The following is a 124,224-nucleotide window of genomic DNA, read 5'->3' as shown; positions in this document are numbered from 1 at the left end:
TTGAGTTACATTCAATCGAACATACCATACGTAGAATTCCAAAGAGAAAAGACCTATTTCTTTGAGATCTTTATTTTAAGACTTGCATAATTCTGCTACATTTCGTGGAACTTGTTCATATAAATATTTCTGTTTGCAATGCTTCAAGCACTATGGATTTGTCATCAAATCCATCAATTCGTTTCACACTAAGATAAAGTTCAAAGTGCTATACTAACCAATCAAACGGAATCTTTTCGTAGTCATAGCTTAGCAATGCGGTCGTGTTTTGGACACTACCCTCTTTTTTTTAAATTTTACTTGCGCGAAAGATGAGCAAGTTTCCGATTAAGTATTTCCTGTCTGGGCCACCATCACTACTATCATTTTTTCTATTCCACCAATATGAAATACAGAAAAGAGTAGGATCAGACTCATTTGAGAGCGGTGGTTCATTCAAGAATCACGGCTTATCTGTAAAAAGCCGTGGCTTGTATGATCTTTCTCAAGAGTCGCATGAGAAAAGCGGCGCAAGAGCTCTCCCCTATATCTAACCAAATAAACTATTTAAAATAAAGTTCCGATGAATTTGAACATCTGGAACAGCTTACATACTTGACTAAGGGTTCTGAACTATGCTGCCATGATCTCGCAAAGTGACGCAAGCGCCAAAATTGACATTTTACTTTTTATGTTATAAATCGATAAAGAATACCAAATCCTTTCAAACGACTGCGAAGTTTTATAGAAATTTGGAAAAATGACCCCGTAAAAGCTTGAAAACGGAATGGCGTAAGCGCCATTTCCACTGTGATGTGGCGCAAGCGCCACTTCCCTTATAATGTGACGTAATTTGGAATCTGATGCGATATGATTTTTAATCCGTCCTGATGGCATAGAATGAACGAGAAAGGACAACAAATTTTGAATAACAACATCAATCAAGGGACAAAGCATCTTGACGATGTTCACTTACCTCACTTGCTCAATGTCTTCTTCGGATGAATTGAAGCCGAGAGTTGATCGAAGGATAATGTCTAAAATCTCCATCGAAACGCATCTTATAACAAAACTCAGAACATCCTCGCGTAAACTGTATTTGCTTTACATCGGATAATTTCGGACGGAATTATCTTATTCAACACGGATGTTTTCAATTGCATTTTGGATTGGAATAGAAGATGCTGTCCATAGTTGTTACAATCGGGCTCTCAACTACGCTGGCCCGCTCGACAAACGCTACAAAGACGAAAAATGTGTAGAACTCTTCTCTCTGATGCTACCTCATGCTCCACTCAACGGTGGCATGTTGTAGAAAATATTTGGAAACAGATTCATCCATACTTTGATGGATGAACGCCAATCGGTAGTGGAAACAGCGATTAAAATTTGCTGTTTTCACAACAAACTGGCGTTGGTAACATAGCTTAAATAAAACTGCATTTTTTTCAAAAATCGAGCCGATGGCAATGTTTTTCCATCAATTGTACACAATTTGTACAGATCAGATTTTCGTAATGTACGCGTGTGCTGATTATACATGCAATTTTACGAAAAGTCTCGTACTGAAAATTTCTCCCTCTGGCGCTTGCGTCACTTCGCGAGATTACGGCAGTATGTCTACGAATTCTATGAATCTGTTTGGACATGTTCCTTTGTTGAGGGCATCGATCGCTTTCAATCTAACTTCAGAATAATTTGAAAATTTTGAACAATAGGAGAGTGGTGTCCAGAACATCACCGAAATTTAAGGAAGAATTCTTCAGTAAAGATATTCGGTGGCACTGATAAAATGCTCGAGAAATTAATGCTTGGACTGAAGGGGGCGAACGATTTAAGAAAATTGAAAAAAAAATAGCTCTCAGCCTGAATATGTACTGTTGATTGTTCGCTGTCAAAAGTGACACTAAAATACTAAACTTATCGAATATTCAAGTAATTTTTCAGTATCTCATGTAAAAGTTATATCTTCAACTCTCCCAAAAATATCATTTTCCAAAGAAATAATCCACAAATTATACTATGAACCATTTCTCGCAAAACGGCAACAGAAAATCCCAACCGAATCAATAGTGGGGTGGCGGTGGCGACAGCAACCGTTGCGGAAAAAACTTTCATCTTCAGTTTCACCGAAGAACACAGCTCTCACCATCTTCTTCACACCCGGCTTGAAATACGCTCCACTTTAACGCCACCAGGAAGCAATGCTCAAATTCGCGAAACATGAATGATTAATCGGAAAAAGTCACCAATAAATCCGACCACACTCCTGAATTTACACGAGCTTTTTACTGCCAAAAATTTATTATTTCGGATACGGATTTCGGAAAGCATCGAAAAATTTTAAATAACTCTTCAGTAGAGAGTTTTAGAGGCTTTAACAACAAGCAATTTGTTTCCTCCTCACTTTCTCTTTCATTATTCCTCTGTAAAACCTCTCAGCATCAGAAAAGAATGTTATCTGCTCGCTAGCTGGATTGAGACTATGATTTGCATCCGCGAATGGGTTATTTATATTTAGTTGAAAACAGGCCGAGCTTCCATTGCCATATTGCAATTGCACCTTATTGTGAAAATCATCTAATTCATCCATAGCGAATGTAGTACGTTCAACGTTATAGTGAACATTGACTTTATTTTATAAAATCGTATGCTGTTTTCTGATTTGACACCCTTACTGAAAGTCCTATGTCAAAACATCAAGCAAACACACCAAAGGATACGTTGTGTTTAATGAGTTCTATGGCCCCAATGGAATATTTTATTACTTATGCCCGTTTTCAACCACCAAACCATTTGGAAACTGGATACAAAAAGAAGCTTGATACATGAGTCACTCCAAACGAACTGATGCAAAAAAATAGACACTGTTTCCATCTGAAAATCACTGCAAAATCGCAACAAAACCTATCTGTTAACCCTTTCGTCGCCCCGTCACCCAGATATTGGTGACACTTTCCTCAATAGTGGTGACACAAATTGAATAGGATTTTCAGAAGGAATTTGATATAATATAATATTATACTGCATATAATATACTTTTTATTAATTTATAGTACGGATGGTTTGTACTGCAGTTTTTTGCAAAACCCATATAATATGACTTTGGCATGTGTTATTGTTATCAATTCGTCTTCAATTGAAAACAAACATTGCTAGATCATGTAAAAGTTATTTACAAACTAAGTTTAATCTTCATTTAATAATTTATTCGCAAGTTGGGCCATTCAAGAAACTCAAAAACGTCGCGTTGGGCGACGAACGTGTTAATACAGGGTGTATGGAACTGGTAAGTAGACCACTTACGAAAACGTCAAGCCAAAATTTTCGTGTACAAAATACGGCGATCCGCCGTGAAGCCTTTTTTGGTTAGTTTCGGGTGTTACTATGTGTTTAATGGGATTGACAGGGATCATCTACTATGAGCTGGTCCTTTTGGACTTGTGTTGTTAATAATTGGGCTGTCTGAAGGAAACAATCATTCAAAAACGACCCACTTTGGCCAATTTAAGAGGTATTGTCAGGCCACACACCGATAGTAACTCGCCAGAACCTACATACAAGAGCTTGGTTGCAGTGTTCTTGCGAAATAAACTTATTGTCTAGATTGGAAATCAAATGATTCTCGCTTGTTCCTGTTATTGGTGAATTATTTTCCTCGTAAAAAATTTGCCTCAAGAGAAGGTCCTGAAAATCGCCTAAATTGATCAATTTAAGATACGGAGTCATTTGATTAGTAATTAATTTTAATTAGAGATGAATGTGGGTATTTGATCTCATTACTCATTGCTATTTGAGTTTTTAGCGGTATACTCGGAGAAATGTGGACTAAATCTGTTAATAATTCTCGAGGAACACATACAAATCCTAAAAGATTTTCAACTGAACAAGCATAGATGATGATCGAATGGAAACTAAGACAAACTTTATCTCACCCAAAAAATAGGAAAACTGACAGATGATAAATATCGTTTCTGTAGTTCTGAAGCTGAAACTTCAGAACACTTCAGAATTTCAGTGTAATGCAGTGTATTCATTCAGCGAAGACTGCAGATTTTGGAAAGGGTGTTGTTCTGTCTAGTGAGATTTGATATCTGTATATACAAAAATGGATTTCTGCCTGTCTGTCTGTCTGTCTTTCTTATTCTTACGGACTCGGAAACTACTGAACCGATCGACGTAAAAAGTTGTAAATTGGGGTTTTGGGGCCGAAGAAGGTTTCGACAGTTCGAGACCCCTCCCCCCTCTCTAAGGGGGGTGGGGCCTGCCATACAAATGAAACACAATTTTCTTTATAACTCGAGAATTTATCAAGCAAACAAACCCAAATCCGGCGTGAGGACGTTTTAGGGTGCAATAAATGTTTCTATGGTGGATAGACACCCCCCCCTCTCTATGAGGGGGCTGCCATACAAAAGAAACACAAATTTCAGTATAACTCGAGAATTAATCAAGCAAACGAACCCAAATTTGCCATGTGCAGGTTTTAAGATATGTGTACCCGTGGTCGAGTGGTTAGCGTCCCACACTATCATGCCGGGTGTTCGGGTTCGATTCCCGTTCTGGCCGGGGGATTTTTCGTCAAAGAAAATTCTTCCGGCTTGCACTGTGGTCACGCGTATTCTAGAGCTTGCCACTCCAGAGTACATTTAAGGCGTGTTATTCGGCATCGAAATCTCAACCAAGTATTAATGAATGACGCTAGTTAATGAACACGTTGAGAAGTTCCACAGGGAACGTTAACGCCATTAAAGAAGAAGAAGAGGTTTTAAGATACACTAAATATTTCTGTGGTGGATGGACATACCTCCCCCCTCTCTAAGGGGGAGCTGCCATACAAATGAAACAAAAATTTCAGTACGACTCGAAAATTAATGAAGCAAACGTACCCAAATTTGGCATGTGGAGGTTTTAGGGTGCAATAAATGTTTCTATGGTGGATAGACACACCTCCCCCCTCTCTAAGGGGGGCTACCATACAAATGAAACACAAATTTCTGCATAACTCGAAAATTAATCAACCAAACGAACCCAAATTTGTGGAGATTTTAGGGGGGAGTAATTGTTTCTATGGTAGAAAAAAATCCTCCCCTCTTTCTGAAGGGGAGAGGAGCTGAAAACCTCGGGAACTAATCAAGCAAATGGAATCAAACTTGGCGTAAAAAGATTTTAGAAATCAATAAATGTTTCTATGGGGGTTTGAAACTCCTCCCACCTCCCTCAGGGGGGATTCTGCAGAACTCGAGAATCAATGAATAGTAATAATATAAGGGGCATTAAATGTTTCTATAGTGATTTGACACTCGCATAACTCGAGAATCAATCAAGCAAAAGGAATCAAATTTGGCATGTGGAAGTTTTAGAGGGCACGAAATGTTTCTATGGTGTTTACATACTCCTCCCCCCCTAACTCGAGAACTAATCAAGCAAATGGAGCTAAATTTGGGTTGTGAGGGTTTATGGGTACGAGAAATATTTCTATGATGGTATGACACCCCTCCCTCCTCTGGAATGGAGAGATGGTCGCATAAAAATATTACACATATTTCAACCAAATTTGATAATTGAAAATTTTCGGAAAACTATGAAGGGAAATGGGAAAATTCAATTCTCATATGTTCTATAATTACATAGTTACAAGCGTTGTTGATCCATTCGATGTTTGCGCCAACGAAATTGATTTTTGTTCGAAAGTAAAAATGGATTTTAATGTGATAAAATGCACTTCATTATCTACTTCTATCTATATAAATAAAAATGAATCGCCGAATGTGACCGATAAACGACTGCGGATTTTCTCAATTTTAAATAACCATTTTCATCCGAACTACATGGCCACTACAAAATCCTCGTTGAATCCATGAGTTTCAAATCTCTTGGAGTCTGGTTTGGATCTAAATGGATATGGGTGAAGCATATAACATATCTAAAAGAGAAATGTCAACAAACAACACATTTTCTGTGACAAAACAACAGTACTGTCGATGAGGTTCGAGGAACTATCCTTTCGCCGAAGCGAAAACTGTGCAAAATTTCGTGAATTGGATCATCGGTCGAGATTCATGAATTTGCACCAAATAATGCGCCGTGTTGATACGAGCAAAACTTGAAGAAGGAATTATGTGATTTAGGGCTATCTTCATTCTATCATATTTTCTGTACCCAACATTTATTCGATGTAACGGAGAAACATGTTATTTGCAAGTGATTGAAAAATCTCAAACGAGAATTGTGTCTGAAAATAATCTGATATTATAATGACGAGTTTTGGTAGAAGTCCTAGAAAATTTATATTAAAAGTAAATTCTAAAGGGTCAATTACAAGATGAATCAATGAACAGTTCTGCGATTGGGCCCATGATCGTAAGTGAAAAAACGTGAATGTTTGGATGTATTGATAACAAAAAATAAATTTTGGGCGGGACGAAGTTTGCCGGGTAAATAAGGTAAAATTTCATTCAAACTTCAACTCGGCTTTGAGCTTGAGCTTGAGCTTGAGCTTGAACTTGAGCTTGGGTAGACTGTACAATTCGTAGTTGCCTGAACCAACCAAATTGCACAAAGAACACACAGAATGACGCTTGGGACTAGCAAATCATTCTCGTTGTGCAATTTTCGGTGATTCGAGCTTTCAATGATCAATAACGACGCCGGCCACGTCCTTACAGTCACCAGGTGAAGGGTAGGAATGTTAGTATGATATTCGCCGCCCGAAGGCCAGAAGGGTCGCCTCTATAGCGTGGTTCCCTAGCGTTTATCATGGAAGGGATAGTTTGTTAGTGGGAAGGGGTAATAATCAGGATTCACTGTGGTAAGTGATGTGATTATGCTAACGCAAACTAGAGATCACTTGACGAAACGAAAACTTGAAAACCAAATGCATTTCGTAGCCGTGAAGATATTAAAGGGTGACCTGAAAAGGTCTCTGCAAAAGGATCATAACTCTGGTAAGTGAATTAATTTTGTAAGCGTGGACCCAATTACTCGTTGAAACGAAAACTCGAACATCAAATGCATTTTGTAGCAGCTGAACGGTAACCTGAAAAGTCTCCTCTGTTCAACGGAGCAAAAACTCGAGAGTCAAATGCATTTGAAGATTGAATATATTGAAGGGTCACCTGATAAGGTCTTATCAGACTCGGATCGGACTTAATACTTGTGCCTAGTCGCACATCATGCTCTTCCATTGTAATACACGGAAATCACGGAAGTTTTCCGAATTGGGAATCTAGCATCTTGAACCTAGTCTTGCAATTTATATTTGAACCTCGAAAAGGAAAACTTGATACCTGCGATTTGGATTTGTAATAAAAACTAACAATTTCTCAAGTAATCAGTCGAGCAATTATTAACGAAATCATTGTTCTTGTAGTAAGGGTTAGAATGACATAATTGAAGGAAAAGCAACGTCAATCCTCTATGAAAAAAAACCGAAAAGGAGAAACATACAAGAAGAACTCACTGACATTCAAGGTGAACTACTAATCCCAAGAAAAAACATGGGTGAGCAAAAGAGACAAATGTAAGTTAATTCAAACTTTTCTCTCGACCTCCGTAACATTCTCATGGTCGAAACGCACACTACATTGAATATTCTTGCATGGAAATCTTATGGCCGCTTGTACATACACATCAAAGTCAACGTCTAGATAACCACGGTACACGATCAAACTTCAACTCGGCTTTGATTTTTTTTACTAATGAAAGTAAGTCTATGGAAATTGAACAGGATTTATACTAAATCTCAGACACATTTTATAAATGATTTTAGTCAATTTTAACCATAATTTCAATGGAATTATTAAAACTAGCTCTCGTCAATGAAAAACAACTACACAAACAGTTTTCTCGCCATCTCCTAATACATTTCAATCAAACATTGCTTCATACTACAGCATGTGCTACTATTGAAACTAATAATTCGAATCTGTAAATTTGAAAAAGTAACACATTTACGCGGAAAAAAATCTGGCATCCCTGAACATACAACGAAACGAAACCAGTGTTCTTCACCACTTGACTCGCTCGTTTGCTTCCTCCTCAGCTGAGCTGGTTTGCTGGCTGACTCTCTGTTTCTCGGTACTGATACGAGTATTCGTAGGAAATGACACTCTGTCAGTGGGCGAAATATTTTCGTTCCCCTGCGTTCGCTGCAGCAACCCGCTGTTGACCTCACCACCTCTTAACAACAAATGTTTGGATCGACCAAAACGCCAGCATGTCTCACTCTTGCTCTTCTGCCACCACCCACTCATTGTTGTGAGATGGCGGCGAGGTTTGTGTGCCCGCTGCTCGTTGGAACGAAAATTTGATAGGATTGTCCTTTTATTTTATTACATATCATGATCGTGATCATGAAACCGCGTACGAACGGGCGATCCAAATCTACGTTGATACACTTAGATCGCCTAATGGCGACGTAAGGCTGAGCCGGAGCGACAGTGGTGGACTTTGAAGTGATTCGTCTCGCTGCCGTCTAAACTAAGCGCATTGAGTTGGTGTGCTGATAGGCGAACAACAACTGTTGGAACATCGTGTCTCGAAGATCCTGACATGAATTCATAATCCGAGCGATATGACGCGCGAGTATTATTATTTTTGCCCAGTGTTGTGACGCACGATCTACACCCTATGTATTGATTTGAGAGAACGATTTTGTGTGGCCCCGTCTGTCGGTGGTGGTCGACTGAGTGCGTTATCTTGGGTGCTACAGTCACCGCCAGAGAAGATGTAACCATGTTTTTGCGGGGTTGAGAATTGCGATGCCCTGATGCCTTCCTTATTACATCTTTAATTTATTATGTTTTTATTTACTGATAATTGTTAACCCGCTTTCTTTGTAGATACTTTTGATGGCTGAAATTATCAAAATTTTAAAATATATGCTAGCATGTACTATAGTATCAAGTGGGCAATCAAAAGTTAATATTCCGAGCTTTCAATCAAGAAGCCGCGACTGATGTGAATGGTGAACTTTCGCGACATGATAGGTGAACTTTCTGAAATGCTATCTGCGCTTTTGACTATTAATGCCACAAAGAGTTATTTCCTGGTTCTGGGGGAATCAAATTTGATCTTTGAAAAACTTTGAAACTTTTGGAATCAAATTTGATCTTTGAAACTTTGAAATTTGATCTTTGAAAACGATGGCCCTAGTACGTTTAAAAATTTCTATAGAGTCGCTATAAAACCGTGGCACTCAACGTGTTAACCAACTTCCAACCATAATTCATACAGGCTGTTTGCTATGCTATCTTGCATCCGTAAGCTATTAGAATAAAAATTATTAAATTATTATTAAAGTTTGGTTTCTACAAGAGCAACGGAGCGATTGATTGTCCGCGTTTCTTTCTTCAGAAATTCAAACGGCCATAAAGAACTAATGGGTGTGGTTTTTGGCTTAGACATGAAACGAGAGTTTGACTAAGTATTCATAAAATGTTGGCCGATAAACGATTGCGGATTTTCTCAATTTTAAATAACCATTTTCATCCGAACTACATGGCCACTACAAAATCCTCGTTGAATCCATGAGTTTCAAATCTCTTGGAGTCTGGTTTGGATCTAAATGGATATGGGTGAAACATATAACATATCTAAAAGAGAAATGTCAACAAACAACACATTTTCTGTGACCAATTGCTAAAACATGAAGCTATACAAAACAACAGTACTGTCGATGAGGTTCGAGGAACTATCCTTTCGCCGAAGCGAAAACTGTGCAAAATTTCGTGAATTGGATCATCGGTCGAGATTCATGAATTTGCACCAAATAATGTAATGGGAAATACCAAGAAATAACAATGTTAGCTTTCTGAACCTTTGTTGATTTTGATCTGTACATAGATGAAGAAGTTCGTGGAATTCCACATCGCCTCTGGTCAACGGTAAACCCTCATATTTTTGCTTCCAAATACAGTGACATGCGTTCGTTTAGACGCATTGAAATCAAAAGCGACTATCTCATTTCTCTCAGTGTTACAAACCCCGTTTATTGTGTATGTATTAGTGACATGTCTAGTAAAAGAAACACGCATTGTACCACTATTTTTATACTGTTGGTCTGTAGTAAACACAAGTTTTCCAAAATTTGACACTTTTCTGCGAATGACGCAGTCAGTATATTTACATATTACTGCCCACAAATCAAAATTTTTGAACATTCCATCGGTCAGAGAAAGCTGTGCGATCTTACTTGAAAAATATCCACAAGTACGGAATAAAGGCACGTACTAAGGGAAATACCGAATTGACCGCTAGACAAAAAGGTCAAATACGTCATGATGCGACCGAAAACCACATGAGTTGTCCGCAGATAATAAGTAAACTTGGTCTCCCAGTGCACAGAACAGAGGCGGAGCGTGATCAACATTTGCAACAATAAAACACCAGTATTGTGATGATAGATTTGAGCATTTTTATTTCTTAACATCATCATCATCATCTTAAAGGAAACGTTCAACAGAAAACTTTGAACCTCAAATGTCATTTTCACGTAAGGCGGCGCATTAGTAGTAGTGATCGCTTCATACATAGCTGACTGCGTTTGCCCTGTCGCACTTGAAATGCAGAAAAGTGCAAAGTGCATGAAAAGTGAACACAATACCAAACGTCAAATGGACGAAACCCAAGCCGAAACCCAAGCCGAAACCAAAGCTAACGACAAAGCACAAGAAAATTTAACCTCGATGGTCCTGACTGTTACAGCCAATACTGGCATGATTTGGCGGAATCGAATGTCACTCGATCGAAGCGAAATTTTGGTGGAGGAACGTGGAGGATTTTCTTATGACGAGAAGCTACCTGCTACCTGCTGGATCACCACCAAAATGAATTCCAGCAACTACTGCGAGCTTCCGGACGACGTTTTGATTCCATACTTGGAGGATCATATGGATGAACCTGCTGTATTTCAGCAAGACAACGCTTCTATTCATGTTTCCCGACAAACCTAGGCCAGGTTTTCTGAAAAAGACATCACCGTACTTGATTGATCAGCATGTAGACCGGATTGCAACCCGATTGACAACCTCTGGGGTATATTGGCTGCAAGAGTTTACGCCAATGGACGCCAGTTCAACACAGTAAACGACCTTAAATTATGCACACGTTCACGCTGGCAACAAATCTCTGTAAATACTCTGTAAATTGACAAGGTTCAAATCAATGCCCAGAAGAGCATTTGAAGTTATTAAAAATAAGGGAGGAGCTACAAAGTATTAGCCAACTGAATTTGAGCTTTTACTACGTTGACTCGAGGTGCGTCTAAACGAATGCCACAGCTTTTAATTTTTCGCATTTTTTATTCTATCAAGTGATCTTTTTTTTGAAGAAATGATGCTACAGGGAAACTTCGATATAACGTACCCCCGATATAACGTACATTTTACCTCGATATAACGTACACATTTCCAAAGTGCAAAGGAAATTTTTTTGAATATTTTTTTCTGAAAGAACAATGAATTATCTGTATTGTGATGCTAAAACATGTTTTGTACCTTTAATCAATCCCAAAATACAGCTGGTTTTTTGATTCCGGGTTCTAAATGAATCAAGCTTTAAACAACAGTACGAAGGGAAACATCATGAAACAGGCTGGCTTCGTCTTCTAATTAAATTTAACTAAATTAAAAATTAACTTTACTAAAACAGCAACACAATAATGTATTATAGGCTACGTTTGTGAGTTCTCTATTATGCTTCGGTATAACGTACAATTCTGAAAGCGAAATGTACGTTATATCGAAGTTACCTATTTATACTTGTACTTGTATTTGTTTTATTTCATGATAACGAATGAAAATCAATGATGACATTCAAAATCCTATTTGTTTTGAACGAAAAACATATGAAAAACATGGCGCGTCTAAACGAACGCATGTCATTGTATAACAATATCAATTCTACAAGGTTCCAACATTGAACTTAGGCTTTGATTTTTTTTATCACATTATATTTCATAAGCTCCAAAACTCTTGTATGTCTAAAGTTGCGGAAACGACTGAAATATATCACGCAAAGAAGGCCATTGAGTTCTTACCCCGACCACTATTTTATTTTTTGGGATAGTCTCAGTAGTATACGAGCCGTTCGGTTCTTGAAACAACAGACACAAGCATAACATTTTCTTGTGAAAATTTAGGCATGCATTGAGTACTCTTGTTGATAGAAGCTCCTGAGTTCCTTTCCATTGCTCTATTTCCAGTTATGGATTATCCCCAAAGTGTCTACGAGAGCTTGATTTGAAGGATTTAACGTTGGTGGAAATTTCTTTAGAATGATACCCAGATTGTTGTCCAATGAACTTGTGCCCATCAATCGTCTCTATCGTTTAGTTCTTTCTGTTAGAAATGTTCCAAACTATATGGGAAATTCCCGAAGTGCAATTTGAGCCAGACTGTCAGTCTGTATGCCTCGGTAGTCTTGAAAATAACCGAACCGAGAGTCGTGAAAACGTGAAAATTGGAATATAGGAGAATATAGGAGGAGAGAGGAGAGAGGAGAGAGGATATAAGCAAGAAAAGAAAGAGGATAAATATATAGGAAAAAGAGAATAAAGAGACGAGAGGAGAGACAGTAGAGACAGGATATACAGAAAAAGTAAGAGAAAAGAGAAAGATAAGAGAGAAAGAGAGGAGATAAAAAAAAGTTGGTTTTTCACATGGCAAAACAACACAAACAAATATTTTACAATTTTCTTTTTTTTACAATATTGGTAAGATCCAAACCGACGGTTGCCCATTCCACCAAATTTGGCGTTGGCACCATTTTGTTTGGCTGAACTCATCTTTTTCAATAAAAAAAGGTAAATTAGACAAGACTCTGTCCGATAAAAAAGTTTATATTAGAATAAAGTGGTTCAATTATAAAAAAGGTTTTAAGATACTTTTTTCTTTTGTAAACATGAAAAAAGGGGTAGGTTTTACAAAAACACTTTCCGCGACTAATTATCACGCCAACATAATTTGAGATAGTGCAAAGTTGAGAACAAGTACGAAGAGTATGAGGTGCTTCGAGCACAATCATCACCAAGAACATTTCTAGAATGTACCGAGCAGTTACACAATATGTAAGAGTTCAACTCGCATAATGCATTCTTGTTCTTGTTCTTGTTATTATTGTTTTTGTTAAACATTCACCAGATTAGATTGTAGCCATTATTCAATTATTATTATTCACATACGAATAACCAAAATCATCAGGTTTCAAAAATGATGCTAATTCCTAGAACGGAAACGATTGGTTTCACAATGTTTTATGGCTTTTTCCATCTGTGGAATAATCCCATACGCACAAGAGACTTCCGGTTGGCTCCTGTGGCGGTAAATCTTAACCAAGTACTGATGAAAACAATGCAAGTAATACTACATTGAGACGGCAAAGTTCCCCTAGGAATGTTGGTGTCGATAAAGACAATGTAGTCGCCCGAACAAAAGTAATGTATCAATATTTTCCACATATTGTTAGCATTCTTTTGGAAACAGCAAACTGCTTAGACTATGGCACTTGTCAACATAGCGGATATTGGGGAGCCGAGAGAATCCCTTCGACATATCGACTTCTCATAGCCAGCATACAATGCTTTCGATGGACACAGCGATAAAGGTAACATACTTTGTATCTCATAAATTCATCCAAACATGCCATAATGCCACTCTAGACTTGCCCATATGTTTATTAGGGGTCTGTAAATTATACCCCGTTCGACTGTGTCAGTAACACAAGATAGTAAACAAACGTCATTCCGCCGCACGCTTCATTGATTTTGGTTCACAGCATTCGCGAAATGAACGAATGGAATGACGTCAACGCTGTGTTACGGATTGGTGTTTGTGTGTGCATGGCTATGGTAGCCCCAGACCTTCTTACACAAGATTGCCCACCGTGTGCACTTAAATTGCGATGCACTGTACCGCTATCTGTGTCCATAAATTCATTCGCCCAACAAGCTAGGTCACCATCATCATCCGTTGAATCGCCGGCAGTTTAGGGGACGGTGTTGCATCTCCGTTGGCAGTCTTAATCATCGTGTTTCCCCTTTTCGCATCATCATCACTATCGCGCGGCTGTTGCTGCTGCTGCTGTTGGCCGCGTCTAGTGATGGCTAATTTTATACATACAGTGACTCAAATCCGTAATCGTACTCCACCATGCAGATCTCTTTTCCCTTCTTTTGAAAGCCGAAAACAATCTTTCGGAACATTCTATTTAGATAAAATTATAGTGTCATATGAGAGTTAAAATGTTTGGTATCTGTTTTCAAAATAATGGTTTTTATTTCTCTAAAAATGGCGAATGTATGTGCTAATGTATGAAAATTGATTCAAACTCATAATCGTACGCTGGTTGGGAACCCTACTCGAATTCGAAGGCGTTGGCCAATTTCTTAATTCCATCATTATTATGGTATCCCTTGTTCATTGCAACTATCTTTAGCTGTCTTTAGATTTATCTACGAGTTTTTATGGTGTATTCGGAAGGTATATTTATACTTTTTGACGTAGGACTACGTCTAACCGGAAGATATAGGGGGTGAAATGGAAATCTAGGCACTGAACAAGTAGGAAAAAATGCAAGATTTGGAACGCTTATAACTCGAGCATTTCTCAATAGATCGCAAAGGTTTTTGCATCAATTGATAGGAAATATATCTACGCATCTATCATAACGAATAACATTTCATTTTTCTTGAGATAAATAATTGAATAATTGTGAAATATCAAGCATTGTCAAAATGCACTATGTGCCCATTTTTGCTTGGTCCATTTTGTGCTCCTCAAATCGTACCGACCAAAACGGGCAACCAGAGCAGCAGCGAAATAGAATGAAGCACGATTGGAAAGGAAAAAGAAAAAAATGAACTAAACATTGGTCGCAGTCTCACACATCCGTAATTCTCGAGCCAGCCAGTCAGCTTAAAAATCCCCGCTCCGCTGCCGTAACGATCATTCTCATTCAAACCGTACACCACATCGGTTCGCATCACAACACATCAACAAACCAACCCAAGCAGCCATGTCTGGACATGGTAAAGGAGGAAAAGTGAAGGGAAAGGCAAAATCCCGCTCGAACCGTGTTGATCTGGAGTTCCCCGCAAGGGTAGCTAGGCCGAGCGCGTTAGTACCAGTGCACCAGTCCACCTAGCCGGCGTTATATAGTTTCGGCCGCCGAAGTGATCGAGTTAGCTGGCAAAGCTGCTCGCGACGATAAGAAAACCCGCATTCGGAACAGAACACATTCGGTTCGGTGGACATCAAGACAACAGGCAGTTGCAGCGAGTGGCGAGTGGCAAACGCAATCGCAAAACGGCATCAGGTAGCAGAAGAAAAATGTTTGTTCTTTATACAAACTGCTTTGGTGGCAAATCCAGAACAAGGCGGCATCGAGGGCGTTCGAAATGGTTTTTTTCAAAACCACGAGTACTAAGTTTTCTAAATTGGAACCATTCCATAAAACAAGGCGCTTTTCAGGGCCATTAAACCTTCCAAAAAAGAGTTTAGGAAATACAGTTCAATGCTTTCTAAAACATTATCCAAAATAATAATAAAACATAAATTGATTTTTTCATAATTTATTTGCCAGGATCTGATGAGTATGTGAATTTGGCAGTTGTTCTGAGCTTATTAACTATCAATAAGCTCAGGGACTTTCCTGATTATTCAATTTTCACCAATTCTTAAATTGTTTCTGTACTTTCAGTACAGTAATTTACAATTAGTTCGACATTTAGCTAATTGGACGGACATGTAATGCGACTTATTTAGTTGGACATTTTTGTAAACATAGAGATCCAAATTATGACCCCACATTGAAAGTCGACACTGTACCACTGTCATCGCAAATGTTCAATTACAGGTTAAAATCGCCTCCAATGCGACACTGAGTGGCGCTTTGGCACGTCGCATTGAATGTAATTTACTGTGCAACATGTCACAAGCTGGATGGGAAGAAATTTTCCAACTGTGAAAGCTGTGGCGAGTGGCAACAAATCGCTAAACAGGAAGGTTTAGCCGAACAAGATGGGAATATCGAGTGATAAGAAAACAATAAACTCTTTACATTGAAGATAATTTTGTGGACCCTTTTTAGCCTGCATGTGATTTGTCTCTATCCTGTGAGTGTGTACCGCTAGAGTATAAAACACGCGGACCCCAAAAAAATATCTTATTTTCTTTCAAACCGTAAACCCGTGTGGTTGTACGGCATCGGCATCGTGGACGTAACAAAGGAGGACAAGTTAAGGGAAAGGCAAAGTCTCACTCGAACCGTGCAGGTCTCCAGTTCCCTGTTGGTCGCATTCACTGATTGCTCCGCAAGGGTAACTAGGCCGAACGGATTGGTGCCGGAGCACCAGTATACCTAACAGCGATTATAAAGTTTCGGCCGTCGGAGTGCTCGAGTTGGCTTGCAAAGCTGCTCACGACAATCAGAAAACCCGCATCAAGAACAGAGAAGCTTCGGTTCGGCGCTCATCAAGGCAACAATTAATTTCAGTGAGTGGCAAAGTGTTTCTCCGGCACGTCGCATTAAATGTAATTTACTGAACAACATGTCACAAGCTGGATGGGAAGAAATTTTCCAACTGTGAAAGCTGTGGCGAGTGGCAAACGCAATAGCTAAACAGGAAGGTTTAACCGAACAAGATGGGAATATCGAGTGATAACAAAAACACAACACCAAAGGTTCTTTTCAGAACCATCAACATATTCACAAAGAGTAAACAGTGAACTAATCCATTTTTCAGGTAGATAGGTAGATATTCACGTAGGAGATGAAAATGAAACAATATATTTAAAATATATATATTTAACAAAAGCTGTCCCCTTTGTATAGTCCTACGTCACTCCGGTTATGTCCCCGACATTACCCACCCGTCTTTTTTTCATTAAGTTGTTTTTAAAATCGTCATTTTTAGAAATTTAATGATTTCTTAATTTACTACACAGATAACATCCTTAGTTTTTTTACAGGGATTGATGTCGGAAGATTGTGGAGGAATATCGATAACTTTTGAGTAATTGTAATGTAAACATGTGCGAACTTTATATCTCTTGAGCTCTGGGTCATTGTCTTGACAAAACTTGAATCCTCGATTCCATCCCATTTTGTTGAGACTTTGCATCATATTTTCCTTCAGGATGATCAAGTAAACATTCTGATTCAATACACCATCGATAAAAAACAAATTACCACTACATGCACCCTCATACCATCCCTCCAACACCACCATGTTTAAACGTTGCTTTCAGATTTTTTACATTTAATTCATTGTTGGCTTCCTCCATACGAAACGATAACCATCGGAGCCGAAAATATCAGATAAGGACATTGATGTGTTTCATGCAGTTTGGAATAATCATATTGGAGTTACTGATTTTTCTTTGCTGAGAAACGGGTTGTCACTCTGTACTCGGGCATTCAAGCTGCGCTTCCTAGGAGCATCACAAACTTTTTGTTTGCTCAATTTGATTTTTATCGATGGTGTTATGGATCAGAATGTTTACTTGAATATCCTAAAGGTGTAGAATGTAGCAAAGTGTAAACAAAATGAGATGGAATCGAGGATACAAGTTTTGACAAGACAATGACCCAGAGCTCAAGACATATGAAGTTCGCACATAGTTACATAATAATTACTCAAAAGTTATTGATATTCATCCACAATCTTCCGCCATCAAGCCCAGTAAAAAATTAAGGAAGTTATCTGTGTAGGAAATTTAGAAACCATTAAATTTCGAAATCGAGTAGATATTTCAACCTGCGTACGATTATGAGTTTGATTCAATTTTCATACATAAGCATACATTCGCCATTTTTAGAGAAATAAAAACCATTATTCTGAAAACAGATAGCAAACCTTTTAACTCTCATATGACACTATAATTTTATCTGAATAGAATGTTCCGAAAACTTGTTTTCGACTTTCAAAAGAAGGGAAAACAGATCTGCATGGTGGAGTACGATTACGGATTTGAGTCACTGTAGTTATCCCTCTGTTTTGTAAGTGTTCTCTCTCTGTCGCTCTATCCGATCACGATATGTTTATATTCGCACTCTGACTTGGCGGCGGGGCCTGTTGATATTCGATATTTTTTGCCTGCCTGTCGCGCCATTAGCGATGAAGATGATGCCACTTGAGTAGCGCCGATTCTCGCGAACTTGGCGACACTCAGGGGCCCTAAGCGGCTATTGTTGTGTGACCGCATCGCGCGGCTCGCACTGTTGCCTCTCGACATTGTCGTCGTCAGCATGCGTCGCGCTCTATCCCCCGATCCGATAGGCTTTAAAGCACGATGACTTATCGCAGTGTTGGTTACTTGCCACAGATAACATTATTAACTCAGCCCGGTTTTATTCCATCCTACCCTCCTTCCCGCTCTCCACCGTTTCCTTCATTCGACACAACAGCTGCTGAGTGGGCACACATTCAGTTTTGTTGTCTTTTTTTTCGCCAGTCAGTCAGCAGTCAGTGTCTCGCACTTTGGATGATTAATTTCTGCATCACGCCACACCGCATTTCTTCGATAGCGAGTCGAATTACGCTGATAACGGAATCAATCGCACATATTTAGCGCAAACAAATTTTTGTTTGACGGCGAATTCCACTAATTTACTGTGCAACACACCACACCAAATGACAGGGAAAGTGATGCGGAAAGAAAAAATAATCTCCGAGTAACGAAAATAAAAATAGTCTCACACATTGCAACGTGTGTATTTGATTTGATTTACCCGCCCAAAACGAAAGCACTGCTTTTCCACTGCTGCTGATTCCTAATTGCTTCCACTGCCACTGCTCGGTCGGCCACACGAACAACGCGCTTCACAAACGAAAAATTGCGACTCGATTTCACAGCAACAAAACTACTTTAAAGTGGACTGAATTCGAACTATACTCGGTCCACCGCCGCCGTCGTCGTCTTCGTCGTCGTCGTCGTCGTTTGTTTGATAAGAATATCAATTATTCAATTCGTTAGGGCTTTGCAACCGCGCATCCGTCGATCGCGCGTTGACTGGCGGCTATCACATCACTGCTTGTGGGACCGACTGTGAACGAACGAGTCAACACGCCGAGAGGTTGTCAACACCTGAATACCCGAGCGCCGCCAGAAGAGAAGACACACAAAAATAACACACATTGACGGGGTCGGTCGCGGTAGATGAAAAAAAAATGAAACAAAAATTATAGGAGGTTGTGTCCAAGATACGACCGCTTTGTTGACATAGAACTACGCTGTTATTTTATATAAGTCGCTTGTTTTTACCTTCGGATATTATTCTATAATGCTGTGAAATTTTAGAAACAACTGCTTAGTAGAATAATCTCTGAAATGATTTTTTCATTGTAGAATCAGTTGACGATAATTGATTGATGATTCATTCTTGCCCTCGCAAAACAATCGTGTGTCGCAATTTATTTCATGTCAATGCATTGAAAATTTACCTCCAAGGCTATTCCGGTGGCCTTTTTCGAAATTGACATAGACTCGACTATAGTCGATTATATTCCATATCTCATAACTACATCAATATATCTTTGGCACCGCATGTAAACAACAGCAATGACAACACTTGCAAGTATCAAATATCATGCTACATGTTATTTAGTATTGCCTCAAAGGAATCGCACCTCTAGATATCGTTCGTACAAACAAAGCGTAAACCAAGCGTTCACCATAGCATGCATACAGAGCCATACATTGGTGGCATCATTTTGCGCTATTCTCAAAAGAAACGCTTCTGTTAATATTACTGGCCTCGAAAAGAGTTGCATTACTTTCTCATGCTCGAGAGAAGCGCAGCTGTCACCCTTAGTGGAGGAAGTTTTGCTACTGGCGAAACCTTTGCTACTGGCGAAACCTTTGCTACTGGCGAAACCTAATCACATACAAAATTCCAGAACATTTACTTTCTTGATGACTAAACAAGAGAAATAAACTCTTTTTGTTAATAACAACCTCGAAAACAGTAGCAATGCTTCATCATGATCAATATTAGCGCAAATGCAATCCTAGTTGAAGGCAGTTTTGCGACTGGCACGCGAACTCAAATAACTTATAACATTCCAGTAAGACATTCAAGATGCTTGGTATTCCCAAATAATTTTTTGGTGCACAACCTTAACGTCTGCTTCGCCATAACGTCAGTTTAATGCATTGATGCATTCTCAAAGGCACCAACGAAGCCCTTATGAAGACGGAAAATAAACAATGTTAACTGCTTGGAAAAAGACTGAATTATGCCACACAGCTTGTACTCTGCTGTAACACCCATCGATGCGAATTCGCTGATGAGTTTGTCAAGAGCGACCGCCTTCACCACCAGCGGGGTGGAGCTTGATTTTAGTTGCTGCCTGGGCGTTTACATTTTCGACCGACGCGCCGAAATCGCCTACTTCGCTGTTGTTCGATGCGATGTCACACTCGCGAAGGCTCGGTTCAGTGCGAGCGCTTTTCACTGCACCAACATCGCGTGCATCATTAGATGACGCTTACCTCGAAATTTTATTGCCCCTGGCAATACGTTCGTTTTTTTGCAGGGCTCGAGCCTGCCTTCCTCTCCTTCTTGCCCATCGCACACTACGCGAAGCGTCCAATTTATGACGCGGAAAGAAGAACACACGATACGAATAACGCGAAAAACGAACAGAAAAATCAAACGACGATTTCCAAGTTGGATTACCACTGGTGGGGTCCAATCTTAGATCGAAGCGCAGCGAAAGCAAAGTGAACTGGATTACTCAACAGTCCGATGCCGAATGAAAGTTTGCCGCAGCGAAATCCACTGTTTATACTCTAGGCAAGTGTTCCCCTTCATTCTTCTTCTTTTCCTTTGTTCACGGAGACTTTAAATCCTACGATTTCCCCTCCGTTGGTCGTCGATAAGTTGCTCGTTATTGATAGTTCTGTTCGGGAAAGCACTCAAATGGACAGAACAAATGTATGGGAAAATAGAAACACTTAAAGTTTTCATGAATTTTAACCATTTACTAACCAGGGGATTCTAATGTATGGCATATTAAACAAATCTTACGGAATTTCCGATTCGTTTAGTATGTAAATCGCCAAAATCCGTTCGCGGCAAAAATAGTTATTAACGTTAACTTTATTTCATAAAAACGTGACCTGTTTTCTGATTTGACACCCTTAATGAAAGACGTAGTTCTACGTCAAAAAAAAAATGAACGTGTTTGGCTGTGTTAGCGCCCATAAATATCATGAATGAGAGTGTGATTAAGTGAGTAACTTGTTGCCATCGGATTCGTGGAAGAGTTGCCAGATCTACGCTTTCTTCAAAACCGAATTATTATCGGATATGGAAGAGAGCTAGTATAAGCGGAACACCAATACCTTTGAATATATTGTCACTTGTTAATGTCAACTGTTCCTTTTTTCGCAATGTACAGTATGTCTATACCCAATGTCCTGGAAAAAAGGTAATGAAGATGGTCGAATTTCGAGCGACATAGCATGCGCTGCCATAAATATTTCGCAAATAGTGACGTCAGTCGTTGTGTTTATCTTTGATTGCCCACCGCATCCATGTGAAAATGATATTTTCAGGAAGTAATTTATCAATGAAAAACGTACATTTGTGTAGATCTCCAGCTGAATATGAGGCTAATGTGATAGCGTGAAGTGAATATTTGTGAAATCACTTCGAAAAAGACGGATAAAAGTGATATTTCCATGTGCCATTTTCACTCCCCCACGTTCATAGAATCAAACGAAGTTTCATTATTTTATCGTTATGAAGTTGATGTTTCGAAGGCTCTCAGTGACGGTGTGTATGTTGTGAGGTGATAATCGCCAATTAATCAGAATTTCACCGAAAATGTTACTGCTTTCGAGAACTAAGCATTCGACTGCTCTCTGGACCTTTTTACCACATGAATAATCGAAATAAGCCACGATATAATTGTCACCTGTTAGGAAACAACCAGTTGAATGATTTCATGAGAATTTTGGCTCAAATTACTTTACTTTCAATATTGTTTTGTTTCTTCCATATACATTCCATATAGAATGCAAATAATTACGACACGATATTTTGCTTGCCAATACAGATACACTTCGCCTACTGCTCCACCTCTATATGTACCTCATTGGTCTATACATATTTTTTTTTATGAAACTATTCGAACAAATTTCTTTTCTAAGTAAATTGTATCAATCGTTGTTGATTGAAAATATCATTTAACCGGAACTACTGAACTTGTTGGGAAATCTAATACGTCCTATATGTTGGATCCCTAAATACAACCCCTTCGCTGGATATGGCGAGATAAGTAACACATTTTGTATTCCATAAGTTCATTCGAATATGTCATAATTACACTATGGACTTCCCGATATGTTCCTTATGGATTTTTAAATCATAGCTCATTCGTCTGTCAGTAGCGCAAATAATAAATAAACGACATTCAATGGCATGGATAATTTACAACAAGGTTGAATGAAAAGAACTTGAGTTAAGCGAAATGAACTACCTTCAGCTACTATTTAACGGGTTTTCAATAAAAAACTGAGGATGATTTCAATACCTTTCTGTAAAGAAAGGAAAGAGCGTCAACTTTTTCTCACCAAGAGAATTGCTCTCTGCGCTCCCTAGAAACTGATTGCTCGTTCCTTTTCGCTCGGGTGCTGTCAGTTCGATCAAAAATGGCGTCGAAACAACAAGCACTCCGTGAGCGCGTTGTACGGTTCTTCGAAACGCGTGAAAGTCAAGGAAAAGAGTTTACAGTAGACCACTTTCGGGACGAAAATGTGCCGATGAGCACTGTTTACCGGATCCTGGCATCCCGGAACGTCGAGCGAAAGACCGGTAGTGGCCATCCGGCGATGATCATGATGAAAAAGAAGAAGGAATCTCTTCGGCAACAAGAACAGTACGAGTTTGCATGACGCCAGCCGAAAATTTCGCTGCTCTCATTCCTACATCCACAGAACCCTCAAGCAGGAGAGCATCGTCTGTCGGGAGAAGTCTAGGTCTCCAGAGTACACGGATGAGCAGATAGCGACTGTGAAATCACAGTGCCGGAGGATGACGAAGAATTAGCGCGGGTAGTCGTTCGTACTGGACGAGGAGAACCATTTTCCGCTGTCAAAGTCCCACATTTCCAGCAATGACCGGTACTATACCAGCGACAAACCATCCACATCCCCTGAGGTAAAGTACAAATACAAGCATAAGTTTGAGAAGAAAGTTATGCTGTATATTGTAATCTCCGACAAAAGGATTTCAAAGCCCTGGTTTAACAAGCCGAGCGGACTTGACATCAACCAGAAGGTGTACCAGGAGGAGTTCCTGGAGAAGATTCTGGTTCCGTTACTAGAGGAGCATCATTCTGATGGGAAGAACGTCTTTTGGCTGGACAAGGCGTCTCAGTGCCCTGGTGTACAAGAATAATTGGCGGGCCACGGACACCAAGCAGTTGACCACGAGGATCCGGAATTGCATCCTAAAGATAGATGTCAGTGCTGTCCAGCATCTTCTCCAAGTTGCGTCATACGGCTGAACGCGGCCCCTTTGCCAACATTTACTGACTTTTTTTTTTAAACAACCGTCATGTTTTGAAAAAAAAAATACAAAATTGAATTTCTGTCAGTCTGTAATGAAGTTTTCATAGAATTTTAACCTGATATATTCTACATAATGGTCAATTTAATTATTTTTTGGTAGTACCCATCAAAATTTGACATTTAAGTAAAACTTAAGCACAGTTTCAATATGTTAACCAACAAGGGAAACTCATAAAAATTTCAGCAGATGTGAAGACAAATTTCAATTAAATTTGAAAAAAATGTACCTAGTTTTGATGTTATATATGTTACATTTCAGATTCCAGCTGAATTATATTCAATTATCTTTCGCCGAAACAAACTTTCATTAACAACAGAGACGTCGTTGGTCCATACTGGTTCAATACTATTTTAATTCATAAAAACTAATATTCGCACTTGAGCAGTTTCACACAAAAGAATGTTGGTTAAAGGTATAGAGTATGGTAAAGAGTATGTTCGAAGAAGTATATAGATTTCTGCAAAAAAAAACTGGCATCTCTGATGTGTGGTGCTTTCCTTTTACGACACAATCATAGTGGTAGTAGAGTCGTTATCGCTAATTCAATTTTCTTTGCTTTTATTAATATTATTATTGGGAGCACACTGTGATTGCCGTCACGAAAAAAAAGTCAACAAAATTTTGCGAACAATTCAGCTAACTCTCGGCCGTGGCAGGGTGATCACTATAACACAATCATTTGAAGTTCGGCGTTTCGCCTATTATTTGCCCGTCAACTGACTAACCAATCAAAGTCGAGTCGGACAATGTTTACCATCTCGCACTGAGGGGACGGGCTCTTAAACCGGGATTCCACTGAGGCAATTTTTAGGCTACATGTAGAAGCAACACAATGCCACGGTTCAACTCACCGACTTGCCATTCAGTGTTGTCTCAGTGGAATTCAACCTTCTTTTCACAAACAACATATGATCATCACTAGCCTCTTCGCCTCATCTTCAATGAAAGAGAGAGAGAGAGCGCGCGCTGAGGAATCTCGCTCGCGTCACCTCCTGAATCCGCTTTTAGACAGAGCGAGCCGTGTGTTGATTTGAAAGTAAATAGATGATATAACACACAACAGGGAAGGAGGAATCACCTTATCGCCCCGCACCTTGTGCGCACAATTGTGGCCTTTTTGGACGCGGCGGAGGAATTTTCCTTGCTGCCGCCGGCGATAAAATTGCGGTAGTCCGAGCCAGCGGTGCTGATAGTGGTATCTCGCTGTTTTGCGGAATGTGTCAGGCTTCGTTGGTGAATATTGCGAACAATGGTTTTATCCAAAAATGATAATGAGTGCAGATAATCGATCAGAACTTTCTACCGGTTAAAGGGATCAGTTCTTATCAGGCGGGGCGCGTGTACAGACTCAACCTGCTAACACCTAGAAACATCTCACAGTTACGTACTTAACAATGAGAACGTTGAGCACAAATTGAGTTCATCAGCAACCGCATAAAATACACTCGGCAAAAAACATAGCAGAGGCAGCATCCCATTTTTTCCATATTTTTTCAGGTTGATCCCATTACTAGACATTTGGAGACGAATGGATGCCTTAATCTTGTGACATCAAACAGTATGATTGTCAGTATCAGTTGCTCAAAAACACAACAGCGATTGCTTGTTACTCACCTTTTATTTTGGCATCTTTTTTGTCCGTTTGTTTGGTTTCTGACGCAGCCTTCCTGCCGTTCGATTCTAAAAAAGGGATTAAAAATATACAATTAGGGCAGAAGTACCAATTATAGCATTTAAGGTTATATGAGTGAGATTTTCATTAATTTAGAAATTATATCTTATTATTAATGTCCCTAATATGATTTTAAAACATCAGAAAACTTTTGTTTGTCGATTTCGGTACTTGATTCCATGCTAAACATATTTCTTTTGTAGAAAAATAAAGTTTGAAAATAGTGTGTCTCATTGATGCTTGTTTCTTAGCATTTTGCTAAGAATTATTTGATCATAACAATGAGATTTCCGTACTGTAAAGCTGTAAGCAGACTGTTTTGAGTCAAACACATTGTAGACGCATAAATTACATCCTTCTTGTTGTTGTGATTCGACAAATTAACACGATTTTATCAAACAGAACTTTTATTTTTGTATTTTCATAACTGGTACAATTTTACATCTATGTACCGATTATCGTCATATCGAAAGCTGCACTGTTCCTAATTTTCCAAATTGTTCCAAATATCGTCATATGAAAACCTCACGTTTTCACGCTGTCTTCGTAGAGCAATTGTATATCATAGGGCGCTAGAACACTCAGCAGTGTAGTGCAGTACCACAAATTCTCAAATTTTTTCACGAATGGAGGAATTATTTTTTTCCTAGTGTCGGGTAAGTTCTCTTCTGTTGAAACTCAATACAATATCTGCAATAATGAGTATAACACAAAAATCGAGACGCGTGAACTTTGTCTATACAGTGAAAACTGTTTTTGTGCGAATTTTTTTCGCGATTTTTTTTGTGCGGTGTATGAAAAGAGCATATTTGACGAAGTTTTCGTCCATTTAGTTTTTTTCGATGGTTTATATGTATTTCAGTGTGAAAAAAGTATATTTACGTCTCAATTATGCACTTCTGAAATCATTCCCCTCCTCTCATCAAATACTCTAAGTTTTTCCAAGTTTTTGCATGATATGATTTCTAACAGCAACACGTTTCGGCATGCAACTAAGAGCACAAAACAGCCACGTGCAACCGAAAAGGCAAACTGTCCCATCGCAAAGCAGGGAAACAAAAGGAAATTGAACGGTGAATGGCGTGGATTTGAGTTACTTTCTTGGGGGAAACTTTTTTTATGCGGTCCCTATCTACCGTACTAAAAAAGTTTTTTTCAAAATGTGTACCGAACACGATTTTTTAAAGCTGCTGGTGAAGTTTTGCACGATTTTTTTAATGCGACTTTTTTTATGCGGTCCCTATCCCCCGCACAAAAAATGGTTTGTCTGTATAATATTTTGTAGTCAAATTCGCTCGTTGCCAGTCCAATACTTTTGTGACGTGACATCACCTGACTTTTCAGAAACATTTGATTAACTCTATGTGTGCATATATGTGAATATACGCGTACCTGTGCAAGGGCGTTTATATGTTGACACCGACCGTTGATGTTTCGTGTGCATTTGTATATGCACCTTCATCGTCTTATTCCAACGTGGTTTGACAGGTACACGAAAATTACTCACACAGATAAAATAGCGTGCAAAATCACGATATTTTGTTCAAATAGATGCTTCGCCTCGAAAATAATTACCATAAAGTTACATGAGCGATTCAAATTTAAACAACAAAATTGCGTTTTCCCAACACTAATGGTGTTGCTGATTTCGTCTCGTATTCAAACATGGGCAGTGCAGCAGAGACAACGTTGGTTTTAGACTGTAAACAACATATCTGCCCTATTAACCCTACTTTACATCAAATGTCTCACATTTTCTTTTTTGGATGAAATATCTATCCGTTTTCCATTAATTGACAAAAATTTTCAAAATTCTATACAAATTTAGACAATGTTGCACGCTTTTCACTAGCATCAACGCGAGGGCCCTTATAACATAGCTGGTAACTGTCTTAATACGTTGGTCTTACTCCACACGCGTTGCTCTAAGGTTAAGTTCTTCCCACTCTAACATTATCTCGCCTCTCGCTCAAATCCTATCTGCTCATTGTACAACTTTATTTTCTTGTTTCCTTCTTCTTCGTGCATCCATGACATAGAACACTATCGTTCCGATCATATTGCGAGATTTCAAGCCATTTCCGGCCTTTTAGAGCCGTTCCTAACGAACCGAAAGTCATCAGCTTCGATTCCAAAATGGCATCGGAATACCAGTATTCGTTTGTTTGTATGTATGGGAGCAAAAGTCTCTGTCTCTCAGACTAAACGTCGGCTTGGAATTGTACCAAAAACATGTCCAAACGATGTCATCGGGGTTCGAACCCCGAAGACCGGTTGGAATGCAAAGCTGTTTCACACGACCCCGCTATCCATATAGCTACTGGTGCTGTTGTATACATGCGTGATTATATTCCATCTCATTATAAAAAATGAAGTTGGAAAGTGTTTTAAAAGAGTAAAAAGAGCATAAACGTGAATCTATATCTTTCTCGGTCTAGGCCGTGTGTAAGAAATCTAAAGAATTTGCCAATTGAATTTCAATATCGTAAACGATCGAAAGACAGACAGAAACAAAATACTATACGATAGAAGCGAAACGTGTGAACGATCCTAAGCTAATAATCTCACCTATCGGAAGCGGGTGCAATAAAACCTGATGCAAGAAATAACGGAAAGGAAAAGGACCAAAAAGATCGTACACATTTCTTATCGCGCTAGGCTCCGTTGACCTTAGAATGCAGTTATGAGTCAAAGATAAGCTTTAGGCAGAAGTTGCATGTGGTGAAGCACAGATAAGCGATAGGTAAAGGAGTTATATGCAAAGGAGTAAGAACGTATTTAGTTTTCTCTTTCTTTCGCACGTTAGATTTGAATTTAGGATAGAATTAGGATAGAATGAAATTGTATATAAAAACCCAAGGTTCTCTGAATAAAGTAAGTAGTCTTTGGAATTGTGTCGTGACGAATACATCCGAAACACCTATTTTGAATCGACTGACGAGAGTTCTTCAGATTCAAGTCTTCCAACGTTCGCAGCAATAATTGTATAATTTGCGCTCGGAGTTCGTGAAGATCTCGTACTCGTTGATCCTCCCGCTTAGTTGGTATTCGATAGATTGTCCAGCTCCCGTTCGTTACTCGTTCCGTACGGAATTAGTGCGAAGGCAGTCAGTTCAATTTATTGAAAGGAATCATTCTGATTAGATTCCGTTCGTGGCCGGTTCCGTAGGGAATTAGTGCGAAGGCAGTGAATTCAGTTTGTTCGAGGTTAGGCTGATTCTTGCGACGCTTCTACTTCAATTCTGTAAAGTGCCAATCCAGACTCATTACGGTTGATTCCTTCGCTCAACCGAGTTTGCGCATTGGGCAAATTTTACACCGTGTATGTGGCAAAGTATGTGAAAAACTTTAATGCGTGTTTATTTGCAATGTATCTCCTGTTTCGCTCACTTATTTTGATCTTATATTGCTATACCATAAACATTATACAAATGCTATACCAGTATTTGAGAGTAGCAGGTTTTTCTGTTTTTTAGGCTCATTTAATGTGATGAATCGGGATGCCAGAACATGTGCTAAAAGTTACTTTTGGGTGTAGCGTTGGCAGAAAAAAATATCATCTTCGGCAGAAAAAATGCTTTTTCGTGTGCTGCAGGGTGAAATGAACCCATAATAGCATCTTTTTCAAGAGTGTTTGTATGTATGGGAGCAGAGCTCTCTTTCTCTCAGATTGAACGTCCGCCTGGGAAAAAGTCCAAACGATGCCAAGCAGGGGTTCGAACCAAGACCAGCTGAAATTCAAGGCTATGTTACACGACTACGCTATCCACATAGCTACTGGTGTTGTTGCACAGATACATGATAATATTACACCGCATTATAAAATGAAGTTGGATCTCAAGAGTGTACAGTGTAAAGTCTAAGTGTAAAAAGGAAAGCATAGGCGTGAATCTGTATTCGTAAGTAATAATTAAATTAACCCTTTCCCGTACAACATCGGGTCTTACTCGTGGGTACTTGAATAACATAGGGCGCTAGAACGCTCAGCAGGCTAGTGAAATCAGTTGATGTGTGACGTATTAAATAATACGGGAAGGGGTTAATTAATTTTGGGTGTAGGTTCAACTGATAAACTAAAAAAATGCTCCGTTTTAGTAGAGTGACAACGCTTCAAAATACCTGTTTTTCAAATACTTTTTTCTCATTAATTACAAAATGAATCCTACATCTATCCACTACTCTTCAACTTCTTCTTCTTGAATGGCGTTAATGGCGTTCCCTGTGGAACTTTTGCCGTCTCAATGTATGCATTAACTAGCGTCATTTATTAATACTTACTTGAGATTTCTTAAGCCAAATAACACGCCTTGAATGTATTCCGAGAGGCAAGCTCTAGAATACGCGTGACCACAGTGCAAGTCGAAGGAATATCTCTGACGCAAAATCCCCCGGCCAGAACGGGAATCGAACCCGAACACTCGGCATGATAATGTGAGACGCTAACCACTCGGCCACGTGTGCACTCTACTCTTCAAACAAGTATTTAATTATTCATTTAATTGTATATGGACAATGAAGTTTGGTTAAGTAAGTGCGGAGATATTTTAACAACCCTTTTTCAAAGGTTGGTACATAAAAATTGAGTTCGTTTCTTATAATTCATATTATAACTAGTGTTTATTCAGATAACGTTATAAATTTTCCTCTTATACATGATATGAAATTTAAAAATAGGTTTTTTTTATACAAATTAGGCGATTAATCATAGAAAAATAAGTGAAAATCTTAAAAGAAGAGCTTATTCTGCAAGAAAAAGTATACTTTTGAACTAGAATAGAATATTTATTCGCAAATTTCCGTAAGTTGATGACATGTCTCCTACCCAGTAGTAGGTAGCAAACTCGGCATTTTCCGGGCCCGCGTACCCCGTGAGGTGCTAAAATCCAAGAATTTTGGATAGTGTAGTGTACATATGGCTTAATAACTAATGGTGTTACCACACGCAACAATAAATTGTTAGAACAATGGATATAAAGCTAAAATATTATAGCAGACAGGCTGCTCAGTAATGCGGAGTTCAGTTTGGTCTCTTGCCTGACCGACCGTCATCCAGTGCAGATGGATAAAAGTTTTTATGTGGAATAATACATTGGAATAATAAATTGAACTAAGCGATTAACTCATATAAAGTCTCGCGTGCGTTATTATTACTTCCTCCAATTAGTTCAAGTTGGCGACGAGGATAAAAATTGATTAGTCTAGTATCGAGTCGTTAGTCGAAGTGAAAATCGCGAAAGTCAAACGGTTGGTAACACGTGTTGGAGAACATAACCTCAGTTCAATAAGCAACTATGTCTACTAGTGAAGGTAGTGGCGGAGTCAAGCTAGAGGCGAACGCGTTAGTGCCCATTGTTCGTGCTGGCAAGTTTGGCCAGATTGAACAATTTGTCGTTGGTGAAAATTTTGAAGAGTACGTTAACCGTCTGGAAATGTTTTTCCTCGTTAACGACATGCCGGACGACAAAAAAGTCCCTATGTTGGTTACAGTCGCTGGTCCAAGTTTATATACAATCGCTGCCAGATTGTGTGCTCCGGATGATCCACGTGCGAAAGCGTATAACGATCTTGTCCGTCTTCTCAAGGAACATTTGGATCCTACCACGAATGTCGTCGCTGAGCGATACAAATTCCGTAAATGTGAGCAGCTCGCTTCGCAAAGCATAACGGATTTTATCAACAGCCTCAAAGCCACCGCCCAAGCCTGCAAGTTTGAAGCGTTCTTGTCGGATTCACTACGCAGTTGCAGCAGAAAATTGGTTCATTTCAAAATGAGGTTAGCATTCAACAGAAATCCAACGTCAAGCGTGGTAAGCCAGGGAAGGAAGACGTAAAGCCGATTCGTCCGAGCAAGCAAACGTCAAAGCCATGCCATGCAGTCGTCAGCATGATCCGAACACGTGCCCAGCGAGAAACTGGACGTGTTACTCGTGTGGTAAGGAAGGCCACGTGTCAACATGTTGTAGGTCGAAAATCAAACAACCGAAGAAATCCGGAAGAAGTAATCGTGTCGCCGAGATGGGTGAAGCTGTGGAAGTCCTGCGTCTGAACATGTTCGGTGGACCTACGGAATCCGTGGAGCCGAAATTGTCTTTAGTCGGAGTCGAATCAGAAACAGTCGAAACAGAAGTCAGACAGCAGCAGCCGAGTTCCAGTCTATCAATTCTGGAACAGTCAACTAGTCAACCCACCGTTGGAGCATTGAACAAGGTGGATACACCCGAGTTCGTATCGCTGGAATGCGATGGTCGACGAATCGAGTTCGAAGCGGATTATGGCGCTTGTCGGAGCGTAATCTCTACAGATACGTATCGGAAGTTTTTCTCTGATATCAAGTTAAAATGTACTTCATTGGAATTTGTTTCGGTTTCAGGGCAGAGGATAAAACCCCAGGGCACGCTGGAGGTCAACGTAACTGCCCCGTCTGGAATCCATGGCCGGCTAGAGCTGATGGTAATCCGAACAAACAGAGAAGTCAACCCGTTACTAGGACGCGATGGTCTCGATCTAATATTTCCGAAGTGGAGAGGAACATTTTCCGTCAAGTCTGAACTAGAAACGCGTTTCCCAAAGATAGTTAGTCAGTCCGCGATTAACCCTATTATCGGTTTCTCCGCGGGGATAGTTTTGAAGCAAGATACCATTCCCGTCTTTCATAAGGCTTATTCAGTGCCGTTCCTACTCCGTGAAAAGGTCGAGCAAGGTCTAGAGAAGTTAGTCCAAGATGGCATTTTAGTCCCCGTCCGATCGTCGCCGTGGGCGAATCCGATCGTAGTAGTCCCCAATAAAGATGGTTCCGTAAGAATTTGTTTAGATGGAAAGGCAGCGTTCAATCGCTACACTACAGTCGAACACTATCCCTTGCCTAGAATCGACGAGATTTTAGCAAAGCTTTTCAATTGGAAAGTGTTTTGTAAAGTTGACTTGTCAGGAGCTTATCTGCAAGTTCAATTGTCCGAGTCGTCTCAAGTATTATGCACGATTAACACCCACCGTGGCCTTTTTCGTTACACACGCATGCCATTCGGTATAACTTCTGCCCCTGCGATTTTTCAATCTATAATCGATCAAGTGCTGTGTGATTCCCCAGGAATTGCCTATATTGACGACATTATCGTTGGTGGTACAACGTATGATGAATGTAGGCACGACTTGTTTTTGGTACTTCAGAAATTGAATGACCATAATGTGAGAATCAATGTTCTTAAATCGAGCTTTTTCAAGAGCGAAATTGATTATGTCGGTTACACAATAACCTCTGATGGAATCCGTCCTAGTCAGTCGAAAGTAAAGGCTATTCTCGACGCCCCTGCCCCACAGAATGTGAATCAGCTCCAAGTATACCTTGGATTGTTAAATTATTATCATCGATTTCTTCCGAATCTATCCATTCATCTTCGCCCGTTATACAATTTACTGCAGAAGAATCGACGATTTTTTTGGTCATCCGAGTGTCAACAAGCTTTCGAAAAAACTAAAGGGTTACTTGTAGACAATGATCTACTCGAACAATACGATCCGTTAAAGTTAATTACATTAGCTGTCGATGCAAGTCCATACGGTGTAGGTGCCGTTTATCACACGTTGTCGAAAACGTCGAAAAACCCATTTGTTTCGCTTCATCTACTTTTACCCCTGCACAGATCAACTATGCCCAAGTGCACAAAGAAGCACTTGCAGTGATTTTCGAAATTACTAAATTCCATAAATACCTTTACGGTGCCAAGTTTAAATTAGTCACGGACAATACCGGTATAAAAGAAATTTTCAACCCGTCTAAGGGCACTTCTGCAATCGCTGCTGCAAGGTTGCAAAGGTGGGTTCTAATACTTGCTGGTTACAATTATACAATTGAACACCGCCCTGGAAAATTTATGTGTGGTTGCCATACAAATGAAACACAAATTTCTGCATTACTCGAGAATTAATCAAGCAAATGAAACCAATTTGTCGTCATATCGAAAGCTGCACTGTTCCAAATTTTCCAAATTATTCGAAATGTCGTCATACGAAAACCCAGGGGGTCTTCGTGGCCACTTGGTTACGCGTTCGCTTACTAAGCGATCGATCGTGAGTTCAAACTCAGGGCCCTCAATTGACCATCTTTGTGTTGTTATAGAATAACTACGTCCACGCAACCATCATCAGCTATGGAGATCGATCCACGGTGGAACAAAGATCGATTCATCCATACAACTGCTCTGCTCTGCAAGAAACATCGGGCTGCTGTTCTATAAATAATCCTACAATGATCAATATCAACTGTCTCCGCTGTCCGATCTGCTGAACAATGGAAGAACAGAAAGAACACCCTTACGCCTAAATGGCTACTACAGTGTAATTTACCATAATGTAATGGAACAGAACATCTAACGCCTAAATGGCTACTAGTTCTACTGTGTAATTTACAATTTATAGAAACATAAACATATGTACATGTACACGATAAAAAAAAACCCGGCTCTGTTACAGATAATGCTAATGAGCCTGATAAATAAATAAATGGGATAAAAAAAAATACGAAAACCCCATGTTTTCACGCTGTCTTAGTAGAGCAATTGTATATCATAGGGCGCTAGAACACTCAGCAGTGTAGTGCAGTACCACAAATTCTCATTTTTTTTACGAATGGAGGAATTATTTTTTTCCGTGTCGGATGAGTTCTCATCTATCGAAACTCAATACCATATCTGAAATAATGAGTGAACTTTGTCTATATAATATTTTGTAGTCAAATTCGCTTGTTGCCATTCCAATACTCTTGTGACGTGATATCATCTGAAACATTCAGAAACTTTTGATTAACTCTATGTATGCATATATGTGAATATACGCGTACCTGTACAAGGCGTTTATATGTTGCCACACTAAAGAAGCATACATTTCTGCATAATTCAAGAACTATTTAAGCAAACTGAACCAAATTTGGCATCTGGAGGTTTTAGGATGCAAGAAACATGTCTAAGGTGGTTCAACACTCCTACCACCTTTCTGAGGAGGCACCTTTTTTTTACGGGGCACGAAACGTTTCTATGGTAAACATACTCCTTCCCCCTCTCTAAAGGGGAGCTCCCATACAAATGAAACACAAACTTCTGCATAACTCGAGAACTAATCGAGCACAATTTGGGATGTGAGGGTTTTTTGGGTATGAGAAATGTTTCTATAATGGTATGACACCCCTCCCACCTCTGGAATGGAAAGGGGGTCCATAAAAATATTACACATATTTCAACCAAAAATATTCCAACCAAACATGACAATTTAAAATTTTTCGGAAAACTTTGAAGGAAAAAGGGAAAATTCGGAAAATTAAATTCCCATATGTTCTACAATGACATAGTGACAAGTGCTGTTAGTTAGTTTGATGTTTGCGCTAGCGAAATTGATCTTTGTTCGAAACTGGAAATGGATTTTAATGTGATGAAACGCACTCCTATATCTTCTTCTATCTATACAAAAAAAAAGATCGCCGGATGTGTTGATAAGAGCAGAACTCGAGGAAGGAATTGTCCGATTCAGGGCTGTCTTTATTCTATCTTATTTTCTGTATAAAACATTTATTCCAACGGAGAAACATGTGTTTCGCAAGTGGTTGAAAAATCTTGAACGAGAATTGTGTCTGAAAATAATCTGATATTATAATGATGAGCTTTGTTAGAATTACTAGGAATTTTGTAGTAAAAGGTAAATTCAACGGGGTCGAATAGAACAATCAATGAACAGTTCTGCGATTGGACCCATGGACTTGCTCATAGATAGAAAACGTGAATATTTGAAGGTATTGATAACAAAAAACAAATTTTGGGCGGGACGAAGTTTGCCGGGTCAGCTAGTTGGCTAAAAAAAATCAGATATTATGATATTTCTAGCCTTTTACATACGAATAAACTACTCAAAGAGAACATTGGTATAAGTGAGCAGTTTTCTCAAAATATCGCAGTCTCAAAACTAGTGAAAAATTCGAAAAAAGTGGTATTTTTTGAGGCGCAATTTTCATAGCTTGTCGGGGCGCTGTCTACCCTCACCACACCGCTGCACCTACGTAGGGTATCAACGACATTTGAACAATAACATCCGTATCCGCCTCTGCATATTCGATGCGGTGCATCAAATAACTTCCCAAATCCGTATCCAACTTTTCAAGTATCGATAACACTCTTTTATCTAAAGCACAAGTGAAGTCAAACGTCATCGAATTGATCCCATTCTCTGGCTTAGCTTTTTAACACCTTTCTCTTAGCATTTGCTACCTGCTTTTTACCTTCGGCAATCAGAGTTATTTATGCATCATTGAACGCAATCCATGGAGAAATGCGAGAAGATTATACATCATATAGGCAAAAGTGTTGTTTGAATTTTTTTTGCGAAACTCGAAATTGCCGATAAGATACGGGTCGCGATGAAGGTTACGGGAACAGACACAGAGAATCGATAAATGATTCGAACAGGCGGAAGATAGGTGTGGGAATCGAAAGAAAACAGTTCAAGTGGAGAGTGCCGCACACCATAAAACAGAACTCTCAGGCAGAAAGGGAAGATGGAAAAAGTATATAAACTCCCCACATAGCATACACCAGAGTCTACCAGTGTTCTTCATCTTATGTGTGTAAAAATATGGCCCGGGATAACCGTCATCGTCGCCACGGCTCGTCTCGTTAGTGGCCATCGAACATGCAACAAGTAGAGAGAAGAAAGAAAAAAAATCTCGTCTTCTTGTCTGAAGAAAATTTTATTTTCTCGACAATTCGTGGAAGAACCCCCGGAGGAGAAGAACACCAGTTCGTCCTTATCGCCGAACATTTGGGCCTGGCGTTTGTTGACTCAGTGCGTTGTTGTTGACCTTCTACCCAAAAAGGGATTTTCTGACAAATTAGTGTCTTCTTGGCATCACACTATTTACCCTCCAGAATACAATAATAATTTGCATTTCTCGCCAAAAGAGGCGAGAAAGTCAATCCTCGTTACTTTGCTTCCGACTCTTCTTCGTTGTCAAAGCGCCGTCGTAATCTTCCGAGAAGAACTTTGCACTCCTAATCCAAATAAATCCAGAAGGAACAAAGTTTACAATATTACTTGGGTCTGTAGGGTGTTTTTTCCTTCTTCTGACAATCAGGCGAGAGCTGAAAAGATGTGCAACGAAATACGTCATCCGATGCAGGGCCCCTGTTCAATAAGGTCGGTTTCCGAGCGATTTGAATGCAGTCCAACATTATTTATAAATCTGACTCGAATCGATGCATCGATGCTGTCGGCGTCGTCTCCACGAATGCAGGAGCAGCCGCGAGGGCGACAAATGTCGACGTAATTTACTGTGGGACGAACTTCGGAATTCCGTCCCTCCACACACAAACACACAAATACACACAAGCAGCAACTATTTGATAAAGTGGTGCTAACCAAATCGTTCCCGGTCACCCCTCACACGTTCGATGGAGTTTTCACGCCAGGTGGCGGAGGCGCGACGCAGTTAAACAGTTTTATTCGCGACACCATTTTTTTCCTCTTTCATTCGTTTTGCCTGTGTTTGCGCATCTGCTTCACAATACTGCCATCACCGGTCAGAGTGCTGTAAACAGCAACAAATGATGCGATGTGAGCTGGCTGAGTCGTCGTCTCCGGCTGACCGGATTGGATGAATGGACAGTGATGGGGAAGGAGAAGGCGAGAGAAGCAACAGCGGCGACATGTGCTGATAAGCCTCGCGATGTGCCAATTCCTATGGTGGTGATCGAAAACGTGTCGTTGTTGGGGGCTACCGAGCATGGAATAGTGAACCGCAGCTACAGCCGCAACTGAGTTCACTTGTTACATCAGTTCAGACACATTTAATGGATCTAGAATTTTCTATTCAATTCATAAGTTGTTAAGGGAAAAATCACACACATAATCACTTTTATGTGAGCGAAAAGCTATCTAGGCTATCTGTTGATGGGTAAAAAAATACTTCTCTCTAAAGCATAAGTCCGAAATTATACCAATTATACCATTATACACAATAGAAATTACCCAAATTTATATATTTTCTCTCTGTCGTGCATTGTTTACATGTTGTCAATTGCGTAGTTTGTTGGTTCACTTGCTACTGAGATGGAAGTGAACAAACGTAACTTTAGGCTTTTGTTCGCGCTCGTAAGAAATTCCAGAGCTGTTCCATACCACATTAATGAAAATACCACCTTCAGTCATTTGTAGAAACATCAAAAAATTCCAGGACTTATTGACATTAGACCTCAAGCCCGAAGCCAGTAGTGGTTTTAATTTCAAACGAAATCCGATGCAGCCAAAAAGGTTGGTACTGTACAAAGCAACGATTTGATCAAGAAAGCTAAAATTAAACTACAGGACATATCAAGCCGTCGTGAACTTCAGCAAGTGTTACTGAGGCTCGGGATAGGAATCTTTATAATAAGGTGTTTATCAAATATAGTTGTTGTGTTTGGACCACGAAACTTACTTTAAAACTGCAGATTCAGATTTATTTATGTCAATACATGCCATTGTTTTTTTTTATGTGGAAATGATTTCATACTCACACTTTATTCGATTCAGATAGAGCCGATATGAGTAGATCATTATTATTTTTATAATGATTGACGTAAGACTCCGTCTAATAGGAAGATATGGGAGATAAAATGAAACACTAAACACTGAACATGTAAGAAATAATGAAAGATTTCGATCTCTTATAACTCGATTATTTCGCAAAGATGTTTACATCAATTGATTAGAAATATTGCTACGCGTCTATCACAATAAATAGATTTTTTTGAAGGTAAGCAATTATATGATTGTAAAATGACAAACATTATCTAAATGCGCTAAATACCACGTTTCGAATGACTCATTTTGTACATCCCAAATTATAACGACCCAAAAAGGGCATCTATATATAATCATATAATATAATTTGAATACATCAATACCACTGCGAAAACAATCGTACCTATCCATCGTGCATATCATTTTATTGAAGGAGAATAATAAAAATAGAAAAGCGAAACATTGCGTCGTGAGCCCCACCCTTGTATGATTCTCTTGCCAGCCAGTCTACATTTAGTTCGCTACAGCGCTGCAAGTCGAACATTCATTTTCTAACTAGGAAGCAGTTAACATTAGCAACAGGGGCGTTAGCAAAGAGAGTTGGAGGAAACAATCTCAACAGCAGCAACAGCACTGACACCTGCAGCAGCAGCAAACGAGCTTCAATTTTCCTGGCATGGTAATGGTACACATGTAGAATCGCCTGTGACTGCATTCAGTTTGTCTAGAAGAAGAGTCGCATTATGTGCATTGGCAATACAGATAAAAAAATCAACAGCTTGCTCTCGCGAGATCAAGATCGAATCGTTTTCGTACAAACATGGTGCTTTTCAGGGCCACCTTTCAGTAAAGATTTCAGTATTTCAATACAACTCAATGTTCGATGCATTCCAAAGTAATATCCGAAATAATAGAAAACAAATTGATTTTTATAATCTTGGGTGAATTTAGATGTGTTTTTTGGGCTTATTAGTGGCTTATTTTATTGATGACTCTCTGATAGATCATTGAGCTTACGCGAATTCGTGCATTGTTTCCGGGTTAAGAGTGTATACGACACATTGAAAGTTGGATGAAAGAAGGAATTTTGCAGCGCAGTGTTATTCGGTGGGAAACTGAAGGTGAAAATTCGATTCACTGCGATTGCTAATGTTGCCACTAACACAATTGATTTTGGATTTTCTGTTGCCGTTCTGCGAGAGGTGCTGCATAATATAATTTGTGGATGATTTTTTGGGAATAATGTTCTTGCGTTGGAGATGTAATTTTGCTAAGAGGTACAGAATAACTGCTTGGATATTCGGAAAGAAATTTAAAAAAATAAATTGACAGTTCTTGGTGCAGTTCTACATATCTTCGGTTATGTCCACGACATTAACTGTCGTTTTTTTCTTCTTATAATTTATGATTTGTACTTTTTTGTATTCAATCGAGATTTTTTGAAAATTATCGTCTTGGTTAGCACCGACTCAAATAATGCTTGTCGGTACATCATATCATACGCAACCCCTTGATACTAATAATTACTTTATAATTTGATCTTGGACTTTATGTTCATGGATATTAAATACCTAAACAATTGATTAACATTGATTGCAGGCTACTTACCATAGCGATCGAATTTTCTCGTACGGCGGTTCTGCTTTAAGTAAAGAATAATTTCACTCAAAAAACAGTTTTTGAACATTGGGTGTATGAAAACCAATCACACAACACATTCCCAGGATGAAGAAATTTCAGAATTTGTTTTTTTATTTTTGAAACCTGATGTTTATTCCAAGAATAAACGTATTCTGATATCTCTCTTTTTCTCTTTTTCTCCTTATCTCACTTTTTCTTCCTTTCTCTCTCTCTCTCTCTCTTTTTCTCTTTTTCTCCTTATCTCTCTCTCTCTCTTTCTCTCTCTCTCTTCCTCTCTCTCTCTCTTTCTCTCTCTCTCTCTCTCTCTTCGTCTCTCTCTGTCTCTCTCTCTCTTCATCTTTCTGTCTCTCTTCCTCTCTCTCTCTCTCTCTTGATCTCTCTTCCTCTCTCTCTCTCTCTTGATCTCTCTTCCTCTCTCTCTCTCTTGATCTATCTTCCTCTCTCTCTCTCTCTCTTGATCTATCTTCCTCTCTCTCTCTCTCTCTCTCTCTCTCTCTCTCTTGATCTATCTTCCTCTCTTTCTCTCTCTCTCTTGATCTATCTTCCTCTCTCTCTCTCTCTCTCTCTCTCTCTCTTGATCTCTCTTCCTCTCTCTCTCTCTATCTCTTGATATCTCTCCCTCTCTCTCTCTCTCTCTCTCTCTCTTTACTCTCTTTCTCTCTCTTCATCTCTCTTTCTCTCTCTTTTCTCTCTCTCTCTCTCTCTCTCTCTTTACTCTCTTTCTCTCTCTTCATCTCTCTTTCTCTCTCTTTTCTCTCTCTCTCTCTCTCTTTACTCTCTTTCTCTCTCTTCATCTCTCTTTCTCTCTCTTTTCTCTCTCTCTCTCTCTCTTTTCTCTCTCTCTCTCTCTTTTCTCTCTCTCTCTTCTTTCTCTCTCTTCTCTCTCTCCTCTCTCTCTCTTCTCTCTCTCTTCTCTCTCTCTTCTCTCTCCCTCTCTTCTCTTAATCTCTCTCTCTATCTTCATCTCTCTCTCTCGTCATCTCTTTTCTTCCTATCTTTTTCTCTCTATATTCCTCTCTTTATCTCTTTTCTTCCTATCTCTTTTTCTCTCAGCAAAGCAACCAAAATTATTGAATGAGATGTATCTCGCAAACGGATTCTTTAAAGAAGTTTATTACCATGAACTATATGGTTTTAAAACACCTCTAGAACGATATTACATCATAGTTTGAAGTTATAAAATTCTTTTCCCTAAAATGAAAACCTTATTTTTTCTTCTTTTTCTTTATTATTCTCGAGTCAATAAAGTACGAAGATCTGAACCCAAGAGCACGAATGGAAACTGATTGTTCGAAATAAATGCTTTTGAATTTAGTTCTTTTAATTGTTCGGAAATTCGCAATCCTTACTAATTCAATATTTTAAGTGGTGGCACCGAATAGAGTCGTTTGTTACTGGAATTGGTATTTTTCAAATGAAGTGTAAGAGTTGAAGTGGTTGAAATATTCCGGAATCATAAGGCAAAGAAGAATTGTCAAGTGAATTTGGGAAAAGTGATGTTAACCTGATTCACTTCTCCAAACATTTGTATTTCTAAGAAAGAGATATATGTATCACATAATCATAATTGATCATAATTGCAGTAAATGGTATAACTCATCAAACACTGCAACAAGTGAACGGACACTATGAAGATAGCCAGTTTAAGCTCCACCCAATAGCAGATTTTTCACACGGATAATCTCAATTTCGCATTTTCAATTTCTATTAACCGTTTTGTGAATAAACTCGTGGTGCGTGGTTTGTTTGCAACTTTAAATCCAAGACAGATCTCGATGAAATGAAGCAAAACGTCGGTTTCGTGCGCTCTGGTAAAGAGCGCTTGTGTACATCTGCATCACACGCATGTTTTGTTGTTGCTCTTATATGTTAAATGGAATCCATTAGGTGGTCTCAATGATTTGTTTTTAAAAGGAAATAATTTGAGTGGACAGTGGAATGATGGTGCTGGCAGAACAAACATAACAGCTTGTGAACGTGTGTATACCAACTGGAAAAAGACCGCCTTGCTAACTGTTTTAGCTCTGGTATTATTTCCGGAAAGAATGAATCATGAATCATCCGAATTCAGATGATTCTGCAAAACCACAGTTCTTTTCAGTTTCACTAAAACCTCTACTGAAAGTTTATTTCAAAAATTTCGATTCATATCCGAAGTAATAAACAAGCGGATTGAATGAAATGATTTCGTATAACTCCCTACAATTTTTTAACCATCTCCTAATGTCTGGATTGCGCGTAAATCCACATTTTGTCATAAATAATTATGTGCCAAGTGAGTTTTGGGTCTATTTATATTTAGGGGGAATATAAATAATTTCGATAGGTGAGAATTTGATAGGTGAGCTAACATCGTAATTATGTTACGAATATACCAAACCAATAAACTATTATATATTTCATTTTCGTTTGAAGCAAGGCAAATTTGAAACATAAGAAAAGAAATTTGGGAACTGTATATAATCGAGTTTGTATACAATCGGGTGCCAATGAATGTATAGGAAAAAATCGACACTCTAATTTCAAAAAAATACCATATACAAAATGTTTACCTCGAAAAAACACCCTGTGCAAAATTTTTGCTCAATCGGACTTAAGAGAGAGTAGCACAAAGCGGTCAAAGTTTGATTTTTTTGAAAATCGAAAAATCACCCAAGGGGGCGTAAAGGAAATCGGGGCTTTCGAGAAAAAAATTGTTGATGCCAAATGTCTTAAAATTGCATGAAACGCCAATACGGATAAAAATGCATTGAACTCGTCCGAGTTTATTAGGTAGTGTTTAGGCAGCTGATTGAAAACAAAAACTACCATACCTGATCACTGAGAGAATGGCTATTCGATACGATTTTATAAAATCTTCTGGATGGGCTCCCTTTTTCCGATTTGATAAAGTAGAATATGAATGAGAAGCTCATTGAACTCATCAACAGTTGATGGCATAGCCGTTGTGTCATAGAGGAAAATTACTCTGTTATGTAATGTTCACGATATGCCTTATAAATCTTCTCCGATTTGTACAAATTGCACATCCGCTCTAGACGTTAAGTCTAACCTTATTTGACTGATCCCGTTATGACGTTCACTACAGCTGAACATCAACAACATCCCCACAGGCTGCCAATTCACGTCACTAGATGCATATATTATATACACTATATTTGGCGTAAGACGATATTTAAAAATCTTCAAGTCCTTCGCGGCTTGTTATTTTTCACTAGCGATCTGTTTCTCTCGCTCGCTAGCAAGTAGCAAACGAATTTCGCGTTGCAAGAGACATTCCACGTCCCAAACGAGTTATTATTAGCAATTCGCGAATGCAGAAAAACCTCCCGTCCGTTGTCTTCGTCATTTACCCCCTTGTGACCGCTGGGTGTTCTGGGCAGAGATATTTTTCACTACATTCCGTGATTTCCCTCTCGAAGCAGCCAAAAGTCTCTGTCTCGCTCTCTGTACGTTGTACACCAATCAAGTGAAGTGATTTGTCAAGTGCGGCGAGCGCACCACTCAATCACCCAACCCATTTCGTAATGTTTTATTTTAATTCCTGTGCATCATTAGACGACGATCTGTGGTTAGCTGGGTCGTGGTCGTCAGAGACGTTTCCGATTCCGATTCGAAAATATAGCAAAAAAAAATTAGATTCGACCACTACTTGCGTCAAAATGGGACGACCGCACAACAAGTGGAAACCAACATCCACCGTCGTCTGTGTCTATATTATCAAAAAAAATCGTACCAAAAAATCAGGAAGAAAGAGCGAAAATAAGAAACACAATCAATACGCCAAAGACTAATCCGAAAATCACGCTTATCAGCTTCCTTCGTCGCTCCTCCTCTCACCATGGTCCCGCAACATACCATCGCACCGAAACCAATCTCTATTCTCTGTCAAACGCCATAAACCGGTCCCGGCAGAGCATTTCCCCACCCCAAGAGTGATGCTGCCAAGAAGGGCAAAAATCCGCCCGCTGTGTGTAGAACACATCTTCGCAAAGGTAAAGCGAGCGAAAGCTGTAATAAAAACACTTTGCTCTTCTTTGGCCGGTTTTCATGTTGCGGGCCCCTTTTGCTCGGGTAAAGCAAGCAGGCAAGCAAGTAACACGACAAACGTATTTAATTCCTTCGTATTTTATGAGTGAGTTGAGTTTATTTGTTTGGCGCCAACCTGACGTGCAGCTTCAGAGAAGGAATCTCCAACGTAAAACACTCTTATATACATTAAAAAAAAGAAGAGCGCTTCACAATATCGTCGTCGTGTTCACACAGCCCGCTGTAACACATAAACGAGAGAAACGGACCACGCCACCAGACACGGAGATAGAGAAAGAGAAAAGGAAGACGAGGGGGTCTGAGGGAAAGCCGGGGTGTTCCTACCTACACACCGAATCATGCAGTCAAGTCACACAAGGCAGAGGGGTTTCCGTCATCAGCCATCATCATCATCAGTAGCAGCGCTATCTTTGGCATCAGCACAACACAGCGCACTGATGTATCGGTCACACATTTGCACGCAGTTCACATCGGATAGCGTTGAGCGCCCCTGCCCTGGGAGATCCCATGTGTTGTTAAACGAATACCGAGCCTCGGAAAGGCAGAGATGCCAGATTTATGGAAATATCAAATGTGTTTCGCCTAAACTTGATTGATGTATTTGGTCATATTTTACAATGGAAAGACCATTTTTTTTAACTTTAGGAAGACTTTAAAAATCGAAATGATCGAACCTACACGAAAAGTATTGGTTTTATGTTCCTAAAGTCTACACATACGAACCTGTTGGGAAATGTTCAATTCCTGAGAACATTGGTTCATTTTATGATGATCCAAGTGACTTAAATGGCCAATTTGGAACATCTCACAACAAGTGACAAAAGATTGAGAATTATATCACTGTACCATATAGGTCGGTGTTAAGTCAGGTCAAGGTCAAGGTCAGGTCAAGTCAAGCATTTTTTGACGTGGGACTACGTCTAACCGGAATATATGGAGGGTAAAATGAAAACCTAAACACAGAACATGCAGGAAAAAATGAAAGATTTCGAATGCTTATAGCTCGAACATTTCGTACTGGATAGGAGAGATGTTTGCATCACTTGATAGGGAATATTTCTACGCATCTATCGCAACTAACAAAATGTTGTTTTTCATTAGATAAACAATTGAATAAATGTAAAATATTAGGCGTTATCTAATCGCCCTAACTGCATCGTTTTGATTGGCCCGATTTACGGTTTCCCTAACACAGCCATCAAAACCAAGCAGCCTTGGGGAAATCGGCATTGCAAATACATGAAAGTAGGGGGACTTTTGTTCTCATCGAAAAATGTTCCCTAACACAGACTTTAAAACCAAGCAGCGAAATCGGCATTGCAAGCACACGAAAGAGCCTAGAGGCGAGTGAACTGAAAAGTTTAAACCCTCTTAAAGCCAAAAAGAAGAAAAAGAACACACGAAAGTAGGGGGAGCTTTTGTTCCCACCGAAATGTGTTCCCTAATAGAGATTTCTAAACCAAGGTGCCTGGAGAAATCGGTATTTCAAATTCATGCAAGTCGGGGGTATTTTTGTTCCGACTGGAATGTGTTTCCCTAACACAGACTTCAAATCCATGAAGCGTGGGGAAATCGGCATTGCGAATTCATACAAATCGGGGGTATTTTTGTTCCGATTGAAATGTGTTTCCCTAACACAGACTTCAAAACCGAGGTTTCTGGGGAAATCGGCTCTGCAAATAAATGCAAACTGCGAGTACTTTTGTCCTCGCTTGCCTTTGTGCAGAGTGGAATATGTCTGTTCTAACATGATCTTCTAAACTTAGGAACCTGGGAAAATCGTGCAGCCACTAGAAGCGAATGAACTTCCCAGTTTCAAGCAAATTCGAGATTCGAGAAGTATGTACACTTTTGGGATGTAAACTTCAGAGGGAAATGTAAAATAAAATAATCGTTTGATAATTTTTTTTTGTCTTTATTGGAAAGATTTTCAGCCTTAGGCTGGTTCATCAAACGTTTGATAATTCTTCCGTACATATATTTTGTTCTAGTCATCATACCAAACGTAAAAGGTCCGTCATTAAATTTACTTGTAACGAAGAACAATCAATCACAATAAATGAATTGACTTTACACGGCATTTGTTCATTTTTTTCACTCACAGAGCAAATATATTGAACTCAATTGAATTTGGAAACTGTTTCATTCAATCAAGAATTTAATCAATACAAACGAATGATTGCTAAGCTAAGCTAGTTCCACGTGAACCTTGCGGTTATATCATAGATATAACCCACTATTTTTTTTTTTATTTGGTTCACTATGACTGAAAAATTCCAAATATTTCTCAATCAATTAGCAGTTGTGAGTCGAAGTGTACCATTCTGTTATGGAAATCAGAGCGAGAGAGGTGTGAGGATGGAACTGTGTGAACATTTGGTTGTGTTCAGCATAATAGTGTCATCTATTACAGGCATGAATATGATCGTCAAATTTGAATTTATTGTCATTGCTACAATCTAAATCGCACTCTGAAATAGTATATTTTGTAATCATTCACGACCAGCATTTTTCACTGATCCGTTCAGTAAGAATGGACCAAGTTTATTTTTTAATATACTCGGAATGTGCACATTTTACACTAACGGATTCAAGCACATTTCAACAAGTTACCTATTAGCTTCAAGAGAAAGTTTTGTTGGTTTGCATTCAGCGCTTGAAAATTGTTTCAATTCAATATACAAATGATTGATGCATGGTCCACACTGGCTGCATATGATATAGAGCCATATCGCCATGGTAAATGGTACATGGTCCACTATGACTGCATACTATGAGGGGTTTTCGTTGATCAATCATAAAAATTTCGATCCGTTATTTCTGCTGTATGCGTGATTTTCCAAATCTGATAAATGTGGTATGTAGCTTACATAATGCTTAACCAAATGTAATCAATAACTCGAAATTTTCAATTTTGCGACATGGTCCCCTCTGACTCAACACCGACCATATGGTCAGGGTTCTGCCAAAACGAACCAAGTGCCAAAAACATTATTTTCAGATATTTCAATTTGAAGGGCTCCTACTAATTATTGTCCGTGGCTGATCAAATCTATTATTTCATCGTTCACGTGTTACAAACAGGCTGTCTTCAAAACACTGAGATTATGAGAATCTGTAAAATATGCATGCACTCAGTTCACTTTGGCAGAATGAAAATTAAACAATATGGTTTTCAGTTCAGAGTGGTAGGATGTATTTTAGTCTGAATAATCACTGCAATAATAATATTAAAATGGTTGAGAAACACCTACAATTCTTTGTAGCTAATCAGGTCGTTAATGAATATCAACAATGTTTTGACTACCGGAAACCGTCTTCATGAAAAAATCATGGTTTACAGGAAGTATTAGGCTGTCAAAAAAGTCCTGCGGTATTTCCGCGAGGTGTCGTTGTAAGCGCGTAGTTCTAGTTGTATTCATTGTATCGAGTCATACTATAGCTTGTTGGAAAGGTATTTTTGCGCGCTATAATATAGTTCTTGACAGTGTTTTGTTTGGTTAAGTCGTTCGTGAGTTATAGTGTCGCAAATATAGAGCAAAATAAAGAGAAAATCCGACATATTTTACAGTACTACTATGACAAAGGCAAAAATGCATCTCAAGCTGCCAATAAAATTTGTGCAGTTTATGGACCCGATACAGTTTCCATTCCCACCGCACAACGATGGTTTCAACGTTTTCGTTCTGGTGGAGAGGTCGTCGAAGATGCGCTACGCTCCGGAAGGCCTGTCGTCGAAAATTGCGACAAAATCGCTGAATTAGCCGAGAAAGACCGGCATAGTAGCAGCCGTAGCATCGGCCAAGAGCTGGGGATAAGTCATCAAACCGTTATTAACCATTTGAAGAAGCTTGGATTCACAAAGAAGCTCGATGTATGGGTGCCACACACGTTGACGCAAAAAAAAACATCTTTGACCGTATCGACGCATGTGAATCGCTGCTGAATCGCAACAAAATCGACCCGTTTCTGAAGCGGATGGTGACTGGCGATGAAAAGTGGGTCACTTACGACAACGTGAAGCGCAAACGGTCGTGGTCGAAGCCCGCTGAAGCGGCTCAGACGGTGGCCAAGCCCTCATTAACGGTCAGGAAGGTTCTGCTGTGTGTTTGGTGGGATTGTCAAGGAATAATCTATTATGAGCTGCTTCCCTATGGCCAAACGCTCAATTCGGACCTGTACTGCCAACAACTGGACCGCTTGAAGGTAGCACTCATGAAGAAGAAGCCATCTTTGATAAACAGAGGCCGCATTGTCTTCCATCAGGACAACGCCAGGCCACACATTTCTTTGGTGACGCGCCAGAAGTTCCGGGAGCTCGGATGGGAGGTTCTTTTGCATCCGCCGTATAGTCCGGACCTTGCACCAAGTGACTACCACTTGTTTTTGTCCATGGCGAACGAGCTAGGTAGTCAGAAGTTAGCCACAAAAGAGGCCTGTGAAAATTGGCTATCCGAGTTTTTTGCCAATAAGGAAGCGAGCTTCTATAACAGGGATATTATGAAGTTGGCATCTCGTTGGGAACAAGTCATCGAAAAAACGGCGCATATTTGACTTAAAACTGATGATTGTAACTAATTTTATGAACAAATGAAAATTCAAAAAAATACCGCAGGACTTTGTTGACAGCCTAATACATATTTCATCAGATGTTGAATGTCGTTGTACTTGTTCCTATTTGGATGCAAAATATCCATTTTAGTTTGACCAAAAAAGGTGAAGGGCTTTCTAATATTTTTCTCAAGTCTAACTCCAAGAAGACATCATCTGGGTCGTGGTGTTTGCCACGAGACTTTTTCGCAAATTGTTTGAAATTTTACAGACGTTACTAAAAAGACATTTGTCATAACGGTTTTTTTGCAACCATAGAATCGGCTTGAATCTTCTTGGCCGCAACTACGGCCCCTCGTGTGTTGATGTATAGTTTGCTTACATCTCTATTATATTATTCTATTGCTTGAAAACTGAGGCTCAGCGTGTTTACGTTTTTTGAGACACGCCGGCGAATCCTGGTGAAAATGCGAGACGTCTTTAATAGATTCAAAAGAAACATTTCTTTCTCGTACTAAAATGTAATGACCGAAGAAAATAAAAAATAAAAATCAGCTGAAGTGAACCAAGTTAAAAAATGTCACCTAGAGTATCATCGCCTCTTAAGTTTCTGACCTTCTCGCCCAAGACATTCTCATTAACATAATACTCCCTTTCATGCTGTGAGGTCACATCTTCGCCAAATTCGGATTCAGAACCTTCAAGAAAATCAAAAACAATATGCAAAACTCTCTTTGCAGCCAGAGCGAACCAAGTATATGATAACTATTAACACAATATTATCATACAACACATTAGTATTTTTAACGGCTTTGGACTAATTTCATAAAAATAATATATATTGACTCACTTTTGTTGTTTTTGACACTTCTTCTTCTTCTTCTTGAATGGCACTAACGTTCCAGTGGAACTTTTGCCTTCTCAACGTAGCATTACTTGCGTCATTTTTATTAGTAATATTTGGTTGAGATTTCTATGCCGAATAACACGTCTTAAATGTACTCTGGAGTGGCAAGCTCCAGAATACGCGCGACCACAGTGCAGGCCGGAAGAATTTTCTTTAACGAAAAATCCCCCGGCCAGAACGGGAATCGAACTCAAACTCCGGCATGATAGTGTGGGACGCTAACCACTCGGCCACGAAATAAAGCATTACTCATTAAACTCGTCATCGAATGAATAAATGTTTAGAACTTACACCTTTAATAGCATCTTAAAAAAAATAATTCATCAACGAGACAATCCGTATACAATATTCTTATTTTCACAACAATTACCTTCATGTTTATCATACATTATTAATGTTAACAGTAGCTCTACAATATGACCCGAATGTGGCTGATGTTTTAACGGTATCTACTCACTGGTGCAGGTGAACATTTTACTTTAATAGCCTATAGACGAATTTCATGCCAACTCGACGACCAGTTCCATCTCAGATAGCAGTGAAACGTTGTGGGTGTAAAGACATGGGTCATTTAAGTAACTTTGCATACTTGAAATATTCGAAAAAGGATTAGACTACTTTTTGGAAGAAAACATTTTTTTTTTAATTTTTTACAAAAATTCATAACTTAAAAACTATGATACCTAAAAAATTCTTGTCAAAGGATGAAAAGTAGGAAATTGTTGAAACATTTACAAAAAAATACCACAAATTTTTTGGAAAAAACTTACCCATCGGCATCAGTAGCCTTACCAATCGGCATCAGTAGCAAACCCCTACTTGCTATTTCTATTTCATGATTCTAGTCTTTAACTATGAAAGTCATATTAACAATAGTTATAAGTTCCCTGAGTCCATATTCGGAAGAAGGATATGATTTTTGACTCAGATCCAAAATATCTTGTTACGAATAACGGACGTGCCATCGAACGGGTAGTGTATTATTTAATGTTGATATTACAACTCGTGTTTACTCATGTTCATAAAAGCGCTTGATTTTCCGCATTAAATGGACGTATTATTTTTTCAAATGAAGTAAACATGTTATACATCACGACATCTCCTCTGCCCTCTTTTTTATGAACAAAATTGAAAAAAAATGGGAAAAAAACGCTACGGTGATTGGTACCGAAGTATTCTATATTATCGAAAAATAATATTCGTAAATCATCGCTGCAAAAAAGTCGGTTTGTTTTTTTACGAGTATTATAAATTTTGAATCGCGAAAAATGGGGAATCCATAGATTCGAGAATGACCAAGGTTTCATAGGAAAATAATAAATCTGGCATCTCTGCCCCCATGTGCCAAACGGATGCCACCAACGAGAGCTCGCCCCGTTAATGATTCGGTATCTCGACACTCGCACATGACGACACATGAGTAAGTGTCCGATGATGATGAAGATGATGCTCGCTCTGGATATAATCGCTGGGAGTTGCACTCCATTCGAACACATTCGATGCTCATCGTTTCGTGTTCTTGTTTTTTTTTGCTCTTGTGTGTATCCTTTTTCCCTCTCGTGTCCGTTATTCGTAAGAAGAACAATCAAAGCCTGCAAAAGCGAGCGCCCGCTGACCGAAAGAAGCAACAGATTGACTGTTCTGTGCGGATATTGTTATATGTGGAGTGTCTAATTTGCAGATTGGCTCTGTATCTTCTGTTTTTGGACTTTTGCTTCGCACTCTTGCCTTTTTGTTGGCATCACATACCTCGAGCCTCGAGATCAATGAGTTCAGGGGCTGTGTGATTTTTGCCATCGCGGGGGTTTTAAAGAGGCAAATTAGCATTTTGTAGAATATGCGGTTGGGAATGGGACGTCGTTGACACTCTCGAGAATGGAGAGGAAGGAGGCTCAATGACGTTGCAATTAGTTGGTTAGTAATAAATCCATCAGACCATAAATCAATAGGACATCCACATAGTGCCAGTGGCCTCCTTCACATAACGAACTTTTCATGTTTCTACGTAGTAGACACTTGGGCGTCCCCAAATGAGAGTTGTTGCGATCCAAGTTATTTGTGTAAATTTTGATGAGACATGTTACCTGCTCGGTTAATCTTGCACCGATTCTACGCGATTCCAATGGTTAACTTAACTGTATTCTACGTAGTTTCGATAGATACATTACAAAGAAGTAATTTAGCGGTGATAATTGTCGTTAACCCTCCTGTACCTGCGTACATAATCATAACTCGCATACTCGCGCACGGTGTTACAGACTGTGCGTGTCTCTGTAATATCGCTGTTGTGTAATTTAGGCGTTATTGGTATTTATTTAAAGAACAAGATATAACAACAAGAAATATTCTGCCATACAAATTAAACACAAATTTCTGCATTACACGAGAATTATTCAAGCAAATGGAACCAAATTAGGCATATTGAGGTTTTCGGGAGCAATAAATGTTTCTATGATGATTAGACTCTCCACCCCCTCTCTAAGGAGGGGCTGCCATACAAATGAAACACAAATTTCTGTATTACTCGATAATTAATCAAGCAAATGAAACCAAATTTGGCATGTGAACGTTTCAGGGTGCAATAAATGTTTCTATGGTGGTTAGACTATCCACCACCTCTCTAAGGGGGAGCTGTCATACAAATGAAACACAAATTTCTGTATTACTTGATAATTAATCAAACAAATGAAACCAAATTTGGCATTTGGAGGTTTTAGGGTACAACAAATGTTTTTAAGGTGGTTAGACACTCCACCCTCTCTCTGAGGGGGAGCTGTCATACAAATGAAAGACAAATTTCTGCAGAATCCGAAAACTAATCAAGCAAATGGAGCCAAATTTGTCATGCGAATGTTTAAGGGGACACGAAATGTTGCCATGGTGAATAGGCACTCCTTTACACTCTCACATACATTTCTGCATAATTCAAGAACTAATCAAGCAAACTGAACCAGATTTGGCATGTGGAGGTTTTTGGGGGCAAGAAACATTTCTAAAGCGGTACAATAAATGTTTCTATGGTGGTTAAACACTCCACACACCTCTCTAAGGGGGAGTTGTCATACAAATGAAACACAAATTACAGGGGGCACACAAACACAAACTTCTGCATAACTCGAGAACTAATCAAGCACAATTGGGAATATCATTTTGGAATATGAGGGTTTTTGCGTATGAGAAATGTTTTTATGATGGTATGACACCCCTCCCTCCTCTGGAATGGAGAGGGGATTCCATAAAAATCTCACACATATTTCAACCAAAAATATTCCAACCAAACATGACAATTTTAAATTTTCGGAAAACTCTGAAGGAAAAAGGGAAAATTCGGAAAATTTAATTCCCATATGTTCTACAATTACATAGTGACCAAGAGCTGTTAGTCCATTTGATGAGATCTTTGTTCGAAACTGGAAATGGATTTTAATGTGATGAAACGCACTCCTATGTCTTCTTCTATCTATACCAATGAAAAAATATCGCCGAATGTGTTGATAAGAGCAGAACTCGAGGAAGGAATTGTCCGATTTCATTTATTCTATCATATTTTCTGTATAAAACATTCATTCCATGTAACGGAAAAACATGTTACTTGCAGGTGGTTGAAAAATCTTGAACGAGAATTGTGGCTGAAAATGATCTGCTAATGACGAGTTTTGTTAGAAGTACTAAGAATTTTATAGTAAAAGGCAATTTTAAAGGGGAGATTAGAAAATCAATCAATGAACAGTTCTGCGATTGGACCCATGAACTTGCTCATAGTAAGAAAACGTGAATGTTTGAAGGTGTTGATAACAAAAAACAAATTTTGCAAATAACAAAAAATATATATATTTGCAAATTAATGTTTGTCCGTCTGTATGTTACTCATTGACTCAAAAACAATTTAATCAATCAACGTAAAAATTTGTGTATGAGTGTTTTCGAACAAGACCAGAATGTGCTATCAGTTTGTTTTATCTCAAAGGGGGAAGGGGGGTGTCATTTAAAAATATTAGCATTTGTATGTATGTTGGGTAATAACCTAAAAAGTATTGATCCGATCATCGTGAAAATTGGTACATTCTACCATAAAAAGTAAGTAAACAATAGATTTCTTATTGAAAAAAAAACTGACTAAGAATCATTACAGGCGCCACTTGCGTGCCCATGAATGGGAATATATTGGTCAATCGCGCACTAGAATCGCACAGCACAGGATGTTGTGCCATTCGAAGCCCGCTGATACCAAACTCGTCTTCTTGTGTGATGAATTGATAACATCAATCATCGGCTATCTCGCATTTCGTGTGGATGTTATTCAATTGTCTCCCATTAAAACATATATTCTTCCATTTTTGTATTCACTTCACCACACAATCTGACACCACACAGCATGCGCGAAAAGGCTGATTCAGGAGTACACGTCATACACACAAAGGACCAAACTGGTTTCGAAAGGTGTCCGCTGCTGTTGCTGCTGCTGCTGATGGGTGATCAATCCGGTCCGAGGTGCGGACCCTGCCGTCAGGTTGAACGGTTCTTTATAATTCTGCCGGTCGCCAAACTTTTGCTGTGTTCATATTTTTTTTGTGTTCGTGTTGTACAATTTTTCGCAAGTCAAGTTTTCCGGTTTAGCCCAAAACCAGTACACGAAATATGGCGCTCACAAAGAGTGAACATTTCGACCAATGCTCGGGGGTCTTAAAAATCAATCTCGCCACCAAAAAGTAGAAACGAAGTGAATTCCCGCGTCTCGTCTTCCGCCGCGGTAGGAAAGAGCGCGCGCGAAGCGTATGTTTATATTTTCAGTCTCCAAACAGACTTTTTTCGTCGGAGTCGTCGTCGTCGTCGCCATCGTGGCCGCCACCGCCGCCGTTGGTCCCCGAGGGGTTACAACAACAGTTTCTTGCGCGTTGCGAACGTACACAATCAACGGGGCTACACTATCAACAGGTTCCAGTGATTTCTGGATTTTATTATGCATTTATGCCTGTCGAAAAACCAACACACAGACAAGATCAATTTCAGAGCGACCCGTAAGCAACCGTAACAGCTTGCTGGTCGAGTGAGACGGTGAGGTGCGGATCGCGGCAGCACGTTAGAGGCGTCCTTCAGTCCCCAAATGCCCAATGCATATGCTGTGTGGACTGGCCGCTGACTGACTGAGCAATCCGGTCCGGGTGAGCGAATTAGCGAGTGAGTGAGTGAGTGAGAGCAAGCGGGACGGAGCTAGCGTATCGAGCTTTCCACCAGTTGGGTTATAATTTCCAGGTCCTCCGCGCCAACAGTCTCGGGTCGGTCTCTAAAACGGAATTTTAGCAAAGCCAAAGACAACCAACACATCTCGAGCGCAGAAGCCGCCAAAGGGCAAAGCGGCGGGTGGGTGGCATGCGGTTGGTGGTAATATAAATCGAAGGTGAGGGAATCTCTCGCAAGCCAGTCAGCCAGCCAGCCAAACCAGCGAACGAGAAGATCAGAAACAAGAAATGTTTAACAACAACGGGTAGAATAATGGAAAGGAAAGAAAACTGTGTTGTTTTTCTTCTCTTGTTTTTGCTGTTCGTATACCGAGAAAAGAACCTTAGGCTAGACTGGGGCAAAGCGGCCTGGCCACTTCAAAGCGCGTGAACGTGAGGAGCAATGGATAAAAAATAATAATAATCGGAGAGCGAACCCAAGAGGTTTCGTCGACCGACAGATGAGGCGATTCTGTGCGGGTTCTGTAATAGTGGCGGAGGGCGGCGGAGACAACGATGGCGACGATGCCTATGATGAAGACGGAGACGGCGACTTTGACGGGAGCTACCGAGCAGCTATGTAGGGGAAAGAATGGACTTCAAGAAGAGAGAAACACCATCGAGGCAGCGGCAGCGAGATGAACGCGATTCCCCATTTGAATTAATAATAACACAGAAACAGGTTATGGCCGGGGACTCGATGACCGAATCAACAGTAAGTCGTTTTTTTTTTGCTGCTGCCTCAGCTCGACACGGGCTTGCCTCATTCACTTCCAGCGTATCGAAACACGCCAGAATAATAATGATATGGGTGTTACTGACTCATACTCCTGAGGTGCAGAAGGAACGCTTACGTAGCTGAGTTGTTATTTTTTTCTCTCTTAACTGGCCGCCGCCGTCTTCGCCATTCGCTGCCGCCACCGCTGGTTCTGTCGTTTTCTCTTCCGTCCATCGGATATATATTATACATATATTGACCGAATAAAGAAAAATAAATATTGTAACTTGTTTGCTGCCCCGGCCCAGCCGTTTTCACCACCGATCGGAACGACGAATGGCGTGGCGTGTGGAAGAAACGGTCGCTGCCGCCGCCGCCGCCGCTTGTGGACGACGATGATGATTCACGGATGTACGGAAACTGATGGTGTCAGAAGGGAAAAACGATGCACAGAGCATAGAGAGATTGGGGTATTTCTTGGATCTCCAAACACACGCACTCACAGTGTACACACCAATGATTCGGTTTGATTAAAGATTCCGTAGAGTTTCTCAATGAAATGAGAATGGTGTGTCGTGAATCATGCCCGAAATTTGTTGTCAGATGTATTGGGGTTTTGTCAGGGCCCCTTATATATTTGGTCATTTGCATTTTTAATTTTGGTGAACTTAATGTTCAACGGAATTGCAGAAGTATTGCCTCGCGTATCTTTAATTTCTACGATTTCAATATGTTCTTCCTGGACCGAACATGAATCATATTTTCAAAAAGTACCGTTTTTATAAAGAAGCTACCGTCACTTCATGAATCAATGTTCTCGTTTCTAACAAAATCAAGGGTATACATGACTTGGGTGTATATCCTCTAAGGGCGATATTTATATTGAGATTTTACCTGAGTTCCGGTTAATCTTGACTCCAACTCAAATGGAGCGAATTCTGTTATGATAACCATTCCTCAATGATCTGCGGTCTTTAGAATATCTCAATATGTCAATTTTGATAACAGGCATAGCAACCAAAGCGCCTAATCTCTTTTCTGAGGAAAGACTTGGTATTCCTCAGAAGGCTTCACGTATATATTTGCTTGATGGAGAAACCCACATTCACAGTTTGGGTGGACCCTATACTTCGTAGTTGCTCTCCGTGATTGACCCGAACCAGCGAAATTGCACAGAGAACTCACTAAATGGGGCTTAGAAGTATCAAACCATTCTCATTGTGCAAGTTTCGGTGGTCCTTACATTCATCTGGAGGAAGGGAAGGAATATTAGTATGACATTTCCGTCCAGGTGGGTTCCCTGCGATTATCATGGAGTTAACATATTTGTTGATGGAGAGAGGTCAAACTTAGGATTCACTGTGGTAAGTGATGTGATAATGTTAACGCGGGCTTTCGTACGCCGATTATATATTTCGCGACTTTACGAATTGAATCTTATAAAATCTCTCGATTTTCCCAACTTTTGTTTTGACGTAGAACTACGTCTTTTATTAAGGGTGCCAAATCAGAAAACAGGTCACGTTTTTATGAAATAAAGTTAACGTTAATAACTATTTTTGCCGTGAACGGATTCTGGCGATTTACATACCAAACGAATCGGAAATTCCCTAAGATTTGTTTGATATGCTATACATAACAATCCCATAGTCTGTATATGGTTTAAATTGATAAAAATTGGAAGCATCCATTTCCTCATACATTTCTAGAGCAGCATGTTAAAAGGGCCTATCTTCTTTGATCGATTCTCTTTATCTACATTCTCTTTCATTAATAACTCAGAAGGAACAGCAATTCCTTATCTATTCGACGATAAGGAGAGTGAAATGGAATCTCGTTTATCAAACTACATGACAAAATTGGAGCAAAATCTGTATGAAAGGCCGTGGTTATCGAAAGAGAAAGTAGATGAAGAGTATCGATCAAATAAGATAGGCCCTTTTGACATGTTGCTCTAGATTTGTTCTATCCATTTCTGTGCTTTCCCGAACAGAGCTGTCAATAACGAACAACTTATCGACGAGCAACGAAGGGGAAATCGTAAGATGTAGTCTCCGTGAACAAAGGAAAAGAAGAAGAACGAAGAGGAATATTTGCCTAGAGTATAAACAGTGGATCTTGCTGAGGCAAACTTCATTCTTCGTGAGGACACCGACTGCACAACACCGTTGCTGGGCGAGCTGGACAGCGAGGAATCGAAGGGTTTTCTAAAGGCAATGGAGGTGGAGGAGTAATATGAGGAAAGAGTAGAGTTTACTAAGGGCCTTTTTGAAAATTAGTGACAAATGAACTGAAGAAGTTTAAAGTCCCTTTAATTCAACACGGAAAGGAAGGAAAGGCAAACTTTCAGTGTCGTTCTAGATACGAAACAATGAACATCGCTTGTTCTTGCTTGTTTTGCGCCATCACATGTCTTTATTTCGGACTGAGCTCTGGACGCGATCATATTACTCACTTGCTGATGTCTCTGGTATTGCAAACATTGCATCAAACTGACGTCATTGCATTAATGTTTTGAGCTACACAATTGTGTGGGGAATCATCAAGCTAGGCTATCGTCAGCTCACCAAGAAAATAAATGTTCTGGAATTTTGTCAGTGATTTGGTTTCGCATGACGGTAGGAAAACTCTTTCTACAAAGGATGACAGCTAAGCTAATCTAGACTGGCAATATTAACAGAAAGGGCTTCTGTTGAGAAGAGCGCAAAACAGAGATAAGTGTGAGTATATTTAGTTCCTTCAAGCCATCGATATATGAATATTTTTGTGCGTACGTGCGTGCTTCATAACCCGTACGTAACAATAGTGCATCTTCGCTACGCTAAAACCACATTTGTAATGATAAATATAAACAAGTAGGGGAGATAGCGGGAATTACTTACGCTAGAGTATTAGTAATAAATCTCTGCTGAGGCAAATATTCAATCTTTTTCCAACCAGTTAACATTATTTGTTTTCTGTTGTCATAAAAGCTTCGTTGGTGCCTTTTGCATTGCATCAATGCATTGAACTGACGCTATGGTGAAGCAGATGTTAAGGTTGTGCACCAAAAAATTATATGGGGAATACCAAGTTATAATAAGTCATTAATTTATTTGGGTTCGCGTGCAGATAGAGTTTATTTCGCTTATTTAGTCACCAAGAAAGTAAATGTATTCAAGAACAAGTCCCCACGGTTATATCCTCTGTTAGCTTGCCTAAAAAATCGAGTGCAGCGGACAAGCAAAATCAGGTTCCTCCTGGCATCCGTGGGAATATTTCATCTTCGAACGACCCAGCACTCGAGGGGACATCAAAAACCCCAACTGTCCCTATTTTTCCGTCCAGTTCAACTTCCCAATCGGGATTTATAAAGTTGTCTGACCTTTTGGATCAAATCTTCAAGTGTTTTAATGTTTCCGACTCCATCAGAACCATTGTCATCTCAATGCTTCCAGTATTAAAGACAATTCTGCAACAATTGATGCAAACATGGCCCCTCCTTGCAATGATTATCTCTCTTGATGTCTAATTCAAATAGAGAGGTCGGAGATATAACTGTTTTACAGTGGAATTGTCGTAGTCTTATCCCTAAATTGGATACATTCAAATTTTTAATTCATAACTTCAATTGTGATGTTTTTGCTCTGTCCGAAACTTGGCTTTCTTCGCGAGATGATATCTCTTTCCACGATTTTAATATTATACGCTTGGACCGTGATGATAGATACGGAGGGGTGCTTTTGGGGATCAATAAGTGCCACTCATTTTTTAGAATTGACCTTCCAACTATTGGAGGGATCGAAGCTGTTGCTTGTCATGCAAACATCAGAGGAAAGACCTCTGTATTGTCAGCTTGTATTGGCCTCCGAGAGCTGCGGTTAGCCGCAAACAACTTGATGACATGTGCTCACTCCTTCCTGAGCCACGATTGATCTTGGGAGACTTCAACTCTCACAATATGCTTCAATATGACCATTTTGAACACTGGGGAAACAACACGTGTACCTAAACCTCCTGCTAACCCTAGTGCTCTTGACCTCTCGCTTTGCTCGAATTCACTATCGTTAGATTGCAAGTGGAATGTAATCCAGAACCCCAACGGTAGTGATCATTTGCCAATCAAAATTTCCATCACCATTGGGTCGAATTCTTCTGAATCTATAAACATGGCATATGACCTCACAAGACACATTGACTGGAAAAAAAAATGCGGACGCGATTGCTCTAGCCATCAATTCCAGAGATGGTTTACCTCCATTGGAGGAGTATAACTTCCTTTCTCGTTTGATATATGACAGCGCGGTTCGAGCTCAAACGAAACCCATCCCAGGTTCTACCATTCGCCGAAGGCCTCCCAATCCATGGTGGGATAGCCAATGTTCCAAGCTTTATGTAGAAAAATCGAATGCATTTAAAGCTTTTCGGAAACGTGGAACCCCTGAAATTTTTCAAATGTATTTAGCCCTTGAGAATCAGTTCAAAAATTTGATCAAAGGGAAAAAACGTGCTTATTGGCGAAATTTCGTGGGAGGTTTGTCACGAGAAACGTCAATGAAAAAATTATGGAAAGTGGCTCGAAACATGCGAAATCGCTCATCAACGAATGAAAGCGAAGAATATCCACATCGATGGATTTTTAATTTTGCACGGAAGGTTTGTCCTGATTCCGCTCCTGTGCAAAAATTTTTTCGAGACATAGCACAAGATAGGTGCGATCTTGATTCCGAGTTTTCGATGGTAGAATTCTCTCTTGCTCTCCTTTCTTGTAACAATTCGGCTCCAGGATCGGATAGAATTAAGTTCAACTTGTTGAAAAACCTCCCTGGTGTGGCGAAACATCGCTTGTTGAATTTATTCAATCGGTTTCTGGAACATAATATTGTTCCAGATGATTGGAGACAAGTACGAGTTATAGCTATTCAAAAACCTGGAAAGCACGCGTCCGACTTCAATTCGTACCGCCCAATAGCAATGCTGTCTTGTATACGGAAATTGTTGGAGAAAATGATCTTGTTTCGCCTTGATCGATGGGTTGAAACGAATGGCCTACTCTCAGATACACAATATGGGTTCCGCAGGGGCAAGGGGACAAATGATTGTCTTGCGTTGCTTTCTTCAGAAATTCAAATGGCTTACGCCGAAAAAAAACAAATGGCTTCAGTATTCTTGGACATAAAGGGGGCCTTTGATTCTGTTTCAATAGAGGTTTTGTCAGACAAATTACAATCTCGGGGTCTGCCGCCTCTATTGAATAATATGTTATATAACTTGCTTTGTGAGAAACATTTGAATTTTTCTCATGGAGATTCGGCAGTGAGTCGGATCTCTTACATGGGCCTCCCTCAGGGCTCATGTTTAAGCCCCCTTTTGTACAACTTCTATGTAAGCGACATCGACAATTGCCTTACACAAAATTGCAACCTAAGACAACTTGCAGATGATGGAGTGGTGTCTGTCGTAGGATCAAACGAATCCGACCTGCAAGGACCCTTACAAGATACTTTGAACAATTTTTCAACCTGGGCCATTGGGCTAGGGATCGAATTCTCCACGGAGAAAACAGAGATGGTGGTTTTTTCTAGGAAGCATAGACCAGCAAAACCAAAGCTTCAACTTTTGGGTAAACCGATCACTCATGCTATGTCATTCAAGTATCTTGGGGTCTGGTTCGACTCCAAATGTACTTGGGGGGTCCATATTAGGTATCTGAGTAAAAAATGTCAACAAAGAATAAACTTTCTCCGTACAATTACCGGCACCTGGTGGGGTGCCCATCCTGAAGATCTTATAATGTTGTATCGAACAACTATTCTCTCAGTGATGGAGTATGGCAGTTTCTGTTTTCAATCAGCTGCCAAAACACACCTCATTAAACTCGAGCGAATTCAGTATCTTTGTCTCCGTATTGCGTTGGGATGTATGCCCTCAACGCATACCATGTGTCTCGAGGTTTTGGCAGGCCTACTCCCACTAAAAGATCGCTTCAATTTATTATCTCTTCGGTTCCTCATCCGGTGTAAGGTTATGAACCCATTGGTGATCGGAAAATTTGAGCAGCTTATCGAGCTAAATTTTCATTCTGGATTCATGAGCTCATATCATGAATTCATCTCCATGCAGGTTGATCCTTCTTCGTATGTTCCCAACCGTGTTTGTTTTTCTGACTACATCAATTCCTCTGTACATTTTGATCTGTTCATGAAGGAGAAAATCCATGAAATTCCAGATTATCTTCGATCGAGGATCGCTCCTACGATCTTCAAAGCAAAGTATGGGCGTGTCAATTGTGATAATATGTACTTTACTGATGGGTCCTCTATGAATGAGTCCATAGGATTTGGAGTGTTCAACGTATTTTTTAGCACCTCACACAGTCTTCAGTATCCTTGCTCAGTATATATTGCTGAATTGGCAGCAATACACTGGGCGCTGGACAGCGTCGCCTCACGACCTGTTGAACACTATTACATTGTAACGGATAGTCTTAGCTCTGTCGAAGCTATCCGTTCAGTGAGGCCGGAAAAGCACTTGCCGTACTTCCTTGAGAGAATACGAGAAATTTTGAGTGCTTTATCCAGACGCTGTTATGTCATTACCTTTGTCTGGGTTCCTTCACATTGCTCCATTTCGGGTAATGAGAGGGCTGACTCATTAGCAAAGGTAGGTGCAATTGAAGGCGATATTTATCAGCGTCAAATCGCCTTCAATGAATTTTATTCTTTAGTTCGTAAAAATACCATCGCTAACTGGCAACGCAAGTGGAACGAAGATGTATTGGGCCGGTGGTTCCACTCGATTATCCCTAAGGTTAGCCTCAAACCATGGTTCAAAAGTCTGGACTTGAGTCGGGACTTTATTCGGACCTTCTCCCGACTCATGTCCAATCACTGTTCGTTAGATGCACTACTCTTCCGTTTCAAGCTTGCCCACAGCAATCTCTGCGTTTGTGGCCATGGTTACCACGCCATCGAACACGTTGTTTGGTCGTGCGAGCTATATTTTGTCGCCAGATCGAATTTAGAAAACTCCCTTCGGGCTCGAGGAAGGCAGCCCAATGTGCCGGTGAGAGATGTGTTGGCTCGGTTAGACCTTGATTACATGTCCCAAATATATGTTTTCCTTAAAGATATCGATCTTCGAGTGTGATTATTCTTACATCCTTTCCCCCCCCCCCATTTTCTCCTCCTTTTCGTCCTTCGCGAGCAATCGGTTCCCTAACATTAGAATAAGTTAAATTGTTAATACATATTAGATGTGAGGATAGTTTAAGAATTCAGTGTGATGTGTGAGTATGAATGTGAAAGTGAGTGTGAGTGTGAGTGTGAACATGGTTACAATCTCCTTACATCCCATCCTTTTCCTAAAGAAAATGTGTCACCCTTCTAAACTCGAGTCGACCGCGAGTAATCGGTTTCCTATTTCATTAACCGTAGAATTAAGAAAACATGTTAATAGTAAAAGTATAGTTGAGAGTTTGGCTTCTTTAAACCTATGTAACTGAGCCTGTACAAATAAACGAATTATAAAAAAAAAAAAGTAAATGTCGTTCTGGAATTTTGTATGTGATTTGGTTTCGCTTGCCAGTAGCAAAGCTTTTTCCACTAAGGATGGCAACTGCGCTTATCTCGAACATGTATTGTTCTGCGAGCACAAGAATGAATCAAACAAACAATTATCGTCAAATGATTCTACAATGAAAAAAAAATAAATTCAGGGCGACCAAAATGGTAAAATGGTTATTTCAAATTTTCGTAGTATTATAAAATAATACTTATAAACAAGCGACTTAAACTAAACTACAGCGTAGTTCTACGTCAACAATGCGGTCGTGTCTTGAACACAACCTCCTATCATTTTTTTCTTCTTTCGATTGATACATGTTTTTATTTTCGATTTTTCATTTTCCAAATGATCGAATGTTCGATCCTCTTATTAATAAATTTTTCGTTTTTTTTTTGATAATTCTGTTTCTGGTAGCTTAATTTTTCAAATTTCTTTGAATTTTTGATGTTTTCTTTTCTTTTTCGATTCCTTCATTCTTTGAAAATTGAATTTTTGAAATTTTGAATTTTGCAGTCTTGAAAAAAAAATTAAAATTTTCAACGTTGAGATTTTTTTTTTTTTGAATTTATCAATTCTTTGAATTTTTAACTTAATATTGTGGATCTACGATTTTTTTTCTATTTTTCAATTATTGAAATTTTTCAATTTTTCAATTTTGTAATAATTTTATTTTTTGATTTTTCAATTCATTTATGTTGAGAGTTTTTGAATTCTCGATGTTTTTCGATTTATGGATTTTTTAAATTGTTTGATTTTGATAAAAAATTTTAACATTGATTATTTCATATATTTTCTCACTTTTTAAAATTATTTTGTTATCTACATCTTTAATTTTTTTAATTCTTATTTTTTTTTTCGATTCGACCAATTTTGTTTTGTTTTATATTTCGTGTTTTATTTTATGTTCTGATTTTTTTTATTATTCAAATTTCTGATGTTTTCTATTCTTCAGTTTATAATTTTTGATGGTTCGATTTTTTTAAATTTCCAGTCCGCCAAAGAATTTTTAAGATTTTCTATTTATTAGATTTTCAAATTTTCATTTTTTTCTATCTTAGATTTTCCTATTTTCAAATAATCAAATTAGATATTCAAATTTTTCAGATTTTCAGAATTTATGAACTTTTGGTTTTTAGATTTCAAAAATTTCTCGATTTTTTTATTTATTTGATTTGTAGACTTTAAATTTTTTTGGTTGAAAGTTTGGATTTTTATTTCTTATACTATCCACATCCTAGATGTTTATCGATTCGTCGAAATTAGATTTTTCAATTTTTCCATTTTTTATCTCATTAGCGATCAAATTGTAAAAATTATTTTCCTCCGTTTTCCGAAGAAAGCTAAAAATCGAAAAATCGCCAAACACAAACATTGTCCAAAACATACATTTTCGTTCTTGTAGGAGGTCCAAGCCAATGTTTTTTTTCCTACATCACAATGTGTGATCTTTTATCAAAGTAATGCTATAGAAAAGTTTACATTTTTTTGAATTTTAGATGGTTTTGTTTTTTGTTAGATTAAGTGAAGTTATGTACATTTCGCACATACTTGCTTCAAATTGAATTTATAGCCCAATAAAGATATACAAAATTCAATGAAATTGATAGTAAGTGGTAGCTAAGAAACTAAACTTTCAATTGATGCTAAAACCATACCATATGGTTGCTTCCCAAAGCTATGAAAAATTATCAAAGTTGCTGTTCGATTTATCGAAAGCTTGGCATAAAGTCTGTCCACGTTAAATTTCGAACACTTTTCTTTCAGTGTAGTTTATGAAATATTTCACTAATCAATGAAGTATTTTACTTACATGACAGCTGAAACCCTCCTCTTTATTTCGAAAATGTACATGCACCATAATGGACGAAAAAACTTATGTTCTCGAAGACTTCAAACAGCTTCCGGGTCTCGCTTTTTATACTGCAATGCGAAGGAATGCCGTTGCCGAGTGTTTCCGGACCAAGAAGCAGTCTAAATTCCCCAAAAAATACTTGGTTTGGCAGGCCATATGCAGTTGTGGCCGAAAATCCAAATTTTTCGTCTCTACCGGCACTATCAACAAAGATGTCTACGAGAAGGAATGTCTCCAGAAGCGGTTGCTACCATTCTTAAGAAGCCATGACTCTCCAGTATTGTTTTGGTCAGATTTGGCCTCTTGTCACTATGCAAAATCCATCCTGGAATGGTATAATGCACATGAGGTCAAATATGTATCAAAAACAGCAAATTCACCGAACTGTCCAGAACTTCGCCCAGTGGAAAAGTACTGGGCTCTGATTAAGCGAAAACTATTCGAAACTAAGAAGAAAGCGAATGACATTAATGATTTCAAGAGGAGATGGAAAAGCGCCGCCGCCAGCATAACTGAGGGTACTGTACGGAACCTAATGCCACGTTCCCAAGAAAGTTCGTGAATTTTACAGACTACGTAATCAACATCGAAGTAAGCTTTCCTTGTTTTAGATATAAGTCTATTTTACTGAAATAAACAATCGATTTTGTTGTATTACGTGAATTTTTGTTTTGCTGGCATCATCTTGGTGTCCGAAATTTAACGTGGACAGGCTTTAAAATGGGTTAACGCGATTATTTTATTTTTGGATTTATCCATATTTTTATTTTTCAATATTCTCAATTCTTTTATTTTTTTTTCAATTTGTTCTGCTTTGTGTGTGTTTTAAATTTATTATTTTTCATTTTCCATATTTTGAACATTTCTAACTTTTTTAATTTTTGACCTTTGAAATTTCAGATTTTTTTAATTTCCATTTCCATTATTTTTTGTTTTTTTTATTCAAATTATTCGAGTTTTCGATTTTTCAGTTTTGATGTTTTTAATTGTTCGATGTTTTAATTTTCTATCAGGCGATTATTCGATTATTTAAATTTTATTTGTGTTTTCAATTTATTGATTTGTCGTCTTTGTCGATTTGATCGGGTCGATGTTTTTCGATTAGATGTTTTGAAAATTTTTGAAATTGGTTTCAATTTATTTAAATTGTTTAAAGCTTTATTATTTTTTCAGCTTCAATTTTTTAAAATTTCTTTTCAAGTTCTTCAATTTGTTCTTGTTTTGGATCAAATCTTAATTTTTGAATCTTCGATTTTTTTGAATTTTTTATTTTTTTGGGTTTTTTATCGAATGTTTTATTTTTTTTATATTTATTTTTATATTATTTATATTTTATATTTTATAATTTATAATTTATATTTTTTATTTTATAGTTTAGATTTTATATTTTATATTTGACATTGATGCTGAAAAGGTGTTGAGACAAAGCGGCCAAAACTTTGCGAAGAAAAGAGAACGGTTTTGACTCATGATACTCTCTGCATCTACTTCCTTTCTAGGGAAGTCGCCTTATCGACTAATATAAATTGCGTTATTTTAATTTATTTGCGTTTGAGAATTCCATACAAAACAACATATGCTCTAAGCTGAGGATTGTACCGCTCATGGCAACTCTACACGAGCTGATGATTCTGCCGGCTAGTGACCATTCTATCCTGGATTCCTCGTGTCGAGAAAGACGCACCACGCTAGATATGGGGTACAAACTAGGGAGGCTTTGCTGATTAATGGTCAGCTGCATCCCAATAAGAAGGATCCTGTGTCGGGCGCACGTAGAGAGAATTGCAGACTGCAACATCCAAATTATTGTCGAAATATTGAACTCCAGGCTGACGCCATATGAGCCTTAATAAAAATATATATTTTGAAAAGAAAAAACACATGCCTTAATTTTATTTTGAGTGGCAAGTCCGAAGACAATTTTGGGTTGAGATCTGATATTTATTTCAAGCATTGCTTTAGCTTCAGCTACATAAGTTTCGCCAAAATTTGAAGCCATATCACAGTCATTTTTAAAGCATTTCTATACATAACAATTCAGAAGGTTTTTTGCTAAATGGTAAAAAGCTGCTACAGAAAAGTTCTCTCAGACCGATTGGATAAAAAAACGATTTTGACAGATCGACTGAAGCCTTTTCACTAATCTTTTACCACTGTTACCACTGTTACTGTTGAACTATTTTTCTTATTTAATCTACCTATCCGTTATTTCCTTGTTGCACGTATACACTTTCGAATCCGTCAATACAATTTCAATTGAAACATACAAGAACGCAATTACCATATGCATGTCTTCTTCTGTATGTAACAGTTCCTAAGTTACGATTATTGCGTAATACTCTGCTACCGCCTTATCCAGTGCATTCCCCACCTAACCAACCCCCGCGCATTCCGTGCGACGGTTCCGATGTGGTCCTGTCAAGGCAAGAAAACGCGACTCGGTTTTGTGTGTTGTGTTCTTCCCACATTTTTGCCGAAGCCCACGCGCGCACAGCACGGATATGGGTTCCCTAGCAGCGTCGGTTTATTATTCTCCCGGGCAAGTAGGGTTTCATCGATCGGCGACAAAATAATAAGGATGCTGCCCGCCGCCTAATTTGAATAACACTGAAAATGTCAACCTCTCGAAAAAGTTCAATGGCAAACTGGAAGTGTAAAAAACACTTGCTGGTCTATTTTCCTTCCTCTCGCAAATAGCACCGAGCAAACATACCGTTGGAATGCGAGATGAGCGCTCACGAGAGAGATAGAAAGACAAGACGAGCAAGGAAACGCGGTCGTAAAGCGTGCGGTCGGTCATGCTATAAATAGTAGGTACACAAATTGGGTACAGCATGCCAAAATGCACTTGAGAGCGACCGAATGAACAAAACACATATCATCTCATCTCAACTCGGTCGGGAAATCCCTGCGCCCTGCGCTCGCTCGATTCGGTCCAAAACCGTCTGCGATACCTGCTGCTGCTGCTGCCAACCACCAACACCACCGCACATGCCATCATCGCAATATGAGAAGGAAGTAAACACCACTCCACCCGATATACATAATAACAGACTAGAATACCCCGAAAATAAAAGCAAACGACGTCATTCCGAAGGCTGCGCGAGGGGAAAACGCCTCATAAAGTAGGGTCAAATGACTTTTACCTTCCCGTTGCCTGCTGTCCTTCGATGTATGGCGTTGTGTTGCCCACTCTTCCAGCGTTTATCCTAATTCTGCTGAAAGCCGCGCTCGAGTTGAAGACGAACAAAAAAGAGGCGCTGAAGCTTCTCCGCCCCTCGACCGAACCTAACAACCGACCGATCGCTCACTTGTACTGATTGAGTTCATTGTATGGGAATCCCCTCACGTAATGAAAGAAAAGCGGCTATTCTCTCTGTCTGCCTCTTCCCTCACCTCACCCATCGATTGTGTTTAGTGTAGCAGTTTCGGTTGTTGGTCGTGCCAAGTGCCTGCCTGCAGCGAACAACTCGAGAAACGAGAGTCCTCGACGCAGCGTTTTCATCGAATTTTCAAAGAGTCGAATGGGAGTCACGTTTTCCTGTGTGTTGTTGTTGTTGGTTGTATTCGCCCGTCCGTCCGACGGAATTCCTCAACGAACCCAGAAGCAACAGCACAGCTGTGGGGTGCCCAACACATGCGCCACATTTTTCCTACTGATATGTATGTATGTGGATATCGCATACCCGCGCCCGAAGGCGTGTAAGCATGTATGCGCCTGCAGCCAAAGTTAGCGTAGACAACTGTCTCTGGGTATTTTGCGGCTTGCTCGCGAATATGTTCTCCCGCCCGCACTCCGGTTGCGCGTGTGTCGCTGCATTTTACCCACGAAAACTTGTTACACCCACAATCGCGAACGAGAGTGGTGCCTCGATAAAAATATATATCATGAAAGACCGATTCCGATACCGAACGAATGTGGCCGCGCTTTGTTTTGCTTTCCCTGGTGCACGAGGGAATATGGCAAAGTGCAAAATTTCTACCGCCTGGTGGTGATGGTGGTGCTGGTGGATCCGGGAGGAGACGGAGCGTTCGTGTAGCGGTATTAGAAGGTGCAGCAGCAGCAGCAGCAGCGGTAGTGCAATCGGTTGCACTTCATTGGGCGACAATAACAACATTGACAGGGGGAATACAATGCAGGAATGAAAATGCGAGGGTTTGATAAGTGAACCCACCAGCGACTGAGGGCCTAAACTGAAAACTCGGCCACCTCGAGGGTTGTGATTTATTAGCGAAATATGTCGAGTCGGTGGGTTTCGAATCTGCAAATGGGATAGATTGACAATGACATAACACGTTGCAGTCTAATGGGTATCTCATAAGCAGTGCATTTCTATTCCGTATCGGTTGTATTGACCCTGTTTCGTTGTGGTTGTTCATTTGTGTCCATGAAATTTGAGATTTGAATGATCCATTATAGTATCATTATAGTACTTCAGTGCTCCCGTGGCCGAGTGGTTAGCGTCATAACTAACATGCCGGGTGTTCGGGTTCGATTCCCGTTCTGGTCGGGGGAATTTTTCGTCAAATAAATCTCCTCCGACTTGCACTGTGATCACGCGTATTCTAGAGCTTGCCACTCAGAATGCATTCAAGGCGTGTTATTTGGCATAGAAATCTCAACTAAGTACTAATAAAAATGACGCAAGTAATACTACGTTGAGACGGCGAAGTTCCTCTAGGAACGTTAGTGCCATTGAAGAAGAAGAAGATTATAGTATCAGGTGCTGGAACAGGAATCGAAAATAAACCCGGAGAAATACTCAGGGCAGATGACTCAGTGTTATATCTTCTCTCTGTATGAACAGTGCAATCTTTATTAGGCGTCGTGTACAAATTACGTAACGCATGTAGGGGGGGAGGGTGGTCGAGGTTTTGTTACCTAATGTGACATAGGGGAGAGGGGGGGTAAGCGTGCTCACTACGTAACAAAATTCAATTTTTATTCCTAAATAAATTCAGCGCCCCTATATGCTTGAGCAGATAGCTTCGATTCTGGGGCCGAATATGGTGTGTTTCCTGAGTCAATATGATAAAGCACGTGTTGTAATGGGCTAAACCGCGGTCAATAGGCAGGCACCGATTAATGCATCTCGAATATCGCGTTAATCTTCCAGATCATTATTTTTCTTGGCTGCTACACATAAGGTTGTTCCATCGATTATCACAGGTGCAGAAAGAAGCTAGGACACTTTGGTCATTCTGAATCAGTTGGATACAGTGATCCAACGTACGTTGCAGTTTGTTCAGGAAGGCACTGTTCTTCAAATTCATGGGCTCGATTTAAAAAAAAGGTGGCGAGCTCCCTGAATTCGAAATTATTCGATAATGTGGATGGAGGAAAAAAGTCATAGATATATATTTTCATCATTTTTATCAATTGATTCTTGATGCAATATTCTTTTTTTACAAATGGTCCAGAATGCATGGCTTTTAACCGAGTTGAACGTCGGAAGGCTATTATTTCTAGAAGTTAGAAGGATTAATACTTTCGCATGATAATTATGGATCTCACTTGGATGAAAAACTCAAAACAATCCGAAACTGGAAGCAAAACATTTTGAGTATGCAGCGAAATCGTTAGATGATCTGTAGAACAACCTAGAAATCGATGGATATCCCGATGAAGCCTAATATATTAAGCCCAAAAACTCCCAAAATTGAGGAAGTGGAATTTGTAGGATATTTAGCCGTATGATTTTTCTCGTCACTTGAGAGCATCCCAGTACTCTTTGCATGTTGTTTACTCCCGATGGAAACCAAATATGGCTCAATCTGACCATTCCCGATTATATCTGTTATTCTGTCCCACACACACTTCCGCATATAAGATAAGGCATCTCAATGCGAATACAGCGCAGATGAGTTGATCTGAAACAGGACCCATCAGTAGAACGACAGACTGCATCCAAAATAATACGTGCGTGAATTTCAAATTTAGTCAAATATATAGGGGAAGATGGCCCTGATTAAACCCCTTAAATTGCAAATGTGTTCCGTTGATGTTAAACACATGAGGGAACGTGTTAAATAACTACGAAGCAAACACAGAGGGCTGGTTCAGGACCACCACAATTTTTTTCAATTAACGGTATGCCGTTTACTTCAAGCATCAGGTAAATTCAATCTATATAACTTGTCTTGAAGAGCAGACCATAAGCAATCGAACTAGTTTAGTATTGTAATGTTTCATCGCCTGAAAGAACATTTGACTCAGGGCCTTATTCCCGTATCCACTTACACTTACGTTTCCACTACGCTTACATCTCACTTCACTTTTATGCGTTTCCACCGACCGTGAAGTGTAAAAATGAACTTCGCCTAGAATGTGAAGTGGATACCAAAATGACCCTGTGTTCATTTCCGATGTCGTTTCTAATGGCGCGTTTACATTTGGGAGATCTATAGCTATAGATGGATTTATTCACACGACAATAGATGTAAACGGGTGAGAATATATATGATACACTTTTTCGAGGTATATATAACCACTATGAATAGAATAAATTCAGGCATATGTAAACGCTGGTGAATTTCTCTTTGGTGAGAAATCACTAAAGTTGGATGCAGTTCTACTTCAGGTGAATAAATTCACCGAAAATATGAATATATTCAGTATAAAAGTTCGCGTTAGTGTAAACGGTTGATGCGATTTCTATAAATCTCATCCTATTTTTTCACATTAATATATCACTAGTCTATACCCACCATAATAGAAACGTCAGTTGTATTTTGTTTTGTTTATCCTCGAGTTGTGTCGATACACCCAGAAAATGGATTACTAAAAAAAAGCTTCCAAATCTTTTGTAATTCAAACAGTAGAATGTACATATTTTCTGTAAATATTTCCAATCGTTTGTAAAATGAATGTCAGATGCAATACACATCCCTACCAACGATTGATTCATTTTACTTCGCGGGGTTAGTAACTTTTACGATTTTCATTACTGGCAACCGCGAAGAAAATAAATTTATTAGCCTAATTACCGAGTTGTTAATTGAGTTGCAAGGCACTACTTTCCGATATTGATTTCATCACAGAAGAAGGTCGTATTAACTCAGATTCGGGATAGGTAAGTAATATTCGTGAAAATCAATTCAATTTATGTTCTTTAATTAATATTTATACATATTGGATAGCAATGATTTGTGCTCGTCTGCTGCGGGAGAATGCGAAGACATTACTTCAATAGTAAGGAATCTGGGTACTTCGATACACAAAAACGAGCCCTGTCGAGTCCTAGTTCTACCTGTTGGATTCGGTCAAGGACAACTTCATAAACGTTTTGTAGACGATTGTGATCGGTGGTTCAATCAATTAGATGTTTTCCGGATTCGTCACGACGCAGGTTTCGTATCCTGCGCGTCAAGTCAATGTTGCAACGGGGCATAAAGCTAGCTTCACTTAATGCCATCTGGGTTTTGTCGGTTTCATGATATCTCCCGAATGTGTTTGGCTGAGAAGTAATTACAAGCTGGTCCTGGGAGAGGGTAATGGTGAGAATTGAGTAGTCTGTCGTAGCTATTCATAGTAATAACTGTGTATTTTTTCCTAATTTGTAGCCATGGATCAGACCCAATCGAAGCAGGATCAGATGTCGATAATTTAGATAGTTCAATAAATAATTTAGATAGTTCAATAAATAATTTAGATAGTTCAATAAATATTTTAAATAGTTCAGATAGTTCAATAAATGAATAAAGATGCATACAAAAGCTCAATAAATTCATAACAATATATGCATAAAGGTAGGGTTAACATAACATGTTGTATATGTTATACGAACATTGAACCGACTGCTTATACTGGGTTATACTGGCCGATTTGACATCATATCGTGTAATATGTACGAAGAATTCGTATTGCAAACATTTATTAAATATTGGTAATATTTACCAAAAAGCTCGTCATATATACCAACTTTTCGGGAGAGTGTATGACTGTTTACACAAAAGAGAGCGTGAAGTGTAAATCAGAACAACATCGGTGGATGAACTCGGTGTATTGATAGTGAATTCTACCAAATGTTTACAGTGGCGTGTATTCCGGAATAAGGTTGTACTCACTACACATTGTTTTCACGTGTAGTGTATTCGGGAATAAGGCCCTCATTCTCAGTACTGGTTAATAATCTATCTTTCCCTTTTTGAAGCATTGAAAACACGGAATGTCACCAAAACGCTGGGATAAAAGGTGCAAGAAAATGGTCATCATACGTTAAAATCCTCAGTTTTATGACACCTTTCATTTGACACTGATAGAAGTTCGGTAGGTGGCACCATTGCCGAGATCCAAGAGGAGGTCGGTTCAAGACCATCGGTCAGATTAGGACCATTTACCCCTATTCTTTAAATTTGAGAACGTATTTTTTAAATTTCTAAGAAAGCGACCCTTTTGTTGAGCAGTGACAAATCTCGATGCTCGATTCAGTCTCGAACTTCTGAAAACAAACAGTTATTGTTGTATAAATCAACATCAATTTATACCAGCTCCTGTTCCTCTCAGCCAAACACTAGATGTTTTGAAAGTACCAATCCCAACAGATGTAAGCATTGATTTTCTTTCTCTGTTTGTTAGAAATTCTATGAACTTGTCAAATAAAATTCGAATAAACTTTGATTATGGCCAGGACAGATTTTCTACGTTGATATTTTCATTATTTAATAATTACATAGGTGGGGAGGGGGTCCAAAAACCGCATTTTTAGCGTTACGTAATTTGTGCACGACGCCTTATTATTAAAAAAGTTTCTTAAAAATATTTCTTTAATTGGAATGAGCTCTTTAAATACACTAAAATTGATTTTTTTTCATCAGTTTCTCTGAAGCAGTAGTCTGCCATTTTCCCTGATATCTGTATACAAAAATGAAATGTTCAAGAATTTAAACAATGTAGGATTATACCTTGATCAAAATTTTGTAGGAATTGAACTTTTTCAGTTAAAAGTTTTTGTAAAAAATTAAGAAAAATATGTTTGGCCCTTCTCAATAAGCAGTCCAATTCTCTTTTGAAGATTTCAAATATGCAAAGTTGTTTAAATGGCCAATGTCGCTACACCCACAAAGTTTCTCAGTTACTACATGATTTATTTGAAAAAAATATGCCTCAGATTACGGATACTTTTTGCCTTAGATGAATTAGGGACATTTCAATCATTTGGTCGTGTTGAAAGAGACCTACATGGTTACTGATTGTATATAAGTGAGGTGTAAAATGTTCATAAAGTCTAGTTAATTGAGCTGAAATACAGGAAGCTAAGATCCTAAAAATTTTGCATTTTTTTACAATACTGTGTTAAAATACATTTTATTGATGAAAAGCATTAAAATAATTATCATTAATGATAAAAAAAGGTAGCACAAAGTAAAACTAATCTAGAATGTAAGAAATTCGTGAAGCTTACTGATTATATTTTGTGACTGCCTGGTACCGCATCAGTTGAAATGGTCAGAGGATTTTTACATGATACATACAACGATTTACATTATACATGATACATTTTTATATGAACAACGAAAAAGTCTCGATCTAATGTTGAAACCTTGAAAGTCTGAGTTCTGTAGACGTGGAATTTGACAAGTTTTATGATAAGATTTCCAAAAATTTTAATTTCCTTCGCAAGGGTTTTTCATAATCTAAATACTACTTCGTTGTAGAGAACAAAGAGGGCCAAACATGTTAGATTATTTGGTTGTTCTCTAAAAAAATGCGTTTTTGTCATTTTTTGCCTTTTTTGCAGGGACACTTTTACGAAAAGCCCCAGAATACCCTCAACACTAAGTGCAAAGTTTCACTGAAATCGAAAGTATGAAATTCGAATCGATACCACTAGAATAACTTTGTAGAAATCCAGATTGCTCGAGAATCAGCGAATAACGCATATTCTCACAGACCATCAACCGATCATAGCGAACACCGTATTGATAGAACGGAACAATTTAGATTAACTCATACCGTTTTCCTTATTATTTTTTGAGATTGCGCCGTTTCTTATGAATCATTGGTACATTAAGCAGATAAGTCTACAATCTTGAATAATATTTGTAATACTATTATCAATTCCTGCCTTTTTTTCCCCGGTTGAAGCGAAAATTTGCTTGATGTGTTAGTGCAATTTGTATCAAATCGGTGTGAAAAATTATACTTAATGTAAGTAAACTTAATGTTCATATAAGAGCTGTAGTGAATTACGAAATAAAATAAAATCGCCCATGACCATCTCTGAGTTCTACTCGGTCAATGATTGTCCGCAACTGTTCCTTGGGAAGAGCGTAAGAATAGTCGCCAATAAATGTTTGATAATTATGTAATTTGTGCCATGTATTTAACTAGGATTTTCTGATATACTTCTGATAATCTTCAATGTTTTAATATTTCAAGCGTATGACTCATTATAAAATACACAAAGAATGAAAAGGCGTCATGGAAGTTATAACAGAGATTACTTTTAAAATCAAACTTACTTGTTTTGGTAGTTCCCTTCTTGCGTGCCATCGCGAACGCGACCGTTTGTTTAGAATTGCAAATCAATCGCACCCAGAACGAGTTGTGTCGTTTTGCTACGAAAACAAAAATAAAAACGAACGATATGTTTCTTCTTTTGGCCTGCGAAGCGATTGCTGCTCTTCCGCTCTTCCGTGCACTTCTCCGCAGCACACCCCCTCCCAAAAGCTACCGTTTTGTGTAATGTTGAATATGAGCCACCTTTCCGCTCAATCGGCATATGTGCACATGGGGGGTGAGCCTCTTCTACTGCTGCTGGTGCTGCTGCTACAAGTGCGGCGGATTTTTTCTCTTATTTCGCATATACATTATTTTTCCTTCCCCGCCACCATTTTTTTCGTACTCTCAGCGACGTAAACAAGTATGGCATTCACTATCTCTCACACGAAACAGCCCGCAAAAAGCCGAACCAAAAACATACCGCGCGAATCCACAACGCAGTACATCGAATTGATTATGACGATGTTTGTTGGAAGCACCACAGGAAAAGACCAGCGAATCATAAACCAAGCCGAGTGAAAAAAACAAAGAAAATCCACGTATACTCGCACACGGACCGTCGCCTCGGCCGCCGTTTTTATTTGCACGGTGTTGTATTACAACTTGCTTGCTGCTGCTTCTGCCGCTGATGATGATGATGATGGCTTTCGGAACCCCCGCCGCACACAAACACACTCACGCAAGCACACGTACTGAGCGCGGCCAGGCGATCACATTCTCCAAAACCACGGCGCGGCGATGACGATGCTGACGACGACGACGACGACTACTGCGACGACTGAGCACTTCTTCTTCCTTGCATTTCGCCACACTTGTTTTTCCACTTCATATAATTTCGGATTTTCACGCTCGAGCGAAAATTCCTTGCTTCCATTTGCATAAACACCACATCGCCATCAGTTTCTTGTCTTTAATCAAACCATCCGTCCTTCGTCCTGTGAGTGCTTCTTCATGGTGTCGCCCGGATTATTACACATATAAAAAACTCAATCACCGAAAACACTGCCGTCGAAAAATTATCGCAGAAGCAACAGAGCAGTAAGGACACTCGAGGAATTCCCTTCGCTCTCCGTCTTACTTTCTTTCTCTTTCACGCTATCATCCAAGCTGACAAACACACTGTGGGTACCAAAATCAAAACTTTACTCTACAAGCAAACCAAGAGCACGGCTATGTATGCAACAGAGCGAGAAAGATGGTGTTGCTGATATTTGTGTGTAGATGATGTACCGAAACAACAACAATAATGATACACTAAATGAAAATTGACCTGTCGCGCGCTGCAAAAAATCCGGACTGCTCTCTTTGAATGGCAAACCTTGAATGAGACGCGACCAAGAAGCCGATGGGCGAGAGAGCTCTGAGCGCGATAGCGCAGACTTGTCTTTCCATGCTTTTCCTTTCACTCATGCTGCTGCTGCTGCGTTCCGTTTGTGTGGGCATCAAGCACTCACGGTGTAGCGTGTGAAGAAGTAAACTACTACTGCGAAGAAAGAGAACGAGAAGCAGAGAGTGAGTGACCAAAATAGTAAACATCATCATTGAAGCTAAGAACTGGTATTCCATTAATGATTGCGAGAATAAATGATTTTTGTTCATTTTTTATCAAATTTAGAAAAAAAATGTTCATAAAAATTATTTTCTTCTTAAAATTTTGGATTCTTACTATCATAAGTGATTTAAAAATCCTCAGAATGGATCTGTTATTGAAAGTATGCCCATGTTCATAAAATTGACGAATTACATGCCTACTATTTCATACCTTTATATTCATTACCTACAAAATTATGGTAGGAAATTATTAGAATTTTCATAAAAAAAATCCCAAAATTTTTTTTCAAAAAAATTACTCTGAAAAAAAAATTTTAAGAATTGGAATTCATTTTTCTCAAAAACGTATTTAAAAATATATATATAATTCTCAGAAAAAAAATATATGAACAACTTTTCCATGTATTCTTTGAAAAAAATTACAACTAATCCTAATTTTGTTTTGAGTCAAAAAGCGATATAGTGTCTTCGATAAAGTTTTAGAACTAATTAAAATATGACCTTTTTTTTCGAAGACGTCAACTTTCTATCTTTTATATGTTCTGGAATATACTGGATTTTGACGTAGGACTACGTCTTTCATTTCTATACCGGGGTGTAAAATCAAAGTTTCGAAAACGAAAGCGTTACGCCGGAGACCGAGATTTTGAGCGTTAATAGCTCCTAAACAGCTGAACGAAATGGTATGATAAACACTTCATTCGAAAGATAAAATATCTACGCGTTCTATACTTGTTACTTTTTGATCCAAAAACTTGTTTCAATAGTCTTAAAATTGCTTCCAAAACAGGCTATTGAAATCACCAATCGGTATATAAGCGAGCGCCGCTTGGAAATCCACTCAGTTCTAATTGAACAGCGATTGGAGCATGTTGTCGCTGTTGTGGTTAAGCTCTTCGTTTATCATAAAAGCGCGGATGAACGGTGTCACCAAGAGCCTGTTTGTGCACCCTAGGCCAGAAAGGAATCCATCAAGAGGAGAGTGATGCCACAAACGGTTCCCCGGGAAGACATCGCTACACACACATACACGCGCGGAATTCTTTCCGTTTGGGTGCCATTCAGCATCGAGAAAGTTCCGGAAAGATCTAATCATTTCTGGAAAATAATCTGGGAATTTAAAAATACATTCATGTGAAAGAGTTTATTTGAATGTTTTCTATCCATGTAACACTGTGACCAAATATTTTTCAATCAAGTACTATTAACATGTGGTTATCGAGTTAGTATTAACCACTGGTGGGCTTCCAGTATCGAGGAAAATGTGGAAATATCTAATCGTTGCTGGAAAATAATCTGCCAGTTCCCCTTGGAATTGAAAATTACATTCAAGCGAAAGAGTTTATTTTAATGTTTTCTATCCTTGTAACACTGTGACCAAATACATTTGGTTTTGTGATTTTACAATCAAACGCAATTAACAGGATAGCTTCTGAAGATTGTTCTTCCCCATCAGTAGGATATTTCCGTATCCAATATTGTATGCGCCCGCAATCGATTATTGCTCAGTCGCCGAAAGTTCCGAGCTCAGGGAGTTCATTCCCCTCTAGTTTGCCATCCAAATTGCCATCGTAAACCACACCTTCTCTCGATTCAATCACACACAAAAAGCATACTTAAGCGATATTCTGGTGGTGAGACACATTCATTTTTCGTGAGGACATCGACAAGACAACATCGTTGCCTAACGTGCTGGAGGAGGTGGACGGCGAAGGATCGACACATACACGCGCAGAATTCTTTCCGTTTGGATGCCATTCAGCATCGAGAAAGTTCCGGAACGATCTAATCATTGCTGGAAAATAATCTGCCAGTTCCTCTGGGAATTTAAAAATACATTCATGTGAAAGAGTTTATTTGAATGTTTTCTATCCATGTAACACTGTGACCAAATATTTTTCAATCAAGTACTATTAACAGGTGGTTATCGAGTTAGTATTAACCACTGGTAGGCTTCCAGTATCGAGGAAATTGTGGAAATATCTAATCATTGCTGGAAAATAATCTGCCAGTTCCCCTTGGAATTGAAAATTACATTCAAGCGAAAGAGTTTATTTTAATGTTTTCTATCCATAAAATATCCATATAATACATTTGGGTTTGTGATTTGTCAATCAAGTACAGTTAGCAGGAAAGCTTCTGAAGATTATTCTTCAGAACAAGGTTTTTCGTATCCTATATTGGATGCATAAAACCTTGTGCCTCCAACGTAACGCTCTCGTTTTCGAAGTCCCCCAAATATTCATTTATTCATTCATTCAGAATGGATTTAGATTCAACTTCAAACAAATGATCTCTAAATCAACGATAGTTCTACGTCACCCTTGCGATTATACCATAGATATAACCCACTTCCTGTTTTTATGTGGAGCCTTCAGAAAAACTCCCCGTAACGTTTATGTGTGTAAATTCTCGCGTTTGACATGTTTTTGGCATTTTTCTAAATAGAAAAAAGTTTGCGGAACATGTAAATCGAGACAATCTATCTTCTGTCTATATATATAAAAATGGATTTCTGTCTGTCTGTCTGTCTATCTGTCTGTCTGATTCTTATAGACTCGGAAACTACTGAACCGATCAACATGAAAATTGGTATGTAGGGGTTTTTGGAGCCGGGAAAGGTTTTCGCGATAGTTTGAGACCCCTCCCCTCTCTCTTAGGGGGGGCTGCCATACAAATGAAACACAAATTTCTCCATTACTCGAGAATTAATCAAGCAAATGGAACCAAATAAGACATGTGGAGGTTTTAGGGTGCAATAAATGTTTTTATGGTGGTTTGACACCAGCAGTGAGGAATTAGGGAGATTCCGGCCGTGAAGCACGTGACCGACTGTTGCTTATAGGTCCTCCCCCAACAGCTCCAGCAGGTGAGTGTGAACACGATTCGGCCGACAGTGGTCTGGCTGACACAATGTAGTTATGAAGAAATCAAATTATGTAAAATTTGTCATTGTCCATGTGCTATATGAAACGTCCAATACCAGAAAACAAAACGAAGAAAAAAATTATAAGAGGTTGTGTTCAAGTCACGACCGCATTGTTGACGTAGAACCACACTGTAGTTGAATTCAAGTCACTTTTTTATAACTGCGGATATTATTTTATAATGCTACAAAAATTTTGAAAAATTCGATCCCTCGCCGTCCAGCTCGCCCAGCAACGATGTACATTTCATTTATAAACCAACATTTTGTAGGTCTTTTAGCTTTTGAGTGAGAATTTTGTTTGAAATGTTGAATTTTTTCCCTCTTTTTTTCGAAAAATTATAACTCAATTACCAACCAGTCACCCATACATCAGAAGAAGGTAGCAGTGCCAGAGAAAAAGTGTACCTAACAACAATTTTTTTCATGTTTTCTTTTAAAAATTACTATTAATGTTTAACTCGTAACATTTTGGTGTGTTAATTATCACTTTTCTATTTAGCAACAAGTCAAGAACATGTCAAAAGCCAGAATTTACACACAAAAATGTTTCGAGAAGTTTTTCAGGAGTCTCCATATAAAAATGCCATATATTATATAAACTATAATAGATAGAAAGTTGACGTCTTTGGCGAAAGTTCATATTTTAATAAGATCTAAAATTTTATCGAATACACTATATCGTTATCTTGACTTAAAACAAAATTAGGATCAGTTGTAATTTTTTCAAAGAAAACATGAAAAAGTTGTTAGGTTAACTTTTCCCTGTAAAAGTGACCATCTTCCAATGTATGGATGACTTGTTGGAAATTGAAAGGGCAATGTATATTTTTTTGAGAATTTAAAGAAAAACGCTTTTGAGAAATTCCAATTTTTAAATATTTATTTCACCGTTCTTTTGAAAAAATTGCATTTTTCTATAAAAATTTAAATGATTCCCTATATTTTATTCTTTGACCTTAATTTTGTAAGTATTATAGCTTTGGAGTTATGTTTTTTGACGTAGGACTACGTCTTTCATTTCTATACCGGGGTGTAAAATCAAAGTTTCGAAAACGAAAGCGTTACGCCGGAGACCGAGATTTTGAGTGTTAATAGCTCCTAAACAACTGAACGAAATGGTATGATAAACACTTCATTCGAAAGATAAAATGTCTACGCGTTCTATACTTGTTACTTTCTGATCCAAAAACTTGTTTCAATAGTCTTAAATTTGCTTTCAAAACAGGCTATTGAAATCACCAATCGGTATATAAGCGAGCGCCGCTCGGAAATCCACTCAGTTCTAATTGAACAGCGATTGGAGCATGTTGTCGCTGTTGTGGCGAAGCTCTTCATTTATCATGAAAGCGCGGATGAACGGTGTCACCAAGAGCCTGTTTGTGCACCCTAGGCCAGAAGGGAATCCATCAGGAGGAGAGTGATGCTACAAACGGTTCCCCGGGAAGATCTCGAAGCAGCCGCTACACACACACACATACACGCACGGAATTCTTTCCGTTTGGATCGAGAAAGATCCGGAAAATAATCTGCCAGTTCCTCTAGGAATTTAAAAATACATTCATGTGAAAGAGTTTATTTGAATGTTTTCTATCCATGTAACACTGTGACCAAATATGTTTCAATCAAGTGCTATTAACAGATGGTTATCGAGTTAGCATTCGAGGGCTTCCAGTATCGAGGAAAATGTGGAAATATCTAATCGTTACTGAAAATAATCTGCCAGTTCCTCTGGGAATTTAAAATTACATTCATATGAAAGAGTTTATTTTAATGTTTTCTATCCATGTAACACTGTGACCAAATACATTAGGTTTTGTGATTTTTCAATCAATCGCAATCAACAGGATAGCTTCTGAAGATTATTCTTCCCCATCAGTAGGATATTTCCGTATCCAATATTGGATGCATAAAACCTTGTGCCTCCAACGTAACGCTCTCGTTTTCGAAGTTCTCCAAATATTCATTCATTCAGAATGAATTCAGATTCAACTTCATACAAATGATCTCTAAATCAACGATAGTCCTACGTCACCCTTGCGGTTATACCATAGATATAACCCACTTCCTGTTTTTTTGTTGTAAAATTATCTTATTTTGTAAAATATAAGAAAAAACTTTTGGGTTATAACTTGTTGATCTGATACTGTAGGGTGATATATTCATTTCCTCGTGAAAATACTCATTTGATACTAATATTACTTCACCGATTTTGTCAGACTTTCTTTACCCTCCACCCAAGAAGGCATAGCATTGAGTCACCTTTCGTTCGTCTTCTTCACCTTTCGTCTCAATTTTGACGCCCTCCTGCGTCTTTTGGCACGATGGGACGAACAAAACCAGCTTTACTCTGAATCGAACACGCTCAGATTAGTTTCTCACTTCTAACCATAACTTTACGATAATAACTCGTGTCACTCTCAAATTTGGAATGTATACACAATAGAACCCCGATTATCCACGGAATAGTCGGGCATGACTATCGCGTAAGATTGTGTTTCATCAATACAGAAATCATTAAACTATCCAACTGTGATGATGACCCATCTCATACCCCTACAAAGGTTTGAATAGAAAATATGAATGTTTGACCAAATTATGAAATCAGTATTATAAAACAAAAAGCAAAGTGAACTGACTCTGTTGCAGGCGTGAATGTCTATTAATCGAACGTTATAAATAGGCAAAAACTGTAAAAGAAAAACAATGGTTCCATCCGTATCGACATTAACACAATGATAATTTCAACTTCAGGTCCAAAGTTTTTCCAAGGCATGTCAAGAAAATTTCCTACCCGGAAAGATCCTTGACAGGTTGGGAATTGAGTCCAATATCTAAAAATGTCTACTTAGAACATGATAGAGATCTGCCACAATTCAGATATACGCGATATAACCATCCTATAAAAAGACAGTTTACGATAGTTTTAGTTTTATTTTATTATGTATCAGTGTTCTGCCAAACTTTCGTAGACAATGCTCATTATATTCTTTTTTTTACAATATACACTGACAAAACAACAAACAACAACAAAAAATCATCATCATCAGTACGAACATGGTAGTTCAGCCTGTAAATAAATTTTCTTAACTTCAACTGGAAACATATAATAATGAATTATTTAGAAGAAAATGCTAAAACCTGTTTACAAAACAGATTTTACGTGTGAAATACACATTTTCTTAAATTTTGCCATTGATGCCGCACGTTTAAATTCTCTGGGCATCGAATTGAAATAATTTATACCTTTATATAACAACGAGTTCTGCGACCTACTGAACAAAATGTTGGGTGTTCATGCATCATTCGCGTTTCTTGTATTGTATCTATGAACATCACTTCATCTTTCAATTCGATCACACAAATATCGAGGCGGCATATCGGCATAAATTTTGAAGATGAACACCATTGTCAAGTAATAGATTATTTGCTTCACAGATAGTCACTGTTGCGCGTCCAACATCAAACTAGAGGAAGTGTATCTACTTCATCTTAAAATCAAACGCATTACCTTATTTTGCAAACAGTACAATCTCGTTAATTGTGTATTCTTTGCAAGGAATAGGATCGACGAGCAAAATACTATGGGCGGCGAAATCAAAGATTTGTACCATTTAACCATTTTTTACTGTTTACTTCCAGCTTTTTCTTCAAACAACACAGAACGCCGTACTTCTTGCCAATCTTATTGATGACATTATTAATTTGAGACTTGAAAGTTAACTTGTCATCAATGATCACTCCTAAGAATTTGATTTCTTTTACTCGTTCTAATGTCTCACCATCTATTTCAAAATTTACGTCAATATTGGAGTTTATTGCAGAAATGGGCATTTATTTAATTTTGCCAACATATAACTATAATTGTTTAAATTAAAGCCACTGAGCCAGAGAATGCAAATCTTCGTCTATGTGTTCCGCGGTTTTTTTTATATCCTTAGCTGCGATGAACAGGTTTTGTAAGGGCGTGTATATATGTGATCAGATAATGTGAAAGTCAATACCAAAACAAAAGAGCAAGACCCTACCACTCACTGACAAATTTTGGGTAGGTCTACAGAATTACTAGGGAACTCGCTTTCGCGGATAATCCACACCGTGGAATATCCGCTCACGAATAATCGAGGTTCTACTGTACTACACAAGTCATCTGAAGTTATGCTAATCCGAAAATTTTGTTATGTTAACAATTCGACAAGGATATTTACAACTTGAGCTTGAACATTAACTATTCCAATTTGTTTCAGCATCATTAACGAACATCGATGATCTTACCTAAACTGGAATCTCCATGTTCAGCAGATGTTGTAAAAGCCCCGATCTTGAAATGAAACATTTATATGAGGGGCTTAGAATGCAAGGGGTGTAAGTGACTTGATCGATTTCTCTTCATCGGCTTTCTGTTTTGATCATAACTTAACTGCAAACACATTCCTAGCTTATTTGACAATGTGGACGATATGTCAGAACCTCAATTATCGGTTTCTATAGCAAGATCGAAATGGAACGTTTCTGTGTGCCGAGTTATCCGCGAAAGAAAAAGTTGATGAAGAGAAATCGATCAAGTCACTTACACCCCTTACCGTCTGAGCCCCTCATATAGTTCCTTCATGTATAGGGTTACCATCTGTCTTGATTTAGCAGGACATGTTCTGATTTTGAGACTTATTTGAGGCGTCCTGATTTATTTTTCACAATCTAGTCTTAGTTCTGATTTTCATGAGAAATTCAGTCTTGTTGCAGAATCAGAATCAGTTCTTATTTTCAACTCCGACCAGATGGCATCCTTATGTACCGATAACATTTTTGAATATTTTATTCAATTTTTGAGTGATTTTTAATGGTTTATTAAAAACGTTAATTTTTAAAATGATTTTGGTCACTACAATAATGAAAGTGTAAAAATGTATGTGTAGTAAATAGGTACAAAACTTGAAAAAATCGAAGAGGGTTGGGTCTATTTTGTTTGGTTTGGAATCGCTCATATACAGTAAGTTACCCCTAATTCGACATACCTAGGCACCAATTAATGTCGCATTAGAGGCGATTGTGACCTGTGATTTAAGATTCGCGATGACAGTAGTACAACTTCGACGTTTGGTGGCGGTTTTCAATCTGGGACCATAATTTGGGTCCCAAACTCGATGTTTACAAAAATGTTCAATTAGAGGCGAAAATATCCAATTATTCGTGTCACATTACAGCTCTGTACAATCAGTTGAATGTCGAATTAGAGGTAAAGTACTGTATATGGTGTTCTTGTCAATACATCGTTCTCAACAGCACTTAGAAAAATCCTTGGTCGAAAATTACCAAACACATTTGGCAATGCAAACATTAGTAGAATATACAATTTTTTTTTACATATTGTCAACAACTCGATAACATTAGTAAATTTGGATTTTGTCAAATCTGAAAATTGGAGAGAAAAGCGCGTATTAATCATTTTTATTGTTGCCATAAGGCAATACGCAGGTATGATAAGAATATAATTCTATTACGTGTATTTTCGGTGGTGAAATGTAGTCGATATTGGGCGTACGAATCAGCCCAGCAAACATTAAATCGCATAACAAGCGTATATATAACATCATATGCCCTAAAATTTGGTTGGCATATAATGCGCCTAACTGGCATATGCATGCAAAAGTGGAGGCCATATACATACATGGCAAATGCTTACCGAATTTGTTTGGATGAATATGCAACTTTGACCGGCTATAATAGCGATTATGTTGGAATTGAATTGCGATCGAATATGAATATATTCATGAATTGTCAAAGACATAGAAAAAAACAAATGGTGCAAAATATTTTCGAGTTTTTACATTTTATGCGATTTCAAATATACACGATACATACTTTGATTGATAGTATATGCGATTATGATTTATTCAGATTTCTTGTAAGACTTTGCACGTGCAAAATTATACGATCTAATGTTTGCTGGGAGGGCTCTGCTTGACAAATATGTTTATTAGTACGGTAGAAAATGACTCTAGATTGGTAGCATTTACCAAAAAATTCGTCATATTTACAATTTTTTTCTCTCATGGTGCGTTTCTGTCCAGCGACAGCATCTCACGTTGACTATTGCAAAACTTTTTTTCATTATCAGAGTATTTCCAGAGAACCCATTCCGCTTTCATTCAACATTACATAACACGGAATCTTCTAAAACAAATTGATGAAACACCTTACAAATATGATTTATCTTTATAGGTTTTGGGAATAATTCTACTGTAATGTTTTCAAATAAAATTGTACAATATAATTCCCACTTTCTATTTGAAACCACATTTCGTGACTTGTTAATTTTTTAAATTATGTTGTTCACGTTGGGGATCACATGATAAAAAATCGGATACAATTCCAGACCACGAAATACAAATATTTTGTATAACGAATAAAAATTTTCTTCAAGTTTTTTGTCCAGTGAACATCTTGATACATTGTGCATGAAAACGGAACTTGCAAATGAGGGGTGCCAAAACTTTGCGGACGCCACTGCGCTTGTGTCACTTCGCAGTCGGTCATCGTTTCTGTTCTGACGTGGTAACATCGAATTTTGTTCATACCGGCAGCAGACGCATCAGCAAGTTATTTACTGGTTCACTACTAAAAGTCGGATTTGCGGTTGCTTTCTAGGGAAAATATGAAGCTATTAGGTACGTTAACTCTTAAGAGTAATGGATAAAATTGTTCATATAACTCGGTTCTCGCAAACGTGTGGGGACATCAAATTTCGTCAACGATTCACGAACTCAACCCACGGGTAAAATAATCAAATTTCGAATGAATATTTTTTAAGGGCTGCTCTTGCTTTCGGCAAGTTGTTTAATCTCGGCAGTATGGACCGCCAGAACTGTTTCTAAACATATAACGCCGCAGGAACAGGATCGCTATCAGAAAATATTCGCCGAAGGTCTCAAATCTGGCGATTTACAAAGTTTGTACTTTTCCTCTGCGAATGTAGTCGCTGCGGACAAAACACCGGAAGCTTGCAAGAAATTAAACAATGTTTACGGGGAATCAAAGTTTAACGTAAGATAGATGTGATTTTATTGGGATATTGGTAATCAATATCCGTCGATTGCAGGATTTCGAGAAAAACTTTTATTTCACCGGAGTATGGAAAAACTTTGGATGTAAGGAACCGGTTCCAGCGAAAATAATGGAATCAGTGAAAGCTGCCCTCCAGAAGGATGCTGGCTCATCGCAGGAAATTTACTTCAACCTACACGCGGCGAAAAATCTCAACTTACCCATTGATGAGACCGTTGAGGCTCAGTTGGGAAAAAACCTCCAAAATGTGCTGAAGAAGGACGATTCGTTGAACAGTCTTGGTCATGGATTCGCTGTGGCATCGGAGATTGGCACCCATGGAGCTTTCGCACACGATCGGGTGGAGGAGGCCTTCGTTCAGGCTGATGAGGTGGACGGTAAAATGTTGCAATTCGAGGGAGGCTTAAGTATTACCGCTCTTGTGGTGAACAACGCGTTCAAATTGTCGAATAATCTGAAAAAGGCCGCACCAATCAACGCTGATCAGGCGGTGAAGTTTGCCACTTATTTCCTGTCTCGATCTTCCGTCCAGACCCCGAAAGGCGTTAGTATACTGTTGGAGGCTTTGAACACGTTGACCGGTCAGAAAGCTATTGCCCCAATTTGCGTAATGCTATCAGGTAATGGTCAGCTTTTGCCAGAATCACCAATTTTGAGCGTTAAAGTGAGTGATTTGCTTGGAAAGCCCTTAAGCTCGGCTTTGGCTGTCGTGTCCACTACTATTACCCCGAAAGGTTCTACCGAACCACTCGCTTCTAAGGTTAATTTGGTTCAGAGCAACACAGATGCTACGGTTTACACCTACAATCTGAAGTCATTGAACCCAAGCCGTGGCCAGTTTAAGGTTAACATTGATGCCGGCACTTACAAACAATCCTTGAAGATCAATGTTCTCGGTAAAGTCAAGGTTAATTCGCTTGAGATTGGTGTTGGGGATTCGGACAGTTCCTCGGCTGTCAAGAAACACACCGTTAGCTTTGCTAATAAATTGGACACGGAACTAACTGCCGATGCCCAGCAGAAGATTGTTCTGAAGGTTCAGCTTGTCGATGAGATTACCAACAAACCAATTAACGTTCATCAGGCATTTGTATTGCTGCGCAACAAGGACACTAAACAGGAAATTATTTTCGTTACTGAAGCCGATTATTCGAAGAATTACAAATTTGAAATGGTAAGCTAAATTGCTGTTAAAAAATCGATTTTCATAAATTCCATCTGTGTTTCCCAGGATGTTGGGGCCCGAAGCAGTGATTTTGGCCACAAAAGTGGTGTGTACTCGGTTGAACTTATCGTTGGAGATGCTTTGATTTCCAACTCATTCAAATGGCTTGTAGCGGATGTGAACGTAAAGTTCTCCGGTGACTCGCTGAAAGGTGATATATTGAGCTGATAATTGTACTAGAATCTCTAACAAAATTAACATTTCCATAGCAAGTGACAACCACGCTCGTCAGCCTCTGCCGGAGATCGTCCATCAGTTTCGTGTCCCCGAGAAGCGTCCGGCTCGGTTGGTGTCCGATCTGTTCACCGGCTTGTGTATAGCCCCACTTGCTTTGCTTTTCATCCTCTGGGCCAAACTACGCGCCAATGTGTCTAACTTCCCACTCTCACTGAGCGCCATAGGATTCCACCTGGGTTTCGGTGCAATTCTTGTTCTGTTTGGCATATTTTGGCTGCAGCTGAATATGTTCGACACGATCCGGTATGTGATTCCTCTAGGGCTGGTAACATTCCTTTGTGGAAATCGTCTCCTGAGAACCATCGCGGCCCGAAGTTTGGAGAAGTGAGTGATGGGGAGACAGGAAATAGATCTCTGCATAAATTTGCAAGATAATAACGCTGCACAGTGTGCAGTAATTAACGCAACAGCATAATGGCCCCCTTGAAATGGGAACAGAATTCGATTGAAAGTGTAATCGAATAATTAGAATGCAATCAGAAGCTGTGTGGTAATATTTTCAGTTATAATGGAAATCGCAAAATTCAATACTGTTCTTACAATAGTTGCTAATATAAGCTGATTGTATCCAATAAAATTTCACAAAACAGAATAAAAGTTTCTTTCAATATCACTCCAAATTTTAATATAACAAATTAACAAAATTAAAAATTGTATTTCTTTGACGAATAATTTCCTCATCAGATCGGGAATCGGAATAACCCGCTGTGAACGCATCGTTTGGGTTTGATTTGTTGATTTTTTTTTCAGCATTCTTCCTAATAAACTTCATGTGCAATTGATGACGATCCATTTTTTGTTTACTGATCCAAATGAACTTCACCTATTATTCCACCTTTATATGTATCTCACTGAGGTTGGCGATTGTGTTTGTTTCTTCGGGTTGACGTCATTTAGCCTAGTTTTCCGAGTTTGGGAAGCGACAACGACAAAGTTGAAGTTTCAGATGGAAGAAACGAACATTAAAATAAAATTTATGAATGAAAATTAACTTTTTCGTATCTAATATGTGTTCTATATAAATGTGCAACAAGTTATGGGCAAAATATTCAACGAAAAATTTGTTTTACCAATGTGATAATATGTTATACTATAATGAAGAGTTTTGGTAAAAATATCAAAAAAGGCATCGATAAAGTGCGCTACACATACAACGTCCCGTCACCGTGAAGTCAACGCAAAGGAATGAAATGTCAAACATTCTCCCATGGTAATCGTATGGTAGCATTCACATACACCATCACCGGCAACTTTGACGTCGGCAAAATAAAGCGCGATTCACATACAACATCCACGTCACGTTCACGTTCCGTCACGTCACGTTGCGTCAATTATTCCATGCAATTCCTATTGAAGCATTCACATACACCAGCAACGGCAAGTCAAAGTTGCCGTTGCCGGTGTATGTGAATGTTTGCATAAGAATTGCTTGGAAGAATAATTGACGCAACGTGACGTGACGGAACGAGAACGTGACGTGGATGTTGTATGTGAATCGCACTTAAGTCCAAGAGAATAGTTGACGGGACGGTGACGGTGACGCATTATGTGTATCGCACTTAACCCTCCTGTACTCGCGAGCAAAATCATAACACGTATACTCGCGCACGGTGCCACAGACCGAAAATTGAACTTCTCTGTAATGTTGCCATTGTGTATTCTTCAGGCTATAGTGGCATTTATTTGAAGAAGAGGATATTATTAAATGAAAAAACTCCAAAAAGAAATATGTTTTATTCGTCTTTATTATGTTTTAATAGATCATCCAATTCAGCCTCCTCAAAATAGAGTAATTTTTGATACTCCAACACAATTAACGAAATTCGAATTTTTCTCTGTTATTAATTAAAAGTAAGCAACTGAATCTAATTCATGGAAGTATAAAGAGCTATAAAATAACATAAAAACGTATTAATCGATTGTGGTTCCATTGGAGTTAGAATCAGAACGTAGCATAACTGCATGCTCGAAACAGATATTAGGCTGTCAAAAAAGTCCTGCGGTATTTTTTTTGAATTTTCATTTGTTCATAAAATTAGTTACAATCATCTGTTTTAAGTAAAATATGCGCCGTTTTGTTCGATGACTTGTTCCCAACGAGATGCCAACTTCATAATACCCCTGTTATAGAAGCTCGTTTCCTTATTGGCAAAAAACTCGGATAGCCAATTTTCACAGGCCTCTTTTGTAGCTAACTTCTGACTATCTAGCTCGTTCGCCATGGACAAAAACAGGTGGTAGTCACTTGGTGCAAGGTCCGGACTATACGGCGAATGCAAAAGAACCTCCCATCCGAGCTCCCGGAGCTTCTGGCGTCTTTTTCGGCTAATTCAGCGATTTTGTCGCAATTTTCGACGACAGGCCTTCCGGAGCGTGGCGCATCTTCGACGACCTCTACACCAGAACGAAAACGTTGAAACCATCGTTGTGCGGTGGAAATGGAAACTGTATCGGGTCCATAAACTGCACAAATTTTATTGGCAGCTTGAGATGCATTTTTGCCTTTGTCATAGTAGTACTGTAAAATATGTCGGATTTTCTCTTTATTTTGCTCCATATTTGCGACACTATAACTCACGAACGACTTAACCAAACAAAACACTCTCAAGGACTATATTATAGCGCGCAAAAATACCTTTCCAACAAGCTATAGTATGACTCGATACAATTAATACAACTAGAACTACGCGCTTACAACGACACCTCGCAGAAATACCGCAGGACTTTTTTGACAGCCTAATATATTTTTTACATTCCATGCAGTTGTTGCGTGTTTTTCGGGTCTTTTATCGAAGAGAAGAATGTATAACGGCCTTCTGGATAATCACCAAATGATAAAGGTCTGGAATATAAAGTTTGCATATTTCTAATATTCTTTGTATCTGTATTCTTGGTAAACTGAGAATTAATGCTTTTTTTTAGATGGGACATAAAAAGGTGATATAAAAGGATTTCTAGGAACTTTCTTTTCTTTTTCTTGTTTTCTTGTCGATATTGTTCATTATAAAAAATATCCCCGAAACTGTAACTGTTCAAAATTACCATAAGCCACCGATTACTTTATAGTTTACTGTTTACAATTCTTCCACAAGTGAAATTCTTTCACAAGTGGGTATATGTATGACCATTATATTTAGCGAATAATTAAACGAAAGTCAAACATTTATATTTTGCTTTTGAACGTATGAATCTAACGACGAATATATCGACGAATAGTTCATATATGGATCCGTTCAAGCCAGTTACAAAAGGGACTGTAATCAAATAAGAATAGTCAGGTAATGATCTTATGCATTATCTATCTATATATATATAAAAATGGAGTGATGTCTGTCTGTCTGTCTGATTCTTATAGACTCGGAAACTACTGAACCGATCGACATGAAAATTGGTATGTAGGGGTTTTTGGGGCCGGGGAAGGTTTTCGTGATATTTTGAGACCCCCCCCCCTCTCTAAGGGGGGGCTGCCATACAAATGAAACACAAATTTCTGCATTACTCGGAAATTAACCAAGCAAACGAAACCAAAGTTGGCATGTGAAGGTTTTAGGGTGCAATAAATGTTTCTATGATGGTTAGACAGTCCTTCCCCCACTCAAAGGGGGGGCTGCCATACAAATGAAACACAAATTTCTGCATTGCTCGGAAATTAACCAAGCAAACGAAACCAAAGTTGGCATGTGAAAGTTTTAGGGTGTGAGGAGGCGATCTGGCGTAGTGGTAACATCCATGCCTCTCACGCTGAAGGTCACGAGTTCAATTCTCACTCCCGACATTCTTCCAAAAATGGAAGTAAAAGTGACGAACCAGCCAAATGAGTTGAAAATCACTATAATACAGATAAAAAAAAAAAAAAAAAAAAAAAAGTTTTAGGGTGCAATAAATGTTTCTATGGTGATAAGATACTCCTTCCCCCTCTCTTAGAGGGGGCTGCCGTACAAATGAAACACAAATTTTTGCATTACTCGGAAATTAATCAATCAAACGAAACCAAAGTTGGCATGTGAAAGTTTTAGGGTGCAATAAATGTTTCTATGATGGTTAGACAGTCCTTCCCCCACTCAAAGGGGGGCTGCCATACAAATGAAACACAAATTTCTGCATTACTCGAGAATTAATCAAGCAAATGAAACCAAATTTGGCATGTGGAGGTTTTAGGATGCAATAAATGTTTCTATGGTGTTAAGATACTCCTTCTCCCTCTCTTAGAGGGGGCTGCCGTACAAATGAAACACAAATTTTTGCATTACCCGAGAATTAATCAAGCAAATTAAACCAAATTAGGCATATGGAAACTTTAGGGTGCAATGAATGTTTCTATGGTGGTTAGATACCCCTCCCCCCTCTCTTAGGGGTGGCTGCCATACAAATAAAACACAAATTTCTGCATTACTCGAGAATTAGTCAAGTAAATGGGCGGGACGAAGTTTGTCGGGTTAGCTAGTATTCAATATAAATTCCACGCCACTAACATTTCATTCAACAATATTCTAGAATATGAAAAAAGGCACTTGTCCAAAAAAGTTACTCCTATACTCGCGTCGGTGTGTCAATTTGTATCCGTGAATTGAGCAACATATAATACAATAACTGATAAATGACTATTATCGGTCAATGGAGAAAAAATTGCTCGCTGCGTCGGGGAGTAAGCGAGTGGTTAGTGCAATCGAAAGAAATCATACCCATTTTAATCGTCAACTGTGATATATTCAAGGAACAACACGGGTCTCAATACTACTTAGGGGCAGTCCACATACCACGCGGACAACTTTGGGGGGGGGGGATGGTTAAGGGGCTACGAAAATGTCCACGTTTGTCCACGGTGAGGGGGGGGGAGGGGTAAAATTAATTTTTAAGTAAAACATTCATATTTATAGTCAATATTTAATGAGATCTAAGACATTTTTAGCTTTACGCCCACCCTGAGTACTCTTTATTCAACAATAAAAAGACTGAGTTGCCTGAGAGTGCTGCCCGGTCAAACATTCATATTTTTTCATATGGTTGGATTTCTTCTCGGAGATGTATATTCTGAAAGGAACGCGCATGAACTGACATCGATCAATTTATTCCAATCGGTAATAGAGGACCATGTATCCCATCAGGATAAAGACACAAAGAATGTTGGAATTTTTGTAAAATTGAGAAAAATCACGACATACGTGCAGGTTTCGATGCAGCTTCTGCTCTTTATGATAAAACGGCTTCGTTTTTATTTTCCGAGAGCTCCCAAGGCTTTTCGGAAATTGAAACGAACAACAAAATCTTCCATGGGTGCACGCGTCGTATCTGTGGAGATCTGTTTCTTGCAATGATGTTTTTCTTTATTGCTATTTGGTAATTTTCGTAATACGCTTCTAATGGTTTGTCTGTAAAACCATGCGGTTATTTTTTTTATATCCCGTTTGTTTATTTTAGACTCATTAGCATTTAGCTGTAACAGAGCCAAATTTTATTACCATGCTGCTATTGATGTCAATCAAATTGAGACACTTATCAAAATTAATCCTCGGTACACGACACATGCATTAATGAATTCACTACAGATGTCTGAAACCGCTCATGAGTACCTGGTGCAGTATGAGTACGAAAAATACTACGATGTATGGACTACATATTAACCCATATTCCGGAGCCCGATCGGATTTGACAGATCGCAATGCGAACGAGATCAACTTTTGCATACTGCAATCCAAGGTTGCAACATTTGCACAACCCGGCTGGATTTGACTCGATCAGATGAAAGAACGCAAAATTGTGCTAACTTTAAATCCAACCGGATTCCGGAATAAGGGTCTATTAAATGGAAAAACATTTGAAAAAACGCATTTCAATCTACGATTCGTTTCATGAACGCATGACTTGACTTGGATGGCTTTAACGTTCCCAGTGGAACTTTGGGCTTCTCAACGTAGGTATTACTTGCGTCATTTTGATTATAGTACTTAGTTAAGATATCTTTGCCGAATAACACGCCTTGAATGTATTCAGGAGTGTAAAGCTCTAGAATACGCGTGACCTCAGTGAATTCGGAAGAAATTCCTTTGATGAAAAAGCCCCCGGCCAGAACGGGAATCAAACTCGAACCCCTATCATGATAATGTGTGAGGATAACCACTAGGCCACGGGAGCACAAAAATATATATTTGTAGCAAATTGTGAAGAGCAAATCATTCACAATAATGTTGAGTTAAAACAATATTGGGCAATTGAATATAACCCCGAAGTAGGTTCTCTGGGTCTGGTAGGACTGGAAGAAAATTTGCATTATGAGCTTCTACCAACTAGTTGCGACATCCGCATTCTGAGACATATTACTTTCAATTTAGAATGGAAATTTCGGTGTTGTTTGATTACTTGAAACACGTAGTCCTGACCCCGACTACTTAACTACTATGATATTACCGCTAAAATTGATCATTATAATATAAAATCATTATTAGACATAACCTTCCTTTAAAATATTTCACCACTCGAAAATTAATATAATTTGAAATTGCATAGAAAACATGTTTGATACGGAGAAGTAAATTTTAATAAATAATTTTTATTTCCAAAGTGTGTTCAATCCACCAATCCATTGTCATTATCTCTTCCCATAAACGAAGCACAACACAGTCAATACAAATACAATGCAGTCAATACAAATACAAACGCGAATAGCAAACTAAGGTTATTCTAAATCTTCGGATAAGTTAAATGAACAGCAACAGAAATTGGATAATATATTGTTTATTCGTTTGAGTGACAATGTGACGGGTGTGTTGAACGATCCGAAACTAGCAATACATTACAAAATTTAGACGATTTGAACAGCGCGATGATATCAACATCGGTGAATTTAAAACAAATCGTTACTATTAATAAGGCTATTATTCCTATTAATAAAAACTTGTAATAGAAAATTGAACAATGAACAATGAAAACTCGCTTCACAGGAGTTGTACAAAAATTGGCCTAATGTCACCCCTTAAGGGGGGTGTCACTGGGCCAGGTATCAAACTTATGAGAAAGGTTATCTAAAAGGTGTAAATATCATGTAACTATCATTCGTACACGTGAGTAAACTCACAACGTAGCCTCTATGAGTAAAATATGTGAAGAATTCCACCTCTATCCACATCAAAATGCTTTAGCTTGTGATAACCAGTAGAAAATACAGATTTATATGAAAAGCAGAGCTAAATATCTTTTCAAAGCTTTCAAAGAGGTACTAATTGATCACTGGGAGAAGCCATTCGAAGCAGAGAACAAACAGAAACTTACAACGCTTTTTTTTCAATATGGTGCATCGCATTTTTTACTGGACAACACATGTTAACGCACTTTTGTGTGAATGGGCGTGGAAACCCCTGCACAGAATTGAATGCCCCATTGATCACTCCACCCTACCTACTGAAATGTCCTAAAATGAGGAAAAATGCCACAAAATTTCACAAAAATTACCCTTTATTCAATATCTATTATACGATGCTGTTCAGATCGTGAGCCAAGAATGATGAAATAAAATCTGTCAACAACATGCGGAGTTTGAGGCGAGTGTATTGGTACTTACAGGTAATTATTCGTGTGTTGGTGAAATCTCCACACCGAACCGATGGTTTTGGTTTGGCCCAAAGTCACCCCAATCAAGCTCAAAAATTACAACATTCGGAAAAACATTCTTGTCTGAGGGAAAAACAGCACAACTTGAAATAAGTGATTAGATTCTTTTTAATGGAGCCTCAATGCACCTTTCATTTGTCAGATTTAGCCAATCTCGTGTGTGCGACGGTTTATAGAGTACAATTTTCGGCAACGATTTATTGTGGTATCCATGACGACTATCTTTAAGGCACTGGTAAAACGAATCAAAATAGTTTTGTTGTGTATGGCTTCTCTAACAAGTGGAGAAATACGTAATCTTTCACTCTACATAAAGTTTTAATTATCTCATCAAGCGTATTCGAAAAAAAATCAACATGAAAAATGTTTGGTTTTGGCCCAATGTCACCCCCCAGGTCCAATGTCACCCCGACTGACGGTAGTCAAAAATTCTATGTGTCACTCGTTCAATAATCAGAGCGAATATCGATATGAATGATCCTTTTGTTTCTGTTCCAGCAACAAACGGCCTTTGGTTTTACGATCGCTCGCACGCACACCTATTTTATGGTTTGTTTTGGTTCTATGTGCGTACTAAATTCTAAACTATATTCCCAGCTTAGTCAAACATACGCGTGATTTTGATCTTGACCTTCGTTCGGCTACCATTCCTGCTGGGATAACAAATTCTTTCGATTTCTTACATAAAATATTTCCATCTTCAGACAACTCTATGGCTCAATGTGTGGCACCCGGATGCATAGGCGTTCGGTCATTGATGCCCGGACTCGAGTCCAACTCGAATTATGGAAACATATCCCACAAATTATCATTTCATCGATTCCCGAGGGATGTGACCATTCGGAATAAATGGATTCGATTCTTCGGACAGGACCTAAACAGCAATACTAAAAACATGCACATTTGCTAGCTTACAATACAATATAAATAAACTTATTTAGACAAATTTATTATACCGCTCCATGATACTTGCAAAGCTTACGCGTCACAGCCTCACCATTAAAGATGCACTAGTCAGTCCAGACTACCTTGTCATAAACGTACCCTGTGATAGAGAATAAGTTTGGAACCCAAATTTGGTCAACACTGTTCATCTGTCGTCGTGAATTTAAAAACAACTTTCGATGGAGAAATGTCAATTCAAGTATGGAGTTCAGCTCTTATACATGATAAAAAAAATCTCACATACTTCATCGGCAAAACTTAGCCTTGTGCACTCCGAACTCTCAGCTCCGAACCATTCTGGATGTTGAGACGAGATCAGACAACAGACAACGATTCCGGACCGATTCGAAAGAGTTGCCAATAATATTTGAAAACACACTTCTACCGAATCTACTTACTTAAATACTCAAACTAGTTTTCAAGAGAAAAAATAACAGGAAAATATTATTTGATGCAATATATGCAACAAGTTTGCACTCCATCAACCAAATGTAACTATTCATAGAATATATGATACAAAAAAACATATTTATAAAAATAATCTTCAGAAACCTTATACAATTTGGGAAGCTGATATCTCGTGTGGTTCTGAATCCCGATTGCTCGCGCTCAGTTGAAGAAAAAGAAAAAAAGAAGAGCAAGAAGCCATTTGTCAGGTTTCGTCTCAGGTTATCAGCTACTCAGCGCTACTTTGTGACAGAAACGTGCACTTACAGACCCTCATATTATTTAATATAGTATAGGAACCAAGTAACGTATCTTTGTGATATTGGACTTAAATTAGTTGGTTGACATCGAGAAAAATGTTTACAAAAAAAAACAAACATTTTTTTTTAAATTTTATCCAGTGTGAAAAACTTTAAAACATTCCCTAATAACAATATCAATAAATATCGGGTTTTCTCAATAAGAGCGCTACGAAAGTTTTTTTTAATAAAACAAAAACGGTTTTGGATATCAATGAAATTCTTTATTCATGTGAAAGCACATTTGATGCCATTATGTATGGAACTCGATTTCTTTTGCATGGCCACCACGTTCACGCTTGCAGAAGTCCAGACGCTGAACCCAATTTTCGACAGTTTTCAAGCATAAATCGACCGATACTGCTGCAAATTCATGTTCGATATTCGTACGAAGTTCATCCATCGTCGCTGGCTTGTTGGCATAGACCATAGACTTGGCGTTGTCCCACAGGAAATAGTCTAACGGCGTCAAATCGCATGACCGGCGGCCAATTGTCTGGGCCATTTCGTTAGATAACACGCTCACCAAACTTGGTTTTCAATAAAACGATTGTTAAATTCGCTTTGTGGCTTGTGGCGCTGTCCTGTTGAAACTACATATTGTCCAACTTCATATCATCCAATTCGGGCCAAAAATATTCGGTATCATTGAGTGGTAGCGATTCCCATTCACAGTAACGTGCCGGTCTTGATCATCACAGAAGGAGTACGGCCCAATGACGCCGCCGGACCATAAACCGTACCAAACGATAATTTTTTCGGGATGCAATGGTGGCTAATGGAGTACGTGTGGATTGCTGCCTGACCAATAACACATATTTTGCTTATCGATGAAGCCATCCGGCCAAAAATGAGCCTCATCGCTGAAAATGATTTTTCGATGAAAGCGCTCTTAAAGTTGAGTCCATTGACTCCGAATTTCGGTGGTAAATTTTAAGAATCTCGACTCGTTGTTGGATCATATATCTTTCCATTATGAAATGGCAAATCTTACTGAGGGAAATGTCAAGAGAGCGGGAAAAATATGGCGTCGTTTGCTCCCTATCGGTCTACTTTTGTAGCGTCCCTATTGTAATACCTTTTACAATATTGTGCAATGTGGTAATTGTTCAATATTAGCATTGTGCGTTTGACATAAATAAAGATTGGGAGCAAAGAAATACAAAGAAATTAATTCCATCAACGAATCATGAATAAACACTGGTTATTGATCCAGCCTACGGCTGAAAGTCTCTATAATAAAGAATAAAAAATAAAAAAACTGGTTCTTCAATACTTCAATAGTGAAGTGATCACAATAAAACAACTGAACGGTAATTGTAGCAGAAATAATTTTATTTTTCGAAATATTTTTTTTTCATGTAATTCCGTTAGTGAAATTCGCATAATTTCTTAGGTAACCTAGTTTTCTCAATACGAGTTCACCTAAAGTTACTGAACAGTTATTTTTCACCTCCATTTTAGCGCAATCAATTCCCGTGTCTAGTTTTTCGCTGGTACTGTATGAAATGATTTTTAACAAAGAATATCTCTTGAGATAAGCATTCGCCTCGCAAACCGCTTGTTCATGACACTGGTCCGTCCCATCGCTACCCAAAAAGTCCAACACTAGCGAAGTCCAGTAATCAAGTCCATTGATATACCTGGCTCTGGGGGTTCGTCTCACGAATCCCTGCTCGTAGGAAGCCCACACTACGAAGGCACCAACCAGGAAAGCTCCCTTCAAAACGGCCAGCACAAATCCAGCAATCGCCCAGCCCCAAGCATGAGGGTAAACCGCTGCAGAATAAGTAACATGTCACTTTCGTGCTGGGAATATTAAGGAATAATTTTTGGGAAACACTTTACCTGCGTCAAAATATGGCGATTGGGGAGATTGTCGAGCTGCGAGCTCGGATGCCGCTCCAGCGATTGATGGATTGGCGATCGCAATCAATGTGATCCACTTCGGATCTATCATCGTGAAAAGGTGGAAACGCGATATGGTGTGTCTATTTATACACACTAAGCAGGTGCCTGTTTTGTGATCAACTTCGATAACTGCCACTTGCTAATTGGGTCTCTGTTCATTTGACTTTCTCCTGTTGAGAAAACTGAATTCCGCTTCCGTGCGACCAACACTTTTTTGTTATCGCTTGTGAAAAACATTGATCAATGGATCAACCAATCCTCTGATTTGTGCTAGTTTCCTTTCATCGTTATCCTCAAAAGGATCCATTCACAAAATTACATTATTATTCATTCATAAAAAACAAATCCTTCATCTGGAAATCGTATGAAAAAAAGGACATTTAATATATGACGGAGGCTAGTGAAATGTCTCAAAATGAAGACTATAACATTGAGCAGTCCGGTAAGAAATAGGAAACTGAGGGATAGATATAGCAATTGAACTGCATAACTCAAAGTAGTAACGAAAAATGAGAAGCACTTAGCGTCTCCTTAAGCCATGAGGATTATGGGAACTTTGTGAGTTTTATGTATGTAACGTATCTTGAGGGGAATACTACCTATCGAAGACATAGCACTACGAATTGAAATAAAACATAGATAAATAGTTTTAATTATCATGAACTTGGTTTTTTTCGAAAGATAATTCTTTGGCATTTTTATTTGAATATTATTTCCGGAACTACCTCGGCTGGTTCGGAGGAAGTCTAATTTGGAAGTTCAATTTGATAACTCTGGCAGCAATGGAATACTCTGCGGCTTCTTGGTGTAGACCGGAAACTTCACATAACCCCACAAGAACAGTCCAACGGTGTAAAATCGCATGATCTTGTAGACTCTCTGATGGGTATACAGGTCGGACTCGATTATCCGGAGACTCGATTATCCGGGATTCGATTATCCGGAATTTTAGACTCGATGATCAGGAGTATTTTATTTTTGATTTTCGGAAATTTTGAATAATTTGTATAATAATTCTATATTGAATAGCTAATACCATGGACAGACATACAACTGTACTAGCGCTGTACGTGTACAGCGTTGTACAGGTACCACGATAGCATGACACACATACTTTGGTTGTACATTGTACCGCATGTCAGACTGACAATCAGAAGTTTGAATTTATTGCATTGTATTTTTACCAATATTTCAATGAAAAAGGTTTTTATTTAGCGTCTAAAGGGTGTGTCACATCAAATTGCATCACGGAAAAAACGCTGTAGAAATTCGCCCAGTAGACCGATCCTTTTGAAAATTTTAGACAGTAAAATAAAAACTATTAAACAACTTTTGGCATTTTCCATTTTTCATACTTCGAGCCCAAGCCCGTATGCTAGTACCTTCCTCTTTACCCCGTCCATAAGGTTCTGTACAACGTCAGGTTGTAGTTTTCTTTTGAACAGAAATCCATTTTTTCTTGAAGTCCGCCTCTGATTTGACAACTTTTGGGTTCTTCCGGAGGGCCTGCTTCATAATCGCCCAATATTTCTCTATTGGGCGAAGCTCCGGCGCGTTGGGCGGGTCCATTTCCTTTGGCACGAAGGTGACCCCGTTGGCTTCGTACCACTCCAACACGTCCTTTGAATAGTGGCACGAAGCGAGATCCGGCCAGAAGATGGTCGGGCCCTCGTACTGCTTCAATAGTGGTAGTAAGCGCTTCTGTAGGCACTCCTTAAGGTAAACCTGCCCGTTTACCGTGACGGTCATCACGAAGGGGGCGCTCCGCTTTCCACAAGAGCAGATCGCTTGCCACACCATGTACATTTTGGCAAACTTGGATAGTTTCTGCTTGCGAATCTCCTCCGGAACGCTCAATTTGTCCTCTGCGGAGAAGAACAACAGGCCCGGCAGCTGACGAAAGTCCGCTTTGAAGTAGGTTTCGTCGTCCATTACCAGGCAATGCGGCTTCGTCAGCATTTCGGTGTACAGCTTCCGGGCTCGCGTCTTCCCCACCATGTTTTGCCTTTCGTCGCGGTTAGGAGCCTTCTGAACCTTGTATGTACGCAGGCCCTCCCGCTGCTTGGTCCGTTGGACGAATGAACTTGACAAATTCAGCTTATTGGCGACATCCCGGACTGAACTTCTCGATCATGTCTAAACTGCTCAACTACGCGCTTGTGATCTTTTTCACTGACGGAGCATCCATTTTTGCCGTTCTTCACCTTCCGGTCGATGGTTAGGTTCTCGAAGTATCGTTTTAGTACTCTGCTGACCGTGGATTGGACGATTCCCAGCATCTTACCGATGTCCCGATGTGACAACTCCCGATTCTCGAAATGAGTGCACAAGATTAATTCACGACGCTCTTTTTCGTTTGACGACATTTTTCCAAATTCACGAAAAATTGACAGTGAAGCATGGCCAACGTGATCTATACACTCTTATCTGATTTTAAAGCGAAAGCTGAAGATATAATTCCTAAAAATTAAATTTCTACACCGTTTTTTCCGTGATGCAATTTGATGTGACACACCCTTTAAACTATCGAACACAACAAATATGTTTCCAATCTAAGTTATTAACTCAAGAGAAAGTCAATGAAAAGAATGTATACCAAATGTTTTGATTCGTTTTGTTCATGCTACCCACCACTAACCGTCTATGGCGCTGCGCACAGTACAACTGTAGCCATGTACAGCGGTAAAATAGGTCGGTACAGGTACAGCGATTGTACCGAGTTGCTTGCATGGTTCTAGCGCTGTACATGGTGACAGACATACAATTTTCGAAGTACAACGCAAGTACAGCTGTATGTCTGTCATAAGTATAATATGGGTATCAAAAGAAAGGGCTTGACTAGTAGAACTAGTAGCAGTTATTTATGAAAAATGCAAATCCAAGATGGCGACCACTACAAAATGGCGGATTACATATTTTCTCAGAACCCCATCAATATGGGTATCAAATGAAAAGGCTTGACTAGTAGAACATAGTTATTTATGAAAAAGGCCCAAAATGTATCAAAAGAAAGTTCTCGACTAGTAGAACATAGCAGATAATGAAAAATCCAATTTCAAGATGGCCGCAGTGCCCAAACAACTAATTACTTTTTGAATGGTTTCATTCAGCTTGACCTGTTTCTATGTATGTTTGAATGTTTGTTGGGTTGTCCCACATTAATGGAAAATTGGCCCCGTTCCTGTTGAATGATTGATCTGAAATTTGGAACATACATTTAATTCTACTGTCATTATAAAACTGCGTATTCCATGATCTTAAAAAATTCAATTTGGCCGCCGCAAAAAAAAATAGCTGAATGGCTTGATTTGGAGAATACACTACACTATGAACAACATAAATTCGAAAAGGTCGCCGCCACAAAATGGTCGATGTATTTTTTGCAATCCCCTCAATATTGGTATCAAATAAAATGATTCGACTAATAGAATACAGTACAGGTCGGACTCAAATTATATGTGTTTCGATTATATACAATTTTGGACTCGATTATATTCAGTTTGGAAAAAAATATTTTTTTTATATTTCTAATATGGCTTATTTCACGAATAAATGTAACCTTTCAACGTTAAGGTGAAGTTTAAGTGGCTATTACATGTACAGTGGGGTAAAAATCGTGATTTTTGAAGATCTTGCTTGAATTTTCACCAGGAATTTTTTATATCGATATTGCAGCCAAATTAAGAAAGATAGAAGTTGTGCGTCAAAGAACAAATTGTGGAGCGGTTAAAGAACTTCATTTTAATTTATAGAAACAATCTAGTTCAATATAAATTTTTAGGATAGAATTAATAATAACACATTAAAAATTATTAACTTTTAAGTGTTTCACTTCCAAAATGTTATTAAAATTCACTAATTTAGTTGTTCCACTACTATACCCTATACTAAATTTTCTCATTTTTCAAATGAAAGCATCAGAATTGTCTACCGTAGCGTACTTTTTAAAGTACAGCCAGTTTGAAACAACAGAGTCCGAAACAAAAAAAAAGTTCTGTAACTCTGTCATTCTTGAAATTCGAACATATGCGTAGGAGGATTTTTTTCATCAAATATGATCGTCTATCATCTCCTGAGAGAATCTGGATAAATTAATTTTTTTCGTGTGAGAAAGGTGTTTTCTGACTTTAAGGGGATGAATCAAAAATCAAATTCCTCTTTTATTTTCAAAAAACAAAAAATATATGCAAAAAAAAAACAAATAAAGAAAAAAAATGTTTTGACTCGATTATCCGGAGGATTCGATTATCCGGAGTGAAAAAAAATTAATACTCCGGATAATCGAGGTACAGTTACGTGAAATTATTTGTTCACCGAACGTTTCTGTCAATTGGGGCACGCGTCGTGTGGCATGTAACACAGTCTTGTTGAAAAATCAACTCCTTCACATTAAGGACACTCAATTGTGGTACAAAAAAGTAGATGGTTGTAGTTCGATAGCGGTTATCATTAACTGTTACGTTACGACCGATATTTAGTGCTGACAAAACGGTATAATGATTACACCGGCCTATGAAACGCACAAACCATTGTCACGCATTGTACGTTTTATCAGACGTAACATGTGTTATGTAGACCGTAACATGGATGTGATTTTCGTGATTTTTGTGAAAAAAACTGCGCAATTTGTATCTATCAGTAAATGTCAAATCAAATTTAACGCAGAACGAGTGACAGCTGTCAGAATGATGTACACATGCCAATCAAACATCAAATATCAAAAAAAAATTGGAAGAATATTTAATAGAGAAAAAAATATTTTGAAAATTAAAATTCATTTTTCTCGAAAACATGTGTTTTTAAAATTCTGAAAAAATATATATAAATAGTCCTTAGAATTTCCAACAAGTCACCCATACATCGGAAGACGGGCATTTTTACATGGAAAAAGTTTTTCGAACAACAACATGTTTTTCTTCGAAAAAATACTATTAATGTTTCATTCGTAACATTTTTATGTATAAATTATCGCAATTCACATGCTCTGCTAACTTTTTTTTCTTTTTAGAAACATATCAAACATGAGAATTCACACTCAAAAATGATACAAGTAATTTTTTTTTCAGGAGTCTTCATACACAAAAGGCTTATATTCTAAAAACTATAAAAGATAGCACGTTGCTCATATTTTAATAAGACTTTGTCGAATACACTATATCTTGACTTTGAACAAAATTAGGATCAGTTGTAATTTTTTCAAAGAAAACGTGAAAAACTTGTTGTTGGAAAATAATTTCCCTGTAAAGTGCCCATCTTTCGATGTATGGACGACTTGTTGAAAATTGTAAGCGCTATTCATATATATTTTTGTGGGTATTTAAAAAAACGTTTTTGAGAAAAATGAATTTTAATTTTCAAGCAATTTTTTTTTCAGCGATTTTTTTTTCCCAATAAAATTTTGATATTTTTTTGTGAAAATTTAAACAATTTCCTACATTTTATGCTTCGACCAGAATATTGTAAGTATCACAGTTTTCAAATTATTTTTTTTTGTAAAAAAATGAGAAAATTTTTATGGCTTTTTCCAAAAAATAGTCTAATTCTTTTTCGAATATTTCAAGTACTAATTTGAAATTACAAGTTGCTTTAACGACCCATGTCTTTACACCCACAACGTTTCACTACTATCTGAGATGATGCTGCCAACGGCCAGTCGAGTTGGCATTAAATTCGTGTATGGGAAACCGCCGTCGACGGCAATTGATGCGTTCGAGTTGATAATTGACGGAACAACGGAAGATATACGAGCAGAGAATCAAAGATACCCAGGTAATCATAAGCATTAACTTTAAGCTCTATTGTAGCACTAATTCAGCATCTCTAATGCCAAATGGCAGTATATCTGCTTTTTTGATGCTTATAGGCCTTTCAGGCCTTATAGGGCATTATTATTGCATATAAACATTAATGAAAATAAGCATTAATGAAAGTCCTATATGCGCATTTAATGCTACCATATAATGCTTACAAGCATTAAGATAAAACATATGAAAATAAGCATTAATGAAAGCCGTATATACGCACTTAGTGCTATCATATAATGCTTATAAGCATTAGGATAAAACATTCATGCAATCAGCATTAGATATCCGGATGCAAGCGTTTGTCTCAAAATAAACATAACATGGATATTTTAAGCCAATATGCTTCCAAGCCGGCCAGTAAAACCCGCTCATACATGATATTTTTGAGCAGGTACCTGAGCGGTTGTTTTAATATGACTATTTTCAACTCATTCATCTATATCAACAGTGGTCCAGATAGCAAATGCACAACAGAGAAACACACATGTTGCAGAAAAGTACCCCGGTTCGAATCTCATAAGGTAATTTTAATATAATAATTATTTCTCATTCCAAACAGTGTGCCGTAGATCTAAATAAAGAAGAATACTGTTATAACCTCAATAACAACTACAACAACAACAATAATCTGTAATAAATCTGTGTTGTGTGGGTGGGCCCATGAAATGTATATGATTTTTTTTGTTTTCTGTCGAATGATTTCAATGGCTTTTTCCTAGAAAAAACGGAAGAAAAACATCTTGACGTTTTTATGGAAGCATGAATGATGCTTATTTAAGCCATCACAAGTGATGTTTTCAGATAGTAAGCTTCAGTAACGCTTATTTAAAGCTGTAACTTAAGCATTAAAAAGCCCTATATTTCGCCTTTTTAGCATTATATTCACCCTATATTGGTTTATAGCGCTTGATAAGCCTTTATTCAGTATTCTATATATGGATACAGTGCTGAGTTAAGACCATTTCTATGTGCTTTCTGGTTACCTGGGTATGATCTCGCAACGTGACAATGAATCGATTGCATGTTGCAAAACTTTTTGAAAACTTTTTTGTTAGAGTTTGCCCAGATATTGCCCAGACTCCAAATTAACGAATCGATGATACATGAGTTGGCTGAGCGGCACTTCCATTACTGTAAACTATGGGACGATTTTAACTTATATTATCGGATTATTTGGTTTATAACTTTTCTCATTTTCTCATAAAATGCCTTCTTTTAATTTGAGTTTTTTGGTATGTTTATTAAAAAAGACAATAAATTAGGAGGGTATTGGTACAACCAGTCTTGAAATCGTTCCATATGTTTACAAACTATTTCCCCCACGATTGAAACCAAGGATTCCTGTAACGAAAGAGCACAAACAAAAACAATAATCGATTTTTCTCCTATGCTGCAACCCTAATTACCCGTAGCTTTCAACGTTGCCATCGATCACAAGTGGCTGTTGACTTTCCGGCTCGGACCGATGATATCCCAGTCCTTGAATTGCAGTTGTACCAAAGCTGAAGAAAAGAAACGCCAAAATTGCAATCCATTTGACGCCGATTATAAGCGGAAACTGCCACGTGCGATACCCTGCGGATAACATCCTGTAAATGTGTACTTTTTGGTCTCTCGGTTTCAAACTACTCACACATCTCGGCGTAATAAGACGCCGAGCTCCGACTGCTAGCATCCAACACGGCGGGTGACCTTTGAACCAAGTTCCCACTGATACAGATCACATGGTACAGAACGAGGATCATCAGCGTGCGAACAAGTTGAGACCAAAGTCTACTGGACATATTGCTTGGATCGATGAAAGTTGCACTAAAAGAGTTATTTGGTCACTTTTCCAAATATATAGCGCACGACGAATTACGTTTTACCATATGAGGTAATCCAATTCGTTAGCATCAATTAGCGCCGACGCCGCCGGAACTTCCTCATATAAATACCATTGTGATCTATTTCCTACCGGTTTAGTAAGCTGTCTCCAGTGAGCGTTTTTACATCGGAATGATTAATCGACTAGTGTTGGTTGTGGTCGTCGTTTTGGTTCTTGCGAATGTCGTTATGTCGGAAAAATCAGTTCAAACCGTTGCTAGGAAAACTAACCCGAATGTCGAGCCGAGACAAACCATTGTACGACCAGAGAGATGTAAGCTTACGATGTTCTAATTACAATAACAGAATTAATTTAAGTGACATAATTTCAGGGTGGCCATACGGATGGGGTTGGGGATGGGGCTGGGGAATAGCCCTTTTCGTACTGGCAATAGTGAAAGGGTCAATTCTGCTTGGTGTGTTCGTCATTTGGGCGTTCTTCAGAGGGTTTGGACACAAGACGGGTGGATGTGCGCCGATCATCATCAGAGAATCCCCTCCACCCCCCATATTCGGTCACCATCATTGGGATCGCGCCGGCATTGATAATGAATATCCTCGGACGAAACGATCCGTGGATCACACCGACTCGCAGTTGTTTTGGACCGACATGGTGACAGACCTGGGGTTCAGCTTTCTTGGCGTTCACTCTAGGGATTGCAGAAAACGATTTGTGTGTGAAGTGGATGTACGAACGCGGCGTGATCCGTTGATGAAGATGGCGATGAATATGTTCGGAGTGGATATCTTCCGGCGGTATCGAGCGGTTGGCGATCTAACTGGAGAAACATTTGCAGAGTGCGCCAAGATCTATGACAAGTGTAAAATTGCTGGGCCATCAGTCTCATTCAATGTAATAAGCGGACAGGTTGATCCCTTGCAGGATTACGATGATTCTGTGCAGTATCAAGGAAACGATGTGTCGATTTATGACAGTGAAGATACAACGATAACAGAGGAGTCAATCCCAACTACTACCTTATTACCACGGAGGAAATTCTTCAACAAACGAAAGAAGGGGTTCAGTTCTAACAAATAAATAAAAATAGACCGTATAATATTTTTTTATTACTTGTTATAATCCATCGTCAGAATTATGTTTCTGTGTAAAGTTCAAAATATTCCGTTAAATATTCTATTTAAGATAAAATTATGGTCAAACATGAATGCGTGTTCATTAGTTGAGTGTTTTATTGAAAACATCCAATTATTATTATTTTTGAAGTTCAATTGGTATAAAATACAGAAACAAAATATATAGCTAAGCCTCTGATTAGCGAAAAAGAGGCAAGAAATCGACTCAAACTTCAGTAAAACATGAGCAAGAACACATAGTTCTTCTTCTTCTTAAATGGCATTAACGTTCCTAGAGGAACTTCGCCGTCTCAACGTAGTATTACTTGCGTCATTTTTTCATTAGTACTTAGTTGAGATTACTATGCCAAATAACACGCCTTTAATGCATTATGAGTGGCAAGCAATAGAATACGCGTGACCACAGTGTAAGTCGGAAGAAAATTCTTTGACAAAAAATTTCCCGACCAGAACGGGAATCGAACCCGAAAAATCGACGCATAAAGATGGGATGTACATAATTTTGAAGCTCTATTTCAAGTATTAGAACATTTTACGGACATACTTTTATCTTGTGTGTGTAGGTGTAATGGAAAACAATATCTAGAAGAAAAAAAAATCATATTTTTTTTTGATTTCCAAATATTTGTGGACTAAAAATTTTATTGCAATAGCAAATTCAATTAATAGAACCTTTACATACAGAGATATTTCTGTTTGGATGAAAAATTTCCTCTTCGTCTTTGATGATGAATAATTCAATAAATAATGATCACACCACAAATCGAATGACAGTTCAATTAATTCTGTACAAGGTTAATTCATTGCTTTGCTGGAAAAAATATTTAAATTTTTCGTATCGTTTTCAAAAAAGTTATATAAACAGGATTTTTGAAGTGTTTTAGAAAATAATCTGTAATTTGGCAAATACTGCAGTATGTTCTAGTGTTGGCAGGCTAATTTTAAGCCTAGTGTATCTCAAAAATACATGTTAAAGTTTCATATTGATACGTTCAGCAGGTTTTTTTAGCCGATCGATCAAAGTTGAGAGTGAATTAGAGACGAACTTCATTGAAAGTTGTATCAAAAACACATAATGCTATGCATACTCTCAGAATGAACAATTTTTTACTTTCCTTTTCATGCGTTTGGTATAAAGAGTGATGATACCCAAACATGTATACGTATTCCAAAGTATACACGCACTCCTCACCCCTCACAAACTCATTCATTTTCCCCAATCCAATATTATTCATATTTCAATGCAAATAATTACCACGCAGACGTATGCCGTTCGACGCTTGCTAGCGCTCGGTCGAACCTAACTATAGGATCATCTCCTATTATTCAAACCAACCGGGTAATTGGTGGAACACATGTTTGCTTGCGAGAGGCCGCCGGTTCTGACAGCGGGTCAGCGGCCGACTCGGATTGCGTCACTCCAGCAGGTCTCCCCGCTTTCTTACCCTCGTTAAATGGGGAGTTTGGCCCCCCTCAGATATAATTAGATTACGGGAAAATAAACTTATGATAAAAATGGCGCTTCAGTGAATGATTAAACAAACCTACATATCTCAATTGAATAATTGAAAGTATCCTGCGGCTAAGCAAAACCCGCCCAGCTTAGCTCACCTCTTTATTAAATAATATCTCAGGGACGGCTACCAACCTCGAGAGGACCCTTCAACTTCTCGAACGGAAACCTAAATTTGCCTTTTCCAATGCGCGCTGGTTCTGGGACAGACTGATAGTTGAATCGTTCGGTTTTTTTTTTATTTTCAAAAAACGTGAATTAGTATCAATGCAGCCCTCCTTAATCAAAGAGAGAGAGAGAGAGAGAGACCTCCTTCTTGATGGTCTAAACTTTCCGGATCTCTCGCTGTCACTCGATGCTCCCCAGTGGTTTACTCCTCAAAGGTGTGGGTTAGTAGGTTGCACAATTATTTTATGGCAAAACAAATCTTAATTTAACGACAATAAAACGAACCATATTTTACTTAACAAAATGGACTTATACACTAAAGAAAAAAAAACATAGAAAAGACAATTTTAGGCTTTACAAATAATTTTAATAATTGTGGCGTTACATAATTACAAAAAATATTTCTCCTTTGATAAATGAGCTTCTCTGTCGATGGTGTTCAACCGATTTTAATTAATTAACAGAGGTTTTGACATACTTTTAATTTTAATTTCATTTTTTTTTTCTCATTCCGGATTGATTACCATTCGGGTAAACATTCTATTCATATAAATGATATTCGAGTTATCTTCTTTCTCGTAAATGTTCTAGAATATAATTGTGTTAAAAAACTGTGTTTTATCTCCTTCCAACGCATTATCTGTCTTTTGTTTATTTTATTTCTTTTAACAGATTTCAATATCCATCCTGTGAATTTTATGGCGACTGCTTGAAATTGACAACTTAATTCTACGTGATCCAAATGACTGGATAATGTTTATTATCGAATTTGTCCATTATTCATATAAAATTAATCATTTAATTAGTATGAAAGTGAAACTTTATATCTTTTTCATAACGCAATGTTCGAGTTTTTGGAATTCACAACACATGATTCTCATGATTCTGTTACGATCAGCCTCTCCTGTTAGTCTTAGTTTCAGGTATTGATCACAAGTCCGTATAGAAGCCCACTACCGTTGCATTTCGCCCATCTCAGATTCCTTTACAATGGAACAATTTGTTTTCGTTTCGTCGAAAACCATTCGATTTGGCTTTGCTGTGGATGGGCTTAGGGCTTTCGAAACAATGTTCTAATACAGTCATTCCATGCCAACCCGATATAGTGGTTCTCAGATTTTCGTGAAAAGTGGTAGATTTATTCTTTATCGCAAAATATTAGACCCGTATTTTGTTATTTTTTTTATGTCCAGGGTGTGCATTTACATTTTAGGGTGGTACGATAAACTTTTTCCTCTTTTTCCTAAAAATGACTCATATATAAATCATAGCTTTTGAAATACTGGACCGATTTAGATGATCGATACATGAAATTAAAGCCAATTTGCTAGTGTTTCTTGGAAAAATATAATACTTGTGAAAATTTTGGATTTTGATCTTGTATTTGATTTTTTTTGGTTTTCATGGTCTCGGGACCAGGGGTGCTATATTTTTTAACATTTTTTCTTGAAAGCTCTTTTTCATTTTTGAAGTATGATTTTTTAAAGTTAACTGCTGGTCTAAAAACTAATTTTTCGTAATAAAATTTCCTAATTCTTTCCAAAAATGACGTTTTTTTCAATTTTTTTTTTGTCTGTATTATAGTGACTTTCAACACTTTTGGCGGGATTTTTTTTTAAATTTAAAACATTTGAATTACTAAATCTAAATCGGGTCAGACAATCAACATATTAAATTGAAGTCAATGAGCTAGTCTTTTTTGAAAAAAAGTTACGCTTGCAACAAAAAAAAAAAGGAATATTATTTGTAAAGATCAAGTCTAGTAGCATAGGAATATCGAACGAAGACTTTAATTTGTAAAGTCGACCATCTGAATCGGCTTAGTGGTTCTAAGTTATGAGTTTTTAAAAAAAGTCATTTTTGGAAAAAAATGTAAGACGTTGTATCTAGGACACGAGCGCATATTTTCGACGTAGAACTACGCAATTATATTATGCAATCCACTTGTTTACCACTTCGAATATTATTTTAGAATGCATCGAATTTTTTGTACTATATTATTTTCTTCGTTACAAATAAATTTGATGAACGTCCTTTTACGTTTGATATGATTGATGCCTAGGACTACCAAAATATGTGAACGGAAGAATTGTCAAACGATCATTGTATTTTACATTTCCCTCTGAAATTATTGCACATCTCATGTTCACGTAGCTCTCGAGCCGCGAAAGTTCATTCACCTCTAGTAATGACGATTTTCCCAGGCTTCTCAGTTTAAACGTACGTTTTAGGGGAACATATTCCGGTCTGCACAGCGACAAGCGAATACCCCCGACTTGCACGTATTTGCAAAGTGGATTCCCCCAGGCACATTAATTTTCAAGTCCGTGTTAGGGAAACACAGCTCAGTGGGAAAAAAACATCCCCCGACTTGCATGTTTTGACAAAGCGGATTCCCCCAGGCATATTGCTTTTGAAGTCCGTGTTAGGGAAACACAGCTCGGTGGGAACAAAAATACCCCCGACTTGCATGTATATTTGCAGAACACAGGTACATCGATTTTGAAGTCTGTGTTGGGGAAATCGTAAATCAGGCCAATCAAAACTTGGCAGTTAGGGCATTAAGATAACGCTTGACATTTAACAGTTATTCAATTGTTCATTTTGATGAAAAATAATATTTTATTAATTGTGATAAACGCGTAGAAATATTTCCTATCAATTGATGCAAACATCTTTCCGATCTGTTAAGGAATATTCGAGTTATAAGCATTCGAAATACGGGTTGGCTTAGAACACAAATCGGCAGATCAAATGTATAGGAAAAAAGGAAGTTCTTCCAGTGTTCATGAATTTAAACCGTTTAGAGATTAGCGAATTGTAATGCATAGCATATCAAACAAATCTAGAGAATTTCCGATTCGATTGGTATGCAAATCATGAGAATTTGTTCATCGTGAAAATAGTTATTAACGTTAACTTTATTTCATAAAAACGTGACCTGTTTTCTGATTTGGCACCCTTCCTGAAAGACGTAGTTCTACGTCAAAATGGAAAAAAAAGATTTTTCGGACCACCCTAAAATCGGAATGTCCACCATATTTTGCTATAAGGCGTCGTGCTCAAATTACGTAACACGAGTAGTTCGTTGCTTAAAGTGTCATAGGGGGGAGTGGGGGTAGGCGTGATCGTTACGTAACTAAATTTCATTTTTATTCCTTAATAAATTTACGCGCTCTTATATGCTTGAGCAGCTAGCTTCGATTCTGGGACCGAAAGAGGTGTGTTTCTTGAGCCAAAATGATGATGTACGTGTTGTAATGGGCAGTAAACAAGCACCGATTAATGCTTTTCGAATATCGCCTTAATCTACCGAACCATGATTTTGTCTTGGCAGCTGAACATAAGTTTATTCCGGCTGATCTCCGAACGTATTTTCTCATGGGCTCATTTTTAAAAAGGTGTGCAAGCTTTTTGAATTCGATATTATTCGGCATCGAGGAATTATCAAACCAGTAATCATAATTAATCTAGATGGAGGACCAGGCGAGAACCCTCGTTTTAAAAATGTCATAGATATTTTCAATTTATCATTTTAAAGGGCGAACACGAAATTATTGCGACACATTCAATAGGGCATAACTTTTTTACCATTGGGTAAAAATCAACCAAATTTTGCACACTTTCTCATTGATGTGTATTGTCCACATGCTGTCAAACTCGAAGTCGTGTTTTCCGATTCAACGAAAATGGAGGTGAACCAACGCGAGTCGAGAGAACTAATTCTTTCCAAACACTTGGAATTTCCTGACCTGGAAACATGTTGAACATTCACCATTCAACCGTCTCCAGAGTGTTGAAGCGGTTCCAGGAGCGGTTGACGTTGGACCACGGCAAAGGAGCTGGAAGAAAACCGGAACCGGAGAACAAAAAGACGGAGGGAAAGGTGAAGCGGATGATTAAAGCAAATCCCAACGTCTCAAGCCGTGATTTGGCTAAAAAGATCAGCATGTCGCAGAGCTACGTCGAGAATGCAAAGAAGAGAGATGGACTACATACATACAAGGTACAGAACTTCCCAAACCGCAATGAGCGGCAACAATCGACGGCTTAAACTCGGGCACGGAAGTTCTACGAGAAGATGCTGACAAAATATGGCTGCTGTGTGATGGACGACGAAACGTATATAAAAGCCGATTTTCCGGGGTTGGAGTTTTTCACCGGCAAGAGCAAGTTCGATGTGGACGACAAATTCAAGAAGAAGAAAATGTCAAAGCTCGCCTCCAAATATCTCGTTTGGCAGGCCATCTGCTCTTGCGGACTGAGGAGTGAGCCTTTCGTGACAAAGGGCATAGTATATGGCGAGATCTACAAATCTGAGTGCCTTGAGAAGCGCTTTTTGCCGTTCTTGCAGCAGCACGACATCATGCCACTATTCTAAAAGTGTCCAGGAGTGGTATGAGGCCAATTCTGTCCATTTTGTTCCAAAGGACATGAACCCGCCAAACTGTCCGGAGCTGCGCCCGGTGGAGCAGTACTGGGCAATAATGAAGCGGGAACTTCGGAAGAGCAAGAAGACAGTCAAAGACGAGAAGGACATGTTAAGAAAATGGAAAAAAAACTGAGAAACTGGTACTCGATGACACTGTAAATACTTTGATGGAGGGCATCAAGCGAAAATACGTTCAATTTTACACTCAAGGCTCCATCGATTAACTTTTCTTTTGATTTTTGAAGTAAATATATGTATAAAACTACCCTAAAATTTTGGTTTGATTCTGAACATTAGAAGAAAATTGGCATGACATTTTCGGTGTCGCAATAATTTCGTGTTCGCCCTTTAATCAGTTCAATCTTGCAATATTAGTTCCAACAGATGCTCCAGCCCGTAGTGCTTTCAACTGAATTGAACGTCGGATGGCTCCTCTTTCCCGGGAGTTAGCAGGTTCAATACTTCCTCATGATCATGAGGGATCTGATTTGAAATTGAAAACTGAAAAACTCAAAACAAGATACCCGGAACTGGAAACAAATCATTTTGAATATATAGGGGAATAGTTTGTTGATCAGTTGAACAGGCGTTATTTTTAGCGTTACGTAATTTGTGGATGACGCCTAAGGAAAAAATGAAAAAAAAAACAAAAATAGCGAATGCCGCAAATGCTCTTCATTAGGAGCGAACTTCGACGTTTTCAATACGCTGAACAACCGAGTTAGTTTGTTTTTTTTTGCAGAAATAAGGTAAATGATTTTGGTTTGTCCAGTCGAAAATGTGATCATGGTTTGTCCACTGTTTGAATGCTCTAGTTCAGTGCACCTGTGTCAAATTAGGTATTCGAATATTTCAAAACATATAAATAATATTGTCTTCTTCATGATGTATATTTTTACGGATTCAAATGTTTTAAAGGACTATAAGATCCACATTTCATTGGTGTCAATGCGCCCCTCACTTGAGCTATCTTTTAATCAACTAACAGATGATTATTTGGCCCGTATTCAGACCATTTCTAGATTATAACACTTACAAATATTGTAAACATCATGCTTGGACACCATTTGTATCAGATTTACATAGCAAAACCATTAAATTAACGCATTTTGATGAACTCAATTCTGATCATGAGTTGTCCAATTCAATAATGTTGTTTTGTCCACATAGCAACCGCTTGGCGCGCTGCAGTTTGTTTATTGTGTCCTTTGCGTATAGCAGAAATGAAGTTTTTCTATGTTGAGTGTCTTGAGGTGAACACTTTTAAGATGCCCAAGAAAATGCGATATTCTGAAGAAAGCCTAAATTATGAATGGATCAATATGATGACAGTAAACTCAAGCAATGATAAATGCAACATCTACTTGAGAATTCGAATGTTTTCATTCAAAAACGGTGATTTCTGAAGCCGGACAAACCATGATCATTTTCTGGACAAACCATGATCATAATTCCTCTTTGAGGAAAATCGTTAAAAAACATAAAACATAGAATAATTTCAACGCCTTATGGTAGTATTAGCAACTAGAGACTTGGGGCTTTTCAACTAACCCAAATCGTATCGATTATATGTGATTTTCATGAAGTAAAATCGATTTGCATTTACTAGTTGCGTAAAAACACCCCAAATCGGACAAACCAAGATCATTTATCCTACACTAACATATTTTTGAAGATTAATGCCAAATGAAAAAAAAGACAATTCGAACACCTGTGCAGCAATTTCACCAACAGCGGAGGAATCCGTGAAAGCCAGGCGTTAGTTGTTACTAAATGAGATTGAGATTTCTTTTTCCGAAATTGAACAATGACTAGGTTGACTCAAACGTTATCTGTTGAACACGTTGATTTTAATTGAAATGTGCCACGCGTCCGGATCGATTATGTAAATGAATCATGTGTTGTTTTTGACTTCCTGAGTAACATCACAGTTGCGTTACAAAATCGATAACTCAAACACTTTTACTTTTCTTTCACAAACGATGCACGTATGTTACGAGATCCATGACATGATCTAAATAGTGCTAAATAGCTTGTGATAACAAACAAAATACGGAAGGCAGCGGTATCGTCCGCTATACTTCAATTAGTGCCTTTCTTCCGTCCTGTTTACACACTTGCGTTGATGGCCAACATGATCACAAAGCCACAAGGAAACAAGGAAACTAAGAGATTTGGGAAACGTGAAGTGGCATCTTCCGGAATCGAGAGTGGATGTTATTCGCACGCTGCTTTTCGAGACAATCAACTGTTTGGTTCGGTTTGAACATGGCTTCTGATAGTTATATTTTCTGCCTGAGGGTTATAGGCTTAACCCTCTGCCTAAGTTATTCCATAGCAGCACATCGTCATGCGCACCACGAACTGATAGACAACGTGAAGTATAGTTACGGAATTTGTAAGTATCATAAATATACTTTTAAAAGTAACATCATGATCAGGGCTGCTCTTATCTTTCAGTTGCTCCTGTTGGGTGGACGGTGGGGGCCTACAGTTGGTATATTGTTTCGTTGGGACTTATCTTGGGAGCGATACTGTTGCTATACTTCAGCAAAGGATGGAGCACTGGATTGGGGTATTTTAACCGACGTTCATACGAGTGGGTCGTAACGGTTCATTGGGGATACAGTTGTTCTAACGATTTGTTTCCACAGTTTCCAGCGGACATTTGGGGAAAGTGAACTTTTCGACGAATTGGATGTACAGCGGGATCACCACGTGGATCGAAGGTTGTTCTGGGAAGATAGGATCGGCAATATAGCTAAGAAAATTATGGCTCGCGGTTAGAATATTGCGGATATCAGTTGAATCTGGAAATAGATTCTTATTTTCACTACATATAATACTAGACAAACCAAAAACAAACGTATTATTATAATATAATGAAAATAAATTATGATGGGTTTCAAACTATGAATAAATCTAGGAAAACAAGAAATGTGAAATAGAAATTGAAACTGTATGTATTTTTTCTCTCATAATTCTGGAAGCATTTGCCTCTTACTTATTTTTTTTATTTACCATTTAATGGAAATGGAAATTGAATACGATATTCTCGCCATGATATATGAGACAGGTACTCCTCGACCACTGAGACCAACGAGAGAGTTGGGAAACATATTGCCGAATTATAGGGTAAATGATCTTGGTTTGTCCAATTTGGGGTGTTTTTACGCAACTAGTAAATGCAAATCGATTTTTCTTCATGAAAATCACAAATAATCGATACGGGTTTGGGTTTGTTGAAAAGTCCCAAGTCTCTAGTTGCTAATACTACCATAAGACGTTGAAATTATTCTATGTTTTATGTTTTTTAACGATTCTCCTCAAAGAGGAATTATGATCATGGTTTGACCACCTCTGATCATGGTTTGTCCAGAAAATGATCATGGTTTGTCCGGCTTCAGAAATCACCATTTTTGAATGAAAACATTCGAATTCTCAAGTAGATGTTGCATTTATCATTGCTTGAGTTTACAGTCATCATATTGATCCATTCATAATTTAGGCTTTCTTCAGAATATCGCATTTTCTTGGGCATTTTAAAAGTGTTCACCTCAAGACACTCAACATAGAAAAACTTCATTTTTGCTATACGCAAAGGACACAATAAACAAACTGCATCGCGCCAAGCGGTTGCCATAGAAATCATGTGGACAAAACAACATTATTGAATTGGACAACTCATGATCAGAATTGAGTTCATCAAAATGCTTTAATTACTGGTTTAGCTATGAAAATCTGATGCAAATGGTGTCCAAGCATGATGTTTACAATATTTGTAAGTGTTAAAATCTAGAAATGGTCTGAATACGTGCCAAATAATCATCTGTTGGTTGATTAAAAGTTAGCTCATGTGAGGGGCGCATTGACACCAATAAAATGTTGATCTTATAATCCTTTAAAACATGTGAATCCGTAAAAATATACTATATAACTACTGTAAATCATGAAGAAGACAATATTATTTATATGTTTTCAAATATTCCAATACCTAATTTGACACAGGTGCGCTGAACTGGAGCATTCAAAACAGTGGACAAACCATGATCACATTTTCGACTGGACAAACCAAAATTATTTACCTTATATACACTTTTACATTATTGCCTTCCAGGGGTAGAGAACCGTCGTGCATTGAAACACGCGATTGATTATATTGAGTTGGGGGGAAAAACAATCCATCATTTTTGAGTGAAATTCAAAACGTTATTTAAGATACTTCGGGTTGTTCGTTATTTTGTTGAATAATTTGTTGCCATTTTGACGGTAGCTTCATAATGCATCTCTCATAGAAGTCAAAATCTTCTCTTGATCCCAATTTCTTATCACTCAGGGAATTTTGTAATGTGAGAAAAGAGTGTAATCACTTATTGTCAGGTCCGGACTATATGGTGGATGCATTAAAACCTCCCAACCAAGCTCCCTGAGTTTTTGGCGAGTCACTACAGACGTGTGTGGTCTCGCGTTGTCCTGATGGAACACAACCACTCTTCTCATAGCTAATTCTGGCCGTTTCTGGTCAATAGCTAGCTTGAAATGGTTCAGTTGTTGACAGTAGAGATCTAAACTTTGTGTTTGGCCGTACGGAAGCAACTCATAATAAATCAATTCCATTTGATACACAGTACATTCCTGGTCATCGTTTCGGTCTCCGTTTGAGCTGCTTCACCACGCTTTGACCATGATCGTTTTTACACAGTATTGTCGTATGATACCCATTTCTCATCCCCAGTAACCATCTGTATAAAAAGGGGTGGTTTCATTCCGTTTGTTTCGGAGATGGAAATTCGATCCATTATGATTTTTGGTGTTAACTAGTGTGGCGCCAAAAATCCACCGTTGTGAATTGTGCAAATTGTTTAAACTGTTTTTGATCGATCTTCAGGAGCTGGCGATGCTACAAGCAAGTATGGAAAAGTTCATTCGCTAATTTCTCCACACCTAATTATAAATCACTCTTGTATCTGCTTAGAATAATCATGGCGAAGAGAATGCAGCAAGCAATCGTGATGAATCATTTTTCACTCTCCGACCATCTTCATTCGGGGCTGAGTGTGAACATAACAAAACAAAAAGTGGAATACAACATTCGATGCATGAATACTCCTTTGGAAGGATCGCACGAAACAAAATAACGAGTGAGTCAAAATAGACTCAATCTGCGTGTATGTATGTACATGAATCTACCTTCTCGCTCACCAATAACTTGCGTTAATAGGGTCTTTTGCGTTGGCTTAGATCGTTTCATACTAGAAACAAAAAAATGTCATTCCAATAGTGCACAGGAAACAACTCGATTTCAACTATCTGCGTATATTTTACTGTCGCGATCGAGGCTTCAATGATTGTTATTTGAGTGAAAAACGAATGAGATGAAAACATCATTTACAATATCAGCGGCCTGGCTTGCATTTTCAGCTAATCAAAGAAAAACTGTGAATTGTCCATTTTTAACACCATGTAACTGACAACAAAATGAAGCAAACAAAAAACAGCGAAAAAGTTTTTTTAATGTAAACTTTCAAAGCGAGCCTTAACTTGAAATTGAAATGATCAATATTACGCGAGATATCGATCTGACTGCAGCCAGTTTCCAAGCAAATAATGGATTTCTTTTTCCCTAACCTAATATGTCAGAAAACATATCAGAGGTTCATTGTCACGGGTGTTTTTATACATACATAGTATTTTCAGAATTAAAATATAACATAGATAAATTAAAATAATTACCATGAATTTGGCTCATTTGAAAGATAATGGGCCTGATTCTCGAATACACTTCACGGTGGAAACGGAATGAAACGTATCCGCGATGACAACGGTACGGTGTCGACATCTGGATACGAAATTAGTTTCCCACTAAAACTTATCATTATAATATCAAATTATCTTCAGATGAAATTTTTGTATGAGATTATTATACCACATAAAGAAAACAAAATTTTCCATTCACTTTGAACACCAGTTTGATACGAATAAGTTAATTTTCATTAATGATTTTTTATTTGAAAAGTGCTCATTCTGTCTGAAAACTCATTATTATCTTCGCCACTTCACTAACTCGTCAATGGCGTGCCGTTTATTTCGTTTCCACCGTGAAGTGTATTCGAGAATCAGGCCCAATGATTTGCCTTCCAGAACGAGTCCAATCGCGAAGTTTTATTTACGGATACATTTTGCAGCAATGCAGGCCGTTTATCAGATATAACGTGGCGAATGTTGACTTCCAAGACGGCAAAAAAACCAACAGTGTTGAACCGCATGATCTTGGAGGGCAATTTAAGGGTGAAGAAAAACTAACCAATGATTCCACCAGCCCATAAAGCGCACTAAACGATGACTTCGTGGTGGACAACAGCTCGATTATTCAGGATTCTCTCCACTCCAAATGCGGCAGTTTTGATTATTGATGTATCTCTGATGCACGATTTAGTCGATCTTAAAGTAGACGAAGGACGCGATATGTTTCTTGATTTTAACAATGCATTATTTACGAGCGTTGTTCAGAGTCTATTAATGATGAAATTGCAAATAATTTAACAGTTGTCAGTATCAGGACCCGAAATCTTCGACGGTGAAAAATGAAGACCGACTCTACTCTCAGTAGCTTCGCTTCGACTAGAACTGCTTCGGCAGTCGCCCACTACAAAAAGTGACTTGGCTAGAAATTGAATTGACTAGCGTTGACTAGCGAGGATGACTGGTGAACTAGTCCAGTGGTTATTTTAACTGACTCGACTAATGAATACAAATCTGCCTCTTCATTCAACTGACTTCAATCCACATTTCTACTCCCCTAGGAACGAAATTTATACCCGCGTACGTAATCTTATTTTTAGGTTCATATAAAGAGTAACGAAAACATGATTTTTGATGCAAAAATTATAGGAGGTTGTGTCCGAGACACGACCATATTGTTGACCTAGAACTACGCAGTTATTTTGTTCAAGTCCTCCGCTTTGCGCCCTTTCTATTAATATTTCCGGTCTCGATTAGTTTAGCTATCATCCTTGGTGGAGATAGTTTTGTTACTGTCATGCGAAACAAAATCACACACAAAATTTCTGAACAATTATTTTCTTGGTGAGCCGATGATAGCCTAGTTTGATGATTCCCCACATAATTGTGTAGTTCAGAACCTTAATGGAATTCGCGTCCACAGCTCAATCCGAAACGAAAACATGTGATGACGCAAAACAAGGAAGAACAAGCAATGTTCATCGCTTAGTATCTAGAACGATACTGAAAGTTTTCATCAGCGAGATCCAATATTGCGTTCGCGGCAAAAAAAGTTATTAACGTTAACTTTATTTCATAAAAACGTGACCTGTTTTTTTGATTTGGCACCCTTAATGAAAGACGTAGTTCTACGTCAAAAAGAAGTATTCTACAGAATAATCTGTATTTATACAGATTTTTCAGACTTTTGAAACCAAGAATCTGTAGATACAGATTACAGATTTTTCTGGTTTTCATACAGATCTATATATTTTTCAAAATAACGATCCGATATTAGTTATGGCCTGATATCTATGATATTTTTTCACAACTCACCAATTTTATTCATATAACATTCGAATCAGTCTGAATGAGAGTCATTTTTGTATTATTTGTATATGTAGTGTGTAGTACTGCTTTCTCTATTCAATCTAAGGCGTAAGGAGGCAAAAGTCTGCGTCATCGGCTAGCTTTACAATAAATAAATAACACTGTTTATCTGATTCCTACTAAAGTACAGTGAATACGAATCTTTACGTGGATACCATCAACATCGTCAAATTCATAATAACTATGCCAATCAATGATACTAAAGCTAAGATTATGCTTCAAGATTGAACTTATAAATTTAACCCTTTGCGTTCGCATTAAATTTCGACATGTGTGTCGAACTGGTTGCATTTTTTTTTAAATAAGAAAGCAGTGATGTATAACTTTGTGAGATTATGAAAGATGAACAAGATTTCTTTATGATTTGTAAATTTCTGATAAGTAATTACTAAACAATGTTTTTATGCTCATATTTAAAAAATATTTGCTATAATTTTTCTTCGTTTGGTATATTTTACATGTATCACAAAAATAATGAATGGAATTTTCCGTTAATCCTTTCCTCAAGCATGGATGACAACTTTTGTTTATGAAGTGTACCGTTGTTTATTATTCATAGTTGCACGATTTTGGTTCGTGAATAAGTTCACAAAACATTAAAATTCGTTTAGAAAACTGATACATTGTTGCATAAATTATAATATTAGTATACTTTTTTGCTGTGATGGCTGAAAGCATACAAACGACCGCAAAGGGTTGATACAGATTTTCTGAGAAAAAACACAGATAAAAAGATTTTTTGGGATCAGAAATACAGATTTTATTATGGCAACCCTGGAAGTCACTTCAAAATGCAATGAAGATAATTTGACTGGGAAGAATGAAATGATATAGTCGAGTCGGTAGAGGGAGATAGCGGTTAAACGCTCGACTGACTGTTTAGTCGTTTGGGCGGAGAAACTGCGTGAAGAAGTCAAAAGTCATCACTATCTGAATACGGATATAGTAAGTCAGATAGTCAGCTGACTATCCTCAGTTGACTATGACTATGCAGAGTTCTGGTCAAAATTACACATATCAAAAAGTGTTGTCAACTTAATGTTTCATACTTCAACAAAACTCTCATTATATCCCGTTTATTTGACGCAATATACGATCTTTAATTCCAATGAAATTAATAAATACATATGTAGAACTGAATTGTGCTGGCTCCGTTTTGTTCCATCTACCCGTACGTCTGTGATGAAGGGAAACTGTTGTAAAGAAGGAACACATTTTGTAATAAAAAGGAAATTTGTTTTCGTATCGCACTTACTTATAATATTGATAAGCCGAATCATGTCCACTATACAAATAGTATGGTGGATTTTCTTCCTTGCTGGGGTTCCAAATGCCAAGTAAGAGAAATATTTTCAGAAACACCAGCATGTACAACAACCACACGTTAAAAATTGCCCACCGACTGAAAAAGAATTGCTGCGGGAAACCTGCATTCATCAGAAGTCAAGTATTATTATAAAATAATGTAAGGGATAGCATTTATTTTTTACCAACTGCATTATACCAATCACTACGCGGGGATGACCTGCTATCATCACGGATCACTTGGGAACTAAACGAAGGAGACACATGGTTGTCTACAGCAAGCACAAGTTTATCACATCCAGTTAGAATGTAGAATACGATTGAAATCATGATAAAATGTTTCATCTTTTTGTCGTATCATTCGCCAGATGAAATGTTGAAGGTGAACTAGACACTCTAGAAATCGTTATTCAGTTGAACCGAACGTCAAACTGTCGGATGTGATCCTCCCACCGGAACAAAGGATGAAGATATATTAGCGTTAATTAACACATCGTTTAACACAGATCGGAGGGAAAGTTCCGGAAATGTATTCACAAACTCCTAGTATGAACTTTGCTTTTGTAGAGAAAACACAACTATGATACATTGTCGAAAATACTTTTTACCTAAAATTGTGATTACACTCATATTCTTAGCAAAATGCAGCAATGGTCAAAATTTAACTCAAAATTTGTCCATAAGACCGGTGTATCACACAGGTGAAGGTTACTGTAGGTAGAAGAGCGGTTGTTTCGAGGAGTTGTTGCTTCTAAACCTGGTTTACTAATTTCAGTCCCTCTGTGGTGGAGTTCAGCCGCCTATATTGGGGGATTCATCAAACTTGCGTATATGTTCGCTGGATTGCTGGCTCTGTTCGTGTACAAACACTGGGGATCTGATGGTGGGCCGGAGTACGGACATGCACAATACTAGTAACTATCTGCGTAAAACTTCATACCCGTATAATTGAAAGTAACAAACATTATTCTCTTTTCAGCCACTATCGAAAGCATGACGATGAAAGATACAAAATGGATAACAGTTTAGAAAACGTACTGATTAATATCGGTTTTAAATATAAGGATCCCAGCGATGAATAGTGGGCAAGCGGTCATCATTAAACCTGTGACAATCGTTATTCTGTGATAAAAAATCGATATCAAGTGTTATTTAAACCATTTACTAATTCTGCATTGAATACATAATCAGAGAATATTTGATGTGTTCTGTCATTTACGATTTAAAAACAGAGAAATGGGAAAAATTGCTAAGCATTGAAACACAACACATTGTTATTCGGTTTGAAATCGTTAAATTTTACAAACGCTAATGGCATCCTCAAATGCTTCCGCGATTAACACCGTAAAATCACAGTGGAACTACGATATTGCCTCGTTGCCATCGTTACATCCAGGCTCATGAGTTCGCTAGAAAAGTTTTGATCCGCCGAGAGATCTAAAGCGGCGGGTAAAAGAA

At 38.4% G+C, this 124,224-nt stretch overlaps 6 protein-coding genes across 6 annotated transcripts; 3 read left to right on the top strand and 3 right to left on the bottom strand.

Moving 5' to 3' along the window:
* Window positions 1-25,128: 25,128 nt before the first annotated feature.
* LOC129767115 (uncharacterized) lies at window positions 25,129-76,204 on the bottom strand. The gene is made up of 4 exons (XM_055767736.1): window positions 76,032-76,204; window positions 75,840-75,880; window positions 74,722-74,817; window positions 25,129-25,242 (listed from the first exon to the last, which is right to left on the bottom strand). Exons 1-4 carry the CDS (start codon window positions 76,202-76,204, stop codon window positions 25,169-25,171), a joined length of 384 nt encoding a protein of 127 aa, XP_055623711.1. The 3' UTR covers window positions 25,129-25,168.
* A 9,560-nt stretch (window positions 76,205-85,764) lies between these two features.
* Window positions 85,765-88,362, top strand: LOC129769867 (dolichyl-diphosphooligosaccharide--protein glycosyltransferase subunit 2). Its single transcript, XM_055772372.1, has 5 exons — window positions 85,765-85,906; window positions 86,050-86,282; window positions 86,338-87,477; window positions 87,535-87,679; window positions 87,738-88,362. The coding sequence occupies exons 1-5, from the start codon at window positions 85,894-85,896 to the stop codon at window positions 88,091-88,093; spliced, it is 1,887 nt and encodes a 628-aa protein (XP_055628347.1). The 5' UTR covers window positions 85,765-85,893; the 3' UTR covers window positions 88,094-88,362.
* Window positions 88,363-98,418: 10,056 nt separating this feature from the next.
* On the bottom strand, window positions 98,419-99,021 carry LOC129767114 (uncharacterized). The gene is made up of 2 exons (XM_055767734.1): window positions 98,910-99,021; window positions 98,419-98,840 (listed from the first exon to the last, which is right to left on the bottom strand). The coding sequence occupies exons 1-2, from the start codon at window positions 99,019-99,021 to the stop codon at window positions 98,419-98,421; spliced, it is 534 nt and encodes a 177-aa protein (XP_055623709.1).
* A 7,016-nt stretch (window positions 99,022-106,037) lies between these two features.
* Window positions 106,038-106,672, bottom strand: LOC129767113 (uncharacterized). Its single transcript, XM_055767733.1, has 4 exons — window positions 106,638-106,672; window positions 106,410-106,585; window positions 106,183-106,351; window positions 106,038-106,117 (listed from the first exon to the last, which is right to left on the bottom strand). The coding sequence occupies exons 1-4, from the start codon at window positions 106,670-106,672 to the stop codon at window positions 106,087-106,089; spliced, it is 411 nt and encodes a 136-aa protein (XP_055623708.1). The 3' UTR covers window positions 106,038-106,086.
* A 102-nt stretch (window positions 106,673-106,774) lies between these two features.
* LOC129767112 (uncharacterized) lies at window positions 106,775-107,681 on the top strand. The gene is made up of 2 exons (XM_055767732.1): window positions 106,775-106,916; window positions 106,975-107,681. Exons 1-2 carry the CDS (start codon window positions 106,775-106,777, stop codon window positions 107,679-107,681), a joined length of 849 nt encoding a protein of 282 aa, XP_055623707.1.
* Window positions 107,682-115,867: 8,186 nt separating this feature from the next.
* Window positions 115,868-116,641, top strand: LOC129764851 (uncharacterized). The gene is made up of 3 exons (XM_055764380.1): window positions 115,868-116,248; window positions 116,311-116,449; window positions 116,505-116,641. The coding sequence occupies exons 1-3, from the start codon at window positions 116,065-116,067 to the stop codon at window positions 116,635-116,637; spliced, it is 456 nt and encodes a 151-aa protein (XP_055620355.1). The 5' UTR covers window positions 115,868-116,064; the 3' UTR covers window positions 116,638-116,641.
* Window positions 116,642-124,224: the final 7,583 nt, after the last annotated feature.

This window comes from Toxorhynchites rutilus, chromosome 2 (genome assembly GCF_029784135.1).
Source record: "Toxorhynchites rutilus septentrionalis strain SRP chromosome 2, ASM2978413v1, whole genome shotgun sequence".
Taxonomy (NCBI): domain Eukaryota; kingdom Metazoa; phylum Arthropoda; class Insecta; order Diptera; family Culicidae; genus Toxorhynchites; species Toxorhynchites rutilus.
Note: the sequence above shows the minus strand (reverse complement) of the source record. Positions and strands in the feature narration are given on the sequence as shown.

Coding starts and splice junctions, on each gene's coding strand:
- LOC129767115 (XM_055767736.1), bottom strand. CDS start 76,204: ATGCCCACACAAACGGAACGCAGCAGCAGCAGCATGAGTGAAAGGAAA. Junction 75,881..76,031: donor TTTTTTGCAGCGCGCGACAG/GTCAATTTTCAT, acceptor TGGTACCCACAG/TGTGTTTGTCAGCTTGGATG. Junction 25,243..74,721: donor GAAGGGAACTACCAAAACAA/GTAAGTTTGATT, acceptor TCCCTTTTTTAG/AATCGAACGGCAGGAAGGCT.
- LOC129769867 (XM_055772372.1), top strand. Junction 87,478..87,534: donor AGAATTACAAATTTGAAATG/GTAAGCTAAATT, acceptor TGTGTTTCCCAG/GATGTTGGGGCCCGAAGCAG. Junction 87,680..87,737: donor CTCCGGTGACTCGCTGAAAG/GTGATATATTGA, acceptor ACATTTCCATAG/CAAGTGACAACCACGCTCGT.
- LOC129767114 (XM_055767734.1), bottom strand. CDS start 99,021: ATGATAGATCCGAAGTGGATCACATTGATTGCGATCGCCAATCCATCA. Junction 98,841..98,909: donor ATCGCCATATTTTGACGCAG/GTAAAGTGTTTC, acceptor CTTATTCTGCAG/CGGTTTACCCTCATGCTTGG.
- LOC129767113 (XM_055767733.1), bottom strand. CDS start 106,672: ATGCTAACGAATTGGATTACCTCATATGGTAAAAC. Junction 106,586..106,637: donor ATTACCTCATATGGTAAAAC/GTAATTCGTCGT, acceptor TAACTCTTTTAG/TGCAACTTTCATCGATCCAA. Junction 106,118..106,182: donor GGCAACGTTGAAAGCTACGG/GTAATTAGGGTT, acceptor CTTTCGTTACAG/GAATCCTTGGTTTCAATCGT.
- LOC129767112 (XM_055767732.1), top strand. CDS start 106,775: ATGATTAATCGACTAGTGTTGGTTGTGGTCGTCGTTTTGGTTCTTGCG. Junction 106,917..106,974: donor CATTGTACGACCAGAGAGAT/GTAAGCTTACGA, acceptor ACATAATTTCAG/GGTGGCCATACGGATGGGGT.
- LOC129764851 (XM_055764380.1), top strand. CDS start 116,065: ATGTTATTCGCACGCTGCTTTTCGAGACAATCAACTGTTTGGTTCGGT. Junction 116,249..116,310: donor GAAGTATAGTTACGGAATTT/GTAAGTATCATA, acceptor CTTATCTTTCAG/TTGCTCCTGTTGGGTGGACG. Junction 116,450..116,504: donor TTTAACCGACGTTCATACGA/GTGGGTCGTAAC, acceptor TTGTTTCCACAG/TTTCCAGCGGACATTTGGGG.